Below are 106878 nucleotides of genomic sequence, written 5' to 3'. Positions count from 1 at the left end.
TTTAGTTTGGCTATGTCCCATCCACCAACATGAAGGGGGCGGGATTTATGATCCGTACTGCAGCCATCCACCAGGGGGCGATCCAGACGTTTTGGCTTCACTTTTGGGGTGCTGTCATGACGTCCATATTTATATATTCATATATATGTTGTTTCAGCAACCAGGCTCTTGCGTATTTTTTTGTTTTTATTGAACATAAAAAGCGTCGTGCACAATCCCCTTTCCTGATTTTGTTGTAATTATTATATATCATAATTGAATTCCTTGGCACTTTGTTTCCTCTTTTTGTTGTTTATGTGTTAGTTTCTTGAATTTGACTGTTTTCAATACAGTTGAGAGAAAAAAAAAATCTCCGTAGACATATTTAACTATATATAACATAATTAGTCAATGTTGTTTAATTATTTTTAAATATATTTTTAAAAGACTTCTAGATTTTGTTTAATGTTTTAATAATATCCCTCCATAATGTATTATACAGCGGAGGGAGGTATACAGTATTAGCTTCATTGTGGCTAATGATAGCTAGCTTATCAAACACAGTGAAGTGAAAAATACATTTTCCCAGTTCTAATCCTCCTGTGTCCCAGTGTGTTCATTTTTTATCTCTTATATGCCAAATATATGTAAATAAAAATTCTTTTGAGTATTTTTACATCAAAACCCCCATCTTTTCTCTTCCTCTAGATGACAGATGTTGCAGCTGTCACTAATTAATAAATATGTATCATTTCATTTAAGAACCACTTAATTTCAGAGTGAAATACTGTATTTTTTCCCTCCACATTAACAGCTACAGTGACTTAAAAACATATAGTCAACTTTTAAGTTAAGATCCATTGCTATATACTACTGACAGTAAAAAAATAACTTTATTTAGGGAATATGTGAGCACAATATAAACTACAAAAAGTCTTAAAACTAAAAAAATCTTACTTATGTGATGTCATTTGGCGCTAGTTGGGCAGCGGGATGACGGCGAACGGAACACGCCCCCTCAGCCTATCCGCGGCCTGACGGAGGTTTGAGAGAGGCTGTCACAGCTGTCAATCATGACATCACCCCTTTCTATATTGTCAAATAACCAATTAAAACAAACGTATCCGAAAAACTAGTACTTGTACAAACATCAGCATGATAAGAACTACCTAAAATGACAGAAACAATCTTTGAGAAAAAGTTATTTGACGTGTAGTTTGATTTTTTAGTTTGGCTATGGCCCATCCACAAACATAAAGGGGGCGGGATTTATGACCTATACTGCAGACCGCCACTAGGGGGCGCTGTCATGACGTCCATATTTATATATATTGTTTCAGCAACCAGGCTCCTGTGTATTATTTTGTTTTTATTGAACTTAAAAAGCTTCTTGCACAATCCCCTTACTCAATGATTTAAAAAAAAAAAAAAAAAAGATTATATGTCATAATTGAATTCCTTGGCACTTTGTTTCCTCTCTTTGTTCTTGTTTATGTGTTAGTTTCTTGAATTTGACTGTTTTCAATAAAGTTGAGAGAAAAAAATTCTCTGTAGACTATATATAACATAATTAGTCACTGCTGTTTAATTATTTTAAAATATATCTTAAAAAGACTTCTAGATTTGGTTTCATGTTTTAATAATATCCCTCCATAATGTATTATACAGCGGAGGTAGGTATACAGTATTAGCTTCATTGTGGCTAATGATAGCTAGCTTATCAAACACAGTGAAAAATACATTTTCCCAGTTCTAATCCTCCTGTGTCCCAGTGTGTTCATTTTTTATCTCTTATATGCCAAATATATGTAAATAAAAATTCTTTTGAGTATTTTTACATCAAAACCCCCATCATTTCTCTTCCTATAGATGACAGATGTTGCAACTGTCACTAATTAATAAATATGTTATGTTTTATTTAAAAACCACTTAATTTCAGAGTGAAATATTGTATTTTTTCCCTCCACATTAACAGCTACAGTGACTTAAAAACATATAGTCAACTTTTAAGTTAAGATCCATTGCTATATTCAACTATTGACAGTAAAAAAATAACTTTAATTAGGGAATATGTGAGCACAATATAAACTACAAAGTCTTAAAACTAAAAAAAAACCCTCTGTCAAAACCAATAAATAAGCCCTATTAATGATCCAGCCATGAATAATATAACATATAATTATAACACTCTTAAAGTAGTCATTCTGCATAATTTTGATATTTTAAGTACATTTTGCTCAAATATTTAAGTTTTGATTGCATTATTTTTCTATGTGGTTGTGCTGCTTTAACCAAAGTAAAGGATCTGAAAACGTCTTCCACTGTTGATTTTAAAGGCTTTTTATGACTTTATAGGAGTTAAAAAATCTTTTCTTTCCATCAAAGTTTGAGCACATTTAAGTTAACTTTTCAATAACCATCCAATACTGTGTTTGAAAACCCATTACAGGCTTAACTGGGAGCAGATTGTGACATGGGAACAGATGAATAACAGCCAAAAAAAAGAAGCTCTACAGTGTCATCTAGTGGACACTGGAGACCATTACGTCCATTAAAACTACAGCATAAACTACAATAATAATTCTAAATAAATTAAGATATGTATCATAAATGTTTGCCAATTTTCATAGTTCATAAACTCATATTTTATGACAATTTTCCTCATATTTTTACCAACTTTTAAATGAGATGTCTTGATTTATGGCTCAAAAAATGGACTATAAAATGTAAAATATGTTCAGTTTTCTTATTATCTCCTGTTAAAGCCAAGCTTATTAAATCACACCATTTGTTTTACTTAAATTTTAACCATCAAACTTCTTGCAATAAAATAAACCTTTATTCGCAGCGCAGGCAACAGAGCAAACAGACGTTGAAACGCTGCAGTCAGTGTGTGATCACATCACCTTTAATACGGTGAACATGAAAAGATTGACTCAAACTCTCATACAATGTTAGAGGCAAATATTGAATGCAAATCCACAAGATATAATAAGTTGAAACGTTACAAAAAAAAAACAACAACAACATCATAACAGGAGGTTACATATGTATATGCTGTGCAGAAAATGTACAAAAAAAACGATAAGCGTGTGTCAGGTTAAGGCAATACGACATTAAAATGCACAATATATGACAATACGTATTTTGAAAAAACAAAAAAAAAAGAAGACAAATATATATATTTATATACAGGTACACAAAGATACTGCATTTTGGAGCCTTGGCCTCCAGGGGTTTGAAAAATAAATGTATAAGTACAAAGCCTTTTTTTTATTTGTTTGTTTTATCTAAGCAAGCAACAATATATATTTATATTTCTGTATCTACGAAGAATACTTTGTGAGGAAAAGGCTCTGATTGAAAGCACTCTGGATTCAAAAGAGGAGAAAAGACGTTAAAAAAAAAAAAAAAAAAAAATCACACACCTCTGAGCAAAGTGCTTCATTTTGTACTGAGTCTTAAGAATTCAACCATCTGTGATGTTGGTTTTTTTTTTTTTTTGGTCTATTTTTGGTAAAAATCTGCTTTTATCTCACTGATGATGTTTCATAACAAAAACATCCACGAGAAGAAATGTGAGACTTTAATTTTTACAGTATTTTACAATTTCTTTGGCTGAATTTTCCCAGTTTTTTACCTTTAAATGCAAAATGCTGGTTGTTAAAATCAAATAATCATTTCTAAAGCAAATATTTTGACAAATTTGGCTTTTAGCTTTTCAAATTTCTTTGTCATATATGACAATTAACTGAATATCTTTGTGCTTTTGGACTGTTGTTGTTGTGATGAATTGAGTTTCTGTTGCTGTAGTATAAACTGTGTTTTACTGTTTCCCAAAATATTTAATATTATGAGTCAAACATACAGTGAAAATCATCATTTTGTCTTGTATGATTGTGATTTACAGCAGTGAAAAGTCAGATTCTGGACTATATCATCTATAGTTATATATATTAACACAGTTATCTATAGTAATACAGTATATTCAGTATTTAGGAATTCTTGCTGTACGTCATTTCAAACACTGACTTTTGGGAATTTTTTGGGATAATTGCTATTTGCAGTAAATAATCAAACAATTTTGTGAGAATTAGTTTTTGTTTGACAAAATTTAGAAAGACTAGAGAGTTTTGTGTTGAGTTGTTCACATTAAACTCCTAAAAACTGAGCCAAAGTCATCGTAAAATACTGTAACTGAACTTGTCTCCTCTACTACTGCAGTTAGTGGTTTACTACATATCCCAGAATGCCTTTAGCAGCCCTCAGAAGGGGCAGGCATCTGATGCTAATGTAGCGTTCGTGAAATATGGGAATTAAAGACTTGTAATTACAATTCAGACTCACATTTTCATGAAATCTGATATTTTTTACTACTTGCTGTTAATAATAATAATAATAATAATAATAATAATAATAATAATAATAATACGGAAGTGCCTCAAAAATTGATGATGGTGTGATGTTGCGTTTATGTCGTGAGACTCTCATGTTTAAAACTTGTGAGAGGTCATCAGACAACTTAAGACAATTGTTTGATCACAGAGTTGATGTGAATTGAAAATACAGCATTAAATCCATTAAATGTGAGTTACACAGTGGACTTTGTCCCGTGTATTAAGCGCAAATTAAAAGCTTTCAGAAAACCAGTTTCCCGGTTAAACTACGACTCGGATGTTGATCTGTTTACAAGTCTGAAACTGGTAATTACAACTCTCCCATAAGACCTGAATGCAACATGATTCTAGTTAATCCATATTGAAGAAAAACTACAATCAGTCCGGTCAGTTTCTTGCTGTTTTATGTGTAGAAATCTGTGTGTTTCCATTTTTTGGTGGAAAATCTGTCCACAGAAACTGGATTTTCCAACAGTCTGTCTTGTATTCTGTCTCGTCCCTTTGGTATCCTCGGACATAAAGCATCACAGATGGCTTTACTGACTTTTTTTTTTTGGTATTTAAGTCAAGTTTTCATGATCCTTGTCGCTGCTTTTGTCTTGTGCAGGTTTTAGAATACCCTGCAAATTAAACAAAAAGTTCACAAGTGCTGAAAACAACATTTTTTTTGTCGTCTTGTGGACAAAAAGCAGATTTCACGGCTCAGTACGGGATGAAGCGACTTTCTGAGGCTTCCTCAATCCACCGCGAGGCTTTCAGCGTTTCTTTTAAGTGCTGAACTGTGTTTTTTTTTTAAGATCAACAGACAATCAAAAGGGTTCAATTAAAAGGCACTTAAGGTTTCCACCCCCCTTTTTTTATTTAACGTGTGAAGTGTTCCTTTTTTTTTCCCATTTATTTCCTCATGTATAATATACAATAGCTGCCTTTACTGTTTTACTTCTGTGTTTCGCTGCCGGACGGGTCGCGCCGCGCCGTCTTTACTCCCGGTCCGAGCAAGAGCGTCGATAAATTAACCACAAGATAGAAACAGGAAAGAGGAAGAGGACGGAAAATTTGTTTGCGAAAATATAAATCAGCATCTTACAAAGAGAGAATTTTCAGGTTTAGTTTTATGATTGAATTTAAAAAAATTAGATGCAGAGAATAAATCTGCTCTGCCTTTTTTTTAATTAAACTATGCGATAAATCCATTTTGAGGAGTTTATAATCCAACATCTATAAAATCTAGAGGATCTAGTCCGTTAAAAGCGCAATTTCTTTATGAAACAAGTACTAAAATCATCTTAATTTGTGCTTATTTTGTTATAAAACACTTCTTATTCTATAATAAAACTATCTTTTTGGGGCTGGGAATTGTTTTTTCTCTTCTCTATGCTTTGGCAAGTCAAACACTTTTGAAGAAATAGTGCAATAAATCTTATAAATTGGCTTGTTGAAGTTAAGGCGAGGGTAAGTTTTTAACTTTGGTTTCAATTTTCCACTACATCTTTTTTTTGCTAATATTCCTGATGGAAATGTTTTTAAAAATCAACAGACTGTCCCTTTAAAGTTTCAAACAGTTCTGTCAGTTTATAAGGCACCATCTGTATCCCCCCCCCCCCCCCCCCCCCCCAATACAACCGGAAAAACAACACAGAAATATTAAAGAAAAGAAAAGAAAAAAGACAAATAAAACTGGCTCAGTGACAAAAAAAAAAAAAAAAGCTCTGACCGAATGCTTTTAAAATATATAAAAGATGCACTAACGAGCAGCTGTTTCCACTGAATCATCTCGTGTTAAAATCTGTTTGTTAGTCGGATGATGTTTCTGTTGTGCGTTTCTTTATTTTCTATTTTTTTTTTGTTTTATACCCTGTCTGCAACGCAAATCTCCCTCAATGGGACAATAAAGATTTGAAATGAACATTTTCAAAAGGACAAAAAAAAAAAAAGAAACAACAACAACAACAACAACAACAACAACAAAAAAAAAGTAGATATATTTTATCCTTCTGAGCGCTTTCAGGGAGTAGGTCGGCGTGTTTGTTCGTCAGAGAGACGGCAGAGGATCGACAGGCGTTCTTTCGTTTCACTTTCTTTCAGGTCGGTCAGTGTTGTAGCGACGTTTGAGACTCTGTGTGCTGCTTTTTATCGGAGGCGGGGACGTTAACCAGACGCACATTTGCCCAAAACAACTAGTTACTCCTCAACCTTGAAGTATTTTCTCTTGTAAAACTGAAATATACGGATTAAAAACGCTTCCTACGAAGCATAAATGTCACTTTTCTACAGGAAGAGACTCGCTGATGCAGCTTGTGGCTGATGTTCAACCGTTCGTTAGTGAGAATTAGTTCATTAATCGATTAAAATTATTGATTTCAGCCTTTCAAATGTGATGATTTCACGTCTTTCTTTGTCAAATGTGACAGTAAACTGAATATCTTTTGGGTTTAGACTGTTGGTCGGACAAAACCAGACATTTAAAGACGTAATCTTTGACTCGGGGGAATTTTAAGTAATTTTTCACAATTTTCTGACATTTTACAGACAAAATGATTCATCAATAATGGAAATAATTGTTAGTTGCAGCCCTACATGTTGTAGATTTTAACCTTCATTAATGTACATTTTATTTTATTTTCATACGCTACAATGACGATGAAATTTACATCCTGTTATATCGACAGTTTGGTTTTTGCTAAATCAATAATAAAAGCGTTAATACTGGATTTAATTTAACGACTTTGCAGCCGTCAGAAAGTCTCGGACTCACAACTAAGATGCTGACTAACAATTATTATCATTACTGACTAATCTGCTGAGTGTTTTCTGGATTAATTGATGAATTGTTTGGTCAAAAAAAAGTCAGAAAAGAGTAAAAAAGTCCATCAGAGTAGAGCAGAAGCCAGCAAATTTCTTGATTAGTCAAAAATTTGCTCAAAAATATTAAAAATTTATAATGTACGACCAAAAAAAGGAGAAATTCTCACATTTGAGAACCTAAAACTGTCATATGTTTGGTAAATTTGCTTGAAAATAACGACTTAAATGATTAGTTAGTAAAATAGCTGCAGATTAATTGTCTTTTAAACGATTAATCAACTAAGTATCGCAGCTCTGCTAACATGCAGCGTATAATTAGGGTCATTATTCATAAATATAACAGAACAAGCCACACAAATGAGAGATTTATGGTTCATTTGAGGTGTTTTTAAACAATACGTTTTGGTTTTACAAGAGAAAAACTTCACGGATGACGACTGACTGGTTGGTTTGGTAAATCTGGTGAACTTTCCCGCCTCTAACAGTCTCACTCGAGTGTTTTTGTTTCCTCAAACATCTAAATATTCTTATAAACAGACGACAGGAGACATTCAGCGTTACTGAGGCGATGGAACGAGTGAAAGAATGCAGCTCATCCATCAACGTGGTAGAAAAAAAAAAAACAAAAACCGTCAGACGTCCTGAAACTTGCTTCAAATTTCTCAAACTTGATCATGATTGCACAACAGAAATCGTTGATACAGGACGTCCGTTATCTCTTTTGTTGGGGGTTTTTTTTTTTTTGGTATAATCCAACCAGCTCCGAGGAGGAATTCATACTTTTTTTTCTTTGAATGACGTCCAGGTTTGAGAAAAAAAACAAAAAAAAAAACAAAAAACAGACCAGCTTTCTCTTTCCTCCTGTTGTGATTTCTCTTCCAGCCATCCTGAACCGAAGACTTGAACTCATAAAGCTTTCATCACTGTTTCCTAATAAGAAAAAGAAGAAGAAGAAGAAGAAGAAGAGAGTAACAAGGCGTCCTGGTCTGTCTCCTCGTCCTTCTCGGGCACTTTTCTGTTCTTCAGTCTACTCCGCTTTCATGTTTAGAGACAGGAGTCTTTTAAGTTTCCTTTTAACTGCCCTTTCAGTCCAAGCGTGGGATCCTCTGCCGTCCAGGAGTCACAGCGGCTGATTCCTATTTGTTCTCTGAGTAGTATGCGTTTCCGTTGGACAGCGAGGAGAAGTGGAAACCTCCGTTCCCTACGACTGGACGGCTGTTGATCTGTGAAATGAGAGAAGAGCGGTTAGATTTTATGAGGCATCACTTACATTATGTTTTTGAAGTTTGGGGTTAAAAAGCCAAAAAAATATGAAGCTTGTGATCAAAATGTTCCCAATCCAACGCTAATCCTGTCACTTTTAAATCTAATGTCAATCCAATGTAATTATTCTACCTTTATATCATTGTAAATTGAATATTTTGGGCTGTTGGTTGGATTAAACAAGACGTTTGAAAAAGAAATAATCAATCAATCAATGGGAAGACTCTTGAAACGTCCTTAAATTGTTAAATCCAAAACAGTCTGTAATCAAGTCTGTTTTATTATTATTATCTGGAGTTTCATTGCAAAGCCTGATATATCTTATTGTTGTCCAAAAACTATTAAAAACACATCAATGAGCCAGAAATACTCACTAGAGCACAAAACGTGTATCAATCCGCTGCAGAAAATAGTCCCCAAACAAATACACTATTTCTTCCTGATTGTTTGTTTTAAAGAATACAGAGACCAGCTGTTTTAGGAAGTAACTGAGCCTCTTTTTTGAAAAATGAAACTATATATTTGAGAGTACGTATGTGGGGAAGTATTTGGTCTTTTCATGCGATCTGTTAATGAGAAAAATAAAGAGTAACACCAGCTTCATCTGTTAAAGTAAACATATTTAAGTTTGGGTTTCCTGGACCACCCCATTAGAATCCCACAGGATCCAAAGTATCTGCCAAATCCCTGATCCAGCAGTGATGGAAAATAACAAAACACATTTACCCAAGTACTGCACTTAAGTACAGTTTTGAGGTACTTGAATATTTCCATGTGATGCTACTTTCTACATTTCAGAGGGAAATATTGTACTTTCTACTCCACTACATTTATTTGACAGCTTTAGTTACTTTTCAGATGAAGATTTGACACAATGGATAATATAACAAGCTTTTAAAATACAACACATTGTTAAAGATGAAACCAGTGGTTTCCAACCTTTTTGGCTTTTGACGTCTTACAAAAAGCAGTGTGTAGTCGGGGTCACATTTCACATGTCTATGAGTTGTTAACAGCTCCACCAAATAGTGATTTTTCCCTCTAAACTTCTCACATGCTTTCATTTCAATAAATGTTCAAATGATCCAATATTTCAGCAAAAATCAAAGATTAGAGAAAAAGTCCAAAAACTGAAAACAGATTTGTGTATCAGAACTTTGTTTTTTCTTCTTTCCTCTCCCATTAATCATCTCACCACCCCTCAGATTTATCTGCTGACCCTTTGGAGGGGCCCGACCCCTAGGTTGGGAACCACTGGACTAAACTAGCTAACTGTATATAAAGTAGTGTAAACTAGCTCCACCTCCAGCAGCTACAACAGTAACATGCTGCTCTAACACTGATGCTTCACTATTAATAATCTAATGATGTCATATATAATAATATATCAGTCAGAGGGACCAAACCACTACTTTTACTGCAATACTTTAACTACATCAAGCTCATAATACTTATGTACTTTTACTGTAGTAGGATTTGTAACTGACTATTTTTACACTGCTGTATTAGTACTTTCTGAATACTTCTTCCGCTACTGTCCAACACAAACCCAACACAGAACGGACTCAAGCTCTAAAGTTGTCTAATCTCAGTACTTTACCACCAGTTTTTACCTGTGTCTGTTCACTGAAATTAAGATACTGCTGCGGTTGCACCAGCAGGCTGTCTGGGTCAAGACCAGGGGTCATTTGGCAGGACAACTGTGCCGTATCAGGATTTGGGATAGCGGTCATCCCTGGCACTGCCCCACCTCCGGGAAGACCCTGATAGAAACAGGAGGATTTGGAGGAGATCTGGTTGCTGGCGGGGTTCAGTCTCTGGCAGGAGGGCGCCTGACTGAGGTGCACTCCATTTACGGGCACAGGAGGGGCGGCATTTCTGAACATACAACTGCTAGGAGGTGCCATAGGAGGCGGTTCAATGCCCTGCTGGACAGGAAACTGAACATTTGAAGTCTCTGCAGTCCTGAACATGGGTGTGCAGTTGACAGCGTTCTGCGTTGCGGCAACCCCAGGAAGAGGATTCCTTTGAAATCCTGACATTTGGTTGATGCAGGCGCCCATTTGTTGGTGTCCATTTGAGATCAGCTGCTGTTGCTGCTGCTGCTGCTGCTGCTGCTGCTCCAGCGGCCAAGACTGTCTCTGATTCTCACTGTTTTGTTTCTGAAGTGCAAAGTGGTTCTGTAAGCAGCTAGACGGGGAAGGATCTGCCGTGAAACCGGGCGCGTTTGAAATATTTTGGGTGTACGTTTCAAAGGTGTCGGCTTGGTTTGAGTTGGGGACAGAGGCGTTCCACTGGTTGCCCTGGAAGTTGAACACAGGGTTTAACTGTATTGAAGCGCTTTGGTCCTGGAGGCCGATGGGTAGGTTGGGCGTCCTCAGCTGGTGGTTCTGCATTTGGTTGGAGTGAAGCTGATTGGTTTGGATTGGAGTCTGCCTGAGCGAGAAAACTCCGTGGTTGTTGTCCTTGGCGGTGACTTGTAAGGTCCTCAGTTGATTCTGTGTCTGAGCGCAAGAGTCCGAAAACGAAGGGTTGAAGGTCATTGGAGCGCCGAGGTTGCCTGTGGTACCCAGATCAGCGTGAAGACCGACAGAAGGGGTGAGGGTTTGCTGTGAGGCGATCTGTTGAAGCGTTGGACCGTTCAAACCGGTAGAGTTCAGCTGAGGAAGATCGGCGTGGGTCAGTTTCATCGTCCCCGGAACTGGAATCTGTTGTCCAGCCATCATCGGCCCTCCGTTGGGTATCAGCTGGTTTGGAGGCTCCAGAGGCCAGCCAAAGTTCTGCTCCACACCTTGATCAGGACCCTGGTTCTGGAGGTCCAATGTGGAGAGGCAGGCTGGTACGTCATCCAGGTTATCCAGCAATTTGAGCCCGCCCTCCTTCTGGAGCTGCTCTTCTACGTATGACAGGATGTCTTGGCTGAGAATGTCGTTCAGGTCTTCGCTCATCTCGCAGTTGTTGGAGCTCATCTTCAGCAGAGTGGTCTCCCAGCTCTTCAGCTCCTCGGGTTCCACGTCCAGGGCATTGGCGAGGTCGTTTTCCTCCAGGATCTGCTGCAGGGTCTCCATCATGTCCTGCACCGTGGCCTCGGACTTCACCAGGCTTCCGACAACAGGTTTGGGTGAGGAGTTTTGCCAGATGTCTCCGGGAACATTGACCGTAGCGTGGGTGTCCTTGAAGGCGACGTCGTTGAGGGAGTTCAGGGTGTTGGCGTTGTTGTGTTCACAGTAGATGGACTGGTCCTGACTCAGCATGCAGCCCAGGATGGAGTCGCGGCTGACGGAGTAACTGTCGATCTTCCTCTGCTTCGGGGCGGAGCACGAGTCGGGGACGTCGACAGTCGGAGCCAGATCGTACAGCAACGCCTCTCCGGTGGCGAAGTTGAACGGCAGCTGTAGCCGACGGAGACGCAGTTGTTCTTCCCCTTCTTCATTTCTGTGGCAAACAAGACAAGAGTCAGTCGCTGGTTTAGATGAAAATAAAGTGAAAATACTAAATATTGTCTGGTTCTAGCTTCTCAAATATCATAATGTGTCCTTTCTCTGTTTGATATCATTGTTAACTGTATATATTTTGATTTTAGACTGTTGGTCAGACAAAACAAGACATCCAGGAATCTGAAACTTTTCAAACTAAATGGTTAATCATGTAATCAAAAATGTAATCAATTGTTGCTCTAATGATAATTTACCTTAGTGACTAAACTACTTATCATTTTAAATAAATAAACTAATCATTTAAGCTCTAAACTGTCAAAATAAATGACAAATGCCTGATCTGAAGTCTTCAAATTCCTGATTTGTTTTGACCAACAGTCAGTCCCTGAGGTCCAATTTTTCATTTTAAGTGAAGAAAAGCAGCAAATCCTCATATCATAGAACACAAACGAACAAAAGTTTGACTGTTTACTGAATAAATGACTTATATTGACAAACAATCATTTATTCATTTTCTATAAACCCTACAGGTAACTATAGCACTACTTTTAGTACTAGTACAAGCATTACTAAGTACTACTAATAGTAGCAGAATTGCTAGTAGTAAGAGCCAAAGTTTGTAGTATTAGTTTAATTTATTCAAACACTGTAAGGAAACTAGAGCTCAGCGATTAGTCAATTAATTGATAGTTAAATGCTGAACATTTCTCAATTACAGCTTTTCATTTGTGAGGATTTGCTGCTTCTTCTTCTTCTTCTCTTATGTGATCGTAAATCCAAATATTTTGGACTGTTGTTGAGGCAACTTAATGACATCAACTTAGCATTTAGGAACATTTTTCTTACATTTTATACACAATATATATTTATTTATAAAACAATAAATCAGCGGAATAATCGAAAGCAAACCTCTCATGTTTTCCTGATGAATCACAAAGAAACACTAAACTAAAACCCTTCAGCTCTTGTCTTGTTGTCAACTTTAGGGAGACTTACGTCAAAGCTCTCTGCCGGGCCACGATGAAGTCTGGTTTTCCTCCTTTAAACACCAGTCTGGCGCTGGCCTGGACCCAGATCCATGACCCAGTTTTGGCCAGTAGCCTGAAGACGGTGAAACCGCTGTCTCCTGTTTTCATCACTGGATACGACACAGAAAAGAGTCAGCCATATCTATCTATAAACCTGCCCATCCACTTATCCATCAGCCTATAATTTTAACCAATTTGAAAAAAGACTTACTTCTCAGGTGGTTGTCGGCGCAGTACATCATGTCTGCGGCGTGGATGAAGTGGTAGCCGGTGCCTCTCGTGCAGAGCTCTGCTTCACTGTAACCCAGAACCACCTTCCCTCTGGAGAAATAATCACATTAACTGTCTGAATCAAACGGTCTATAAATCAATTGATGTGATTACAAAGATAAGGAGGATTTGTCTTACTGTATGGACACTTGTGTTGGAGATTTTAAAGCATGTTTCTATGACTTGTAATTGTTTTTATGTGTTGTTCTTGTGTGTATGAAGATGAATGTTTCTTGTTCTCGTGTCTCTTCTAAAACATACATTTAAATATCAATGAAACTACATAATTAAATAAAGTTAAATGAATAAATTCTTGTGTTTTTTATGGTTTTCTTGCTCTATGGAAGCAGGATAGTTGCCAATCTGTTGTGTTTGACTGTTGTGACTTTTTAAAGACCAATATCACAATTTTACTTGTAAGATTTTGGAATAAACGTCAGATTTTTGCTCATGTTTATATTGAAATGTCTCTACATTGAGACCAGCAGTTTGCTTATGCGGATCTCTTTACTGGTTTCACTCCCGCCTTGTGTTTGTGTGTCTACCTGGCGTCGATGCCCATGGGCGTGAAGTCCAGCTTGTGTTTTGTCTGGAAGATGAGCGTCTTGGTGCGGATCTCCAGGATGGACGGCGGCTGCAGCGGCATGGCGATGGCGAACAGAGCGAGCTGCGGCGGAACCAACGTCCCGTCCTCCGACAGCCGGTTCTGACCGTGGAGGAACTTCAGGCGGCCGCGGAAGTTCAGGGCCTGGAGACGAAACACACGAGGACACACAGAGACTGAAGCAGGAATGGAGATTTGAATGTATCTACGTCAATCTCTGGCCTCACTTTTTAAAAAACATGTAGGTCACTAAATTCTCATGACCCCAGCACTTCGTTTGGTTTACTTTTAGAGTCTATTTATACGAGCATGGAGGACGGAGGAGGCTTCAAGTGCACTAAATGACACAGATATCGAGTCTAAAATCATTTTCTTAAACTGAAACTATCAATTATTGGTTGTTAAACAAAAACAAACCAACAACAAGCAGTTTAAAAATACTAAACTGTTCTTTGTCATAAATATAAAATTGATTATTTAAGTAAGGAATAATTAGTTAGATGTGAAATTACATCTTTTGAAGAGGAGGGTTCACTCGCTCTAAATATTTAGGATCCATAGTTGGACGAGGATCTGCTGTGTTTAGGTTTAGGAGAGTGATAACAATCCAGATAATTGAATTTTAAGAGCAATTAATTAGATGTTTTTAGGAAGTAATTAAGATAAATGGTAAAATAGAGCCACATAACATCACATCAGAAAGACGGTGATTGTGTGACACTGGTTCATAATGCTGAGAATAAAAGATAACATCTTTCTGTTCAGGAACTTTTTCATGTTGCAGCTTTTTCTTAATAATTAATGCTCACAAAACAGCCTCTAAAAACCAAAGTCTTCTTTAAAACAAAACATGACATCAGCTTTCAAAATTAAAGGATCATTTCACCAATTTTCAACCTTTTCTCTTGCTATAAGAATTAAGGATACAGTGTGAAAAACATCTGCAGTCATTGTGTCTCTGGGGCGCAGCTGCAAAATCTGTTGTTCTTGTGGCATCGGCGCCGTCATGTGACGTGACGTAGTTGGTGGGCTATTTCAGCTTGGATTTCAAATTACATTTTTAACGTCTACAGTTCAAATGTTTTACTTGCTTACAGTCTCTCTCTCTCGTATTTATCTGCAGTATAATTTTAAATGCTCACTTTCCCAGGCCAGATAACAGATCATGTGGTTATTTTTGAGTAATCTATAATCTATAACACAATCTTTACTGGTGTGTATTCTGGTGATGTGTGTGTGTGTGTGTGTGTGTGTTACCAGGAAGCCGGAGGAGTTGTCGAGCAGGCAGCGGAAACGACAGCAGAAGTTTCTCTCCAGGAAGGACGAGTTTTCTGGGGGGATGACCTGCGGGTCGTACGTCATCAAGTTGCTGTTGACCTCGCTGCTGCTCTGCTCACCTGCGGCGATAAAGAAACCGCCGCTGTCACACTTTACTAACGCAAACACACTCAAAATCCTAGCGTTTAGATGAATTCGTCTACATCATCAATAAGTCTCTTGTTTTTTGTCCATTACAGCTTATTTATCCCAACATACAGTGCAGGATGTGCAGCGTAGTGGACTTACTGGGACTCTCTGTGCCGCCGTCGTGCTGGTTCTTATGTGTGTTGAGGGCGAAGTGAAGCTGCCGTCTGAACAGAGCTCGGTCGTCCGTGTGGATCAACTCGAACACGCTCTGATGGACGACGTCCGACTGAAACACAGAAACACGAGATCACAATTTACTGCAAACTGACAGTAATTAATACAAGTCAACATCCTTTAATGTTCATTAAATGAGAGATTGAAACTAGAGCAGCAACAATAAGATGATGAGTTGGTGGTTCTGGGCTTTCAAATGTGAGAATTTGCTGCTTTTCTTGGTCTTAAACTATAATAAATTAAATATTTTGGGGTTTTAGACTGTTGGTTGGACAAAAAGACATCTGTTGACATCACCTTGTGCTCTAGCATATTGTGGTATGATGATTTAAAGACCGTAAGATTAGTCGATTAATCCAGAAAACAATGTGCAGATTAATCGATAATGAAAACAAGAGGAGAGTAGAGGAGAACGGGAGGTGTTGGAGCTACACATAAATGTATTTTATGTTGTATTTTAGTGAAACTAATAAGCTGCAGCTATTTTAATTTCGGTTATGATCACAAATGATTAGTCTTTTAGTGAAAAAGTGCCTCAAATTTCTGTAAATAAAGTGACCACTGACTCATTTCATTCATTATAACTGAATAATAAGAGTAAAAACTACAGACAGGACTCTTTGCTTTTGTCTCCTACAACAAAATGAAAATGATATTTTCTCTGTTGAAAACACAGAAATAAAGAATTATAGAAAGACACAAAACAAAAACCTCCAATCACGGAAACTACACACTAATAAAAAGTGTCAGAGATCTAAATATATATATATACACTGTACATAATAAAATAACAACAGTAGTAATAAATGCTGCCCACTGTAAGTCTGGAAAGATTAATATTTATTAACAAACCTCCCTATTTAAAGAGAGTAAAAGTGAATAATGAGGACGAGCTGCTTTCCAAACCGTTGACTCATTCGGTCCCATAAGCTTTTTGGCTGATCTCCAGTCAGCATGGGTATATTAGCCTGGAAGACTTGGCTGCAGCGCACGACTTGGCAGCAGAAACATAAATGTTGATGCTTAGGGTCATGTAGGACTTCCCACAGCGGAGCAGAAAGAGATTTACTCTCCACCTCCAAGACACACACACACACACACACACACACACACACACAAAAAAGATATTTTAAAGCTGCATCTGCTGTAAGTGACAAGATATCCACAGGAAGTTTTTAGGAAAGACGATACTTTAAATCATCAGGGTTTTTTTTTACTGTATTATGTTTTTGTGATCCAGATGTCAAAATTATACGACAGCAGCAGATTTTGTCTCCATCACTACTTCAATTATTCATTTTTTTTGTTGTTTAGTATAAAAATGGAAGGATTTAATATTCATACTCTGAGAAATATCACTGCTTGGAATCCAGATGTGTTGATTAACGTTAAGAATTCTGGAGTTTCACATCATTATAAACCCTATTAAAGGTAAATAAAGGTGTTTGTGCTGGTTCCAGCTTATCAAATGTAAAGATTTTATGATTTTCTTCGTCTTCTTTGATGCTAAACTGAATATTTTTTGGGTTTTGGGCGGTTGGTCGAACAAAACAAGACGTTTGGAGACGTCACCAGGGGTATTTTTTACTATTTTATGACATTTTATAGACCAAACAACAATCGATGAATCAAAAACAGCAAATTAATCAACAGAAAACAGAAAAATATGCCTTATTAATCTTATAAGACCCAACAGCAACTAGAACTGACTTTTTGATTTAGCTAACTGTGACTTCTACAAGAAAATTGTGCACGTTGTCAGCTACACAGGCAGTAAAGGACATCCCCGTCTCTCACCGCAAGTTTTTTTTTTCTCGAAACATTATAAATATTAAATAACGACTGCAGAGACTATGTGTGTGTTGGCACAAATGTTCAAGACAGCAAGAGCCCTGGCCCTCCTCCAGCTGAGCCCTCAGTCCTCGTTTGGGTTTTAGCGTTTTGTTGGCGAGCTCCGGCTCCTCCAATGTTTGTGCTGGCGAGCTGCGTTCAAGACCAATGATGCAAGTGTAAACACACACAGCGTGAACAATGCTCTCAGCCCTGACAGACCGTCGAGTGGATGAATGCCACTGACTTAAGGCTGGAAAACACAGAGACGCCGTTGTTGCCGAGGACCGAGGTGCCGAGCGAACCACACCTCTCAGCCTCTTTCTGTTACTCAACCGTCGACAAACAAACCCGACAAAACCCTCCTTTGTCAGCGGCGCTGAAAAATGGCTTCGAACTGCTCACCGGGCTTTGTTGAGCTTAAAGCAACCCTGAAGTCAGGATTTGTGGGGGGTTTTCAAGCCAAAATGGAGCTTAAGTAGCTTAAAGCTATAGTTTTACCACTATAGAAGAAGAAAGAAGTCTAATCTAAGGGTGCAACTAGCAACTATTTTCATTATCTATTGACTCGTTGATTATTTTCTCATTAATTGATTCGTCTTTGTTCTGTAAGATGTCAGGAAATGGTGGAAAAAAGCCCAAGATGACGTCCTGACATGTTTTCTTTTGTCCACAACCCAAAGATGTTTAGTTTACACTCATAAAGAAAACTAATGAACCCAGAAAATCAGAGAATTTGAACATTTTCTTTCTTAAAAAGTGACTGAAAACCATTTGATTATGATAATAGTTGACTAATTGTTGCAGCTCCTGACTAATCTAATGCCAAGTGACTGGAAACTATACTGGTATGTCTTCCAAACTCTTTTAATATCCTGGTTTATCCCTGAGTGCTCTTCATCTTCCTTTTTTTTTACTCCGTCTGTTTTCTCTTTTATCGACTTTATAACTGTATTTAGAACATCTCTATAAATAAGGTTTATAATAGTCATAAATAGCGGAAGCAGCTGGATGAATTTTGGGCTTTACCAGCCTCTGTGGCTTGGAGAACAAAACGTTTCCTGCCCTGATTAGCGTCCTGACTTCAGATCGTGTGGTGAAAAAAAAAAAAAAGGCTGTGGTGTGTATGTAAGTGTGTGAGCTGTTTACCACGTGCATTCTCCCCAGGCTACGTCCCCCCCCCACCACCACCACCCACCCCCTCCCGTCGACTGCAGACATCTTTAACCTCGGTTCAAGCGGATGTGTTTACAAGTCAAGAGTTCACAGCCAACAAAGCAGTTCAGTTCTCATGGACACAAACACACAGACGGACGGACAGACAGACAGGCACATGACTCACATGTGTTTCTCCCGTCTGACCTGTCTGCATGTCCATCATGTTTTCCGCCTGAAATACTTAAGATGTGTATAAACGATGCACAACATGTCCATTTTCTTTCCATATAAAGTAACGAAGCAGCTAAATATTTGAGCTTAAAGTGCTGAGAGGACTATACTGGTGTTTTATCTCCTTCAACTACACATTTTGTTTACTTTACTGGTTTTATTTGGATTTTCTGCAGCACATATCTTAGCAGTGTTTGTCAAATTATTCCCGCTAATGACATATGAGTAGTTGGAGGAGTTTGATAGCATTTTAACTCACTCAAATCTCTTAATGAGTCTTATTAGGTTTATCTTTCAACAAGCAGCTAAAGGCTAGCAGGTAACACTCCAGAAAAACTCGTGAGCAGGTGCGTCAGACTGTGAAAGAAACCAAAATATCACAAACGTCGCACATTTCCTGATTAAAGTCTGAGAACCGAAAGAGGCTGACAGTTTGACAGATTGTTTTTTTTTGGTCCTTTCAGAGTAACTAAAGGCTAAAATAACTACGTGTTTTATCACCTTTTTGCTGCCTGACGAGGCAGAAAGAGTTCAGGCTAAAAGCAGCTGCGGAGAGAGAGAGAACTCTAGAAAATCTTGCGAGCAGGTGCGTCGGATCATAAACTTTAACCGTGAAAGAAACCAAAATATCCCAAACATTGAACATCCTGATGAAGGTCTGAGAACCGAAACGTTGTTTATAAATTGAGTGCAAGAGTGTGACAGCGCGCTTTGTGTAGTTATTTTGGCTAAAATAACTACACAAAGCAAGAAACAGTTTGGCTAAAAGCAGCTGCAGAGAGCACATTTCATTTCAGCTGTTAGTAATTTAACTTTACTTATGATATTTCTCTTTTTCACCAACGTCAATGAGAGATATAAAGCCTGCTACCTTCTGTATATGTTTTCATCTCTACGCCTTTATATCCTCACTCAGCTGTCAGTTTGAGTTGCTATTTGGCAGCTGGATCAGCACTTTATTGTTGCCTCCATCTTCAGATTCTGATATTTTGGAGCAAGAACTAAAACCACAGTGACTACATGCAGAAATATGGCAGAAAGGAAACATCCCAGAGTTTATTGTGAAAGTGTCAGAAACACTTGAAGTGATACAGAAACAGAGCAACAGGTCTTTGAAGTCAGTAAAGAAATTGAAACATTTTGTCCTGGTTCATAAGCAGTCAAAACAATCTTTTTTGACATGTTTGACATGTTTAGGTGCCTCTGGTGCAAAACACGTTATAAAAACATCTGAATTGATGATATTTTTTTGTAAACACGACGTCCTCCTGATGACAGAAACACCACAAGTGTCCATGTTTACAGAAGAGGTTTGGCGCAGCGAGGCGAGAGAGAGGAGGAGGAGAGAGAGAGGGCCAAGTAGAGAAAACAAAAAAACAAACAAAAAAGAAAAAAAAACAACTAATATTCACATCTTTTCATGATGTTTATTATTGTTTTTTTCTTGTGACACCATAGCTCATGAATGCAGCAGACGATTAATTATCAGAGGATGTCAGAGTGTCCTCGGTTTCTCACCACAAGGGACAGTTTTCAACAACAAGTCTCTCTTTAGCTTTTGTAACTGCATGTGACAGAAAGGAACAACATGTTCGCTGCGACAGCTTCACATCTCCTCCACGACAAAAAAAAAACACGAAGTGAAACCGACCGCTTCATAGAAGGTAGGAAATGTGTAGAAAACACGTAACGGTGCGCTCCTTAAAAAAAGGAAGAGGAACAACAAGAGTTCAGGAGGTCAGAGAAGAAGAAGAAAAGGTCGCGGTGAGGTAAAGAGTCGTTTTCCGGATGACTTTAATTTTCCTTTACTTAAACTCAAAGTGGACACTAGTGAGTTTCACAATTCCTTTATAAACTTTTTAAAAAGGCCAGTTATTTCCCAGTGTGTGTCACAACGCCGGACGCCAACACACACACACACAAACACACACAAACACACACACACAAAACAATACAGAAGGGAAAATATGATGAGTTCAGTTAATCCGACACAAACACAGACAGCGTCGGGCCAACCGTTGGGTAACATCACCGCCAGTGGAAGCAACATTTAATAGTTGCTCAATGAGCCTTTCATTATGTTTTTACTGAGGAACCACAGAAAAACATCTCCGACATTAGCTGTCATGTTGCACTGCGAGGACCGATATTTTGATTATATCAGAAAATATGTTGTATTGGGTTTAATTATTAACAGTTAAAGTTATTATTCTGCAAGACGTCACTGAGTTTCGTGAGTTGCTAACACGATCAATTAACAGGAAACAGCTTTTCATATTCTTTTTGTTGCATAAGTGTCACTTTTCATTCTTTTCATAAGAGTTTCTCTGCAACATTGATGATCTTCCTGCAGCCTGCAGTGAAAGTATATTGATTAGGAGTGAAATGGGGGGGGAATTGTTCCAGTCTCACTGGATCACAGCTGATAAATTCGTCATCACATCCCCTATAATAAAAAAAGAAGGTGGGACGGCCCTCCTTAACAAGCTGCATTTTATGTGATTTATCTATAAGCCTCATTACCTCTGCTGTCTCAGCTGAACCACATGCTCACACCGAGCTTGTAAGAACTGGTTTCTGCTGATGTGAGTGAACCGCAGAAAAACTTTGAAATCGAAATCTCTCATCTCACTCGAAGACAGAGAGAAGATAAGATTGATCTCTTTTTCTGTGTGTCTGTCCGGGCTCAACGTGAATATGTTTATTCTTGTACCTCTTGAAGAACGGGAGATAAAGATCTCAACGAGACTCTTTTAAAGTGTTTGAATAAAGGATTAAATAGATAAATAAACAACCAACGGGAGCTTGTGAGTGTCAGGAAACGCGACTAATCGATACCAGCAAACCAACACAAATCCACACCAGGATTACTGGTGTTCAGGCTCGCTTATTAAAACACATTTTTCATGATTTAACAGTCAATTATTTTACATTTTTTATACCAGATATCTCATTTTACATCTCATGTGTAAACTACATGCCCTCTTTTAGCTCTGTTATCTAAATATCTGGCTCTTTAGGTGCTAAATGCTCCACTATGTTCACCAGCTAGTCTACAGCTAACTGTGTCTGTTTGCTGTTTAGAGCCTTTTATCTGAAAACAGCTGCCTGCTGCGTCCCAAAACGACGTTACCAGAGCAGCCAAACAGCTAAACAATGAGCTGAAACTCGCTATAAAGTCTGTGACTGTGGTTTTGAGGCGTAATATATAAATAAACTTTATTATTTTTACACTTTAATTGGTCATCAGTTGGTTGTGTTCTCACCTGGTGGAAGCCGAGGAAGTCCTGGATCGTGGGGGATGTGTAGAAGACGTAACCTTCAGCCGTCACCACCAACACAAACCCGTTCAGAGCCTGAAGACCAAACAGAAACAAAAAACACAGATTTGATCTCATCTGTTTCATTAACAATACTAACGTTCACATTAATATATATATCCGGCGCCTCACCTGGAGCAGCAGGTCTCCCTCGGAGAAGCTGACGCCGTCGATGGAGGTCACCTGGTTGGAGGAGGGCGAGGTGACGGAGGAGTTGGAGGACGGAGTCAGCGGAGTTCCACCGAACATCAGGTTCCGCTCGCTGGTCCAACTGGTGCCATTCTTGCCTTTCTTGATGGTGGCTGGAGGTCAAGAAGAAGAAAATTTGTCAGTTTTTGGTCAGTTTTTTATATTATTTTATACACATAGAAGAAGAATTAAAGCTTCCATATGCATTAAAACACTATATACTCTTTGAAGAGCCTGATTTGCATTGTTCGTTTTCACTACAAATAAGGAAACCACAGAAGAAGGAACCGAAAATGAGAAACAACTTTCCTCCATCCAGTGTGACAAAAAGTATTGAGAGCAAAGGTCGTGAAAGAAGTTGCCAACGTTTCAAGAATCACGGCCTCTGACGGCCATATTGGACGTTTACAATCAGCGGATTGTGTTTACAAAACTCTTAAAACATCTTCTGAATGAAAAGTGTGAAGTGAGACAAACAGAAATCTCCTCTGTCTCTTTCTATCAGGGTGGAGCTGCCTGATGCTTCCTGTCGTCTTACAACACTGTCACTCGACTCTTCCTCCTCTTCCTCTTCCTCCTCCTCTGGCAGTTATCGAGCGAGTCTCTTAATCACAGCCGAAAAACAAAAGAAAAACAACTCCCCCGCCGCCCCGAGCACCTTAAAATATCCTCTCAGAGAGGAAGCAGGTGGGTTTTTTGAGGAAAACAGTTGAAAATGATGATGGATGGATGAGGATGCATTTAAAATGAGTAAATTAGTGACATATGTCTAATATTTGTGTGAATTTATACACATTTATACATAAGTATTACATCTGTAGATTTTATTTTTGGTGTACATTTCTTGCTTTTTCTGTATTATTGAGCAAACGTAGACAATCTGACATCTTTCAGTACTTTCAAGCAGCTGATCTGGACCAGCAAACGTTAATGATATTACTTAAAAAAAGCTGTTGTACTATTATTATTACTACGTGATACAAGGTGGATGGCAGCAATCAAACGTACAGTACGAGTTGAGGTGTGAAGCGGTTAGAGCGGTTAAAATTCTGCAATATGTTAATACTCTAATAGTCATTTTAGTCATTTATTAAGCAAAAATGCCAAATATTTGCTGTCTAAAATGAATATCTTTGGATTCTCAACTGCTGATCAGACAAAATAACACATTTAAAGACGTCACCATGACCTCTACGAAATAATAAAGAGCATTTTTCACCATTTACTAACATTAACGACTCGCTGTCTGAAGGCATTTTTACTGTAAGAAGCGATTTTTACAGACACAGCAGCAGAAAACAGGCCTGAATGCAATAAAGCTACAAGATAAACTGGCGTTTAGGTGGAAGAGACTCAAAGTCAGCGGAAAATCGATGATAGAGATGATGTGCTGAAAGGTTTTCTAGGAAATGTAGGAATTCACTGAAGAAGTGAGCGGACTGAACGACTGAAAAAAGAGATTTTTCTCAATAATTACTGAACCAAACACCACAAATTGATTATAGAGAGTGTAACTAAGCAGGAAGATCTGATGGGATTTTTTACACTTTCATTGCTTAGGGTTAGGGCGTCAGGGCGTTAGGGTGTCAGGGTTAGGGTGTCGGGGTTAGGGCGTCGGGGTTAGGACGTCAGGGTTAGGGCGTCGGGGCATTAGGGTTAGGGCGTCAGGGTTAGGGCGTCAGGGCGTTAGGGTTAGGGCATCAGGGTTAGGGCGTCGGGGCATTAGGGTTAGGGCGTCAGGGTTAGGGCGTCAGGGCGTTAGGGTTAGGGCATCAGGGTTAGGGCATTAGGTTTAGGGTTGTTTAAGGGTTAGGGTTAGGGCGTTAGGATTAGTGCGTCAGGGTTGTTTAAGGGTTAGGGTTAGGGCGTTAGGATTAGTGCGTCAGGGTTGTTTAAGGGTTAGGGTTAGGATTAGAGGTCAGGGTTAGGGTTGTTTAATCCAAAGTAAAACAATCCTACACGTCATCTTCCATCCTGAAGACTTTTATGGTCTAACCAGTGCTTGAATTGGACCAGTACTCACTTGATTTCTGTCCAGTTGAATACTTAATACTCAGTGCAGCCACTTTCTGTAGGTTTCTGGAGTACTTCATCAGGAAAGAATCAGGCAATATAAGACTTCAAACAAGCTGCGAGAAGAGTCAGAAACGTAAATAATTTTTCGTGCAGGCTATTCAGGCTGCAGGTTTGTTGTACTGGCACCATTTTTTTACACCAATTCAAGCACTGGGTTTGAAATTCAGAGCTTCAGAGTATCTGCAGACTGACACCAGCACAACACAGTGCATGGAGGCTGGCTCAGCCCTGTCCTTGTTAAAAAACTCCAGGTCAAACGAGGATAACAGGCAGAGCCACAAAATTACCCGTTGGCCTCGGCGTTTTTCGCCTGTGGAGCGGACACAGCAGGGAGGCAGCCATTTTGGAAGACGAGACTCATGTGAAGTGGTCGACGAAAAAGGCCTCAAGACGCTGACGGGAGGGGGGAGGGGAAGACTCGATCGATCTGAATCGAGCCGGTTTGGTAACAGCAGTCGTGGACACGGAGGAGGTTTGTTCCTAAATGGGATCGCCACCGATGGAAACACGCAACAAAACGACCATAAAGCATTTCATGTTAAATTTAAAGATACTGGATAATGATAATACTGGATATTTTAGATTATAAGTTTCCCCTTTAGAAAACAAACATCCCCTTTTCTCTGCTGTGATTATATATGATGATATATATGAAAAAACAGACAAATAAAACTGGATTTTTGGAGTTTTGTTCAGGTTTTACCCTGAAAAAAGAGTCTGTTTTTGCACTATAACCTGTATATGACATTGATTTTGCACATATTGTAAATACTTTGTGAATATGGGTGTATATGTACTATTTGTATGTATATATGTAACTGTAACCACTGCTTCTTTTCATACTTTAATGTTCAAGAAAATTTTTACAGTAGGTTTTTGGGTGACTAAATGGTGATTTTTACCCGTTGTACCCTTTTTATTTTACTTTAAATGAACTTAAAGTGAAGTTTTTTCATATAATCAATGTTTAACTCTTTGAAATTTAAGTCTTCACTTGCTCGAAAGAACCTAAAATTGGCCACAGGGCAGCTGGTAACTGGTGAGATGTAAAATACAGAAAATTGAGGGTTTCTAAATGCGGTCATCTGTTTAAGTTATAATCCTGCTTTGACTAAACGATCGCTGACATGAAGAAGTGGAGAAGAAGTATTTGAGTTATTAGTTATTTTAGGGCTGGTTTCCACCGAATCAGCCGTGTGACGGAGGTGAAACGTTGACTTTTGAGTGTGAGTTTCTGGATTTATAGATGTTTGAGAATGAAACCCGTGATTTTAAAACCATAATGAATCTGAAAGCTTTGAGGAACTTGTCATTTCTAATCATACGTGATCACTGACACATTTGTTCCACTATTTCTGCTTATTAATGTAGTGAACTATGATTTTACAGTATATTTTCTTCACTATTTGATAAAATAGAGAGGCTAGTATATTGTGGTTCTGGTTGACTTTCAAAGATCTGGTCATAGACTGATCCTATTAAAACCAAACAGTCCTCGTCTTGTTCGAGCGTTTCAACACGTTTCTCAACGCAAAACAAGCGTACCCTTCTCAGCCTGATATGAACTCAGAGCTCGTGCCGACGAGAAAACGACTTTGAAAATTCCCAAATCGACGGAGGAGCAGCAGCAGCACTGCCGGGGATGTTGGCAAAGCAACGATATCCTGAGTTTTTTTCCAGCAATGTAGGGAATAGTCTGTGATTAAACTGCAGCTGTTCTCACAGAGTGAATGACATTAAAATGTGAAGTTGATGCTACTGGTGAACGTTTTGTTGGTTGCTTTGGCTTTAAAATCTCTAGGATGTTCATATTAGTTTAGTTTCTGCAACTAACGGTTAATTTTATTGTCGATTCATCTGCGTTTTGTCAATAAAATGTTGGAAAAAGTTAAATTTCTCAGCTCAGCATCTATAAATATGTATATATTTTTAATTTATCCATCAGTCTAACCCAAAGATGTTCACTTTAACGTCATAAATCACAAGGAAAAGTGGCAAATCCTGAAAACTTACTGAAATTATTAATCAATTGTCAAAATTTTAGCTCCATACTGGTGACACAAGTGCCAAATTTCATATCATATTTAGTTTTAAAGTAAATTAAAGGAATAATTCCACATTTTGGGAAATACCTTGCTTGTTTATTGTGCTTATTTTTTTCAAAACCATTACTTATATCTTGGTATTACAGGGTATATCCGTACCTTGACGGTGCAGTATCTGGTTTTGTTTTATTTTTCTTAATGTGCAATATCTGAAGGGCTGCACCCTAAAAGTTGTGCTGAGTCGACTCGCATTTTGTCAGTCGTAAACTTTTACAGTCTTGTCTCTAAATGACCTGAATACATCACTGAGATGGAAACAAGAGCGATGATGGAAAGACTGTCAAATGCAGTGAAGTCGGCTTTTTAAACATAACAGCGTCTCTACCGTCTAGTATCGACTCTTCAGCTGACAGCAGCCAATCAGGAGAGACGCTCCGTGTTTCACTTGGATTTTATAAATGAAATAAAACCAGGACGCACTTTTTATTCCTCTGATTGTGTGGAAATCTGAAGTCTTGCAGGTAAAACAGTTTCTGCACTGATTTATTAAAGCTAGCTGCTTGTTTCTAGTCTCTAGGCTTTATATTTACTGTGCAGATATGAGAGTTTTGTTGATCTTTTCATCTAATTCTAAGCAACAAAACTACTCAGCAAATTACTCCATTAACTTGTGTGAAGGACACTTTGCAGCTACATGTTGTTGTGACACGGTTGGGTCGGATGAATGAAACAAGCACAAAGACGGGTTAATGCCATGAAAACACTTTGTACATAGAAACAGACGTGCCAGGGGGGAGAGATTACAGTTTGGTTAAAGCCACAAAAGTACCCACAGAAACAGATAATTTGAGATCTGCCACAACAGCCTGGTACAAAGACGAGAACACGCCGAGGGAACAACCAAACCAGATGGGTTGGTTAAACACACCAAAGCACAAAAGGAAGAAAATGTACCAGTGGCTAAAGCTGGGCACACACTCTTTAAATATGAGTTTCCAGGTGGCGATACATTTCAGAAGTTTAAGTTTTATATCAAAGAACACACCCTCGAGCTGCGGCAGGAAATTCAAATCATGTGGGTATTCGGAAAAGCCAACATTACCGTTTCTAACCAAACTATGAGCGTATAACTAAAACCACGAGTGGCTAGTTTGATCAGAGACGTATGAGGGGAAGAGTTATGGAACAGTTGGTGCAAAAACCAAAATGCACCGAATAGCCAAAAGAGCTAGTTTGGATAGAGACAACATAAAAAAAAGACAGAGAAAAAAGATTATTCTTGTTGGTAAGAGGCATAAATCAGCTTGTTAAACCAACAGAGATCAAAGAATGTGTCAATTCCCAAGACAGAGATGTTTGAGGATGGCCACCCTGCAAGCTAAGAGGAAGAAAATTATATTACTGATGCAATAACGGCAATTAAACGAACATAAAACAGAATGAAAAAGAGTCGAAATGACACAATAAAGGAAATATTGTTTATAAAAAAATACACGAGCGAGATAAAAGAGCTGACAGTGGATGTTTTAGATGAAGTCTGACTGGAATATTATGAACGTAAATGAAGCCAAATGCTGACTGTAAATGTGTAAACAAAAGTGGTTTCCTACAGAGTTTGTTTCTATCTTGACAATTTAGTTTTTATAGGGTTGTATTGTCTACTTTTCCTTCATTTTATGAGTATATTAGTGTATATATATGGCTTATTTTGTGTTTTTTTTTCTTGTTTTATTGATCAATATGATTTTATAGTGTTTGTTTTATTGCAGGAAGAAGAAGTTTGTGGAAGCTAATTGGGATCCAAATAAAGACAAAATGAGTGCTAAATTACAGTAAAATGAGCATAAAAAGCTCATATACTGCATAATAATTTCTCTTTATGCTTTTTTAATATTGTATTTATTCCTCGCACAGCCTGCTGCACGTTTATATCGTACTGCAGTAACTGTATTTTTTATTTTTTCTGTCAAGGGAATACAGATGAAATAAAAAACTGCCTTTTTGCAAATTCTGGCTAATATATCTTCAACTTTATTGTCATTAAACAGTAAATAATTAAACACAGATTCACTTTTCTTTCAGTAATTCTTGCAGCTCTGACAGATGCACCAAAAAAAAAAGCTGCACACGGTTTAAACAAGCCGTCTACAAATGATGATTGGTTACCTTCTTACCTGCTCTGACACTATAAATCTGGTAATTTCTCATCTTGTGTTGTGTAATGTGTCAACGTGTGAGCTTAAGTAACAGCTTCATCTTAAAAAACAGACTTCTCCTCATGTATAATCCCATGATCCTTTGCTCTCACCGCCTCTCCTTTTTTTTTTTTTTTTTTTTTTGCAGGGGGGAGTTTTCCCCTCCTGTGTCATGCCAAAATGTTTTACAGCTCCCTCGGCATGCTCTGCACGGCGTTTAACATGATTTATGGCAAAACACAACAGCGCCAATTGATTTCATGCACTCTCACATTTCATGAATTTGAATAGCGAATCCTCCTCTCTCTCTCTCTCTTCTGCCGGCCTACAGCTGTGTTTCACGCTTCCATCCAACCTGAGTAGGTGCTTTTTTTTTTTTTTTTTTTCAAGTTTATTTATCCAGAAAAAGATTTTGCTGAGCACACTCTTTCTCAGCAACGCCCTGCTTCACTGCAGCAGCATTATGAAGACTCCTAACTAAGCCTGGGTGATAAAACGATAGCGATAATCACCAACGACGGACATTTCATTGATAGAAATAAGAATAAGTGTTTGCTTAAATGCATTCAATTGCAAACAGCCGAGAAAAAACATAACGAATATGCAAAGTTCCCCAAGCGTGCATAAACAGCCTATCATATCCCTTGATAATGGCGCGAGCTACGAGTGACGTGCAAACAGCCAATCATTTCACAGATGTTCGACATGTGACACAACAACAGAAACAGCGTGGAGGGTTAGGGAGTGAGAAGACCTTTTTTTCTCCTGGTTTTTATTAAAAATAAGTCATTAAAAGTTATTGATATCAACTGAAATGAAACACACACACACGGCAGCTAGCAGCTAGTTAGCATGCCTAGCGTCATTTAGCATAGCCGCGCCGTGCTTTGTATGTCTCTGCTTTAACAGCACCGCGCTAAGCAGGTGACAGGTGTGTTAACGTCGTCTGTGTGCTCTGTAAAACATCACACAGCTGACGGACCATTAGCCTAGCATGCTAATCCTACATAAACAAATGGATATCCTTATGTTTACGTTTGTTTTCTCTGTAATAACAAAGTACGTATTACTTTGTTATTACAGCGAGACCATATGTAAACATATAGATGAGGCCATATGTAAACATATGGATATCCATATGGTACCCAACCCTACTCAAATGTCTGGTTTTGCTCCAACAACCCAGAGAGATTCAGTTTACTGTCACGGAGGATTTAAGAAACCAGAAAATATTCACGTTTGAGAAGCTGGAATCAGAGATTTCCTTCTTTAAAAAAATGACTCCCATTGATTAATCATTGCAGCTCTATTTCAAACAAACAACTCTGTGGTCAGAGGACTTTTCCACATATCTAAATGTTTTCCGAGCGAGGTTTCTTTTTACCAAAACTCCATCAAAGGGTTTCAGTCGTTTCTCCTTCCTCTCTGACTGAAGGTGCAGTGAAATCGACCTGCGTGTTGCAGCGATGGAAATAAAAAACCTGCAGACTCTCGATGTCATCGTGACATCTGGTTTGACATCCTCTCTGTAACCTGACTGCGCTCAAACATTCCTTCATAATAATAAGGAATGATAATCGGCGCTTAAGAGGGATCATCTTACAGACAAATATAATTTCTCGACACATGACACATGAGGACTCTAAATTTAGTCTTCGCCCACCTGGAAAAAGTGACATTTAAGGCGATAAAACTGGACAGGCTGGTCCTTTTGTCGCCTAAATGAGAAACTTTTACACATTTTGTAGGACTGACAAGTGCAAATATGAAACAGATACATAACAAAAGCAATATGTGGTGTGTGTGTGTGTGTGTGTGTGTGTGTGGGGGGGGGAGGGGGGGGGGGGGGGTTGTTAACAGATATTCAGTAAAGATGTATGTTACCCAAAACTAGACACAAGAATTCTCAAGAGTGTACGTCTTTGTCTTCGGTTTCACTGTTGCCTTAGTGTGGTTTTGGTGTAAGTGTGTGTGTGTGTGTGTGTGTGTGTGTGGAGGGGGGGGGGGGGGGGGGGGGGGGGGGGGTCTGCCCGGGCATGCTCAGAGTTAAGGCCTCTAACACACTCATAGCCGGAGGCGATCTGATTTAGTGGTTCAGCGTCTCAGTGCAGCAACAATGAGCTATTTTAGTTGTAAGAAGAAGAAGAAGAGGGTGAGACAGAAGTTTGAATAAGATGAGGAAGAAGAAGTGAAATAGAGAGAAAAGGGTATAAACGTGTGAAACACAGGAAGTTAGACGTTAGATTAAAAAGGAAATGCACGAAAGGAAGTGTGATTTTTAAGAAAGATCGGACAAACCAATTGACAAACTAAATGGATAAATAGCTTACACAATAAATAAATTAATAAATAATGTCTGCGCAGAAAAAATACAACCACAGAGGACCGCCGTAGGTGTCCTGGGGAACTCCCGCCCCCCCCCACCAGCCAACGTCGGGGTTTAATAAGGAACAGCTGACTCCTACCAACTGGCAGAGCCCTCGTAAAACAAGAGAAACCCTCAAAACTACCACCACCCCCTCAACCTCTTCTTCTTCTTCTTCTATGGTTTCATAATGAAAGGGGGCTCCCTGGGGCGCTCAACCCGCCTAATCCCTCATCTTCATTTAGGATACTGTAAACTTTTTCTACACACAACCAGCAATCAGTTCTTTAAACATACATAGTGCTCAGATTTTCACCTTTACGGGGCTATAAAGAACGATTAATGTCTTGTTTTGCTGTATTAACGATAAAAAACCCAAATAAATGAAGTTTAATAGCATGTATGACACATAAAAGCTTCAAATCCTCACATTTGAGAAGCTGCAACCAGTAAATAATTGGCATTTTTCCTTGAAAAGTCATCAAAATAGTACGTTTCTAACTGATTAATCGTTGCTTTTCCTCCTTTGTTTTCTTCATTGGTGTTTAATTCTGGTATAAACTAGACCTGCAGTGATTAGTTGAATAATACATTAGTTACCAACTATTCTGATTATAGTTTTGAGTCATTTTTTAATAAAATAAAAGCATAAATTCTCTGATTCCGGCTTCTAAAATGTGAATATTTTCTGGTTTCTTTAGTCTTCTGTGACAGAAATATCTTTGTGTTTTACTGTAGACAAAACAAGACATTAGAGGACGTCAATCTTGAGCTTTTGGAAACATTTTTCACCATTTTCTGACATTTTCTGGACCGAACAACTAATCTACTCGTTAAGAAAACAGTTTTTAGTTGCATCCTTCCTTTTTAAAAGAGGAAATCAACCAAGACAGTAAATCCGCAGCTCGATGATGAGCTGTAAAGCTTCGTAAAGCTGATGATCCTCAGTCGTTTACACAGTGTCATTTCATACATTGTTATTATAAAAATATCCATTATAGTAAATTTGAGTCATTACAGCTTCCTGTAGATGCTGACAAAAGAACCTTTGAAGAAGCTCCTTTTCTTTTTTTTTTTTTTTTTTTCTGGGTGCACTCACTGACCCCGTCATCCAAACCGTGGTACATGAAATCATTTTAGGCTGGTGCAACCCTCAAACCACCACCTCCCCGACTCTCCTCCTCCTCTCTCTCTCTCTCTCTCTCTCTCTCTCTCTTTTTCTATCATATTTGCGAACACGCCCCTCCACGTCCCTCCATCTCCCAACACCCCTCTCTTAAGCACTTTGCGGTTTCTCTCGACTTTGAAACCCAAGAGCTGAATGGAGTCATTGTTCTCCATCTCCCCCCTTTGGACTGCAGGATGGCGGGGCGGCGGCAGCAGCAGCAGCAGCAGCAGCAGCGGCGGTGGTGGTGGTGGTGGTGGCGGGGCGGCGGCGGCGGTGGGGTGACAGGAGATCGGCATCACTGACACTCATGCTCTCTCTCTCTCTCTCTTTCTTTCTTTCTTTCTTTCACTCAGTTTTGCTCTCTCTCTCTCTCTCTCTCTCTCTCTCTCTGATCCTCTCGCTGCAGGTTTGGACATGAAGGAACGGCGAGGACTTTGCGAAAGTACAGAAAAAGCCTTGTCTGGTTTGGAAATTGAGACGGGTTTCAGATTCAAAGTGCTTCTTCTCCGTTTGGCCCCCCCTCCCTCCTTTTTTTTTTTTTTTAGCTTTAAATCACCCCCCTGTGTTTTTTAACATGTATCATCTGTTGTTGGATGTGTGGAGTTTCCTGTTATGTTACTGTCCCTTTGATCAACAGCTATTTTTTTTTCAATTTGGCAAACACAAAGGACAGACCACATGTAACATACACTAGAGAATGACAGCGTTTGACCATTAGGGGGTGCTGGAATAAGCAACACCCCCCTGAATAAGCCATATTTCACCTCGACATATAACTTTTAAAGCATTTATTAGCCTCATTTATTCATGAATAAACAGTTTACTTTTATAAAAGGCTGTTTTAGTTCAGGTTAATGGTTTTTATTTATTTTATTTTGAAATTTTTTTAAAGATAAGAAATACTAGTAATGATAAGAATCCTCAGGAATTTGTTTCATTCGTGGAACAAGCTGTCAGAAATTCCTGTTAGTTAATTTGGGCAAACAGCTGCATCATAAACAGAAACACTAGCAGAGCAGCATTAAGGCTAAAAACAACCCATAATACAACACTCCACAGGACAGCTGGTAGCATCCAGAAAACATCATGTAATACATCATATTCAAGCCAAAACTGTGTGTATTAAGTGTCTTTTATGAAGCAAACTCCTTTATTCCAAGATAATTTCCTCCTTCACTCTTAAATCTTACAAAGTCTGGATGGTGAACTCTAAAAAAAATCAGCTTTCACACTAATCTTGACATGTTCTCATCCATCACGAGGCGTCTCTGTGGCTTAAAGCCTCGACGCTGAGCTGGTCTGACACTAATGTTTCATCTTGTTTACTCAAAGTTTAACTTCTTTTCTTCCTGTTCTGTTGTCGTTAGCACCATTTCCTGCTCTGTGGTTAAAAGTCTCACTTTGATAACCACAACTATCTCACTGGTAAACACGCCCAAGTGGCCAGGCCCAGAGAGACGGAGTGGTAAACAACCGCCAACGATCCCCGTAACCACCATTATCATCATCATCATCGTGTATATGAACCTGTGTTATTCTAACATGAGAGGGACGCTCGGTGTCGTGTTGCAGAGTTGTTGTTGTTTTAATAGACGTGTGTCTTCAGGATGAGTAGTAACTTTTTAGTGCAGTCATTCAGCTGCAGGCCTGAAGCTGAATGATGATTCCTGCTGTCAGTCGTTTCCTGGAATAATCCGTCAAAATGTGGAGCGTCTACACACACACACACACACACACACACACACACACACACACACACACACACACACACATACACACTACAGAGACATCTCAGACACTGAAATGACACACTCACTCACTGCTCCAGCCCTGAACCTGCTTCTTTTCCTAAGACAACGCTAACCTTTGACCCCCCTGGCATGCTACGATAAGAGCTGAGTCTGGAGGAGACATCTCAGCGTTTACATTCCTTCCGTCTGAGCGGCAGGTCACCCTCGGGTGCCTCCGCTGATACTGCGCACGACCCAACCACACCCTCACGCCCACGCTCGGATCGTACCCGGTCGGCTTAACCGAGGGCAGCGGCGGCGTGAGGAGTTTATCTCGTCCTGTTTTTGTGGGAAGAAAACACGGTTAGCAGAAGGTTCGTCGCTCAGTGTCTGTTAAAAACTGAAGGATTTAGTTTAAGTGTCTCGTTTAGTCAACGCTGCTCCTCAGAAGAAGTTCAAGTTCAAGTTGCTTTATAGGACAATAAAACACACACACACAGATAGATTTGTACAGTAAGAACGACAGGACACTTTACTATGACTCCCCCTTTGTTAGCATTTATAATCAGTGTGTAAACAACTATAATATAAGCAGATGTAAGTGTTTATTAATGTATAACCACACATACATGGAGGCTGGTGTATAAACAGGAGAAGATATGATTTTTGACAAATACTGCACATTAATAAACACTTAAAATGTCCTTTTATCTGCTTATAACTGTACAGATGTTTATATGCTGCTTATAAATGTTAAATAGGAGGTTCAGCAGAATGCTACAGCTGGATAATCTGGCTTTACTGACTTATTTTTCACACAAAAGTCTGTCTAGATTTGTAACAGACTAGTAAAAAGCTTTTGTCACTGAGCATTATGAAGCATTTTAAACCAATGAGGACGAATAAAATGTAGTTTCGGGTCTGTGTGAAACCGAAAAAAGTAGCTGCAGTTACGAGCAAAAAACGTTAATCATCAAGCCAGTAATGAAAACATGGAACATGATTGATGCTTTCCTGCTTCCTCTTCAATGTTTATAGAATTTTTCTGCACATTTGGTGAGTAAGAAATCAAAAATCTACCGTCGTACTGACGTGTTCTGTGTTATGAACCCTGTTAAAAGGCACATTTAATCTGAATTTTAACACTTAAAGACAGATAAAAAAAAAAAGAATAGATAGTGTTCTTGTATCTGGCGAGGTGTCATTATTCATTCAGCTTTCATTTTTAGAAAAGAAAAAATACTACAAATATATTCTGAAATAACATCTCAGTGCCCTCGAGCGGTGGAGTCAGCTGCTGACAGCAAACGTGACAAATGGCTTTTTTATCCCTGCGAACTGATCGCTGGTAGAGAAACAAAAACACGCTGCTAAAACAAGAAAAGTGAAACCACAGAAACTAAACTGACAACTTCTTTTAATCCTTTGTTTTCCGTCCAAAAAGTGACAGATCGAATAATTAGGTCATTTTCAGCGGAGAGAAGCAGCTCACACACAGCGGAGTTTGGCAACACATCCCCCCCCTCCTCCCCCCCTCCACCACCCTCCCAAAAAAAAAAAAAAAGCAGAAGGTCACGACGTTGATCTCCACCCACGATGGCGAATAAACACAGGAAGGAAATAAAGAAAAGAAAGAGCTAAAAGAAAAAAGTAAAAGAAAAAAAAAAACGTCTTGATGTTCAGGAAGGTGCTTTATTCGCTTCAACACAACTGATGGAAATGCGGCTAATTTGCAGTAGTTGCTGTTTACTTTCAAATGAACTCTCTTCCACACACACACACACACACACACACGCATTAACCCCTGCACACACACACACACACACACACACACACACACACACTCAGCCTCGCGTGCGAACTTTCAACCCCCGGCATCCTGAGCTGAGAAAGGAGAGGAAGGAGGCCGGCGGAGGAAAAGACGAGGAGAGAGAGAGAGAGAGAGAGAGAGAGAGAGGGGGAAACATTTAGTATGATTATTGTGTGAGTTTGTGCGCACACACACACACACACACACACACACACACACACACATACACGGTGGCGACAGCTGCCAAAGCGTCTGATATGCCTTCGCTGGCTTTTGAATGGTTTGCATGATTACATGTTCTCCAATTTTGAGCTGCTAAATGTTATTATACAGTAGATACTGATGAGGGGGGAGGAGAGGAAGGAGAGGAGGAAGGGGAGGAGGGGAGGAGGAGGAGGGGCTGATGGGAAATAAAAGGAGGAGGAGGAGATACTGGAAAGAGAGGTAGGAGGTAGAAGGTGGTGGGACCAGGAGGAGGGACGGGAAAAGACGTGAAGGAGAGAGGAGGTGATTTTGTAAAAGATGGAGCAAAGACATTGGAGGAGGAGGGAGGAAGATGGAAACAGGAGGCAGGTAAAGTGAGGAGGAGGAGAAGGATATTTTGTAGGGAGGAGGTGTAAGGTGGGGACAGAGATGGACACAAGACGGATGTAAAGTGAGGTCGAACAAGGAGGAGGAGGAGGAGGAGGAGAGTGTGGGAGGAAGAGGAGGTGAAGGACATTTTTTAAAAGGAGGAGGGAAGGAGGAAGTGGAGGAGGTACAAAGTGGAGGGCAGAGAGAGGAAACGGCAGGAGGAGCAGGACTGGAAACAGAAGGGAGGTAGCAGGTGGAGGTGGAGATTATAAAAAGGGGGAGGGAATAAATGGTAGTATAGGCAAGGAGGAGACGGTGGGAGGAAGAGGAGGTGGGGGAGGAGGAGGTATAAAAGTGGAGGGCAGAGAGGGGAGGTAGGTGGGAGGAAGTGGAGGACGGAGATGGGAACAGAAGGGAGGTAAAGTGAAGAGGAATGAGGAGGAAAGATAAGGTGGAAGAGACATGAAAGGAGGAGGTGGAGATTACAAAAGAGGGAGGAGGAGGGAAATAGAAGTAGGACAAGGAGAAGAGGGAGGGAGGAAGAGGAGGTCAAAGAGGAGGACAGAGACGGAAACAGGATGGAGGTAAAGTGAGGTGGAACGGGGAGGAGGTGAAGGATATTTTGTAAAAGGAGGAAAAGAACTGCGAGTAGGAAGAGGTGGTGGAGGAAGAGAGACAGTAGGAGGAGGCATAAGGTGAAGAAGGTGGAGGAAGAGGAGGACAGAAGTGGAAACAGAAGGGAGGTAAAGGGAGGGGGAAATATGTGGAGTGGAGGAGGAGGAGGCATAAGGTGAATGACAGAGAGAGGAGGTGGGGGGAAGAGGAGGATAGAGATGAAAACAAAAGAGAGGTAAGGTGAGGATATTTTGTAAAAGGAGGAAAGAAATGGGAGGAGGAGGAGAAGGGGGAGGAGGAGGAGGAGGAGGGGGAGGTGTAAAGTTGAGGGCTGGAGGAGGATGAAGAGGAGAACAGAGATGGAAACACGGGAGGAGTGATGAGGAGTTTTGAAAGGATTTTGTAAAAGGGGGAGGAAAGGAGGTGGAGGACAGAGAGAGGAGGTGGGAAAAAGAGGAGGTGGAGGAGGACAGAGATGGGAGGTGAAGTGAGGTGAAACGATGAGGAGGTGAAGTATATTTTGTAAAAGGAGGAAAGAAATGGGAGGAGGAGGAAGAGGTGGAGGCGTAAGGTGGAGGACAGAGAGAGGAGGTGGAGGAGGGCAGAGATGCGAGGTGAAGTGAGGTGAAACGATGAGGAGGTGAAGTATATTCTGTAAAAGGAGGAAAGAAATGGGAAGAGGAGGCGTACTGCGGAGGACAGAGAGAGGAGGTGGGAGGAAGTGGGTGTAGGAGGACAGAGATGGGGGGTAAAGTATATTTTATAAAAGGATGACGGAAATGGGAGGAGAAGGATGTGGAGGTGCACAGTGGAGGAGGACAGAGACGGGAGATAAAGTGAGGTGAAACGATGAGGAGGTGAAGTATATTTTGTAAAAAGTGGAAAGAAATGCGAGGAGGTGAAGGTGGTTTAAAGTGGAGGATAAGACAGAAAGGTGGAGGGAGGAGGTAGAGGGGTGTACGGAGGCGGAGGAGGAGGAGGAGGAGGAGGTGAAGAAGAAGGAGGAGGAGGAGGAGGAGGGGGGGGGGGCAATACAGCAACAACCAGTAATCTGCATGGAGTTTGAAGCATTATGTAGCTCCGGTGCTCTTATCGCTGTCGTGCCATGAAGCCATTGAGGACAGGAAACCACCCCCCGACACACACACACACACACACACACACACACACACACACACACACACACACACACACACACACACACACACAGCTCAGTAATCAAGATTGGAAGTGGGAGTAAAGGTTTTTTTTTTGTTGTTTTTGTTTTTTTTGTAAGCAAACATCCGTCTTCAACGAACCTGATTGTTAAAAAAAAAAAAAAAAACGTATAAATTTAAACAACAGAATCATCATTATCACACTTTCTGTTTCTCTTCTCGCTCCGTAAAAAAACATTAAAACGTTTTTCTACCAAACGCTGAAACTCCAGAGATGAATAAAACCTCCAGAAAAAAAAAAAAAAAAGTCAAGAATTTGCCAGAAATAATAACCTCGCTCCCATTTCAAACTCTCTCTTCACCTCCGTCTCATTCGCTCCTCGCTGTAACACTTTGTCTCGGTCGTGATTATGCAGAAACATGGCGGCAGGTTCCAGGAGGAGGTGGTGCAGTTGTTATTATTGCTGGTGGCAGCTGTAATTTTAATCCAGTAAATCCTTATTAGCAGCAGAGATCCAGCAGAGATCTGAACATGTAGAACTCTGATGTGTTTCAAGCTTATTTTACATTATTTGGCGCTTCTGAAAAGATCTTTATCGGAGGAGTTTGGTCCCAGTGAGTTGTTGTTTTGATGCGTCAGTAATCAGTAGTTTTTGTGGTTTGAGGTGCCTGATTTTTATCTAACCATCTTTCTTGCACATCTGTTGCTTCTCCCACATCTGAGCGGTTTTTATATAAACATCTGAAACTCAACAGAAGATCGGTTTCAGTCTGTTTTCCCTCCAAAATAAAATGCATTCAGAGTAAAAATGTATTAAAAAAAGTGAAGAAATGATTGTAAATCAGGTGTTTTACTGGTCAGTGAACTGGTGAGTTAATAAACCAGTGAATCAGTCAACAAACCAGTCTGTCATAAACAAGTCTGTTCATTGGAGAACCAGTGTAGTGTAGTAAACCAGTTAATCAGTAATCCAGTCGGTAAACCAGACATTCATTCACACAGAAAACCAGTCACTTAGTACACTGGTAATCAGCAAACTAGTTGGTGAAATAACCAGTCAGTCAGTAAACCAGTTAGTCAGTTGCTCAGTAAGCCAGTCACTCCATCAGTCAGTGATCCAGTCATTAAACCAGTCAGTCAGTCAGTAAACCAGTCAGTGAATCACTCAGTGATCCAGTCAGTCAGCGATTCAGTCATTAAACCAGTCAGTGATCCAGTCAGTGATCCAGTCAGTGATTCAGTCAGTAAACCAGTCAGTCAGTCAGTCATTAAACCAGTAAACCAGTCAGTGATCCAGTCAGTGATTCAGTCAGTAAACCAGTCAGTCAGTCAGTCAGTCAGTCAGTGATCCAGTCATTAAACCAGTCAGTCGGTCAGTCAGTCATTAAACCAGTAAGTCAGTCAGTGATTCAGTCATTAAACCAGTCAGTCAGTCATTGATCCAGTCAGTGATTCAGTCATTAAACCAGTCAGTCAGTCAGTCAGTCAGTCAGTCAGTCGGTCATTAAACCAGTCAGTCAGTCAGTCAGTCAGTCAGTAAACCAGTCAGACAGTCAGTCAGTCATTAAACCAGTCAGTCAGTCAGTCAGTCATTGATCCAGTCAGTGATCCAGTCATTAAACCAGTCAGTCGGTCAGTCAGTAAACCAGTCAGTCAGTCATCCAATCATTAAACTAGTCAGTCAGTCAGTAATCCAATCAGTCAATCAGTCAGTAAACCAGTCAGTCAGTCATCGATTCAGTCAGTAAACCAGTCAGTCCATCAGTGATCCAGTCAGTGATTCAGTCATTAAACCAGCCAGTCAGTCAGCGATCCAGTCAGTAAACCAGTCAGACAGTACCTGGCAGGCGTTGGGCCCAGCCTGGCGGTCTGTTTGTAACCCTGCGCGCTGACTGACAGGCGCACTCAGCAGCAGACAGGCTCGGCCGGCAGCCAGCAGAGTTGCGTGTAAAGAGTTTATTTAGACAAGAGAGCGAGAGGGAAAGAGGAGTAGGAGGGCTGGATGTTCAAAGATGTTTTGTTCAGGCCTGAGGGATCATTTCTACTGCAGAGAGAGAAGACAGGAGGGCTCACTCCTGTCAGAACTCAAGAACCAAACCAAAGAAAGAAAAGTTAGAACAAAACCAGAGGAGATGACCAGATCGAATCTTATATAAACTATGCGTGTGTGTGTGTGTGTGTGTGTGTGTGTGTGTGTGTGTGTGTGTGTGTGTGTGTGTGTGTGTGTGTGTGTGTGTGCAGCCAACTACAGTTTACACAGCACTAATACACACATACGGTACATTAATTTAAACACATATAAATGTAAACAAGCATGCAGCTGCACACACATGCATACAAACATGCAGAAAAAAACAACATACATCCATGCAAAAAACACGCTTAAATGCAGACGTGCATGTATGTGCGAACATACCGCACATACATGACGTTATTAGATTACGTAAAATGTGTGTTTAGTGGGAAATACATGCACAGAAACACACATACAAGTGAAAAGAATGTAAGTACACACACCCAAAAAACTGGCTGATGACTGACTGATGTGCTCTGTTCCTGGCAGAGAGGTGTGTGTGTGTGTGTGTGTGTGTGTGTGTGTGTGTGTGTGTGTGTGTGTGTGTGTGTACTTTACATGGAAACACATCAGAGGAGTTGGCTGGATTTAATCTGTTTTCTGCTGTGTGTGTGTGTGTGTGTGTGTGTGTGTAAGTGTGTGTGTGTCTGATCATGTCTGAGTGATAAGTTTCCTCTCTCACTTTTTATCTCCCTTCACCTTATTCTCTCTCTCTCTCTCTCTCTCTCTCTCTTTCTTTCTTTCACTGCTTTCAAGGCAACGCGGCCACTTGATAAAAGTTGTTTGTGCGTCAAAATTGCTGCCAGTTCACTTTCCGTCATTTCGACCGATCAGTTAATCGACTAACGAAACGAGCAAATTAAGAGACTGTTTGTCAAAACAAACAGAAACACTCTGCGGTGGAACAGAAAAAACAAAACTTTTCCACCCTGACAGGAAGATAGATGTGAAATTCTGCTCCGTAAACAAAGATGTTGTAGTTTCACAAACATAAGAAATAAAACTCAGGAGTAGAGCTGCAACAGTAAGTCGATCGGCAACTATTTTGATCATTTTTAGTCTTTTTTTTAAGTAAAAAAATGCCAAAAATTTGCTGGTTTCAGCTTCTCAAATGTGACGATTTGATATAAAGTCGTTATAAAGATAAACTTCTGATATTCTGCGTTAGATATGCCTTAATCAATCCTAAAAACCTCAATCTGATGTGTTTATTCAGGTCGGAAAACGATTTGTTTATGTGTCACGTTAAAGTCATATTTAAAAAAGAAAAAAAAAAATCCACTCGTTTGACGCTTTTTACCGGTTTTCCAGGTGCGTCTGCTGTTCTTCTGAGCTGTTGCGTCACTTTGTTAACGGGTGAATCAGAGGAAAACCCAGCCGACCTCAGCAGCTTCCTGCCATGGGCTCGGCGGTGGGCGGTGAAACCCCGAGGAGCTTCCGTAAAATGACATCACCGACGCCGTGATTCAACCTTCCCCCCCCCCCCAACAGCTTTCACCTTCATAGTGAGATTCAGGAATATCAAAAGGTGGACTGATAGTTTAATTAGCCCCGCCTGTAGCTTCGATTACGCGTTGATTCATCGAAACGGAGAAAGTGTTTTGATACCAGAGCTGATAAATGCAGCACTTGTGGTTTTGCAGTTAGCTGCATGTTGCCAAAACTTATAATCAGACATTTCCAGATGAAAATATGGTTAAAAACAGGCTAAATTTGAGATTTTCTCCACTTTCTTCTTCATTTTATTTGTGTTTTGATGTTATTCTTTGCTTTATTTTGCTTTTTTTTAATGATAAAAGACTAAATTTTGACTTTTCTATCAGTTTTATCGCTGCTTTCTTCTCCAGATCCTCTTTGAAGAAAAAGAATCCACTAAATCAGCATGTAAACAAAACCAGGTTCGGGGGTTGACACTGCAAGCCTGCGCCTTTAAAACCCTCAAACGAGCCAGTTTCTTTTCATAGGTGATGCCACGTGTTGCGGGTGCCACGAGGCGGAAGTGGTAGGACTTGGCTGCCACTGTGGTGAAACACACACACACACACACACACACACACACACACTCTCACACACACACACACTCACACACACACTCACTATGTGATGGTGATATTTCATTATTTCCATAGACGCGGGGAGGTTCGATTGAGAGTTGCAGGTTGAATGTACTACAGCTGGGAAACACCAACAGTCGTTAGGCGGTTTAGGCGGCTGACGGTTTTCACTTTTGTAGAGAAGTGAAGCGTACCGAGCAAACAAACATCTGTCCTCCTCCTCCTCCTCCTGACTCCGGCTCTACTCTGCTGTGTTATTATCCAGGAAAAAAATACACAAATCAGCTTTTTACGCATCAAAAAGTCTCCAAGTTGCTGCTTTTTTTTTGTACAAACAGGTGATTTAAGGCCACAAATGTGGTGAATTGAGTCAAGAACATTGAGGGGAAACACAAAAACCTGATGAAACTTCTTCACTTCCTCTTTTCAAGTTCATTTGAGGTAAAAAAAAAAAAAAAAAACTGCAAACATTTTCAAAAGGTTTGATCCTAAAAATGATATTCTGGATTAAAATTTTGCAACCAAACAAATTCCTTTATCACCGATTAATTGCGTAAATGCGGTATTTCTAGTTAAAGCAAAGGCGGGAAGGTGGATGTATGCACACGACAGAGAGTCGAGAACATGATAAGACGTTTGCAGAACAGACCACAGAGACGTTTCCAGAGAGTGAGTGAGAAAGTTCAGCTGGATTGTTCAGAGCGGAGGAGTCAACGTCCGCAACGCTGATTAAAGATCGCTCGCTCTCCCTGCAGTCTCCCCTCGCAATTAAATCCAGACCGCACATCTGCACAGCTGTGAATAACATGGAAACCTGATCTATAGAGAAAATATTGCTCTTTTATTAAATATTAGATATCATCCACCTCCTGTCACAGCTGCCTGAGAAAAGCTGAAACACATTCATCTAATCATCTAATAACGTCGCATATAAAATAATTAAATCTTAAGATTTGCTCGTGTTTTCTTGCCTTTACACGTCAACAGCTGCTAAACTCAACGACGGATCGAAATAGAAAGTTTTGGCTTAAAAGTCAAAGAGGAAACACTGAATTCTGAGCATTTTTTTGGCACCAAACAGATCACATTTAAAGATATCAAGTATCTCTTCTGTGCAGCTGCTGCTGCTGCTGCTGCTGCTGCTGCTGGTTACAGCTTTTAATAATCCCACTTAAAACACAAACTTGTTCTTTATTTTTTTCTAAACAGTTCCACTTCTGCACACAGAGGGATGTGGGACGTTTTTCACAAGCATCTCTTTCTGATGCATCTAAACATTTGCATCTTTTCTTCTGATTGTAGAAACAAACTACCAAAACTGGCCTGCAAGACATTTTAAAAGGGGACAAGTGATGCTTTTATGGTGATTTTCTGTTGTTTATATGCTGTTTTGATGTCTAGTTTTAAACAAGGTCAAAGTAAATCATGCAAATATATTCCAGTAGACCTGTAAATGTAAATGTGCACTATTCTTGGACTTTTCACTTGGTTAAAATAACTTTAAAGTAACATTTTAAACAACTTCTCATTCTTATAAGTGCGTTCCTGGCAGACGACATGTTTTAAGACACGAACCCGTTGTTTCCAGTCATCCGTATTCGTGCTTCATGCAGCTCGTTTCCTTTTTAGCTGTGTGTGTGTGTGTGTGTGTGTGTGTGTGTGTGTGTGTGTGTGTGTGTGTGTGTGTGTGTGTGTGTGTTTTTAAGTACATGTGAGGACACTGTCTCACTCTGTCAGTGTAACAGAGGTGAATGCAGTCAGACAGGCTGGGTGGGTTTGTTCCTGCACGTCCACAGGAATGTCACTCAAAGTTAAAGTAATAGTACTCAGCCGCTTCGCTGCTAATGATACCGTTGATATTATGACACTTTTTCCTCACAGTGCGACAAACAGCAGCAAAGATTACCGCAGGAGGCGGCGGTCATTCACCGTTAAAATACTCTGAAAAGTCTTACCTGTAGCAGGGAGAGAAGAAGAAGAGTCGTCATACATGAAAGAGAAGAAGAAGAAGAAAAAAAAAGACCATTAGTGGGAACTTAAAATGATCACACATGAGGGTTTGTTTGTTTTGTTTTTTTTTCAGCTTTTAACTGAAGCTCACATTTCACATCCAGTAAAAGTGCAAACAAGAAACTTGGAGTTTATTCAGAGAAATCAGGTTACGCAGGAAATCTGATATGGTTGTTAAATGAACTGTAATAACCTGGTTACTGTATATTTGTGTAAACATGCAGCAGGTCTGCAGATGTCTCCCCTTCAATGACATTCATGTGTTTTAAGTTTTAGTAGAGGACGACTTTTCCTGACAGCAAATTTAACAATCAAAGCTGCAACTGATGGTTATTGTCATTATGGAGTCTATGTCTATGTCTAATGTGAAAAAATACTGATAAAAACAGCATTTACGGTTCCTCAGAGGCCACAGTGACGTCTTCATTTCACAGCACATTTGAGAAGCTTGAAATAAAAACATTTCTGCTTAAAAAATCACTTAAACACTTGAACATTTATCAAAATAGTTGCTAATTTATGATTTAATTAACTAGAGCTGCAATTACAGTCGGTTAATAAATTAGTTGAAATTAATCTGCAACTGTTTAGATCACTAATTAATCATTTTGAGTCTTTTTTTTAAAGAAAAAATGTCAAAATTATCTGATTCCAGCTTCTTAAATATTGACGATAAACTGAATATCTTTGAGTTGTTGACAAAACAAAACATTTATCAACATTTATCAACATTTTACAGACTAAACAACTGATCAATCCGTGGAGAAAATGATCAACAGATTCATTGATAATAAAAATAATCACAGTTGCAGCCCAACAACCGACTAATCAACTAATCACTGCAGCTCTAGTTACTATTATTGATCCGTTCTGTGCTGTAAACTGACGTATTTTGACTCCAGGAGGAGTATTGATCGTTAGCTCTGCTGTCACAACAACACTTCCTCTTTCTCAAGACTTTATCCTGCACATGTTGAGACCTGATAAGAAACCCGGTTACAAAACATCTAACTGATACACAGACTAAAGTGAAATTATTAGAGCTCGCTCCCCAACCCCAACCCTTTAAAATGATTCATTAGTGCAGCGTTCCTCCTCCGTGATTAAAGACAAAAACCGTGCGGCCTCGATGTGAGAAAACGTCCTTATCGTCACATCTCGTTTAAGTATTTCCTGTTCAACTGACAATCAGATATAACCAGATATCACTATTTGGTGGAGCTGTAAACAACTAATAGACATGTGACATGTACACACTGCTTTTAGTAAGACGTCAATGTGTTGTAGTTTAAAAGCATTGTGTCAAATCTTCATCTGAAAAGTAACTAAAGCTGTTAAATAAATGTAGTGGAGTAGAAAGTACAATACAGGAAGTAGAAAGTAGCATCACATGGAAATACTCAGCTGCAGTAGTTGAGTAAATGTACTTAAGTTACTTTGCACCACTGCTAATTACAAGCTCATTAACAGCTTGTGTTTTGTCCTTTTTTGGTATTTCCGGGTGAAAAGGGAATTTTCCACTGAGCAGACAAAAATGAATCTCCAGTTAAACTCTGTGACTATAAAGTAGAAACAACCCTGAACTCTTTGAGCGCCGTTTTGAAGAGCGCGGCACCTTTTTAAAGCTCTCTACAACAACAGCATCCACTCAGATCTGATCAATGTTTTCTTAATAATTATTGAGAAACAGACGTCGGGCATCCGTTTTCTTTTCCTAAATAGATTTATAGTGTTTGGGAATGAAACTCTTCCAATGTAAACTCCGGGTCGGCCTCGCCACAGAGCTCTCCCAACCTAAACAGTCCAAAGTGGGACCGGAGGCGAGCAGGCTCTCGTCCCCCAGACGGAGTGACAGAAGCCTCTGGATGGCATCAACGCAGATTTAGGCTCCTTTAGGAAATCATAAGCCGAGCGTGACTTCATGCCTGTACTGTCAGTAAACACTGGTGGTTGAAAAGAAAAGAGGGCCTTCGTTTTGGCCCGGAGAATGCATGGGAACGCTGCAGGAAAGCTTGTTTTCCATCAGCAACGTCAACAGTCTTTGGAGAGATCCGCGAGGCACGTCCCGTCCAAACCGTTGTCACCGTCCTCCTCGCATCACACACGGAGAGACCGGACCGCAATGGAAAGATGCCTCTGAGACATGTTTGTGTTTTTGTTTTATTGAAGCTGTCATATCTATCAGACGCAAACCGAGCGCCAGGCCAGTTTGTGGCTTTTGACGCAGCTTCGTCCAAGATAAATGGATCTCGTTACGTCACGTCGCAAGAAATTAGTTTGAAGCAATTAAGGGATTATGATCTTTTTGAGTAGTTCATGCATTTTCTTAGTCTTATAAGTTGCATTAATAGACTTTCTGGCTGGAAACATGTTGATGAGAGTGATGAAAGTGAAACAAAACACTGAAATTTTGGCCGTAAAACCAAAACAATTAGTTAAAAGACATTAAAATGTTCCATAAACACACTTTGAGCTCTGAAATACAATAGAAGAAGAAGAGCTTGTATGTCAAAGACACCTAAAGAGGACACTCGAGGGCTGGAGTTGAAAAACAGGGTTGGATGTCCTGAAGATCTTTAGGATTTTAACTTTAACCGTTCGATGTCGTCCCTCTTCGCTCCCTGACTGACAGCTCATCTCTGTTTGCGGCCGCAGAAGACGAAGCTGCATGAAAAAAAAAAGGGCTGATTTCACCACTTCAGCTCCGTCCTCCTCCTCCTCCTCCTCCTCCTCCTCCTCCTCCTCCTCCTCCTCCTCCTCCTCCTCCTCTTCCTCGTGGTGGTGGTGGTGGTGGTGGTGTCCCCTCCCTTGCAGTTTGTCTCTCAGCTGTTTCTGCTGCTCTCACTCCGCTCTGCATTCATTCATGTGAATTCACCCTCTGGCCTTGTTTTCCTTCAGCTTCACAGGCACTTTTTTTCCCTCCTCCTCCTCCTCCTCCTCCTCCTCCTCCTCCTCGTCTTCTACTCTCTCTCTCGCTTTTATCTTTTTCTCCTGAGTCTTGTGGTGATGCAAAAGACTGTCAGCGTGGTTTTAATTCAATAACTCACATGAAAAAAAAAAGAATGTATCTGCAACTATTTGATATTTTAATCTTTTTTTTTTTTTTTAGATAAAATGCCCCAAAAACATGATATTAAACTAAATATTTTTGATGCTGGTCGGACAAAACAAGCTATTTAAATACGTCTGATATGTTTCCAGCCGTGTCAAAGAGGAATTTATGTTACAGACGATAAAGTTTCTTGAATCTCTCGACGAAAGCGGCTCTAATTCAGCCCAAAGTCTCACAAAAACATAAAAACTCAAACTCTCTGGGAAGGTTGTTGAAGACCTGACACTTTTTTTAGATGAATGTTTCCTTTATGTGACTTTATTTCTCCTCGATTTCATAATAAACTCAAAGAATAATCCATCATTTCAGTGAATTAGCTCCTGCTGGGGGATTTAATTTGAATAATCTGTCTGAAACTCATGTTTCTCTTTAGACTTTCGTCTGGGGAAGAATTTGAACAAATCCAGCTCTTCCCGCAGGAGATTTCTCACGTTAATGACAGTTTTAAGCTTCACTCGCGAGGTTTAATTATCACAACACCTGCCTCTACGGCCGTACGGTTCAGATACTGGGTGTCATCTTTAAGCTCGTGAGCCAAACAATCTAAAAACGAGACACTGGATCTGTTCGTCTGCGCTGGGAATCTATCGCCTTCCCCTTCCAGCGTCGCGGGGAAGGGGGCGACAGGTTTTATTTGTCGATCCCAACAGGCTCCTAAAAATACACACCACATGGCTAAAAGTATTTCGGCGGAGGACTGCCGCACACATGGACGAGCTGATCGCTTCAAGAGCCCCGTCAGCTGCTGCTGCTGCTGCATGAAGCCCAATAGGAAACACATGATAAGCTACCTTTAACAGTCAGAGGGGGGGGGGGTGGGTGACTGGTTTATGTGTTACACCAGTAAGGATTGACACCAGTAGGTTGAAGGCACTTAGACTAAATTGTGAATGAATATCCAGTTTCCATTTGAGTGTAAAAACATTGCTTTTTCCTTCTAACTGGTGCCTGTTGGGAATTGTTCAGTTCAGATTCGAGCGGGTGCGTTTCGCTCTGTCTCGTCGTAGCGGCGCTTCACAATCTTCACGGTCTCGCAGCGTAATGAGACATGCTGGTTTTCGAGCCGCCCGTGGGAAGAGCGAACATGTAAGAGTCTGTCCATTCTTGATTAAAAGCTCTTGTTTTTACTGTCTACTGTTCTCTTTTTAGAGCACGCCGTGTGATTCCTCCGACTGTGTCCTTCCCCTGTGTGTGTGTGTGTGTGTACCGTAAAGCCTGTAAAAGCTGCGCCAGTTAAAATAGGTACGCTCCGTCATATAATTTATCGGTTATTTTGCTCATCCACACCAACTGCCTGTGGGAAGAGTGAACATGTAAGAGTCTGTCCATTCTTGATTTAAAGCTCTGTTTTTACTGTCTACTGTTCTTTTTTTAGAGCACGCCGTGTGATTTCTACGACTGTGTTTCTCTCGTCTCGTCAGCCCTGAAGCCCCGCCCCCCCCTAGCTGCTGCACAGAGCGCTTGTTTATTCAAAGTTTATTAATATTGAACGTGTCACATGTCCAAACTGCACCAAATTCGACACTGCACATCCTTTGGTTCCCAGTAATACACCTGCCAAGCCTGAAGTAGATCGGATGAACGGTTCTTGAGATATGTGAAGGACATACAAACAGAGAGTTCTTGCTTTGTAGTTGAGATTTAAGCCTGTTTTAGCGTCCTCGAGCAAACTCCAGACTCTGACCTCCATGTGAAAGAGCAAGTCTCTTATTTTAATTCAAGACTTTTCTTCTCAGATATAAAATCTTTTGCTGTAAGACAACAGAATGTATGAATGAAAACAAACTGGTTTTGTGTTGAGCTGCAAACATTAGTCGATGTATTGACTATCTTTGAAGATGTCATTATGGACATTTTTCACTATTTGCTGATATTTTATGCATTCTATCGTTAGTTGCAGCTCTAGTTTTGTGCATGACAGTAATATAAAAATAAACAAGGAAGGATATCCTCCAACAAAAACACAATTAGCTACAAATCTTTTTTATTTATACAACACATCAGTCGTCAGATTGACTAATGAAGATGTTTATAACTGAAATTCTGCATCGGTGGGAACTTTCTGTGTGAAAATATCCTGAATTTCTACTTTTTTTTTTTTTTTTTTTTTGGGCTGTTTGGCATGCACTAAATCTTAATTCAACACATTTTTCTGCACAGTTCCCACAGAGCAGCGTATTCCATTCATCTCCATCCCAGCATGGATGTTTTTCCGCACTGTCATACCTCCAAAATTAATGACACCTGTTTTGCACAGTCAGTGGTATTTTGTCTCTTGTTTTGTGAACCTTTTGTGCAGCAGTTTAAGGGTTAAAAGCAACCTTCTCCAGTGTGTAGAGCGATTGCACAACCGGAGCCATTGTTTTGGTGTTTGGGCCCGGCGGCGAGGACAGCCAGTTTGCCGACATGTCTGAACCAGCTGGAAGGAGGCGCCGGCTGCTCTTTCATCTGCAGGAGCTAAAAAAGTATGTAAACAAGAAGAGCAGCGCTGCGAAGAGTCGCCAGAGGAGCTCGGGCGTTTGAAGCGGCGGGACGGAGGCCGAACATATCGCTCAGGGAGCTCCAGACATGAGGTTTTTTTTTTTTTTTCTGACGTCACGTCCAGCTCAACTGCTTTTAATAATCGAACCGTGGTGCAACTATAAGATCACTGTCTGGGTTTAAGTTAGCTGGTGAGAAGTTTAGAAAATTAAAGCTTAAAGTGAATTAAATTTGTCTTTTAAAGTGAGATTTTTTCTGCACAAAACAGCTTGTTTGCTTGTTTTAAAGACTTTTCTGCACTGAAATAAAAAAGATATTAATCATGTCATGCAGCTGTTTGTGTGTTAGCTTTAGCAAAATTATCATTTTAAGTCTCAGATGTGTAAGATGTTTGAAGTGTAATTATCTTAATAACGATACAGCGCTCTAGAAAACGTCAGCAGCTTTGAAAGTGACTTTTCAGGTTTATTGGAGGCTATTTTTAGATTACACTGTTTTCATTCTTAGAAAGCCGACTGTTTTCTACATAATGAACTTTCTAGACATCTTTAAAAAACTTTAAAGTATGAGATTTTATTGATCACTCAAAAAAAAAAAAAAAATCAGATGAAAGACACGCACGGACGAAATGTGACTTGTGGATTCAGGATGAGGTGTCGTCATATTTTACCGTTAAAATAAAACTGATAATCCGCTGATGTTGATTTTAATGTGTCACGATGAATCCTGCCACAACACGCCAACACCTACAGCTGGGATTATCTACTATAAACCATCACACAAACACACACACACACACACACACACACACACACACCTCGACACCTGCTTCATTAATACCTGCGGCGTGTGTGTGTGTGTGTGTGTGTGTTAGCGAGCCTTTAATTTCCTGACTTAAGTATTTGGATTGAAACACTGACGCTGCTCGAGCGTAACGGAGCTGCAGCTCAGCAGCAAACTCCATAAAGACAACCGGGGTTGAGAAGTCAAGACCAGCCGGCTGACCCATAATGCAACTGGTGATAGAATGATGTCATCACAAGACGAGGAAGCGAGTTACGGATATAATCTCCTCATGTGTGTATCCTCGCTAACGTCCTTCAGGTTTGAAAATGTTATTTTTTTTTAATGTAATGAATTTAAGAGAGAAGACTTCTTCTTTTGAGATTAATCTAATTTCTCTTCTTGCCAAAAACAACAAACATAAATCAAAGTTCAGTAGAAGCAAACCATTATCCTCTGTTTTCATGAATCATGTCAGACTTCTTTGAACAAAAAAAAAGGCTGTTAAAACAACAGATACTATTTATCTGTATAATTCATTCATTTATTATATTTTTTTATACATGTCTCATTTGTTTTATGCTGTTTTAAGTGTATTTAAGAGTCCAACAGTGTTCGTCTTGACAGAATCCAAGGTGCGAGGTAGAAACTCAATAACTGCAGCTTTTGCATCACTTGACCAACAAAATCCTGACTTAACCTCCAGACACACTGAGAGTCTTCTATTCACAGATTTTTTTTTTTTTTTTGTGGCTTTCCATTGAGATTTCCCCCCACAGCCAGACTAATAGAAAGCAATGACGCTACAGCTGAAAAATGTCAAACCGACATCAGGATAAATTCAAGCACCGAATGTCGCAGTTTAACTTAATGAGAAACTGTGAAAACATTTAGTCATGGATGTGAGCGAGAATGTTTTAAAACACGAGAAGTGAAAACAGATTAAGTTCAAAGTAAAACTACTGAGCAATGAGTACTGCAAGCTGCGTGTTGATAACCGCTGCATGATGTCAAAATGTCTGTGTGGCGATTTCACAAGACAAGTTTCCCTTTTGTGTTTATTAAGATGAAAGCGACGCCTTCACACCTTTCTGCTCTGGGGGACAGTTATTTTTCTTTTTCTGTCTTTTTTTTTTGGTTTTTCTGGCGTCTGATCACAGCCGAAGGAGTTTTCTAAAACATGACAAAAAAGAAAGAAAGAAGCTCAGATGGTGACGCAGACTTTTACTTTAAAACCATCCTGCCCTCCCCTTGTGGCACATATCCCTATCAATTACACAACTTTGATTTCAGAGATTAAAAATATTCCCAGAAAACGACCGCAGAGACAGCTGGGAAGGATGAAAGCGGTAAGGTGGTGGGGCGATCTGCTCCGACAGGCTTTTTTTTTTTTTTTTCATGCTTTGGCTAGAAAAAAAAAAAAAACAGAAGATAGTAGATGAGAAACAATATAAACTGCTGATTACATTAGTTTAGCTCATCACCAGTATAATCTACACTGTCTGGCTCGCGGCGGATCAAATTCCCAAAGTCACAAAAACATTAAATAAATCCGCTGCGAGCGCCGTGTTGAAACCTAATCGGACCACCGTGGAGGAGACGGTGAGTTTAGGTTAGTTTAAGGTGTTTTCTGCTGTCATGAACCTCGTTAGACGTCTCGTTTCTCATCAGGGGGGTGAAATCACTTCTGCTTTACACCCGTTCCCAGTCTTTCTTTTTCAGCCTGTATGTAGGTGGGACAGGAAGGAAAGCTATTTGGAGCTATTTTTGTGTTTGTATTAACTATTGTTAGATTTTTTAAAAAGCCTTGTCGAGCATGAAAGCATCAAATGTGTCACCTGGAAACTTTCCCACATGATATTTTATCATAAGTAAATACAGCCCGAAGCCACCGCGCCGAAATGACTCATAAACTAAACCCTGAGGCCAAAGAAAATCCTGCAAAAAAAAAAAAAGGAAGCAGAAAAGTTGCAGCTCTGACATTTTTATGTATTTTTTTAATTTATTCTGATTTATATCATATTGGGAAATGTTTACATGTTAAAACTGTTGCTGCAGTTAGTTTGTGTCTTTTCTTAAGGAGGGGTTGAGTTAGATTTATGGATGTAAAACAAGAGAAGGATTTGAATATGAGTCAAAGCGTCGTAACTGACCGGCATCCTGAAGGTTTAGATTTCACTCCCATACGAGAACTGTTGAGAGAAGGAGGAAGATGAGTGGAAGTAAGTGAATATTTTTCTTCTTTCTTGAGTCTTTTATGACAGTAAACTGGATGTGTTTGTGTTGTGGACGTTTGAGGATGTTAATTTGAGCTTTAGGAAACAGTTTTCTGACCTTTTATTGGCCAAATAACTGATTGATGAATCAAGAAAATAACAGATTAATCGCTAATGACAATAATCATCAGTTAGTTGCAGCCTTACTAGACTTAAATGTATCATCAGAAACAGCCTGCCGTGTTGAGAATTACTCATAAACATTGAAAAGTAATAAAAAGTCTTGTAAAAGACGAGTGAAAAATATCTGATTACATTTATTTTGTTTTTCTCAGATATATTTGTGTTTCACATTAGAATAAACTTGAAAAAATAAGCTAATAAATAAGTTATTGAAGATATTATACCAGCTTCCTGTGAGGTTTGTGTTGAATTTAACTCAAAGAAATCATCATAAAACACCTTAAAAGAGGGAAAGACGAGGATATAATGAGCGAGAGATAAATGTTGTCTATAAATAACATGTTTTTCTCTCCTCCGACAAGCTGTTTAATATCTGAGGATATTAAATATATCACATCACATTGTGTTGAAGAGCAGCTCAAGTTCCAGCTGCACCAAACTGTCTTTTTTACAGTTTGGCAGCATCTCGTTTCCTTAATGACCCACACATACTTGCCTCGCTGCCTATGTAAACTCTCATTCATAAGGAGAGAGGCGGGGCCAAGAGGCTGCCAGTAATTTTCCACCATAAAGATCTAACCAAACTCACTTCCCTGTCATTAAAACGACGAGAGCCGCTGCAGCTCCAGACGTGCAAGCGTGTGCAGGGGAGTCCCGAAAACCTCAACAGCGGCCCAGCACGCTCCCAACGTCAATATCACACGTTTATTACTCCTGTTTGCTCCGCAACTCGAGGATAAATCTCTCCACATAACCCCCCCCACTCCAGGTTGTCAGAGGGGCTAAACGCGACTGTTGATCACTACACGTCAGAGGCCGTTCACGGTGAGATTTACAACCGTGGAGAGACTTGAGTGCAAAAAAAAAACAAAAAAAAACAAACAGGTGGCGACTGGAGGATGATTTAGGAAGCTGATGAATATATATATATATCACCCAGTGTTTACTTACCACAAGGAACTTTTAACGGGTTATGAAACTCGTGTCTCATGAAGCCTCTACGTGACCTACATGAGCAGACCATCAGCGAGAGGATCGTCTATTTCTATCCCTGCCAGACGACATTATTTACAGCACGCAGAGACCGGAAGAGCCTGTGTTTACATTACATGTAGCATCATAGCATGAAGGAGGTCAAAGACGTTACTAAGACGAGGAGGAGGAGGAGGAGGAGGAGGAGGGAGGTTTCTCTTTGTTTGATGACGTTAAAAGTAAAGAGAGAGAGCTTAAGCAAGAATAAAGGAGTGAGTCTGTTTGCTGAGGAAGGTGCTGCGCTGCTGGATTCGGTGTGAATTAATCTTACGGAGCCACAAATAGATGCATCATGTGTTTAAAATAGAGAGATATAGTATTAAAAACATATGCCAGGATTTTACAACACGAGGTGCTGGTGCTCATGGGAAATGCAGTCTTCATTCACTTTTATCCACAGTTCCTTGCAGTACCTTTAATAAGGCTATTAGCATAAATGATCAGCTGTGTGTTTGCAGAAGTTGGAGAGTACCAGCCGATAACGTGTAGACACCGCAGACACCACACGCAGACACCACAACAGTAGAGACGTTAATCACTAGAGGAAGCCGTAGAGGAGTATCCATTATCGTCTTTCAGAGCGGTATAAACAAGTTTGCATAAGTTTAACTTCCTTTAACTGAAGGATACAGTACGATCATCCCTCAGGGTTTTTCCCTGGAAAGTTTAGCTAAGGCGGTGAGCCACAGTGGTATTATGCATCTCATCTTGTAATAAATTCAGTTTGTAGATGACAGCCTTGAACAATGATCACACTCATGGAGTATATGCTGATACAAATAGAGCCTCTTTTTTTTTCTTAGATTTTACTTAGAGTGGATATTTCAAGCTCAATATTCATATTCTGGGGCTCTACTGGAATATCTTTGCATGATTTCCAGTTTAAAACTCCTTATTTATCTTGTGCTGACCCTTTATGCCGCCCCTCAGTTCAGCCTCCGTCTCAAACAGGCCGTTTCAGCTCCTGTCTCTTTAAGAGGAGCCCGCTCGGTCCTGATTGGTCAGTAACAAACTGTACTATATCCTCTTTCTTTGACTTGCAAGGAGCATTTCTACCTCAAGTTTTGGAACATCTGAACCATATTTAACATGCAACATCATTATATTTGTATTCAACTCGATGAAGTTAGTGAGATGGCTCGTTTCTTCTATAAAACACTGCGGGGGAAACGCTGTCACTGTAACTTCAAAGAAACTTTTTATGACGTCTGACGGAATCAAAACTGCAAGAAATAAGACTGTAGAGGAACCGTTAGTGGTGCATTTTGCCGTTTATGCTCCGTTCTTGCAGAGCAATCACTGCAGAAGTACTTGAGTCTGACCTATTTAGCTCTTGTTGCCATAAAATGAAGCAATGTCTACTTGTCAGCCTTCATCACTGTCAGGTAGAGGATGATTCTTCCTTTGCAAATTGTTCAATTCGAATGATTTTAAAGGGTATTTGAGGGTAAAATGATCCAATATTTGGGAGTATTTGTTAGCACATACAGACACATATTTTTACAGCGTTAATTTCACATAATTTGTGAACAAAAATTAAAGTCTAAATGGCAATCAGATTGATTTGTTGATGTTGCTGTGGTTACAGGAGTGCAGCTGCAGCTTTACCTTCTTATTTCCATCACGATAATTTTCATGCATTTAACCGCGACTCCTTTGTTCTCAGAGAGGCGAACAGCATCAAATTATTTAGTGTGAAATGTTCTTGTAATATATTTTGACTTGATAAGTCATGTTTTAGTCTCATAACAGGCAGAAATGTGCTGAGAAATGTGCCTGTTAAACAGATTCTGGTTCTGATCTATAAACTCTCACATCATCACACGATTACACGATGCGAAACACAACAAACATGTAAATAGATTCAAGATGGAGCGCTGAAATAAAATTGAAAAAATGCACGAATAATCCTTGAAATTGCTTTTTTTTTTTTTACTGCAATTATGTCTGAGACATTGATTTGTGGTCCAGCTAAATCCAGTTAGATCAAAGACCCTGTAATTTTAATTAGAAACATCCTCAGAGGTATTCTGACATCAACTAAAAAAGTTTTCCCCTCATGGCAGCGAAGAGAACGAGCAACTAATCATGATTGATAACGATAACTCCTCGGTTACTGCGAGAGCTGTCATTACGTGAATCATCGTCATTGTTGGAAGGCACCTCCCAATCACGCCGCTTGGCTCGAGCACCTCGTTATATAAAAAAGGGGGACATCCATCAACAGCGCGGCGATTATCTAATGTAATGAAACGCTAACTTTGACCGACACATTTGGGTCGATAAAGGGGAAGTGAAGTCAGGAAGCAGCTTGTTCCTCTGAGGAAAATGAGATCATGACAGCTCAGTAACTGTATCCTGACTCTGGGACTGTCTGCACCAGATCACTCTTTTTTTAAAAAAAAAAAAAAAAAAAGGGGGTCCTGGATACACAAAGAAGACGGTTGTTAAGGTTTAAACGTCAGAAAATCCCCTCAAAACCTCAGAGTCTGCATTCATGAAGCTCAATCTCGCGATGATGACTCACCAAATGTGTGGCTGAGGGCGTGAGACTTTCTAACGTGACCTTTAACGGCCTTTTTTAAAAAGAAAAAGGTACCTGAAATAACCTTTCTGGGTTTTTTGCACTCAAAAAATGTAGATAAACTTTTTTAACATCATGCTTCAGTGCAGGAACAAACGAGTCGAGTTGTTTCTGCTGCTGCTGCTGCCTTTCAATAAATCTTCAGGGTTTCCCCCCCGGAAACTGGTTAGAGATGCAGAGATGACAAACGTTACCACGACCCAGAACAGACACATTCATGAGAATAAATTAAAAAACTATTTAAATTCTTTTTAAAATAGCTTTTTTAATTAACTGTAAATAGATGCAGACTTTTAATTTTGGTGTCCAGCTGGTGATTGTTTAGCTTGTAAAATCTTAAAAAACGTGTTAAAAGGTGTCAGAAACAACAACAAACAGATACCACTTTTTTTTTTTTTTTTCCCCCGATTTAGCAACATGCTCGTCTGGTTAATCACCACAAAAAAGCTTTTGTGATGCGTCTCGTCTTATGATCACATTTTTCACCCTTTCACTCACCAGATGACTACGTAAACAGTTGCCTCACCGCTTAAATATGCAGCGTTTGCTGCGTGATGTAGAATAATAAACTAATTTATTCAAACATTAGCGGAGTTGACTCTCTTTTAAACTTTTTACAGTGTAAAAACTCCACATTTTACTGAAAGTTTTTCAAGCTTTCATACTATTTAAGTGACTCATTTATGGCCAACTCGACAAATTTATGGGTGAATAAGGACAAAATATCATCAGAGGCTATTGTTTTATAATGTGCAACACATGAAATATTGTACTGACTTTGCCGAGGGTGTATGAATGAAAAAAAAAAAAAGCATAAAATGTAAGACTGACGTATGGAAATCCTCTCCTACTTCTAGCGGAGACGGGTGCTTGTGTGCAACAGCTGCAGGTTTCAGCTCCAACAAATCACCAACAGCAGCTCGGGTATATAAATCCGCTGGTGAACTGTCGCTGAAGCTGCGGTGAGGATTGAAATCAGCTGCTGTCACGTTTGATTGCTGAGAAACGCTGCAGACTCTTGGCTTTTATATGGCGAGTTGATCGTAAATGTTCAGCTTTGTTTTTGTTGTTTTTTTTTTGCGTTTGGTTTCCTAATAGCATTCTGGCAAATTTGCTCTTCATTCTGATCGAAGCTGGACTTGTTTTTAAGTAGGATGCATGAAGTAGGAAGTGTAACAGAGCCACATAAAAAAACTGCAGACCCAGAGCACATCACGTCCTGTCCCTTTTTTCAAATAACAAAGCCTGTCTTTTTTGGTTAATGCTAGCGCTGTTTGGCCCCGATTAGGCCCGTTTGTGGCTAGATCAGAGGTTAGCAGACACCTTTCTCTCCACCACGACTTCGCCCCAGGCGCTTCCTCCCACCCTGACTTCCTCTGACAAACATTACTTCCTGTAAGACACAGAGGAGAGATTAGTCAACGTGTTTTACAGGTTTCCCCCCTCGACTAACTGACAAGCACGTGGAGCTCCCAGGCTGAGCTGCACGCCAGGCCCCCGAAAGCACGGATCGATCCAAAACTTATCAGCTTGCCACTGCTTTTCATTAAAAACTTGGGCTGTTTTTAAAAAACCGTGCCATAAATGATATCCTCTCACTCCTCATGCTGTTTTATTTTCTAGACTCGGGGTTTTTTTCTTTGTAATTCTGCCATTTTTAGTCATTTCATGTCATTTATTTTGCTGCTTTGCTCTCACTGTTTTTTTTACATAAAAGCACTTCCAAGTACAAAATGTGCAACAAAAATAAAGTTTATCTCAGGTTACAGGGAGGACAGAAAGCGACGTAATGTGTTTGCATGTGTGGAGGCTTTAGGTAAAGAGGTGCTTAATGTGGTTAAACTGGGAAAAAAAAAAAGCCTCTTGCAGGGGTAAACAATTAAAAAACAATGATCCAAAGCTTTATAGCTGTGTTGTCATGCAGGTCAGCGTGGGTTCAAGCTCTCCGAAGCTGCAGGAAAAAAGCTAATCTGACCTTTTAAAGTTCATATTTTCACCCAGTTTTCCAACTTGAAGCACATTTCACAGCAAATACCTTATTCATGATTCAAGACTTAAACTCCGCTGTTCCATAACAAACCGTGAGCCATAGAAAGCAGAGTGTAAACTTGTTTTCATTGACTAATTAGTGGAGTTGTGATCGCTGACTGACAGCTGCTGTGTTATGACAGTGTTTGCTTGTGTTGTTCCTATCGCGTAGTAACAAAAAGTCAGTCTCCTTTCTCTCATTTTTCATCACTCTGCTGTTTGTTGGTCCGTCTGTTTGTGTGAGGTTTGTGAGGACAGCTGAGCGAGAGACAGCGAGATGCAAATCCACTCAATTTGCATAGTGGAGATAGAAATCTGGACGAGGCTCAGCAGAAGTATCTCACCTCAAACGGACAACAGAAACAAATACTGGAATAAAAAACTAGAACAGCAAAGTAAAACACAACCAGATTTACTACTACTACTCCCGATTAACCACTACAAAGTGGACCTGTCAGGTGTTTGGACGCTAACAGTGCAGCAGAGTGGTTTTGGAGCTCTGAGCAACACAAAAAAAAGTGAGCAAGTGTTTAGTCACTGGCGGTGAGCGGACAGATGAAAGAGAAGGCGTCGTTTCATTGTTTGCCAGTTTTATGATTGTTCTCTGCATGTGGAATAGAGCTGAGCGCAGAAACAACGTCGTGGCACGAAAAAACAAAAGTACGCCTACCCAGTAAGAGATGATGTCACTGGTAGGTTAGTAGGATACTGTGATGAAAAGACTGGTACATGTGTGATTGATTAGGGATGCTCGGTGGACCGTGTGTAGAACGTGAGGGGCGTCTCTTAAAGCTTCCTCTCTGCTCTGAGGAAACATACAGTAGTAACCACTGCCGACGTTTATTTACTCTGCGTACAGTATATCCTGCTGCAGTCGCATTTGTCTTGAATCTCACTCCCAACACTTAAATCAACTTGTTATAAAACAAAACGTATCCAGCCTGACATCAGATAATTGCTCTAAGCTTGCTATGATTGGAAGCAGAGCGAGAAGTTAAAGCTGCATGAGGAAATGGTTTTGACTCTAGAGGACTACGTTACCCAGAATTCCCTGCAGCTGAGGTCAGCAGAAACCAGAAAACATTTACATTTTAAGGAGATGGAGCCATAGAATTTTACTTTTCTGTTTTTCTTTTTAAAAAAAACTCAAAACAATTAAACAATCATCAGAAAAGTTAATGATTTATTTCCTGTCGATCAACTAATCAATTAATAGTTGCAGCTTTAATACTGAGAGGAACTTCTGGGCTTTTTATGGGCTCTGCTCACTTATTGATTGACCGCCATGTCATGACTTCTCATCACTTATGTCACATTTTTATATTTTGGGAAGATGCATCCAGTTCCTGTTCATGACAACTGTGCAAACTCTTCAACTGACTGATGAAGATCATACGATACGATCGAAAACGCTTCAGAACAGCTACTAGATTGTTCTCTGATTTCTTTGTTTTGACGGAGGTGAAACTAATCTAATAATTCACACAAAAAAAGCAAAGATTTAATTGAATTTGACACCAAAAAACAAAAACATTTCTTCTTCTTTTGACCCCGGATGTAAATCTCAGAAGCAGAAAAGCAGCTCGGATCAAAAATAAAAGACAGAACAGTGTAAGAAGCAGCAGATTTAAGTGCCAGCATGTTTCCGCAGAAGCACACACACACACACACACACACACACACACACACACACACTCCGGTCTTCCCCAGATGCCTGGGCAGGTTTCTACACGACCGCCTGTCTGCTCTGTTTTGACTGCGATCCTCCATGCAGAGGGTCTGCAGGTCCGATGCTATCACACTGGACACACTGGAGACATCCCAGGACTTATTCCAGGACCTTTCCAGGACTTACTGCGCAACAACAGTCCCAAACAAAATATTAAGCGTCTTTTTTTTTCTTCCAGTTTTATTCTGTCCTCGTCTGCTTTATTCTATGTTGACAGAACCGGCTTGTTTCAGTGTTTTAAATGTCTTCTCTGTTGGACTTTGTTTCTCCTGCCAATACAAATATTGATGCTCAGGCTCCGCTGACACAAACCAGTTCTCTCTCTCTCCTTCTCTCTTTTCTTAATCCTCTTCCTCTTCCTGGCGTTGAACAATGGATACGCTGGATACGGTTTTTCAGCAGCAAACAATGACTCCGAGACAAAAAAAAAAAAGCCGGACGATGAAAACAAATCTCGGTAGAAAGACTCGAACTACAAAGAGGATAAGCAACAAATCTACAGAAATCTGGCAAGATTATTCATCTTTAAAGCGCGCGTCGTGCCTGGAAGTGTCTCGAAAGTACACTTGTTGAATCTCAAGAGTGTCCCACTTGAGAAAAGTTCAACAATGAGGAGGAGAGAGGAGACGTTTCACCTGGTCTAAATCCAGTCAAAATCACTTTCAAACACTTTCAAACACAACAAAAGCAGAAATTTACCTTAATTAATGTAAAACACAGGAAAAACTGAAAACATACAGAGCTGCAATGATTAATCAATCAACAGAATAACTACTGGCAACAGTTCTGATAATCAATTAAACATCTTGTGAGCAAAAATAGCCAAAAATTCTCTGGTTCAAGCTTCCCAAATGTGACTATTTTCTGGTTTTCATACTCCTCTGTGATAATAAACTAATTATCTTTGGGTTTTGGACTGTTGGTTGGACAAAACAAGACATTTTTAAGAGTAACCATGAGCTCCGGGAACTCTGGATGGACCCTTTGTTCGTTGCCAGCTGTTAAATAAATTGCCAAGTATTTTGATAATCGATTGTTCTGAGTCTTTTTTTTTTTTTTTTTTAAGGTTCCAGCTTCTCAAATGCGCAATTTTCTGATTTCTTAAGCTCTTAATGACAGTAAACTGAATATCTTCGGGGTTGTGGACTGTTGGTTGTTGGACAAAACAAAGGTTTAGGTTGATTTGAGAGACATTTTTCACTATTTTCAGACATTTTATGGACCAAAACAACCGATATATATTAACCGATTCATCGTTTAGCTTGAAATTCTGAAGAAATAAGCTCCAAAAAAAAAAGGAAGCGAAGAGGCAGGAAAAGACCTGAGTGGAAGAACTTAAAGATATAAGTATGGAGATCATATGTGATGTTAATCCTGTACTAATCTGCCGTGTCTGTGCCTTGAAAGGTAAAACTCCTCCTGTGTGATACGATCAGATCCTCTGATATTCCAGGGATTCACTAACCAGCGTGAATCCTACAATTTCGGACTCCCAAAAAAAAAAAAATAAATAAATAAATAAAATGACATTTTTCTTTCCCTGACCTAAATCTAAGCTTTGATTTAGTTCCACGGCAGCAGTTCAGTAAGTCTCATTCTGCCTCAGGACACAGGCAGGTCCCACCAAACGCCGTTAAACCAGGCATCTGTTTCCTGACAGCGGTTACCCGGCTCAGGAGTCCTGCCAAACAGTGAATCTGCAGCAGGACTTGTGTTTTAAAGCCAAACCACTGTTATTTTTTTTTTTTCTTTTCTTTTCATTTTACATGCCATTGTACATTGTCACAGTGTGCGAAAAAAGCCTCTGCAACAACCACAACGGCGAACGCCAACACCGGTTTGTGTCTGTCGACGCCTCCTATCAGCCCGTCACTCAAACAGCAGGAAAAAGCAGAAGAGGGAAGAAGTCGAGGCGCAGCGGGGACAGCATGTTCACAACCAAAAGGTGACACTCCCAGGATTCCTGCACGTTGCACTACACTTAAAAAAAAAAAAAAAACTGTTTTACTTGCAGAGTTTGGCTGCAGGGATAATTATACGTGTTTAATTTCATTATGCCTCCTGCAAATGTACTGCACACCTAGAGCTGGTTTTTATGTGGGAGGTGATTGAAACTGGATGAAAATCACATTTGAAAGATTGAATTAAAGGGATTAAAGGACCAGTGTGAAGGATTTAGAGGCATCTAGTAGTGAGATTGTGTTTGGTTTGTCTGTTCTTGGTTACTATAGCAACATAGAAGAGAATCTGCTCTCTATGCAGATATAAAGGCTGATTATACACTAATTAAAACATACTAATGAATATTATATTATATTTCTACCAATAGATCCCCCTAAATCTTACACACTGGTCCTTTAAGAGGGAAAAACAGTCTGTTTCTCATCGTTCATATTGTGCATTTACACTCTTTTTAACCTCATGTGCTCAATGATTAGTGATGTTTGAGTCATTTATCAAGCAAAAATACCAAAAACTCAAATGTGAGGATTTTTGTCTTTGTTATAAATCATATAGAATATTAATTTAGAGTCTGCTTTAAACAAAGTGTGATCTGATGCACACCTGGGAGACACCTGGTAGACAGGTGCAGAGGAAGATGACAACAGGAAAGGTTCCCACACAGTCAGTGTTTCTTACAGAGGTGCAACGACTGAAATAAAATTAATCAGCAGCTATTATAACAACTGAACAATCATTTTAGTCTTTTTTATGTAAAAATGATAAAAATTTGCTGCTTCAAGCTTCTCAAATGTGAGAATTTTATGTTTTTCTTTGCCGTACGTGACAGTAAACTGAATATATTTGGGACACTTTATAGACCAAACGATTAATCAAGAAAATAATAATCATTAGTTGCAGCTCTAGTTTTCTATCAGTTTTCAATTTTAATTCATATTCTACAGAATTTGACATATTGGCTCCTGATTTGACTCCACTTTTGATTGATTATTGCAGATTTATAGTACATTGTGATACCTGACGAAGGTGTTAAAGGTCCATGACTGAAATGTTTTAACTTTTAAACAAACCAAACTCCGCTCGAGGTCCCTTTACTGGCTTGTTGTGAGCTCTGCATCATATCACATGGTCTAACTTATAAGACAACGAGGAAGGGAAGTCGTAAAAGTGCTCAGAATAATAAAAAAAACGTGATGCGGCCGGTAAGCGGACCTCCTCGAGGAGAGATTGTTTCATCAGCTGCTGTTTCAACCTCTACATTAAACCTGCGGTCTACAGCATGGTGCTCCCTGACCTTTGCCCCCGCATCCCCACTTCCCCTCAGCCATGAGACTGGTCAGAGGTACGGCTGGGGGGTCCAGTAGTTAGGAAGGGGGGGTCACAGGGTTCAGATAGAGGAAGCTCAACGACCTCCAGCAGTTTTAATCTGCAGGGAATACAGACCGACCGTGGCCTGAATCTGCCCACTGGAAGCACATCTGGAAAACGCATGGAGGAGGAGGAGGAGGAGGGGGGGGGGGGGGGGGGGGAAGGGTGTGTGTGTGTGTGTGTGTGTGTGTTGAGAGCATGAAAATACTGCATGTGTAACAAAAGAAAAAAGCAAGTGTGTGTACAGTATGTGTGTGTGTGTGTGTGTGTGTGTTTCCTGAGGCCCAGCAGAGGAGGGAAGTTCAGCCGAGCTATTATAAGACCGCAAATTACGGCTCTCCACAGCCAGAAATCTCCTCTGCTGGGGCCTCATCAACAGCAGAATGAAGACTTCACTCCAAAAAAACCCTAAACGCATCCACTCTGGAAAAAACGCTGCAACCTCAAACTCCCATCGCCAACCTTATTTTCAAGAAAACACTTGAGAAGCTTCATCAGTACGACTATCCTGCGGGCGGATTGCCAAACACACACACACACACACACAAAAAAAAAAGAAGAAATCCATAAAAAAAAAAAAAATGGAGAAAATATGGATTCCTGATAGACTTCTCCGTCTGTGAAGTCGCATCTCGATATGCAAGTGCAGGCAGCGCGCAGCTTGTTTCTCATCTCTTGTAAAAACGCATCATCCTTCACTTTCACACCTGTCATTAACACCTTCTTTTATCTCGCTGTCAGAGAGGTAAAGAAGCTTGTCCTCCCACGCTAATTACAGGATGAAACCCGCAGGTTTATTTTCAGACTATTTTAGATAAATTACGCTTTTTTTTCTTCTTCTTTTTTTTTACTGTAGTCGAGCGAGTTAACGATACGTTTTATAGTGGAGACGAGGCAAAGAGAGACATTGAAGATAAAAACATGAAAATGAGGGAGGTCTGGTTCAGATAATGTTGAACAATGCTGGTGTTGTTGAGCGGCGGCCATGGGATCGAACCCTCGGGCGTTCCCCATCGGGTTCTCCGTCCCGCGGCTCGGCCCTGGGGTGTGTGTGGGGGTGTGTGAGGGGGGGTGGAGGGGGTGGGGGGGGAGAGACGGGGGGACAGGAGGACGAACACAGAGCGTTTCTTTCTCAGCCACATCCTGCTGGACCCGACGCGCCGGCCTGGCCTTCCCATGAGCCTTTACACTCTCGGGTCGTCTTTGTTCACTGACAGAGAGAGAGACAGAGAGGCATGCTGGGAAGTCCACCATCAGACTGGACTGTGTGTGTGTGTGTGTGTTGCCGTCACAATGAGGGATTCACCACGGCCGCAGACACACAGAGTCTGTTTTTTTGAAACTGTGGATGTCGTTATGTCTGTGTTTTCCCCTCAACGCGACGCACAAGAGGAAAACTGATGCTCAGAAAACAAAAATATACACATTCAAACCCTGAAAACACATATTTCACTCGCTTCTTTTAGTCTTTTTACATTTGAAATAATTGATTCTGACGTCAATGCTTGTGTTAAATCCATTGGTGTGAAGCACTTTGAGTCTTTTGTTACATAAAAAAATGAATTTTCAGTCAGGTATCATTGAAGAAATTTAATTAAAGCACTAAATAAAGTACAGTGTGTTATCAGTATTAATATATAGTGTGTACATTAAGGTATTGGGAAAGTTTTTCCAGTTTTCCTCCATCAGTGTTGCTTCAAACATTTGATTTAGTCCAGGATTTGTGGGTAAAAAAGTTGCTAAATAGCTTAATGCTACTGTTTGTAATTAGAGTGAAGTGGCTGTTTCACTTCATTATTCAGTCTGACGTTGTGTTAACGAGTCACATATCCGTCCGATATTTTCAGTTGACGCGAAACCCGAGAAGGTTTTTAACCTCTATTGAAGAAATACGTCCGTTATCCTAATCACACTTTTCTAGCTCTGGTACAGGAAGATGACGTTTGGATGCATGTATTAATCTTCTACAACCACGCTTTCCACTCAGTGGGCGATTTGTAAAAGATTTGACAACTTGTGTCTTGATGATGTTAATATGGAGTCAAGGAAGCTACAGTACAATAAACCACCATGTCTGCATTATTGTATCTAAATAAGGTTTTTCTTTATGTTTTAAAACAGTTTTTTGGGTAAATTAGGAGTTTAAATAACAGAGTAAAGAGTAAATGCGAAGTTCAGACATCCCTGTTTAAGTTTGGCAGCTTTTGCAGGTTTGAATCCATCCATTTTAAACTCCTGTTGTACTCTAAAACTCTTCTTGTTTGCTGTTTTTTTTGTTCTTTTTCCTTACAAATCTGCATCTTGGTGGATAAAAAGTCACCCTGTGTTTAAACGACAGTGAGGAGGAGGAGGAGGAGGAGGAGGGGGGGGAGAAGATCGTCTCCGTTGGCCGAGACCGAGCTTTCTCAGCCTTGGAGGTCTTGTGGTTCATTAGAATTCCCCATGAAGAATAATCTAATTGACAAACTCCTGCTGCCATCAGCGTCTTGTCTGGACGGCGCAAGAGGCCACACACACACACACACACACACACACACACACACACACACACACACACACACACACACACACACACACACACACACACACACACACACATCAGCAGCAGCAGCAGCAGCACAGAGAGGCATTACTACCCTGTGGAAAGCTTAACAAAGGATTTCTTTATCTGTGCTCCGGGATCTTCGTCTGTGCTTTGGGAAATGACAAAGGTGGTGAAGATACAGAGCTTTCATTCTCCGCCACAATCAGCCACTGAAGCACATATATACATATATATATACGTATATATAATATTTAGACTATTGTTGGACGTTTTTAGGACTTAAAGCTATGAATCAACATCTATATTTTGGGTTTGTCCACATGTTGTACTTCTGTATGGAAAATATGCTTCTTTTTTTTCCCCCCGCCGCCTCCTCGAGATGCCAACGTTGGAAAAGCTCAGTCTAAGCTCAAGGGCTAAGAATATCAAAGCCACTTCCTGCCCCCCCCCCGCCGCCCCCCCTCGTCACTGTCCAGGCTTGTTCTCCAAACATGATTATACATAATGCCGACCACTTTCTGTCGAAGCAGTGAAACATCAACAAAATATAAACAAAAAGTCAACATTCGAGAGATAAAAATCCTTCGTTTCGTGTCAACAATCGCGGCGGTTTGGCCTTATGCAACAGGTTTGTCTGGATACGGAGGAGAATTGATGATAAATTAATGTTTTTACAATTTATTTTTCAAGTATATGTTGCTTTGATGTATAAATTGTACAATGAAAAGCAAATATTCTCTGGTCACGGCTTCTTAAATGTGATGATTTTGGTGTTTTTCTCTGTTAATTATTATGAAATATTTAGGTTTAAAGACAATTTAAAGCTCTGGGAAGTGGTAACGGACATTTTTTAATACTTTCTGATGTGTTATAGATAACAAACGGACGGTTATCAGGATACTAAATGGTTCAAAATTCTGATCAAAGGTTTCAAAAATAAAAAAACTAAAAATAAAAACAGTTTCTACCAGCAAAACTGGAAACAAAAAATCATCCTCTCACTAATCACACTTCAGTCTCAAGTGTGATGTTTCCTTTGATTAGTTAAATGTGTCAAAATGATCACGATGGTTCCCTATATCCCCGTTATCTGTCACCAGATACTCTTCCTGGAGTCCTTAGAGAAAAATTTATAATAATACTGCAATAATTTTATGTGATAATGTGAATCAAAAGTAATCAAATATGCATAAATATGAATATTATTTAAGGTCATACAGCAGAGATTGTTGCTGCTTGTGTGTCTTCAACAGGAAGTGAAAGAAAACGGTTTGTCTTTGACGGTTTAGATGGACAGATTTGATATAAATGCTACTGATCTTATTTAATAGGTCGAGGAGAATATAGAAATCCCCGGTACGTAATATTTCATCTTTATATTCCAGGTATAAGATCATTATCAGCGGATGTTTAGATACTGGAACAATTAGTCATTAATCCATTGGTGGAACAACTATTTTGATAATTGATTATATGTTTTGAGCCATTTTTAAGAGAATCTTTGGGTTGTGGACATTTTATAAACTTATCGGTTAATTGAGAACATAATTTCTGTTTAGATTAGTCGATAATGAAAAATAACCGTCGGTTGAACCCGTAATCAGTAGATCTGTGGTCGCGGATGTGACACAGAGCAGTCTGGATTAGTCACATCCTGCATGGAGAAACCAGCAAACATACTGATAAACTTGATTTTTTTTAAAGCAAACAGTAATAAACCGAAGCATGTTAAGTTGCTGACTAGACTCGGACGCCCTGTTTTTCTGCACTTTAGGCTGAAAATACGACATCGGTTTAACATAAAAATGTTTGACTTGAGCAGCTGTATGGTATCAGTATCAGTATTATCTTTTACAATCAGCTTGTAAAAGAGGATTTTATGGACATGCTTTTACATGATGCTTTTTATTTGATTGTTTTTACCATTTTATTTCACCCCCTGTCCCTGTCCTTTTTATCTGGCGGTGCCATCTGCACTTTTAATAATTTCCTGACTTTGATGTTTTGCTTTTATTTGACAGTTAAAGTGTTTTATAAACTCGTATGTTTAATCTTTTAAAAGCTGGCTATGCAAATATGTTCTATCGTTGCAATTTAGAAAGAAGTGAAGACAGAAAGGAGACGTATAATCAGTATTATCTTAAATCGGTGAGAGAGGGGGGGGGGGGGCTCATCGCTCTATAAAAAAACAAACACATTCACACTTAAATTCACACCTACATGTTGTTTATCTTGCACCGTCTGGGCAACACATCCTGTGTCAACGGAAAATACGTCAGGACGGTTTCTGCTAGCAAAGATTATGAAAACTATAAATGATTATCAAGACTGAAATGAGGCGGCGGGATATTAACCGACGACTGTTTTCACTAAAAACAGATTTCTGTTCTGGATTCATCTTAAAAAAAAAAAAAAGGTGGACAAACAAAACCTGTCATTACATAATGAGAAAGCAAAACCTCAAGAAACAGTAATGAGGACTTTTTAATACTTAAATGTGGATAATCACATGCACCACAATGCATTCGCGTACTTTAAAAGAAACCTTTGAAGGAGGAAGAAGAAGTAAAATTGAGGGGTGTGTGTGTGTGTGTGTGTGTGTGTTGGAGAGTTTCATGAATGCATAAAGCCCAGAGTTGTCCTGGTGCAGGGCCTGCCGTGCGAACAGGCCTCCCTGCTGTAACAACAAACTGGAGTCCTGCAGCGTTTGTTTGAGGTGGAGGTGGGAGCGGAGGAGGGGGGGCGGTGGTGGAGGGAGGTGGAGGGAGGCTCGGACGAGCTGTGAACTTCAGACGTAGGAGCCGAGGAGGAAAAGGCTGAACAGTTGAAGGAAGAGGGGCCCCGGGGTGCTGCAGGGGCCGCTACAGGAAATGGGTGGGGCACGGTGGAAGGGGAGAGTGACGGATCAGCGGCCAAGAAACGGGTGGAGGGTGGAGGCGGGAGGGGAGGAGTGTTTGTATGTGTGTGTGCTCTCAATAGCTGTTATCTCTTGTCCACTACATGAGTTTTTTTCCTCATATGTTGCTCACAAGCAAGAAACTAAACCTCCTTTCTGGTTCTTTGTTATCAAAACTCAGCTGTTAGAAGGTAAAGAAGCTAAAGTAGGTCACATAATGACTGAATAGTTCATTAATTTGTACGTTTCTGGGGTTTAAAGCGTTTGTCACCACCTGGGTTTGACTTCACGAGCGATATTGCGAAGTCCAAGAGGTGAATTTTAACGTCCAATTTAAACAGGAGTTTCAATTGGAAAAGAAAATATTGCAAGAAAGGAGAGATTACAGACCGGTGATTTGTAAAATTGTAACGTCAACACTGTTTAAGAAAGAACTGGAAGAGACTTTAAAGGCTGAGAAAGAAAAAAAACAAGCCTCAGGTTTTGTGAAAAAGAAGAAAACACAACAAAACCACGTCCGTTTAAGTTGATTTTGTTATTAGATTTGTATAAGTTATACCTACGTTACGTGCCTCTCTGAAGAATATCTTACTTTTTTTCTACGTTGGGCTGTAACTTCTGTTTTCATTCTCGTTATTGATTCATCTGTTGCTAATTTGAACTTTTAAAATCACCCATCAGGAGTTCTGAGAGCTTCCCGACTGGACATCTTCAAAAGACATTCAATTTAAAACCATATAAACACAGAAAGAAAAAGCAGTAAAATGTTGATCTTTTAAGATTCCACTTTCGCGTGATCAAACGTCTGGAACGATAGATTGATTATCAGAACTGTTTGCTGGTGAAAGTCTCTTGACGTGTTCCTGGTGTTTTTATCTAATAAACATGAATCGAAAGAGAAGAAGAAGAAAAAAAAAACACACACAATGAAAGCGCTGAGTGAAGCCGCTCACTGACAGTTACAGTTTGAGAGTAACCAGACTCCCGACGCTGCCTTCAAACACATTTGTTCAGCCGACACTAAGTGACCGGCGCTGCCAAATAATTGATGAGTCCAAAGCAACAGAGCTCTGCTGTCTGTTTCCTTTGGCGAGAGAGATGGAGGCCGCTGGAAAAAGAAGAGTGAAGTTTTCTCCTTCTGTTTTGATGAGAACACACCGACACATTAAAAAGACGCACATTAAGAATACGTTTTTTTACCACGTAGGAGCACAAATGGACCAGAACATGTCTGCGAGGGGGTTGATAGGGTTGTTAGTCAATGCCAGTGACTCATTGATTACTCGCCAGCGGCTGAGATTTCTGGCTCACGTCGTGGCCTTGAACTCTTGTTTCAGAACAAAAACTCCCATTGATTCCAAACAACGGAGGCCTCGCTCCTCCAGCCAATTAAGTGAACGCCGAAGCGGTTTTATTATTCCAGAATCGAGCGTTCGGTGATATATCACCTCCTTACTAGACGTCTCTGTCGAAACTATGCTCTGATTACATGTTTAACTACTCTGCCTTGGGAGAACGAGAGGTTATTATTTGTGTCGTTTACAGCCGAAGCCGACTTTGTTGAAATAACACGGTGCTCAGATTTTATCAGCCAATAAAGTCATAGATACCTATTTATAATCGGATACTAATAAACAACCCTAGGTTTTTGTTGGAGCGTGTCAGAATTAAAACAAAAGGAAGCGTAAAAGAGGCAAAACTGGACGATATTTGTATCTCTGAAGCTTATTTGTGTGATTTAAGTGAATATATTTACACCTCAGACAGATGAAAGTTGTCTGTGTGAATATGATTCAGTTTCTTAGTCTCAAAGATAAAAAAATAAATAAAAAATTGGGGGGAAAAATGACACTAATGCACCTCTTTCTTGTATTGTAAACAAAAGAAAGATAAGGCCCACATAGACCAGATCTCTCTCTCAGAATACAACACATTAGATTTATTATTAGATTTATTTATTTATTAAAGTGTGGCTTTTACTTTCTGTTCTTCTTAAAATTGAAGTTTCTTTTTGAAGCAGCTGGAAAAACCCTGAAAATATGTCTGTTTACGTTTGTCTACAACCTTCGATACAGTCCTCTGTAGAGCTTATCAACACTTACATAAAGTCCTGTTGTTTCATTCAGAAATTCCCCCTTTTTTTAAACTTTCATCCAGTTGAACTCGCTGCTCTGACGCACGTCTTGTTTTGTTGTTTTCGTGCCATTTGGTGCATTTCGGTTGTTTTCTCTGAGAATTTTGTAATAATCATCGTGTTAGCAGCTAAATAAGAGCTGCTGTTCTCCACAGTTCACTGACTGTCCACTGATGACTGGTACTGGAGGTACTTTTTCTTTGTGTCAGTCAAACATTGATGGGTTTGGTTGTGTCTGACCTCTCTTGTCACCTCTGTATGATTATTTTACACTGTGTGCATAAGAGCAAAGTGGAAAACTAAGGTTTAAGGCTGCAATTCTTTTTCTACTTATCAATGAATCATTTAGTCTGTAAAATATAAGATGATATAATAGAGAAACAGTCCAAAGTGTCGTCTTTCATTTGCTCCTTTTGACCAATCAACCGACCTCAAAGATAATCAATTTACAAAGACATAAAACTGAAAAAGCTGCATATTTAAGAAGCTGAAACTGGACAATATTCAAGTTATTCTTCAATAAATGACTTAAAAAAGATTAATAAACATCCCGACAAGCCACTAATCAATTAAATAACTAATTATTTAGACGTTAAACCATCTGAAACATGTCTCTTCAGGCTTCTGTAGAAACATACTGTACGTACGACACACTCAGAACATACGTGTGTGTGTGTGTGTGTGTGTGTATAAACCTATTAACCTACAGCACACAACAGGTGCACACACACACACACACACACACAGCTCGCCTCTTTCCGCTTCACACCTCCTCCTGTTGCTGAGGAGCTCCAAATATACGGTAAGCCAGAAGGGCCACATTTCACAGCCCCCCCCCCCCTCCCTCCCTCCCTCCCTCCCCACCCACCCTTGCACTGATATAGCCTCCCAGCTGGTGACTCCCAGTACGCCCTCCCACCTCCCCTTTCTGTAAATAGGAACCTCGTCTTTCAGGCCGTCTGGATCTAATCGCTGCTATTTTCAAAAGAGGCAGCAGAACAATGTGAGGAAGCTCGGTGGGAACTGGAATAACCTTGCTGAGCTTCAAGCTTTCCCTGCACCATGTTGACAGAAACATTGCAAAATTCACTTTTTTTTTTTTTTTTTTTTTAAATAATCTACTGATCCCCCAGCGAGGAGAGATGTGTTGTTTTTTCATGCAGGTTAAAGAGCATCATTCCTCCACCGTTTGTTCCAAATCTGCGCTTACAGAAAGTAACCAACCTTTCTCCTGCCGTCCTGAGCGCTCAGTTTATTTCTTCTCTTTCTAGTGTTTCTCTGTAATTGTTTTAGAGATTTACAGTAACATTTGGAAAACAAACCGGAGGCTGGAACGCTTCTTAACCGTGGAAGCTTTGTCTAGTGAGTCAAATCAGAACCAAATGTTACTAAAAAGCATTTATTCTACTTCTTACCACATTATTTAACATAAGTCAAAGTTCCTGAAAACATTGTGTTCATGCATTGACTTCAGTGCTGTGATTTCTTGGTGAATCTCCTATTAAAACATTAGTATGTAAATACACGCGTGAACTTGGCTGGCTGAGAGAATCTCAGCGCAGTCTAGACATTTGACCTTTAACCGTTTTAATAAATGATCGACTTCCAGCTTCAGCCAACAAACAGACAAAAGTGTATTTGAACTGATATGTGCTTCGGGAGGAGGGCGGCTGCCATCTAGCCTGTAGCTACGTTTACAAGAATGTGACTAGTTTTGATTTTCAGCTTGTTTTATAACAATTTACTATGAATTTAACCAGCACGCTGTGGTTGTGTAAAACAGGCTGCGGTAGTAAAGTGTCACCAGTGAGTTTAAGTGTTTAGTGATGGTCTAAACAAAGTGACTGTGTCTTTCTGTTTTACTTGAAATATACCATCGTTTTGCTTTTTTTTTATAGAGATAAAACCCATCTAGTTCGTTATCATGCATCAGTGCCCACATTCATCAAATAAGAAACTCTAACATGTAAAATACTAAGCGTGTTATCAATACTTAGTCGGACGCTACAATTATAAACTGACAGTGAGCGTCAGCAGCAGCAGCAGAGTGAGACGTCTGTCCTCTCTCCTGCTCTCTGCCGTAAACACACGTGGCTGTTAGCGAGCAGCTGCTCTCATGTCTCGGTGCGATTTTTAAGCAGAAACTCTCCCGCTCTCTGCCTGCTCAGTCTGCTCTCGGTGTGCGTCTCTCTCCGGATGGCAGGCAGGCGGCGATCGTCGTCTAGCTCGTCCTCGCGTACATGGAGGACGACCCGCTGGCAGCAGCCTGGAGCTCACCGTTACTAACTCTTAAAAGCTTAACTAAGTCTAACGTTAAAGACTGGCCTAAAGTCCACAGTTTCGACACTCACCATTGAAGAAGTTCTTGACCTTCAGGTACCCGACGCTGAGACGAAGGACGGACAGCTTGTCCAGCCGAGCCCTGACCTCTTCTGTGAAGGGCAGCAGGCCGGTGAGCTTGTCCAGCTCGCCGTTCAGCCGGTCTCGGTGGCGTTTGGATGGGTTGGACTTGACGCCATCAGGAGGTGATGGTTTAGGGCTGCGGACACACAGAGAGAGATGAGACATGATTTTAATGCACGAGGATAGAAAACCTTCCCAAATTTCCTGACTCGTGCGCGGTTTTCTCTGTGAGCCGCTACTTGGGATTCTGGTTTGGGATTCAGAAAGGTCATGACGGGTACGGCGAACAAAGCTGGAGGCTAAATGTGTTCTGTATATTGACATGTGCGAGTGTGTGTGCGTCAGTGCTGCTCTAGCAGCTGGGATAAACTGAGATGGCACACAGATAACGCACACTAGAGATGTGACACTGAAGAACGGAGTGACACAAGGTGCTGACAAAGAGGAAAATATCAAAAAAGTGTGTAACTGTGTGTCATTTAGTTTCCTTTTCGGCTCCTGCAAACAACAATCCAAGACACTGATACTACTTTAAAAGCCAAAGTCATATACATAACCAATGAATACAGTTATTAATCATCCGTGACAGTAAGTAGCTCTGGCAGGCGATCAAAGTTTCGTGATAAAGCACTGGCAGCAATGTTTTTGTACTTGCATGTCTGAAAAAGAGCTGAGTCAGTGCTACTATGCTTCAATATAAAAGCATTTGGAGCATGCGAAGTGAGTTTACATGCTGCATTTCAAGACAGAAATTACACAAAACCTTTTCATTTTTCACCTTAAGTGGTAAATTATCATCAGCCTCCTTTTTTTTTTTTTTTTTTAAAGTAACCACACTAATCAATTCAGTATAATTCTCTAAGTCGAGACAGGCCGCTGTTTTTCCTCCCGGCTGCTGGATGTTGGGGATTAAATGTTTGCAGAGTGGAAAATAACAAAGCCCGGACCTCCTCGACTCTCCAGAGGCAGAGGAACAAGCTGTCGGCTCCATCCATTGTTGCCGTGGGAACCAGGTTAAGCAGCCTGATGTTCCAGGATTTGTTTATCACATCACCTTGTGTGTGCGTGTGTGTGTGTGTGTGTGTGTGTGTGTGTGTGTTTTAACGCTGTTCTGGCAGCGCGGTTGCGGCATTACAGACAAGCCTTATGAGAGCAACAATCAGATGGATGAATCAGATGATTTATGGAGTGTTGAAGTGCTCTGTGCACCATTTACACCTTTCCAAAGGTCACGTTTATTTACACAAAACATGAAACTGAAAGGCGAAAGATCCAACTGACTTTAGAGAATAAACTATAGAAAAGGTAAGGATCTTGTTTTTTTTTCCCATAATGCACATACTGTACACTACAGTAGGGTTGGACTGTTATATGGGGATAAAATAAACCTCCGCAGGGAAAACAGGCTGGAAAACCTGACAGTTATTCATTTATATGTAAGTTAATTCTGGACAACTGTTCCAGTACTTGAAGTGTTTAGTGATGGTCTAATGCTGTTTCAGACTCTTTTTCCATCCTGACAGGAGGAAAAACTAATGAAACCTCTTTTTTTTCTCTCTGTTTAAATAAATGATGGTCTACTTAACAGATCACCCATACAGTTATTTTCATTATTGATTGGTCTATAAATCAGAAAACAATGACAAATGCTGCTGACAATATCCTTGAGCACATGGTGATGTATCCAAAACATATCTCAGACCAAGAAAAGCAGCTATTAGTTATTAGAAAATGCACAAAAATGGTTCTTTTCAAGCTTTAAAAGAGACGTAGGTTGACGTCAACGGTTTCGCCGCGTGCGCACCTCGTCTACGCGCGTCTACGAGAGCGGGAATCCGCCAGGAGAGACGACTGACAAGTGTGCAGATTCTACTTTGTTCGGGTCTGTCTCTGCCAAGTAGCTAATGCAGTCTGCAGACATCACATTTAGGTCAAGAAACACAAACAGAGCAGATTAATTACTGTGCAGACTTTAAATTTCTGCTCTGTCTGTGCTGAAACTGATTATTTAACGGCATGTCTGTCTGCTTAGTTGAGAGCATCTGGTGCTGACAGTCCTGAGCTGTATGAGATGACCTTTTTTTAATAAGCGTACAAATAACAGTGACAGATTTTTACACATGTACTACTGTGTTTCACTCGAGAGGCCACATCGCCGAGCCTTAATCCAATCCTGAGCATATAGTCTTTTCATTTTAGAAGCAGTAAAACATATTCAACAATGTTTCAGTTCAGTATTTTAATTTATAGCTGCAATATTCAGCGGCGTAAGTACGATTTCAGGGCTGACATTGTGCAGCAGCTTCAGTCTAATAATATCTGCCTCAGTACATCAGCGTGTGTTGTTAAAATAAACAGTCCGGGATGGTTAAAAGGTTAAATTCATCACTACAGCTCTTCACTCCGAGCTTGATAAGACAGCGTGTTTTGTTGTTTTAACTTGTGTGACAGTAAATAAACCTGGTCGGCTCAGGCCGTTTGGCTGCAGGTCAACGCCGTCGGCCAGATGAAGCGCCGCAGCAGAAAGCGGGTCTGTATCTGTAACTGAACTCCGGTGACCGACGGTAAACCCCGGCGGCTTCACGTCTCTTAACTCAAACCAGACCTTCGCTGCACAGCACAGAGGGGCTTTTCTGTTTTGTTTTTTTTCCCAGAGAAGGTGTGAAGCTGTGGGAGCACCTCGAAACCGGCCCTGGAGATATCTCTAGTTTACACCGAGATCCGGGGCTGATTTTCGGGGGGTCATTTTGGGTATTTATCCCGGACAGGATGGCGGAGCTGCACGCTGTTTATGAGATAAAACCACAGCGCAACCACAGCCTGCTATCTGATCAGCACTGGAGAAGCCGTTGAGTGTTTTTTTTTTTTTTTTTTTTTTGAAAGTTTGTTGCATAGTTTTGCTTTTTTCCATCCCTTCAAGATTTTATTGCTTGTTTTTTTTTAAAGGTTTTAAACGGGCTGGCGCCACCTTATCTAGCAGGACTCTTGCATCATCATACCTCAGTTAGAGCACCAAGGTCGACCAGCCAGATGCTCTCGGATGTTCAAAAAAAAAAAAAAAAAAAAAGAGGTTCCTAATCTGTGGAAGAGCTCACCTCATATCAGAAACTTTTAAGCCGCTGCTGAAGACGCTCCTCAGTTCCAGCTGAGCTTGACTTATTCACTTTTATATTTGTGTATTTTGGTGTTCAACTGTTGGTCAACTGTGGTTGTTTTAAATGTGTGATACAAAAAAAAATGTTTTGACTTGACTTGACTTGACTTTGAGGAGAGTTTTCCCACAGCTATCTGGCTCATCATTTGCGAAACAGAACAGAAACTAGTTCTTATCAATGAGTCACGATATTTAGAAATGCAAGTTGTCTTTTACTTCTGCTTTCCGCTTAAAAGAACAACGAGCTTTAGCGTCCGAATTACTGTGTGTCTTAAAACGTTTGAACCAACCAGCTGACGGTGTCAAGACTCTTCCACATGTAACTGTTTGTAAAAATGAAATTAAAGCAGCCATAACTTCCCTCTGCCCTTGAGGAAGTCAGTCAGTGTGAGAATTTTACAGCTTTTTTGATTCAGCAGATGTTTTTTTACTCATTCATAGTTGTCTGTAAGAGTAAACGTCCTGCAACAAACACTCTAAACAGTATAAATATATGCATAAAAGTTCATTCTCAACTTTGAGAACAGTAAATCCCAAAATCAAGCTCCTTTGTCCTGGAGCTTTCAGCCGTATCACACAGTCTTCATCAATGGAAGGAGTTAAGACTTTAAACCAACAGGATTATGATGCTACTGAGATCCATCTTCATGATGAAAACCACAGCTGAAAGCTCCAGAAAACAGCTCATAAGTTAGTAAATTGGGATTGTTTTCCGAGGTCACAAAATGTACTTTCCTGCTTGTATATATGTTTTTGTTACGGATCGTTTACTCTGACAGGCAACTAAAGTGAAGAAAAGTATCTGCTTCAATGATAAAAGCCTGAAATCCCTCATACTGGCTGACTCGCTCAAGGGCAAAATGAGTAAAATTCCAGTTTAGAAATTTGATCTGGCAACATGTTGACACTTCACACAATAGCTGAGCTGAAAATATAATTATAAATATTAAAACTTTAGCTGGGCAACAATTCTGATAAATGATGACTGGTTTAAGTTATTTTATTGAGCTAAAACACCAAAAAAAATGATGCTTAAATGTGAAGATTTCTCACTTTAATTTGTCTTATATGATAATATTTTAACTGTTTCTCAGACAAAACTTGACAGGCACTATTTTCTCACACTTTGAGACGGAAAGATATATCGATTAAACAAGTTTTCTGACAGATAACAGAAGTTATCTTTAGCTGCGGCCCTGATAAACAACATTTCCGTGTCTTGCTCAAGGACACTCGAGCGGAGCATCTGGTAAGTTGCGGGATTGGAACCTGTGATCTTCAGGTTCCAGGTCAGTCTCACACAGAGCAGCTGCACGTCTGCTGCTTCTCAAGTTAAATCAGGTTCAGATGTTGCTGCTGATGACTCCGCTGGGGATTTCAGGTCAGGTGAGGCCAATCGTGAAGCTGACTGTGTGTGTGTGTGTGTGTGTGTGAGTGTGCATGCGTGCATGTGCGTGTGTGTACGTGCGCACCTGCATAACTGCATACTTTCTAGACTCTTTCTAGTGGCTTTGACCCTTTGACCTACTGTTGCCTTCGTGGGTCAAAAGTGTGCAATCTGAAGTTGCAGAAAAACATTGAACAACACAAACCACTTAAGCAACAAAAATATACCAACAAGGAACCTCAAAAACCATGTGAAGCGAGAAAACTTCTCTTTCCAGCCACAAGAACATAATAATATCTCATATTATTATGTATTGTTATATAGTTAAGTAAAACTGCTCTGAATAGGGACCAAAATGTCTTAAAATACCAGATGAAGTGACCCAAAACAACACAGTTTCTTTCCATCTGTCACAACAAAAACAGTCACACTGAACTGTAACAGCAGCTTCCTTCTATATATGTTAAATTTATATTAAATATAGAAGACAGGGTACTCAGAAAAGTATGTGAAGGGGTAAAAAGGACCAAAATAGAGGCAGAACAACTCATGCTTGAACTGTAAGATTGCCCTACTGTGAAATATTTTAAATTTAGATGAATATATGCTACATTTATGTCAAATATAACAACTAATGTGCCTTAAAACAACCCAGAAGGAATGTGAAAATGGACCGGCAGGACAGAGTGTGATGTTTTTATCTGCAAATGTTCCAAAAACGAATCCCAAAAATAACATTAAAAGGCAGAACAACCCCCCCCCACCCCACCCACCCACCATCTCTGGACTGTAAGTGTAGCCTGTTGTAAAATATATATTAAATATAGATGACATTTAACAACCAGCGTGGTTTAGGACATTAAAATTTTTATCTGCTAACTGCTCTCAAGAGAGACTGAAATGACTGATTGAAAGGAAGAGCATCTCATGCCTGCACTGTAAGTGAAATCTGTTAAATTTAGATGAAATTTAATAACCATAGAGGTAATAAATACTCAAAAGGAATGTGAGGGAGTTCAAACTAATGTATATGCATGAGTTTTGTCTGCAAATGTATGATTTAACAGGTTATACTGCTCACACACACACACACAAAAAACAGCAAAACTCTTTCAAAACACTATCAAGTGTGCAGGAGAAAAAAAAAAACGATGAAAAGCAGACGAACTCTGAGGGAAAAGGTTGTGATCCGAGTATCTGAACTGTGAGTGTAACATAAATGTGTAAAATGTGGCCCTGACAAAGCCCTCCCTGCCTCCCTCCCTCCCCTCCTGTAAATAAGACATCTGCTTCCAATAATACTCCAGAACACGACATATCTGAAATCGAGGCGAGATGGCTATCGCTGCATTCCTGACGGCGCAACTCCCCTGCAAGAACAATGAGCGGCCAGTGTTGTTGCTTCTCGCTTTATCTACCAAATCTGTCCTGGAAGGGGCGTGTATACATGTATATATATGAGTGTGTGTGTGTGTGTGTGTGTGTGTGTGAGGGGTTGCGCTGGGCTTGAAGAAACACTCCCCTGCCTTCACACAAAGGCACTTTGTCTCCGACGAGGCAACGACACCTTTCCTAACAAAAGAAACTAAATACGATTCTGGCGTCTGTTCCCTGCTGGAGTTATGATACAGGAAAAAAGAGCACAAGCATGAGAGCATGAGAACTCCGCTGATAATATCCATATATTTTCTGCACCGAAGCTGCTGAAACTCTACATGATTAAACTTCATCGCTTTTTAAATCAACTTTTCTTGCCTAAACATCAAACTTTTGACATTTTACTTCACGTTTTACTTCACAAACAATAGAATTGTGTGAATAATTGCCCCTTAAAGCTTATAATTAACATGTTCATGGTTTAATTATTATCTAACATGTCATATTAGATAAATTACAGTGTTTCCCTTAGAGTGGGGCGGCGGTGGCGGCGGCCTCAGGCGGGGGCAAAACTCAGGGGAGACAACAATGGGTTAGCCGATGTTATGCTAACCCTCTGTTGCTAACTTTGGAGCTAACCCCCTTCACTTTTCCAGCAGTCGGGGAAACAACAGACGTGACTTTTCTCTGTTTTGAGAAGCCGCAGCGCTTATTAACTGACACACAGTAGCCTGTAATGTACATTTACTGCCAGACTGACAACTTGCCGCTAAACTTCTCCTCTGCTCCTCTCATATAGGGAGATATAACGTCACATTCATGACAATAAAGAGCATTTAGCACATTAATGTTGTAATGTTTGCTGTGTGTGTTTACTCTCTGGTTGAAATCACAGCAGCAGCTCAGTTCTGTTGTTGAGGGTTTTTTGACATTTGTCAGTGTCCCTAACGTCCAGGAAGTGAAAGACGGAGGAATTGACGCGCGTCACATGTCAGTCATAAGAGAAACAGTGTGTGTGCTCGATGGTGAAAGCCGGCCGGTCACCGACATGTCAAACTCACATCCACACAAAAAAAAAACATCGGACTGATTTATTCCTGATGAGGTTTGGGTCCCGCTCCGCTGGACTTTTTTCGCTGTCAAACAGAAATCATCTGGCGCTTGGATTCATCTGCCCGACCGACACTGAACATAAACAATCACAAGTGCCTGCATGTTCCACATTTTACTGTCATAACACAAGACCACTGTGGAGAGATGACTCGTCACAAAAGAGTCGGTTCATCAAGTTCATCAACTCTGCCCCACTTCTGGAGTCCTCTCACACACACAGAGGCCTTTCCAACCATCATGACCAGGAGGAGCCCAATAAAAAACCTTTTAAACAACAACTTTTACTGAGAGATTAAATCGTATTAAAGCTGAAACAAGCAGTCGGCTGATCGATTAGATGATAAACAGAGAGATGATTAGCAACTATTCTGTAATTTCCCAAGAAAAAGTGGCAAACACTTTCTAGTTTCATGCTCTAAATTTTGAGAGAGTCAGTATCTTTGAGTTTTGGACTCTTGCTCAGACAAAACAAGACATTTGTTTACATCACATTGAGCTTAATGAAACTGTGATGTGACATTTTATAGACCAAATGATTCATCTTAATTTATTAGGACACTATGAAATGTTGACAGATTATTTTCATCATCATTTAATCTGTTGATTATTTTCTCAGTTAAATCGATTAGTTGTTTGCTCCATAAAATGTCAGAAAATGGTGAAAAAAGTTGATCAGTGTTTCCCAGAACCCAAGATGACGTCCTCAAATGTCTTGTTTTCACCACAACCCAAAGATATTCAGTTTGCTGTCATAGAGGACTAAAGAAACCAGAAAATATTCACATTTGAGAAGCTGAAATCAGAGAGTTTGGACTTATTTTTTTCTTTAAAAATGACTCAAAACGATTGGTGATTAATTTACTAATTGATTAATTGACTAATCTTTGCAGCTCTGGTTGAAATGTTCTGCATTTTTTCTTGCAAACTGACTTAAATGTTGCAGAAAATAGATAATTTTCTGTCAACAGACTAACTGACTAATCGTTGCAGCTCTAATAAAGTTACAGTCTGCAAATCACATGTTGCAGAGTTCAGGTGTCCACATACTTTTGGCCACCTTTCTATGCATGTATATCATCTCTTTGTTTTATGACTTTTATAAAGTTGTGTGTTAAAATCATTCTGTCTTTCTGTTTTGGTTTTTTTTTCTTCTCACAAACACAGATACAACCATAAATGTTAATGTTTCACCTTTACAATGCAGAGTAAACATAAAGGTAAACCGCCTCAGGGCAGCTCGCTGCTAACGACGCCTCTAGACCAGTCTGTGTGTTAAACACACTCTCACACACTCATAACTCACTCACTCCACTAATACCGCCGCTCCCCCCCAACACACACACACACACACACACACACACACACACACACAAAGAAAAGAAAAGAAAGATAAACTCCCTGAGAAGAACTTTTCCTAAAAACCAAGGCGAGCGAACATGGCAGACTTACGTAACTGTTTGCGTGACACTGAACTATGTTAATTTGAGTCAAGGGAGGGAGGAAAAAAACAACCCCCCCACCCCCCTTCCCCCCTTTAACCCCCCCTAAAAAACACACAGAGAGACAGAAGGAAAGACAGGAAAAAAGTATGTTGTGGCAGTCAGAGGAGGAGGAGAAAAAAAACAGAGCGAGTCTCAGATTACGCCATCCTCCCTCCCTCCTCCCTCGTGGAAACATTGCGTGAGTGCGCTCTCGCTCCACGTCCTGATTATGATTAATGCAGGTAGTACCACACACACACTGAAACCGCAGTTCTGGCAGGGTTCTGCCGTGGTTCTCTACTCGGGCCTGTGGTTCTGTATGGAGCAGTTAACACTCCGTCTGGCTTGTTAAAGTTAAAAATCACAAACTGGTAAAATCACTGTGAGAAAGACAGTGTGGCTTAGAGCAGCTCTAAAAGGGTGTTCTAAAAGGGTTCTTTACAGCACCACGAAGGGTCAATGATATACTAACTCATCATAATGCTTTCAAGAACCTTTTCTGAAGGTTCTTTTCAGCACCATGAAGGGCCAATGATATTCTGATTGATCATAATGATTTCAAGAACCTTTTCTGAAGGTTCTTTACAGCACCAAGAATAATCTAAGAGGAAACATTTGAACATGAAACTCTAAAAAAGTATTTTACAGCACCATTAAGGGTCTATGATATACTAGTTGAGCATAATGCCTTACAGAACCTTTTCTAGAGGTTCTTTACAGCACCAAGAAGAGTCTAAAAGGAACTAGTTGAACATGAAACTCTCTAAATTGTACTTTACAGCACCATGAAGAGTTAAAGAGGAACCATTTGAACATGGTGCTTTTGAGAACCTCTCTAGAGAGTATTTCAAACTAAATTTTATAAAAGGTTTTTCTACACTGCAAAGAGTCTAAGAAGAACCATTTGAGCATGGTCTTTTAGAGAACGTCTTTAAAATGGTTCTTTACAGCACCAAGAGGGGCCTAAGATGAACTAGTTGAACATGAAACTCTCTAAAAAAAATACTGTGCAGAACCATTAAGGGTCAATGATAAACCTTTTGAGCATAATGCCTTAGAGAACCTTTTTTAAAGGTTCTTTACAGCACCAAGAAGGAACTAGTCCAACATGAAACTCCCTAAAATGTATTTTACAGAACCATTAAGGGTCTATGACATATATTAGAGCATAATGCTTTAGAGATCCTTTTCTAAAGGTTCTTTACAGCACCATTAAGGGTCTATGACATATATTAGAGCATAATGCCTTAGAGATCCTTTTCTAAAGGTTCTTTACAGCACCATTAAGGGTCTATGATATATTTTAGAGCATAATGCCTTAGAGAACCTTTTCTAAAGGTTATTTACAGCACCAAGAAGAGTCTAAAAAGGAACTAGTTGAACATGAAACTCCCTAAAATGTACTTTACAGCACTATTAAGGGTCTATAATATACTAGTTGAGCATTATGCCTTAGAGAACCTTTTCTAATGGTTCTTTACAGCACCATGAAGAGTCAAAGAGGAACCATTTGAACATGGTGCTTTTCACCTCTCTAGCAAGTATGTCAAACAGATTTCTCTAAAAAGTTTTTCTACACACGTCTACAAAGAGTCTAAGAAGAACCATTTGAGCATGGTCTTTTAGACAATGTCTTTAAAAGGGTTCTTTACAGTACTATTAAAGGTCTAGGGTAATCTATTTAATAGGGCTGTAGTCAACCAAAGAAAATCTTAGTCAATTGAAATTCTACCTACTCTTCAACCAATCCATTGGAACGAAAAAATATCTGCATGTATGATTGAGAAGTGACATAAAGGTTTGTAACTGAATTTTGTGTAATGAAAACAAAAAGAGGCAAACATGCAGCCTGTAGGTGGTGCTGTCCATCACACCTCTGACAGGAAGTGACGCCGAATCACAACGAGCAAAGATCCGCTGATGAAGCTAACCGGCTGACGGCGAATATCAACATAAACACCAGAAGATTCAGTTTCTCTGGTAACAACCTGCTTCTCACCAGGCAGCAGAGCATCGACTCTCTGATGAGATGCCTGGAAGTAAGCTGCAGCTCCAGAAGTCTGTTAGCGGGAGATTTATTAGCATGCTAACACACTGTTAGCCTGCTAGCCTGAGCTAGCTGTTAGCTAAACTCAGCACAGATACAGATCTGTCTCATCCTGACATAATATAAAAAAAATATACAAGGCTGACACCTAACACCAGCGACTGTCCAACCAATGAGAATTTGGTGCTATAAAGATGTTATGAAGGTTCTAAGAGGAACCTTTTTACCATGGTGCTATACCACAGTAAAGGTTCTAAGAGGAACCTTTTTACCATGGTGCTATACCACAGTAAAGGTTCTACGAGGAACCTTTTTACCATGGTGCTATACCACAGTAAAGGTTCTAAGAGGAACCTTTTTACCATGGTGCTATGCCACAGTAAAGGTTCTACAAGGAACCTTTTTACCATGGTGCTATACCACAGTAAAGGTTCTAAGAGGAACCTTTTTACCATGGTGCTATACCACAGTAAAGGTTCTAAGAGGAACCTTTTTACCATGGTGCTATACCACAGTAAAGGTTCTAAGAGGAACCTTTTTACCATGGTGCTATACCACAGTAAAGGTTCTAAGAGGAACCTTATCGAGTGCTTTAGAACACTTTCCCAGAAGGTTCTTTACAGCACCACTTGTGGTTTAATTAAAACCACAGTAACAGTGCTATGGAGAACTTTTGTAAATAGTTCTTTACAGCGGTATCAAATGTCACTGGAAGAACATTTGTGCACGGTGCTTTAAAGAAGATCTCTACAAAGGGTCTTTGCAGCACCATTAAAGGTTCCTGGAGAGTAATTTGGACATTTTCCAATAAAAATTTTACATGCATTAGAGAACCTCTACAAATGCTTCTTTACAGAACATTAAGAACATATAAAAAACAGTGGAACATAGTGCTTTCGAGAGTGCGCTTGAACGTTTTTTATAACACAATTATGTGTTTATAAAGAAATATTTGATAAACATTAGCTAGAGAACCTTCCCAAACGTTTCTTTACAGCACTGTTAACGGTCTACGGAGAACTATTTGACATTTATTAGCAGTTCCTTGGATACAAAGGTCCATTTTGAAACCATTAAGGATCAATTTGAGCATGATTAGCTTTTTGCTGAGTCATCTCTACCCTTCCAAAGGGTTCTTTTAAGCACAATAACATGTCAACAGAGTGTGTAGTTTGTAATCATTCTAAAATGTTCTTTAAAGTACCTTAAAGGTCTAGTATACAAGGATTTAGTCACTGCAGAATCAATGCTTCCTTATGGACAGAGTCCAAAATGAACACCTGCCAAGGGACAGCTATCCGCCACTATGGCACCAACATAGACATGTCATAAAATATCTGGCATGATGGCTCAGAGGAAATGACTCATGTTTGTCCCTATACAGTGTAGACGGGCAATATGTGTTGTTTTTTTACATGCGTCTAATTCGTTTTCACTGATTGAACATTCAACAACAATAATACGAATGTTATCGTTGTTATTCCGTCATGTGGAATTCTGATGTCTGTCATTCGCTCGCTAAGGTTTAGCGATGGTCCATGTTTAGATATTCAACGCTGGTCTGTCTCACATGCAAGAACGCTGTAACACACCTTCGAAGTCCACGAACGAGATAGAGAATAAAAGAATGAATGAGAAGTTATCTCTCTCTCTACCCAAATGACAGAAAACCGTCGTAGCAACAGAAACTTCCCTGATTCAGCTGTAAGATATATAAAACTGTCTTGCATATTGAGTTTTTTGGTGACTTTACAGAATGGAAAAATGAAAGTCTGGATCAGCAGACGGTGCTCATTTTGGTGTTATGAAATCTTATCTTTATACCAAACACAAAATTCCTTCGCACAACATTGTGTCCCACACTGATAAATATAAAACACTGGACTGTACTAACACGCTCTGATAACGCTTGTTTAATGGGTTATACTATGGAAATTTTGCTCTAGCCTCAACATAATACCTTATTATCTCAATGAAATGCTCTGAAACAAATGCATATGTGACACAAAGAGGCAATTTATTATCTTGGCCAGTGAAAAATGTGCTTGGCCGGTGTATTTTTCATCTACTAGTCCCCTTGGCAGGTGAGTCAAAAAGTTAATTTCAGACACTGCTTGTGGAGCCAAAAGGGTTCTGTTATGTTGCAGCCACTTTCCTCATTTGATCCATTTCCTCCAGTATAAATAATTCACAAAATGGGATCCAGAGGTCCTTGAAGGGGTTCTAAAAGGTCCTGAGAAACACTGACATCATGGTTAACATTATTTCTGACATAAAACACAACAACAAAGACTCTAAAAGTCCTGTGAGCATTGTTATAAAAGAAGTAAATAAAACACAGGCCTCCGCTGCTGTACATACAACCCTGAAGAGGGATTTTCTGGTGCTACGCTGGTTCTCAAATTGTGCCTCAAAGGTGAAAACAAGATGCAGTTTAAACACGCGTTTGCGTAAATCATAAGTAGCATCGGAAGACAGTAGTATGATGCTTTTACTGATGTGGGGTTTCACTCTCTCCACTGTTAACCTCCCCGCCTACAGAGCGCATTCACACAAAAAAAACTCTGCAAAGATAATAACTTCCAACTCAATACATCAACTCAGATGGGATTTCTTGAGTGGAGACCTGAGTTAAATGAGTTTGTACGGTGTTAAAGCTCAGAGACCATCAGTCTGGGAGGCCCAGCTGTCTCAGATGGTATAATTAGATTAAAATAATACTGAAGCAACAGTTTTCTTTTATTTTCCATGCTGGATAGGCCTGCAGTGTAGTTGGACTTTGGTACTTCACATTACCTCGGTCTGGCCAACATTGCATAACCACAGCAGGGAAAATAGACTTTATGGCCTTATGGATCCAACTAAGGACAATGTAGCTACTATTGCAAACACAGAGTGCAACTTATAACCCTACTACACCCTTATTACCATGTAACATAGGCTGTAATCCATAATGAGAGGCTATTCTGGAGATGTTTGCACAGCTGTAATCACCTAGAATAAAAGATATTGAATATGTAAGCTGTAAAGCTATAAATGTTGTCTGCCTTAGTAACGTGGGAATAATATATCACTAAATGCATATTATAGTGCAGTAAATGCATAATGCAGTCATTTCTGCATTATATTTCAAAGGGTTAAGTGTCGCAATTGGACACCATAAGTTTTTATAATAGTAGTAGTGTGATGGTATCGTAGTAGTAATAATAGTAGTATCATTGAAGTATTACAGTAAGTTACAATGGGGTCGCACTCTAAGTGCCTTCAGGAGTATCATAGTAGTATCATAGACGTATCGTAGCGATCATGAGGCGATAAAAGTAGAATAAAGCCACTGTTTTAGTCGCTGAAAAGTAGAAATAGTGGGATACTGTAGGGATATTGCAGTGTTTTCGGTGTGTTTCTGTTGCTGACTTACATTTTCTGGACCGGCTTCTTCCGTTTCTTCACCGCGTAGAGCGCCGTGTTCCCCAGCATGGTGAAGTCAGAGCTAACAAAGTAGGAGAAAAAGTGGCTTTATCCCGGGTTTTAATGCACACGTTAACGGGTCCAGACGACTCACATCCCTCGATATAAGAACTACAACAATATAATGTTGAAAACACCAAACAAGCGGCGGTAAAATCCCCTGAACGTCTCCCGTCCTCGGCTGGTCTCGTGCGCCTCCGAGCTGTGGAAAAAAAAACAAAAAACGACTTTTTGTTTTCTTTAACTACTCAAAACGTCCGTTAGATATTAACAAACTATCATAACTTTTCATATTTCCAACGTTCACGTACTTCCACGCCGGTTTACCGCGATTAAAGTGACTTTTAGACGTTAAAAAGGTGCCTCGGAGGATTTTTATGTAAGTCCACTGCTTGCGCGTCACCCCCGTTGTGATTTGACAGAGCTGCTGCTGCGGCTGCGCGCTCCCGCCGCGGTTTGTGTGTGTGTGTATGTGTGTGTGTGTACTTGAGAATGTGTGTGTGTGTGTGTGTGTGTCACTGTAATGAGAGAGCAGAAATATTTAAGGTCGTCCGAATGTGGGCCAACAGAGAACGACACCGCAGACTAGGAATGGCAGGAAAAACGCATTCCAACCGGGAAGACCTTAAAAGACGGATTTTTTTTTTCTCCTCATTCTCATGTTACTGTATTACAGTAAATAATTTTAGGAGGTTATTTACATACAAATTAAATAAATAAACAAACATACAAACAAATAAAAAGATAAATAAATAAAGATACAACAAGATTAATAAATATATTTACGTTTTAAAATATTTTAATAAAACTAAAATAAATAGATGTACTATAGTGTTAATAAATTGTTAAAATTTATAATTGCAAATATTTAAAAAATACTACACTATATTTTTTTTCATTTCCTTGTGTGAAAATAATGACATTAAAAAACAAAACAAATAAACAAAATGTTTACATGTTTCTGCAGTTAAAGGTGCAAAGCGTAAGATTTAGCAGCATCTAGTGGTGAGGTTGCAGATTGCAACAAACTGTATACTGGACCCCCCCAACCCCTCCAATTCCAAACGTGTATGCGAACCTACGGTGGCCTTGAAACTCGCAAAAAAATACGAAAGGCCCTCTCTAGAGTGAATGTATAGTCCACTGACTCTACATTTTATCTCATGGTCTTCTCATGAACGCAAATAATCTTGCTTTTAATTTGGCAAGCTTACATTATTAATTTCTAGACCCTATGACGTAAGCTCGTGTCAACAGTGTTTTTGTGATTACTCTCACTGCCAGAAGGAGGAGACAGAAGTTCTGCACTCCAGTTTTAATTTAGTTTGAAAAATAACATAAATAATCAAAATAGATACATTTTTCGACACTAATTGACTAATTCTAGTTTCAGGTGTGATGAAACTTGCCTCAGTTGTGTTTCACTTTATCAGTGATTTGAGGCAAACTTCCAGAGGGTAAACCTGGAAATGTTTCGACATTACGAATTTACGAGGGCCACCTGAAAGCACCGTGAGTTTCAAAGGCTCGTGATTTAGGGGGGGAGATGCAGGTTCAGCCTGGACTTTGAATCCTCCGAAGGACACATTCTCATGTGTTGCGTCCTTCGGGAGGATCCGGACTTTAAATTGGGACACAGCTTATGAAACTCTATCATGTCTGTTTACTCAGAAGTAAAAATAACTGGTGTGGTTGTCAGGCTGAAAACAAAAGCTCTCACTGAAAAGCTGACATTTGGGAGATTTTCCCAGGATTATACAGACATGTCTGGCAAAAACAACGTCTAACATCAGTCACATTTTGTGTAAAAAGTCATGATTTGGCTGCACAAAGTTGAACTTGGTGGTTACAGGTGAAGGTTCAGTTTCTTTCCCGTGTTGCTTAACTCTGCTTGTACTGGCAAAAAAGGTTGAAGTTACAACATGAAATGGACAAGGTGCATGTACATATGTTTCGGTCATTTGGCAGTCATTCGCTTTGTCCTCCTACGTTCTGTCAGGGTGAGGTAAACCGGGTTTACAGGGCCGTGAATTTGAGGGATATCTGTATTGTTCATTGTATTCACTCCAACAAACGTCAGTGTGATATATCATGGTGTTTTTGTGCTCAGCGAAGGACTTGCTCCAGCATGCCAGGGACCAAATTTACAAAACTGAAAGGCACACAAATTCACTTCTTGTGACCCAATCCAACTTCAGAATAAATATGAAACGCTCAGAAGTCGGCAGCAGTGACAACATTTGTTATCCAACATCTGTCGGATATAAAGTAAACTGGAATTTTTTTTGGGTTGTTTCTCATTTGTGACTTCTCTTCATGACGCTTTAGATTGTGTAATGTGCTGCTGACTTCCAAGATCACAGTTGTTAATATGAACTGTCACGCATCAGAATTCTTCTGGACGGAAATTATGAAGAAAAAGGATGAAAAGGTTTGGATCTTAGTTGGTGTTCGAAGTTCAGAACGAGAAGTTCAAAGCTGTTTTCTGCTGCAGTGGCAGAAGAGAAGAGGAGAGGAGAAAACATAACCAGTAATTTAAAACAAAAAGGTTACTTAACATAAAATCCTGACTGAAGGTAACCCTACAAATGCTGATGACAACCTTTAAACCAGCAGCAGCAAGTCAAACCAAACACTGCAGCGCCCTCTTTGACCAATCGTTCAAAAATATCATTGAAGAGAGTCATCCAAGATTCTGTACAGGATGCAAAGAAAGTTAACATCTTCTATCAGTGCAGCTTTGGGTATGATGACATTCATCTTTCCCCAAAGTTTCATCAAAGTCTGATTAGTGGTGCATGAGATTATGTGCATGACAGACATGTGGACCGAAATCCTTCAACCTCATCCAGTTTCGTCATGTAGGAAAAACAATGACATTGAGACGAGCTCTCAGCTGGCTTTAACTGTTTAGTCACAAAATCTCTGTGCTTTATACCCATAAATTCATTTACGAGACATTTTTACGCGTTCATTGTAATACATTTTAAGCTAGTTCAATTTAAAGTTCCCCTGCTGCCTTAAAGGACCAGTATGTAGAATTTAGTGGCATCTAGCGGAACAGACTTGGCAGAAAGGGAATATAATATTCATAAATACGTTTTAATTAGTGTATAAACACCTGAAAATAAGAATCGTTGTGTTGTCGTTACCTTAGAATGAACCCTTGATATCTACAGAGGGAACAGGTCCTCTTTCACGGAGCCCGCCATGTTTCTACAGTAGCCTGGAGCGGACAAACCAAACACTGGCTCTAGAGAGGGCCTTTCGCATTTTTCATGAGTTTCATGGCCACCGCAGATTCTCCTACACTCTTGGAAGGGGAGGGGTATTCATTTGGTTGCAATCTGTAACTTCACCACTAGATTACAGTGACCAGATGTTCTGGTTTGTCCAGGATTGTTCTGGTTTCAAGCTGGGTGTCCCGAGTCCTGACAAATATCTGTAAAACACAAAAATGTCCCGGTTTTCAACACAATTAAAATAATAATCACAAAAAATATACTTGTTTTTAGCACTTACATAGACGTTTAACATGTTCTGCCCCACTTATAATTACTTAACCCAATATAAAAACATAAACAATGCACCACATGTATGAATTCAACACTGATTTGTCTGCATGTGTGTCAATCAAACAGTGTGTCGTGGTCGAGGCTGTTGCTAGCCGATGTCAGTATGCTAACAGTTAGCTATCATGCCGAAGAGAGAGTCAGTGTTTTCTAAAGAGCCCCAGGAGGCTTACTCCTTCCTTCGTAAAATACCCAACAATGAAAATGCTGCCGTCTGCACAAACAGAGGATGTGTCACAGTCGGACATTTAGCCGGCAGCCTGCGCTTGTGCACACTGACAAATACCTTGATGGATTTTAGGAGACAAAACCTAGTTTTTTGTCTGCTGAGGTGCTGTCCGTGATGTTGAAAGGTGCGCTCTGTAGGTGTGAACATTCAGTACATTTAAAGGTCCCGGTTTGGAGGTTTGAAAATATGGTCACCCTACACTAGATGTCGTTAAATCTTACATACTGGTCCTTTAAGTGAACTACAATCAATATTTTCAGTTATAATAAAGTATGAGCTGTCAGTGTGTAATGTGTTTGGCTCGTAGTGATGTGAGTCAATGAGTTTTAGCTCATTGTTCATCTGTCCGGCCGCAACTTTACTCATAGCGTATTTTTGGGCCACAGCAAGCAGCTGTTTTCGGAGAAAAAGCTCTAAAAAGCCACTGTACACTACCTGCTCAGCACCAAACAGCTAACAGACACAGTTAGCTGTAGACTAGCTGGTGAACATAGCAGCTAAAGAGCCAGATATTTCCCTCAGGAGTTGGTAGAGAGTAAAAACAGAGCTAAAAGAGAGTGAATACTGGACTTACATTCACCAGGTGGACAGAAACACGACTCCACATGAATGATAATGTTGCTCCATAACTGCTGGATTTGGAAATAAGCAACTGTTTGCTAACATGTTCAACATATCAACTCTAAAGGTGATGATATGTCAGAGTTGTATTCACTACTTGATTCTGCTGAAAACAATTGGACAAAACATCAGATAGTGCAGGTTTAAGTTGAATAATTAGTTCAAGGTCATCTCGTGAGTTGTGAAAATGTAAAACGAACTTCCCTCTGAGTCTGCTGATCATGTTTCTTGCAACAGTACATTCATCATTCATCCACCTCATCATTTCAAGTTCAAAGAATTCATAAGCTCAGAAACTGTCTGAAAACCAGACATTTTAAGTTAATTTGAAATTAATAAAACTTACATATTAAGTTAACAAAAGATTAGTTGTTTCTACTAAATTCCTGTTTTATATATTAAATTGTTAAATTTAAAGGATATTTTCAAATGACTAAGGATGCATGAATGTTGCATCTTTTCTTACAAAATGTTGTGTGATATTACAGTAAATCAGACACCATTTTTGCGAGGCTGGATTAACCTGCTTGAGCCCCTAAGAACTCCCTCTTCCTCTGCCACAGAAATGTGTACAGTTTTTATTTTTTATTTTTTTACACCTGGCCGCAGATATGCTGTGTTCTGATTTAACTGAACACAAATCAGTTTAGGAGTATGCACCATAAAAGCACCAAAATGATCAAAGTCTTGGAGGTTAGATTAAAAGATTAGCCAAAAAACTTCAAACAGCTATTTCATCGTATTAAATAAGGCCATCAGTTTCATATTTTAAGCTTCTCTTTTTGTTATTTGAAGCTGCAACCTTCACAAATCTGTCTATTCTTACTTAACAGTGACGATGATGATGATGATGATACCTGTGCAGACTCTTCTGATGCACTTATAAACTAGCTGTTTATTTTTCTTCCCTATAATTAAAATTTACTTCTCATTTCTGACTGTTTTGCATATAAAAACAGTTCCAGGTTGGCTGGCACTGCTCAGGGGGAACTCTTGGCATCCATGTTGCCATGGCAGGACGGTGTGTTTAACGCTAAACACACAGCAGTAACAATTTAACAACTATCTACGAAATGCTACCCTCTGGCCCTATTAAAATGCAACCTTTGTTTAAAATACACCCTGTTTTAATACAGCTTGGCTTGGACCTGCAGCGCCTGGCAGCCGCACTCGCTCACTTGAGGCGCTTTTTTAAAAAAAAGAGCTTTTTCTGTTTCTGCAGCTCGGCTCTGTTTTCATATCTTTAAATTGTGTGATTTTGTGGTGAACGACAGGTTGATTTGTTTCTGCGACGCTTGAATTTAATGGCTTTGTGGTCTGGAGACGCTAATGGAGCCGAGCGGTTGTTGCTCTTAATTGAGACATCCGCAAAATGATTTATAGCAGGCAATTAAAACAAATTATGCTTTTTTTTTAAAGGATGATAGAATGACTGTTTTTTCTCTGATCAGAACTTGTAAGCTGAGTTAAATAAACAGCCTGTTTTTGTGTTTTTGAGATTAAGTGTACAGGGAAAAGGAAGGGGTTAGGAAGCCTGCAAGATCCATTGTTATTCGTCATTAGCATACTCTATGACTAAACTCAACCACTTTATATATTTGGCAGCACCAAAACGAGCTGAAGAGCTGCGGTAATTTTCCACTGTGCCACCGCAGGCTGCTGCAGCGTTTTATTGCGACATGCAGGGGTGGCGTTTACACAGCAGTAAACGCGCTCCCAAACTCTGACTACAACTTCTGAAATTTCTGTTTCATCATGTTTTTATGCCTGATTTAAAGCGGGGGAGGGGTCGGCCTAGTGCAGACGCGGCAGGAAGTCAGTGCCTTGCTCAACAGCACCTAAGCAATCACCACTGAAGAAGAGGAGAGCTGCTGTACTCGTTTTACAAATACAGTAGCTTCATTTTTGTGCTTTTATTATTGATCACATCCATCCTGACTTTGAATTATGTTTTCACGCCTATGTCATGAGCAGCTCTATTACTTTTGTTCCTTTCGTGTCTTTTTTTGGAATATTTACATGCTGTTGCAACAAACGTACAACTTTCAGTTCTTGTTCCTGTTCACCCAAGATTACGAGCAACCAAAAGGAAAGAGGCCAAAGGTTAATACATCTTTTCGAAAAAAGAGAAACAGCCTTGATTTCATCCTCAACACTATGCTTCCGTAGATTAATCCGATTAAAAAAGGAAGCATGGGATGCAAGGATACTCATATACCCACATCTTATCCTTATCCTAAAACCAGATCATCCTTTAAGACGGGTGAAGAAAGCGTGGTTCATTTTGTCACCTCGAACTGTAAAGGCTTGAAAGGAACTGTGAAGTGAGGTAATATACTAGCTCATCTAAAAGAAGTTGGGGGCAGATGTTTCCTTTTTGCAGGAAACATATCTTAAAAACCAAACTCATAAGCAACTACATAAGAACTGGGTTGGACACGTGTTTCGTTCCAATTTTAATTCCAAATCACATGGAACTGCTTTTATAATTGATAGAAATATTCCTTTTACTCCATCTGATGTAATTCAGACTAACATAGTAGATGTATTATGTTAAGTGGGAAACTCTATCAATCTCCAGTAATGCTGGCAAACACCTATGTTGATGCGTTCAGCGCTAGCTTCCTTGCCCAACCTTCACACCCATAACCTAATTCTAGCTGGGGACTTTAACTTTGTGATGGATCCAGTATTGGACAGATCATCACACAAACAGCAATCTTTGTCTAAAACAGCCAAACTGATCCAGAACACAGCTAATATAATAGACCTCTGGAGACACCCAATACAACGAAAATATTCTTTTTACTGTCAGCCATACAATTCCTTTTCCAGAACTGATTGTTTTTTCATAGATTCTAAATTAGTTTCACCAGTAAAATACATTGATTATGAGGCTGTTGTTTTATCTGATCATGCCCTAAAACGGCAACTAACTTTCCCCAATAGACATACATCCAGAACCTGGCGAATGGACAACAGTTTACTATCCAATGAAACACATATTGAATTTATAAGATCCCAAATTGCTTTTTATATGCAAACTAATGAAACCCCAGATGTTTCTAAAAGTATGTTATGGGAAGCACTGAAGGCCAAATCATCTCCCACTGCGCACAACTGACCAGAACACAAAAAGAAGAAAAATTAACTGAACAAATTTCAGAACTAGATCAGCAGCATGCAATGTCCCTTACTTCTGAACTACTCGCAAAGAGGATATCTGTGCAAACTGAGTTTAATCTTCTCTCCACATCAGAGACTACTACATTAACAATCATTCCAGACATAAATATTATGAATATGGGGAGAAAATATTTAATATTTGGCTCAACAGATAAGAGTATCTGAGGCATCAAGATTAATAACTGAAATATGCACGGGTTTTGGCTGTATAACAAAAGAGCAATTAGAAATGAATCAATAATCTTATCTTAAGTTATATCTTGGAAGATTTTTTTGTTAATCTGAACATCCCTTCCATTAGCGAGGGAGATTAAAAACTCTTTAGAGGAACCTATTACTTTGGAGGATGTTATTCTAGCAATACGTAGCTTACAATGCTCAAAAGCACCTGGTCCAGACGAGTATACACTTGAATTTTATAAGACGTTTATCGCAGTAATCATCAGAAAGGAGCCTTCTATTAATGACATTTAATCAGGCATCAATATCTTTACTACATAAAAAAGGTAACTCACTTGAGCCTTTGTCATATAGACCAGTGAGTCCGTTAAACGTCAACATTAAACATTTTGCTAAAATAATGGCCTTTAGATTAGAAATGTGCTCCCAACAATAATTCATGAGGATCAGATGGGATTTATTAAAAATAGACAAATGGTTCATAATATTCACAGATTATTTGATATTATATACTCATCTAACCTGAGATCCCACTCTGAAATACTTGTATCCTTAGATTCAGAAAAGGCCAAACTTCTTTACACCTCTCCAATAGCCGCAGTACAGACAAATAAGCTTCGGTCTAAGTACTTTAACTTACTACTAACTAACTAGACAGGGCTGTTTGCTATCGCCGCTGCTGTTTGCATTAGCGATCAAACCTCTTGCAATCTCTTTACAGCAGGATTTTTCAAGGAGGTGGGGAGCATAAAGTCTCATTGTATGCCGATGATTTGTTAGTTTATATTTCCAATCTTTCTAAGTCAGTCCCCATGATAATTTCTCTTTTAACTACATTTGGATGAATATCAGGATATAAACTCAATATAAGTAAAAGTATATTGTTCCCAATTAATGTTTTAGCTGATCAACAGTCTTTTCAAACTTGATCTTTTATAGTCTCAATCCAGTTTAAATACTTCGGAGTCAATGTTACTAAAACATTTACAGATCTTTACAAAAAAACCCATATAGTCCCATATCCCTATATCATTAGGGATATGGGAAATGGATTATATAAGTAAAATGACCATCCTCCCAACATTTCCGTTTTTATATCAATGTATATTTTTTTCATAGCATAGATACAATAATCTCAGAGTTTATTTGGAGTAAAAAAAATACTCAGACTACAGGAGGCACACATACAGAGACCCATATGAGCAGGAGGAGAGGGGTTGCCAAATATTCAGCTTTATCATTGGGTGAGTAATACAAGGATGATGGCCTCCTGGCTACAAAAATGACTATGGCTAAACAAAGAAAGGGCATGTTGCTCCCCCTCTTCTCCTTCAACTTTGGTACTCTCAGCTCTACATTCTGTATACCCTGAATCATTAGACAATCCAGTAGCCTCTCATACACTCAAAATTTAGTCTCAGGTCCAAAAAATGTTATGGACGGCAGGCTGATTCTCTTCAAAGCCCTCTCACTGATCTCTTGATAATTGGTATGGAAAAGGAATTTGTAGCTTTAAAGATATATTTATTGATAAGGTGTTTCCATCATTGGAGCAGGTACAAAATATTACAGCATACCACTGTCACATTTTTTTAAAAGTATCTGCAGGTGTGGAACTTTATTAAGCAAAATAATCCATCATATCCTAATTCCCCAAACCAGTCTTCTATAGAATTGATACTTTTGCGAGATCCTCACATCAAATATATACGAGAAACTGTCTCAGTTCACATGTACAACAACTAAGCAACCATTTGAAATGAGCTTGGCAGGACGACCGTGGTAAAGAGATTTCAGAGCAGCAGCAGTGGCAGACAGCCCTAAAACAGAGTCATGGCTCAGTGTGTGCAAGACATGGCCTCCTACAATTCAGGATAATATATCAATTACATCACAAAAGCTCGGTAAGATATTTCCAGAAATAGATCCTTCATGTGAACACTGTGAGCTTGCACCGGTTATCATTAGCTCATCTGTTCTGGAGTTGCCTGAGGATATCAAATTATTGGAGAAATATTTTTAAGACCTTATCAAGAATTTTGCATAGACCTATTGATCCCTTGATGGCAGTTCTAGGAATTATAGACTCTAACAAAGTAAAAAAAAACAAAACAGCGTGGAACATAATATGGTATCATTTGTCAGCTTACTGGCACAAAGATGGATCTTACTCAATTGGAAACAGAGAACTGCACCAACACATTCAAATCTAATGAATGATGTAATGAAACACTTTGAACTAGAGAAAATTAAATTGTCTCTGAAAAAAAACAAGAAGAGAAATTTGACAAAATTTGGCAGTCTTTTACAGACCACTTCAATTATATCAAATTTTCCGACACGAGTTAAGATGATCTCTTAGACCTAGCAATTTAAAAAAAAAAAAGAAATATATTAGGGAATTAAGGATCAGAGCTCTAAGGCATCCATCACCGTCCCTATTTTACTTTTTTTTTTAATCTTTTTTTTCTCCATCTTTTATGGCGGGAGGGATGTCATAATTTGTACTGACTGATCAGAAATATGACTAATTAGAGATGAAGGTTGTCACACACAATTATAAAACCAGTAATGTAATATGCCTTTTGTAAGGGTGGATAGATTTTAGAATTCACATTCCCCACATGTAAAATCTGTATTGAATATACTACTGGCAGAATATATTGCATTTTAAAAATAATAGACAACTATGAACAACATAACAGAGTTCAAGAGGGGACACTGGAAATCGACAACTGTCGCATTTCGTTTTTTCCCCCTTTCTTCTCTTACTTTTTCTTAATTTATTTAATGCTATTTTACATTATTATTGTTATTATACTACATAGGTTTGTATGTACTGTACAGCATTACTATATTTGTACAAAAAGACGATAAATACAGTTTAGATAAAAGGAAGTATGCAATCTTTACATTTAAACCTGCAGTAACTGATATTATATTATCAGCTTTTAGGTTCATATGTTGAAAAGTTGTGTATTTACTGTTTATGGAGCAACATTATCATTCATTTGGAGTCATGTTTCTGTCCACCTGGTGAATGTAAGTCCAATATTCACTCTCTTTTAGCTCTGTTTTTGCTCTCTACCAACTCCTGAGGGAAATATCTGGCTCTTTAGCTGCTAAATGCTCCACTATGTTCACCAGCTAGTCTACAGCTAACTGTGTCTGTTTGCCGTTTTGGTGCTGAGCAAGTAGTGTACAGTGGCTTTTTACAGCTTTTTCTCTGAAAACAGCTGCCTGCTGCGGCCCAAAACGACGCTATGAGAGCGCTGAGAGTGAACCAGAACAGTAAAGTTGCAGCCAGACAGCTAAACAATGAGCTGAAACTCACTATAAAGCTGCATGTAAGTCCAATAGTGTATGAGTTATCAACTGCTACCTAAACCTTTGATGCAGAACATCTCAGATCTGCACTCCACCGGCATTAAACTTAATTTTCCTATCCTGTTGATATGTAAAAATGGCATTTTAAAAACTCATGTTTGGATGTTTTCAGCTTTCACAGATGGCTGACAGAACTATTTAAGCGTCTGTTTCCGTCTCGGCACTGTCTGCACTTTGAAACGTCGCCAAAATGAGAAAAGGCACCAAACACGGGACAGCGATCAGGTCGAAGCATTCAGACAGACGAGGTCTCAAATTAGCACCGGGCCACCGACAGACGCAAGAATAAAGGATGTAGATCATGATCGTGATTAAAGGTCACAGCCTCTGGAAATTACAGGCCTGCTGCAGTCATGTTATTTTCCATGTCAGGCCGGTCTGGAAGGGTTCGGACCTGCGGCTCATCCTTCAGCCCTGGTTAGGGGTGAAAGCCGTTCAGCCGGAGGAGACACAGCAGGCTACAGCTCTGGTTAATAGTTGTGTCCGGGACAGGCGTGTTCTGGTAAATTGGTGGCAGATGTTGGTGAGTTTGGATGCAAACTGGGGCTTTCGGGAGGGAGAGCGGTCGGTTTGTATCAAACTGTGGAAGTGAGGCATTAAAATAGCTTCTCATTACTGGAACTCAGACGCTTTTCTGTTTGTACTTGTACTTATCCGAATATTTCTCCCGACTCTGTGCAAGTTTTAAAGCGCAATACTTTTATTTTTTTGTACTTTATCCATAAACACATGAAAAAGTGATTTTTAATTCTCAACTTCTGCAGCTGTTCATCAAATTACACAGTAAACTCAGTTTTACAGGTGCAGCAGAGACACGGACAGATGTTTTGACGTCTTTTGTTGGCTTGAATATTTAGTATTTCTTTCAAATTATTAGAACATTTTCAAATTTAGAAATTACAACAAACACATAACTTTAAAGCCACAATAGAAGAGAAGTTGTGCTCAGAAAATAAAGACTTGAACATACCAACTAAAAAGCTGATGATATGTTAGTGTTGAAGCTTGTTTCTACTGAAAACAAGTAGACAAAAAAATCAGTTAATGCAGGTTTAAGTAAAGCCAATGGATACTGCAGTTGTGCCCTTGAACAAGGCATCTAAATTCTATTACTTCAGTAAAGCTGATGAGTTTTTTCAATGCTGCGAGCACCATAAAGTGATGATTGGTTCATGGTGATTTAATAAGCCATTAGACCTCACTTTAGCTGCACGTATTGTCAACAGTTTGTTAAAATGTTGGTCTGTTAAACATCATTGTTGAAAAGTCTCTCATCTTCAGGCTATCTTGGGTTTTGGTTTGACAACCATGTTTGTTTTTCCAACAGCACCTAAAGAAAGAGCTCCATTAGCACAAATGTGGTAAAACTTTCTAAATCTAAAGAGAAGCATGTAATCTTTGACCTTTATGACGAATTTAAAGAAAGAAAGAAAATCACTGAAATTGGAGTCATGAGGTTTGTACCCATCAATGACTGTATTTTTCTTTAATGAAAACAGCTCTGTGCAATCTAGGAACAAGAGTTTCTCTTGTTTTATTCTAGTTATCTATACTTTTCAAATGTTAAACACTTACCCGAATGAGGAATTCAGCTATTTCCTGCCAAAGTTTGACCTTAAGCGAGTCTAAATTCAGGAATTAAGGAAATAGACTCTCATTTACTGCAATTAGACAGCTTAATTTGCAATTGAAGTGATGCAATGTCTCACACCTTTTGGAGTGCCAGAAAGCAATTTAGAGTTCTTATCAGCTGATGTTTCGGTTTTCTCTGTATCTTCTGGCAGTTTGTGGCTCATTTTATTGTGCTTTTACAGTGTATTTACTGTGGTTTTATTGTTTTTTATAAGAAACTTTCACCAAGTGTTTACCACTGGAAACTCCAGTCTGCAAACCAAGTTTTACTGACGGGAAACAGTTTGAAGTCAGAGGAATCAAACTGCATTTCAAACAGATTACAGAGTGCATTTCCATCGCTGGTGAAGTAAAAGCAAGCTGACCTTTGGTCTGCAGTTAAAGTGAGTTTTTGTACAAATAAGACTGAAACTTTCCGTCTTAATCACTTGAAAAAAATTCAAACTGGAAACTTTAAATCTTATGTTTCTTTAAACAAATTCTTCATGATGGAAAACCACATGATTCAACATCTTTCCTTTATTATCTTCTTGATATAAAACGCGGTGATTCACCTTATTCCACCTTCTTTTGAACAGAAAAAGTCTCTCGTTTCTCATAGAAACACAAAAAAACATTTCAGCACCATAATAATGGAATCTGATTTGTCTTTTTGCAGTACGATGTCAAACATCTGCTAACCGGTGAGTCACTCGGAGCTGTTAGAGATCTTGTTTTCATGACCTTCAGATTAGTCATTGATTATGCTACAGACGCTGACAGAAAACAAGCACAAGGCCTCTTGCAGAAAGACTGATGGTTTTAAATAATTCCAATTGGATCTCATATTAAAATGGACTGTTTAGTATTAAAGTGGCCGGATGACTACTGAAAAGTTTTTCCTTCTGTCTGTACACTCAGCTTTATCGAAAAAATCTGAGTGGTCAGAAACCAGTGCACGAATTGATTGATTGACTGATAATTTTATGTTAAAAACACCAGCACTGCCGTGACAGTGAGTGCCCAGAGGCTTGTTTCCATTGCGGTCCCTTTGGGGATTGGGGGGTGTGCAGGGGAGGGCTCAAGGTGGTGGATCTTACAAGGCAAGAATGACACAGCACATCAGTCAAAACAATAATACAATACACTCAGCAAGTTTTTCCACTGTATCATTCACTACCTCAGTGTTTCGTTGGACCATCTGGGGTCCTACTCGCCACTCATTGCTTCACAGCCGCTCTAGCTGCTGATTATATACAAGTCTGTTCATAATAATTAAAATAAATAAGCTACATCAAAAAACAAACCCAGAAATTAAAGTATAGAAAAACACCCTGTTATCAGACATAATATCCTACAATGAATAACTTTGGAGCCGATTCTCAAGTGCCAGCTTGAAACCTCCCAAGCAGCTTATGATTTTAAGATTTCCTGGCAATCTATTGCACAGATTTACTATTTCCTTCCCAAAGTTGCTCTTAAACTTGGGAGGAACAAAGTCAGGAACTGCCCCTAGTGGAACAGCCGTGAATATCCCTCACCTGGTTGATATATTTTTTTTAGGTATTGAGGGACAGCACCATGCACAATCTTATCTACCATGATGAGACTCTTTCCTGTACTTTCAACCACCGAAGGCCCTCAGAATGAGAAGGGTCAAGGTGAGTTCTCATGGGGAGTTTCAGAATAACCCTAACTACCCTGTTTTGAGGAGTCTGGAGCCTGTTTTTAAGGTATGAAGTTAGGCCATTGTACCATGAACAGCTCCTGCCAGGGTCACCATTGCTCTCCTGTCCAGAAAGTTTGAAATTCTGTCTAAGAAGCGTGTTCTTTGACTTTGTGAACACCTTTTCAGCCTTTTGAAACCCGACTGTGACTGATCCCTTAGCTGCAAGCATAGTATCACCGACAACAACACCATTAAAACCTTTTCAGTTTTATCTTTGACCCAAACAATACGGATTCTGTTTTTCCTAAGTGGAGTGACACACTGTTATCAGTCATTCAGCGGCTGACATTAAGAACCTCTGCACTCAGCGTACTATCAGCTATGCTTTTATCTTTATGTGAAACCGGTAAGGCCGAGTTATCTGCATATAAAAAGAGTTCACATGAAGTGACAGACCTTAGGTAATGTATTGCTGAACTGAGGGGCTGCATAAAGAGCCAGTATAAGATAAATAAGAAGTTTTTAACTGTAAATCATGCAAAGATATTCCAGTAGAGCCCCAGAATATAAATATAGACCTGGAAATGTGCAGAATATGTCCCCATTAAAACTTTAAAAGCCAGATTCTCTCACACATTTCTCGATTTACCAATAAACTTATTGTAAACACAGTGACACTTCATTCAAGGGAAGTCATGAAGTGAATTCTGCCACTTTACTAAACAGATGTGTTTGCTCGTTTCACGGAGAGTGATTCAGACTAAATAAAGATAATTTTTATGTTTGCCCTCCCACGAAGACGACTGTAGTCCTGCCAGTGGGTTTCCCTCTCATGAAAGCGTCTGGACCTCTGACCTAACAGCCTCCTACCCTGTACTTTAACCCGACAGCCTCTGAAAACCTCTGCTCCTATTTATACCGCCCACTCTCACAGCTGAACATTACCGCTCGTTAAACCAGCTCTTGTGGTGCGCAGGGAGCTTGTTAGCAATTTGTTTGGGGGGGGGGGTTATCAGGCGGTAAAGCAGCAGATGAATTTGGATGTTCCTTTGATCTTCGTTGCATGCAAATCCCAATCGCAAGACATTCAAATGATCATGTAACATTTTTATAGTATAGAGAGTCCAGTGTTGAAGGTGTAGCAGTCAGACTCAGTAGGTATTTCCAGTGTATGCCACTTTATACATCTATATTTCTACACTCCACATCATTTATTTGACAGCAGGAGTTTCTGGTTACTTTTCAGATAAAGGTTTGACATCCAAAACCATATGATAAGTTTATAAAATAAAGATTAAACCAGTGTTTACCATTTTACATACATACTTTTGAAGTTTGTGACCCCTTATAATAAAAGCAGTGTCTAATTGTGTTTCCTTGTCATGTCTCCACCAAAGAGACATTTCCTCTCTAAACTTCTCACAACCGTTCATGGTCCGAAGACGCAAAATCATTATTAAAAACAAATATTTCAACAAAAAAATATCAAAGATTAGAGAAAAAGTCCAAAAACTGAAAACAGATTTGTGTATCAGAACTTTGTTTTTTCTTCTTTCCTCTCCCATTAATCATCTCACGACCCCTCAGATTTATCTGCTGGTCCTTTGGAGGGGCCCGACCCCTAGGTTGGGAACCACTGGACTAAACTAGCTAACTGTATATAAAGTAGTGTAAACTAGCTCCACCTCCAGCAGCTACAACAGTAACATGCTGCTCTAACACTGATGCTTCACTATTAATAATCTAATGATGTCATATATAATAATATATCAGTCAGAGGGACCAAACCACTACTTTTACTGCAATACTTTAACTACATCAAGCTCATAATACTTATGTACTTTTACTGCAATACTTTAACTACATCAAGCTCATAATACTTATATACTTTTACTGCAATACTTTAACTACATCAAGCTCATAATACTTATATACTTTTACTGCAATATTATGTAGTGGAGAACTTGTAATGGAGTACTTTTACATTTTTGTATTGGCACTTTTACTTAAGTAAATGATCTGAGTACTTCTTCCACTACTGTTTCCTGTAAAGGTTCTTGGTGCGGTTGTTTTGCATCCGTGTACGATAGCTGAGCTCAGATTTGCCAAAGTTAGACAATCCCAACGTTTTAAGGGATTATCAGTTAAAAGTTTGGTTAAAATCTGGCAGTTAAAATCCTGAGAAAAGCTTTAGTCATGGTTTATATCAGTAGAAAATCTTGAAATTGAAGGCACAAGTGTCCAACAAAATAATGCATCTAAAGAGAATGAAGAGTCATGTTCCCCCCTTTAAAATATATCATCATTTTTCTGTCTTTGCTAAAAGCAGGTCTTGAATTTTTCAACCAGGTTGGAATGAAACTCGTCATCTGTCCGCAGTCGAGACTCGAACCTCAACGTCCACATGTTGAGGTCAAAGCACTTCAGAAGAGAAATGATTCGCCAGCAGCCCACGCAGCCTCGGAGTTTATTTGAAGTGGGAGCATTTTTCTGCCGTCCTGTCAGCAGCAACGTGCAGAGAGATCACAAATCAGGAGGAAAAATGAATAAAGCTTCCTCCTCCTACGGCTTTCAGCTGCTCCGGAGACGATAAAGGTTCATTTGTTTGAGAGGAAGAATCTGAAGATGAGTGTATATGTGTGTGTGTGATACTTTGACGAATATGTGCTTTAAAGTGTGAGTATTTATGGATGGTTGCGCATGTATGAAGGAGCCCTTTTGTTGAACTGTAACAGCTCAAAAAAAGACAAAGTGAGAGAAATCTAGAAGTAGAGAACGAGATGATGGAAATAAAGGACGAGAGTAATCATTGTTTGCAGTTTGAGGTGTCCTCTGCCAACAGTTTTACAGAAGTCTTTTGTAATGGTGGTCTATGTGGAAAAAGAAAAACAACAGCGTCATTTCAACAAATATCCAAAAACAACCAAATCGACTCACAATGACCTCTAGAGGCTGCAGGAATTATGACTTTTTTTGTCAGGAGTAAGAAACCCTAACCTTATAGGACGGGTTCACGTTGACACACATCCATACTGGCCATTTAAAGGAGCAGTGTGTAGAATTTCAATCAGGAGAATTATTCATTATACAGCTGATATTGATGATTAATTCTTGTCAAAAGTCTTCGATGCTTCGACCCTACAGGGAGATTTTGTAATCGAGGGACATCAGTCCTGAGCAGCAGTGAGATAAATCCCTCATGGAGTCCAGACACCGGTGACGGTGGTGGCTGATGACTTCCGCTGAGACTGATAAGGCTGATGAGGTGGATGAAGGGATGCACTGATGAATCTGTGAAGACTGGGCGGTGATGTGGAGGTGGTGACAACATGAAGGCAGAGAGGGACAAAACATATTCAAACAAATGAAGGTGTGTCACCGTGCTGTTGGTTAGATGTGACCAGCTGATGTGAACAGCCGGCATCTCGATTGAAAGCCCGGGGCGATGACAGCAAGGAAAGTATGGATGCGCACGCTGAAGCCTTAAATTAGCAACATTTTGTCCACAGGAAGTACATTAAGAAGGGATTTCTAATGATTAAAACCAGCAAAAACTGTTTAATTGTATATGTGCATGCACCTATGGTTTTAAGACAGGCTTAGAAATTGATTTTGTGCATAAATCTAATTAAAACTTTATCCATAGAGGTGTCAGAATAAGAAGTCATCTGTTGAAAATGTAAAATACAACTGACAAGATGGACTGGCATAAAGAAGCAGAAATTATAAACCACTTTGCTGATTTAAATTGCTAGTTTCACTTCAGTTCAAAGATTCATTGAATCAATCATTGAGTATGTTGTTTTTTCTTTGAAGTGAAACAGTCGCATCTCCGTTAAATTAATACCCAAAACGGGATGCTTCAAATTGTAACTTCAATATGTGTGCCAATTATTAAGCGACCGAATGGGGAAAAAACTGAAAACGTTACCGCAGACCTTTTTATTTTCCACAACATCAGCAGGAAGAAAAGCAAACGGCCACGAACACTCGCTGAACTCATCCACAAAACACAATGAAGTAAAAACACTGAGGTTTTCAATAACAGCAACACAAGTTATCATTAAAAATATTCAGAAACCGCTGATCTTTAGAGGAGAGAATTGAAGACAGACTGCTGGAAATCCTACTCTGGGCTCATGTAACCCATGTGTTTCCTGCTGTAGGACGTCTCTATTGTTTGTTAAAGACGCATTTAAGCAGAATTTGCTGTATGCTTATAAAAAAAACAATGATTGTGGTTCTGATGCTGCCTCATGCTTGATGACTGTCATCGTTTCAGTATGGAACAACAAGGGAATCAATACAGGACTTTTTTAACATGCAAGCTTTTGTGTATTTTTCACTTTTGTGAAATAATAAGAAGTGCAACTATAAATTGAAACAAGAAGAAGACATATCATCATCTTTTAAGTTGATATGTTGAACTTCATTTGTTTGGAGTCGTGTTTCTGTCCACCTGGTCAATATAAGTCCAGTATTCACTCTTTTAGCTCTGTTTTTGCTCTCTACCAACTCCTGAGGGAAATATCTGGCTCTTTAGCTGCTAAATGCTCCACTATGTTCACCAGCTAGTCTACAGCTAACTGTGTCTGTTTGCTGTTCACTGCTGTGCAGGTAGTGTACAGTGGCTTTTTAGTACTTTTTCTCTGAAAACAGCTGCCTGCTGCGGCCGAAAACGACGCTATGAGAGCGCTGAGAGTGAACCACAACAGTAAAGTTGCAGCCAGACAGATAAACAATGAGCTGAAACTCACTATAAAGCTCCGTAAAGCCGAGAGGAGCTGCAGAGTCACTAATAATTCTCTGTAGGTTCATCATTACGAGCCAAACACATTACACACTGACAGCTCAGACATGAAACATAATACGTGTCATCACCCTGTCATTGTTTCTTATTAATGTGTTAACGTTA

At 39.7% G+C, this 106878-nt stretch overlaps 1 protein-coding gene across 1 annotated transcript; it reads right to left on the bottom strand.

Annotated features, from left to right (window-relative positions):
* Positions 1-2865: 2865 nt before the first annotated feature.
* Positions 2866-87938, bottom strand: LOC137177372 (aryl hydrocarbon receptor-like). Its single transcript, XM_067583642.1, has 12 exons — positions 87820-87938; positions 87459-87710; positions 73430-73617; positions 22096-22265; positions 21910-21999; positions 15350-15476; positions 15041-15180; positions 13725-13927; positions 13121-13230; positions 12878-13019; positions 10058-11879; positions 2866-8404 (listed from the first exon to the last, which is right to left on the bottom strand). The coding sequence occupies exons 2-12, from the start codon at positions 87515-87517 to the stop codon at positions 8318-8320; spliced, it is 3138 nt and encodes a 1045-aa protein (XP_067439743.1). The 5' UTR covers positions 87518-87710; positions 87820-87938; the 3' UTR covers positions 2866-8317.
* Positions 87939-106878: the final 18940 nt, after the last annotated feature.

The sequence above is a fragment of the Thunnus thynnus genome, chromosome 24, assembly GCF_963924715.1.
Source record: "Thunnus thynnus chromosome 24, fThuThy2.1, whole genome shotgun sequence".
In the NCBI taxonomy this organism is placed as follows: domain Eukaryota; kingdom Metazoa; phylum Chordata; class Actinopteri; order Scombriformes; family Scombridae; genus Thunnus; species Thunnus thynnus.
This window is presented reverse-complemented; position numbering and strand designations above follow the sequence as displayed.

Coding starts and splice junctions, on each gene's coding strand:
- LOC137177372 (XM_067583642.1), bottom strand. CDS start 87,517: ATGCTGGGGAACACGGCGCTCTACGCGGTGAAGAAACGGAAGAAGCCG. Junction 22,266..73,429: donor GGTCAAGAACTTCTTCAATG/GTGAGTGTCGAA, acceptor CTTGACCTCCAG/CCACCATCAAGAAAGGCAAG. Junction 13,020..13,120: donor CGCCGACAACCACCTGAGAA/GTAAGTCTTTTT, acceptor TGTCGTATCCAG/TGATGAAAACAGGAGACAGC.